This window comes from Rhineura floridana, chromosome 2 (assembly GCF_030035675.1).
Source record: "Rhineura floridana isolate rRhiFlo1 chromosome 2, rRhiFlo1.hap2, whole genome shotgun sequence".
In the NCBI taxonomy this organism is placed as follows: domain Eukaryota; kingdom Metazoa; phylum Chordata; class Lepidosauria; order Squamata; family Rhineuridae; genus Rhineura; species Rhineura floridana.
In genome coordinates this window covers 47,926,945-48,071,123 of record NC_084481.1, presented here as the reverse complement: position 1 = coordinate 48,071,123, position 144,179 = coordinate 47,926,945, and the positions used below count along the sequence as shown (strand labels likewise).

General features: G+C 42.2%; 2 long non-coding RNA genes across 2 annotated transcripts; one reads left to right on the top strand and one right to left on the bottom strand.

Annotated features, from left to right (window-relative positions):
- Window positions 1-43,108: 43,108 nt before the first annotated feature.
- On the top strand, window positions 43,109-58,219 carry LOC133378135 (uncharacterized). The gene is made up of 3 exons (XR_009760871.1): window positions 43,109-43,409; window positions 51,052-51,244; window positions 57,228-58,219. It is a non-coding gene; the product is annotated as an uncharacterized LOC133378135 (long non-coding RNA).
- An 18,532-nt stretch (window positions 58,220-76,751) lies between these two features.
- Window positions 76,752-135,191, bottom strand: LOC133378136 (uncharacterized). Its single transcript, XR_009760872.1, has 3 exons — window positions 135,143-135,191; window positions 76,973-77,078; window positions 76,752-76,826 (listed from the first exon to the last, which is right to left on the bottom strand). It is a non-coding gene; the product is annotated as an uncharacterized LOC133378136 (long non-coding RNA).
- Window positions 135,192-144,179: the final 8,988 nt, after the last annotated feature.

The following is a 144,179-nucleotide window of genomic DNA, read 5'->3' as shown; positions in this document are numbered from 1 at the left end:
CACGTTGAGCAAGCATAACCCCCCCTCCCTGGAAACATCAAAACTGGAGGGCATGTCAAGAGAGGTCTCACGTAGAGCCAGCCACCACCTCTTTTCTCCTGAAAGCCTCAAAACAGTGTATGAGCCACTGCCTGGAATAGCTTGGGTCTTCACTGAAGGAACAGACCGTTTCCCCCTGGTCCACTACACCCATAAAATGTCCAGTGAGAAGGGTCGATGGGGATAGGGAAAAAACCGCCAGCCTGGCTAAGAAAGCTTACCTCTAAGTGTTCCCACTGCCATGCCCCTTCTCCTGCCGTGCCGTCTATCAGGAATATCAGCAGGTGAGTCACCGGAAAGGCCACTCTGGCATATAGCCCTTGCCGGCCCAGAATTCCTGAATACCTGTTTCTGGAAGCTGTCGAGCATGCTGGGGGCAATGTAACCCATTGAATCCAAGGGAATTCCAGCGCGCAGCTCACGGGATTAGCCCCCCTTCACACTGCCCCTGCTGCCCTATTCTGCATTCTGATAGCTGGTGATCATGCTAGGGCAATAGATAGGCTTATGGCCTTCTCTGACTCCCTGCATAAACTTCTCCCAGAACAACGGGACAGGCAAGGGCCATGAATTCTAGTGTTATTATAATTATAAGAGAGTTATGAGACCCGACCCCAGGCCATGAGCTCTTCTGTCCAAAAATCGCCTTCCAACCCCAGAAAACAGTTAATGAAAGGTAACATTCATAGTTAAAACCCCTTCCCGAATCCAGGCTTGCAACCGCAGGAAAGGGAACCACAAGGCCAGGTCGGTGCATAAGGCAGCCATAACCCTGAATTCGTAGTATGGGTGTTCAAGCCCCATCATAGCATAATAACCCCATTAAAAGACCCCTAACATCAAGAGGGCCGAAAGGAAACACTTCATGGTCCCAATCCAGGATCTCATCTGGGACGGTTCAAGCTTGCCCCTGTGCAGCTTTCAGCCCTGGGCAAGAGTCAATCTTGTTACAGAAATGTGAACACCGGGGCAGGATCCTTCATACTATAAGCTGAAACCTCAGGTGCTAACATGCCTCCCACAAGCTGCCATACCTATGAACATCCACTCAGACAGATAGTGCCCCACTGCTTAGGAGCCCACTTGTCTCCTGACTGCCCCCTCACGGAAGGCTCTGAAGCACTCCATGCGAGAATTATAGCATTCTGTAGGTAATGTTCTGCCACTACAAATGCATAAGGCATATGCGCGCACTATGATGATGGAGTGCAGCTCACTGATCCTAGACTAACTAGTGTGGACCCCTCACTGCCTGCCCCTTTGAATAAGACTGGCGTGACCAAGTGTACTTCTGTACATTCTGACCACAGCCGTTATTGCCATGACTAAACGGGGTGAAGATTGTAGGCCATGAGGGCCAGCTGTGAGTTGGAGGCCATGAAGACCAGCCAGGAGTTGGGGTATGAGACTGGGAAACAAAAGGCAAACACCATAACATAACAAACCTACCCTTAAACCGGGTAGCCTGCTAACCAAGTTCATAGTACCCGGAGTCTAACTGGGGAAGGGACACCTGTCCCTAAGCAGCCGGTGGCTCCTTCTTACCCTTTTGAAGGCCTGTTGCCTCCTATCTCCCTGTTGCACATATCCGTTGAACATGACCCAGCAGTGTGATGCTGCAGCAAAAAGGGCAAACGCGGTTTTGGGCTGCATAAACAGAGCCATAGTTTCCAGGTCGAGGGAAGTAATAGTCCCACTATATTCTGCATTAGTCAGGCCTCATCTGGAATACTGCGCTCACCTCCGGGCGCCTCACTTTAAGAAAGATATAGACAAGTTAGAGCGAGCTCAGAAGAGGGCAACGAGGATGATAGCCGGTATGGAGAACAAGACTTATGAGGAAAGGTTGAAGGAACTTGGCATGTTCAGTCTGGTGAAGAGAAGGCTGAGGGGGTGACATGATTGCACTCCCCAAGTACCCGAAGGGCTGTCACACAGAGGAGGGTACAGATTTGTTCTCTGCTGCCCCAGAGGGTAGGGCTAGGTCTAATGGTTTTAAGTTGCAGGAGCGTAGATTCAGATTGGACAGTAGAAGGAACTTCATGACAGTAAGGGCAGTTCGGCAATGGAACCGACTGCCTAGGGAGGTGGTGGGATCCCCTTCGCTGGATGTCTTCAAGCAGAGGCTGGACAGCCATCTGCGGGAGATGCTCCAGCTGTGGATTTCCTGCTGTGAGCAGGGGGTTGGACTCGATGGCCTATAAGGCCCCTTCCAACTCTATGATTCTATGGTGCTAGCATCAACCCTTTTTTCCAGGGATTGGCACTGTAAGGCAGCTGCTAAGATCTCACTGCCTCAGGTAAACTCACAGACACTACTTGGGAGCAGCAGCTCCTTGGAGTTACAAGCCCCATTGCGTGGGTGGGTGGTTGTCTGCTACACCTCCCCCCCACTTTGTGCCATGCACAGCAACACCTCCTTCTCAGAAGTCCGGTGGCACAGGGCAATTGCTGCTCTCGCGCCTCAGAAAGTGAGTAGTGTTGCAAGGAGCAGTTGCCACTGCCTCCAGTGCCACACCTGCCCTCTTGCTCTAGGCCTGGCTGTGTAACAGCAAGGATGAGGAGCACTGAACTGCCACGGGAGACAATGCAAATGAGGAAGAGGAGGTGGCAACTGCTCTTGCCTCTGCCCCCCCCCTCTAGTTGGCATGGCAAAGAGAACTTGGAACAAAGGGGCATCTAGAGAGAAAGGAGGCAGGGGAAAAGAGTATAACCCCAGACAGCACATGCTGAGGACTAGGCCCTATGCTGCTGCCAGAGATCAGCCTCTGCCTGTTCACTTGTTTTCCCTTGTACGTTTTGTCTCAGGTTCTACAATGCTAGAAACGTACTATTTTTATTTTTTAACTGAAAGCTGGGAGCATTATTCACCCAGGAAGGAACAAGTGCCCCCTTGGCCTCTCCGTTGGGGACGCCCATGGCTCACGACCTGCTTGCGAGCTTCCCATACTGGGCATTTGGTTGGCCATTTTGAGAACAGAGCCCTGGACTAGGTAGGCCTCTGGCCTGATCCAGCAGGGCTCCTGTTATACCCACTCTGTCGCCCTGGATGGCGCCTCTACCACTCTCTACTTATGGCCGCCCATGGTGGCCCCTCCCCGCTCCTTGCCCCCACCGCCGCTGGGGGTGGGCATCTCCCCCCCATTTTGGGGGCCTTTCCTTTCCCTTTTGGCCCCCCTTGTCCTTTCTTGGGTGGCATATCTAGCTGAGTTGGGTCTCCCTGGCCCAACCCTGTCTAGAGAGGGAGATTGGGGCCCCGCTTACAAAACGACGTGATTTCAAAACATTGTGAAGGGGCCCGCCTGCTTATTCTATACCCCCTCCCGGCACCCAATTATCTAGGGGTGGAGCCTAATTGGCCTGCACGTGGCAAGGATTGATGGTTGGGGTCGTGCACCACCTACTCCCACGTTAATTAAAATTAAATTTAAATTTAAAAATTGCCGGCCAAAGGCCATCTCGCCCGTGGTCCTCGCCGCTGCTGGCTCCGATCCTGCGCCGCCTCGTAGTGACTGCACTGCCGCTGCCGCCGCAGGGCCTCCCAAGGCCAGGAGCCTCGCCGCGTAGGCCTTGGTGCCAGCCACCAAGCCTCGCTATGCGCCACCTCGCCGCCGCTGCCTCCCTGTCTCCCGATGAGGCTGGGGGGGGGCTCGCCGCCGCACAGTCAGCTTGGCCTCAGAAAGCCTCCGGAGGCCCACGTGCGTCGAGCAGCAGAAGAGGAAGGTGGAAGGGGCGGCTGGACTCAAATAGTCCTATAGACCCCGCCCCTTACGCTGCACGTCGCGCTGACGTCACGGGCGCGACGTGCGACGTTGCCCCATTAACAGATGGGGGCAGCGTCTTCACCACCACCTGCAATCATGCCCCGCTTGTCAGCTGCGCGGCGAGCGGAGCTTCGTATCCAATGCACTCCTCACTGCTTATGTTCTGATCTTCAGGGGAAGAAGCTGAGCAATGTGAGGTTCTGGCTATCTATCATAAGACAGTAACACCACTTAAAACTTTATATGTTTACTCAAGTTTTCCTCAACTCTGACTCTTAATCTTTATGTTTATGATTATGATTGGTATGCTGCCCAGTTTTATTATTTGTGATATATAGTATTGCTTTTTTTGAAAAAAAATACTGCTTTTATCTAGTATTTAGGAAATTTTATAGAATGTTGGATTACTGTTTTTATGTAAACTGCTTAGAGATTTTTATTATATGAAGTGGTATAAATTGTTAATGAATAAATAAAAGCTGGGGTAGTGCAGCGGCTAAGGGACTAACCCATGAATCAGGCACCCTGGTTCAAATCTTGACTCTGCCACCAACACTTAAGGTGGTCTTTGGTAAGTCCCTCATTCTCAGTCTCATCTCCACCTCTACAATATGGCTGCTGCTGGTGATGATGATGACAATAATACTCTCCTGCCTTGAAAGGTCGTTGTAAGTTAACAACAAGGTAACATTTATTAAGTGTTTAAGCACTCAACAGCACTAAATAAATGTTATTACTACCATTAGACAAAAATAACTGAAATCCTTTTCATGAACTCACCTTAAAAGGACCAATCTGTGAAAAGTACGTGCTAGTGATTTTTTTTTTTAATAGAAAGCACTTTATTGTAATGAACCCCACAGTGGTAGACTGGATTGCCTGGCAACAGCACATAAAAAAGGAAAGCATAGAAAAGTCAAGCTTGCTCGAGTGGCAGTCGTTATAAAACTAATCAAATGGACTCTGTTAAATTGCAATTTGAACGTTTAGTTGGACAGCCACCTGCTGCAACAGTGAGTCCCTTGGGCCTATTATTCACATGATTACCTGCTTTCAGTAGCTGATAAGCCTCCAGTTTATATGCATAGACACGTCATTAGTTTCAGAGCACCACCAGAGGGCTCTCTCCATAATTTTTTTTTGTAGATCACAGCATCTCAGCTCTAAGAAGAAAATTTAGGTTTGCTTTTTAACATTAAACCTGCTAATTTAATCTCTTGACCTACGTGAATCTCGGATCTCTATTGCAGTCATTTAACTTACTCCAAATAGGTGTTTGTAAGCAATATTCTGACTATTATCTAGTTGAAAACCATTCATAATATCTGGAAATACAGTTACATTGTCACATGATCATTTACAAGCATCCTAATTTTTTTTTTAATTGTGAAACAGTTTTATGGGCTTTTTATGGGATTCTGGGGATTGGATTTCACTTCTTTAGTTTCAGAGCACCACCAGCACCTAATTTGGAAAGATCCTTTCGAAAGTACATGGACCAAAACCTTTAGTGGGAAGCTAAAATACCTAGGCCTGTCTCTTGAACTATTATCATCTTGGAACCTAGCGATGGCTAAGTCTACCATCACCCAACGATTAAAGGATATTGACCAACAATATCTAATCTCAAAGGCCCACACATCGTGCTCCCCAATGCACTTTAATTTAAGTTTCCGTTTTCCGTCTTCAGCAATATATCTGGAAGAGTTAACCTCCTCACACTACAGATTTCTGTTCTCTCGTGCCAGATTCAACTGTCTACCATCAGCTCTCTTAACGGGTCGTTATCAAGGTATTCCGCTAGAAAGACGCTACTGTATTTGTAATCAGAATTTACCTGAAACCCTGGAACATGTCCTACTTAACTGTGAGATATACAATGTTCCAAGAGTTAAATTAATTTTACCATCCATTTCTACCTTTTCTGATAGAACACCAGAATGGATTGTTCACTTTCTTTTGTCTGATAAAGACAAAACTCTAACAGAACTAGTTGCCAAATTTCTCTATGTATCACAATCCGTACGTAAAAACCAGGTTCGAAATATGCACTCTTGATTTAATGACTTATTTTAATTCTCTGTTCTTGACAAATTGCTTAGACGAAGAATTTTGCCTATTAGCTTAAAACTGAACTTTGGCTTATTTCTATCTTGTTTTACTTTTAATTCTATTACTGTTAAATGTACTTACCTGTATATTTAAATTGTATATAACCAGCTCGGGTCTATGAGCGTAATAAATAAATAATAATAACTTCTTGAGATGGGCATATCAAGTGGATTTAGGAGTAAAAACTCCCCAGGGCCCATAATGCATCTTTCCACTGTATTTTTTTTACACGTTTCCTGAAGTTATGGCTTCCCACTACATGTTCCATGCCTTATTTTTAGACTCAGAGGAATTGCAGATCGGTTCACCCTGTTTGTAAACATTACTAAAAATACAGCCTCCAAGAATGCAGTGTAGAAGTTCCCATATTACAAAGGTGGAGTCCAAGATCCATGAGGTCAAGGGTGGCTCCAGGTTTCTGGGGGTCCTTGGGCACAGGCTATCAGTGGGCTCCTCATTCCCTTGCTTTCCTCCTCAAACCATGTTCCTCCTTCCTCTTGGCCCCACTCCTTTAAAAACAAATTTTGACCCCTTATTGTCAAAGAAAAACATTACATTTTGAACTTTCAGAAATGTTGAGTGCCGTTTCTTCATTACTGAATGGATGCACCACCCACATGTCTAAAATTAGCCCTTGGGTCTGTCTGCTGTAATCTCATTTTATAATTCCTTTGTTTGGAGATAAAAATGTAATGTTTTTCTACAGGCAAAGTATGTCAATAAATAATATTTATTTATTAAATTTATATGCTGCCCTTCTTCCCAGAAGGAGCCCAGGGCAGCAGTTTGATATTATAACAACATCTATAAATTGGATTGACTGGCTGGGTTGGGCTGGGTTGGGCTGGGCCCAGTGAGGGGCCCCTCTTTGTCTTCCTGGGCCCTCAGCCAATGCCCCACCTCGCCCACTACTGGAGCTGGGCCTGCATGAGGCTCTTTAGTTATCTTTATCCTTTGTCCACCATGTACCAACCAATTCTGGCTTGCGCACCTAACTTACTTCCATGATGAGTTTCTGCCAAGCCTTTAAGACCTGGCTCTTCAGGCAGGCTTTTGGGGTTGGCGCAGAGTGGTAAGCGGCGGTAATGGAGCCGAAGCTCTGCTCACAGCCGGAGTTCGATTCCAACAGAAGGAGGAAGTCGAATCTCCGGTAAAAGGGGTCGAGGTCCACTCAGCCTTCCATCCATCCGTGGTCGGTAAAATGAGTACCTGACATATGCTGGGGGGTAAAGAAAGGCCAGGGAAGGAACTGGCAATCCCACCCCATATATACGGTCTGCCTAGTAAACGTCACAAGACGTCACCCTAAGAGTCGGAAACGACTTGCGCTATAAGTGCGAGGACACCTTTACCTTTTTAGATTTTATCTTCATTGTTTTTAGATTTTTAATGTCTAGGTATTGTATGCCTATTTTGTACGTCGCCCAGAGTGGCTGGACAGCCAGCCAGATGGGCGACTAATAAATTCAATAAATAATAATAATAATAATTACTGTGTCCTGTCATAGGCCCAGCTAACCCTTTAAAGTTGCCCACCTGCAAAACTGTCCTTTGCATAGCCAATAACACTGTCTGAGGAGTTCAGGCATCAATAACCTTTTGAGAGAGAAATTCAAGGTCAGTTCAGAGAAGACAATTTACTCCACATGACAATGCATGCAGTTCTGATCATTCTCAATCACATGCTCATGTGAACAAATGTAAACTGTATGGAGAGATCACATGTTCAATTGGCAGCTGTTCCCATAATCATAGTGGAGTTCATCTTAGCTGCCCCAGTTGTGGCTAGTGACTCTGGCTATATATACACGTTATATAGTATATTGCCCCAAATACACATTATACATTGTGAAACCCTAAACAGGGACAATTAGGAGTACTCGTGTAGAAGGAAACATCTGTGAGAGCCAGTCCTCAGTGTCTAATTCTTTGCCTCTTAGAACAGATGGGCACCAGTATTTCCTTGTCCTGTAGCAATTAGCATACAGAGTTGCTACATTGCTTTTCCTTTCAAAAACAGTATGTAATCGTGAATGTGGCATTTGAAGACTTACTCATAATGGCAGTCCTTTGAGTGGAGAGGTTATCACTTGGCGGATAAGGGTATATATGGCTACTAGCCATGATTGCTATGTTCTACCTCCACAGTTGGAGACAGTACACTACTGAATACCATTTGCTGGGAATTGCATGTGGGAGAGCATTGTTGCACTTGGGTCTGGGTCCTGCTTGTGGGCTACCCATAGGCATCTGGTCAATCACTGTGAGCTCGACTAGATGGCCTTTGGTGTGATACAGCAGGGCTGTTCTTATGTTTTTATGTCCTCTGGGTTAAGTAGAGAGTGGGTAGAGAATTTTGGAAGATCTTATGGCTGCAGAACCAGTTATATTCCATCCCTTACACCATACATAGGAAAATGTTTTTGCTTATGCCTGTAAAATGCATTGTTTTTCTGTGGTTCTGTACCAGTATTCAGTAACTATGGTGGATCAGGTCATGACTGGATGGTTAGTTTTACTTTAGATCCAGATTTGAAGTGACATGATTTCTAGGCATGTGAAACTGCTGTTTTCCATCTGCCACTCTTCTTTTTATTTTTTCTTTCCTCACAAGTGACTCCCACCTCCCTGGAAATAATAATAATAATAATAGGTTCTCCTCCCTCTCCATTTTATTCTCACAACAACCCTGTGCGGTAGGTTAGGCTAAGAGACTGTGACTGCCCCAAGGTCACCCAGCAAGTGTCATGGCTGAGACAGGGATCTGAGACCTGGTCTCCCAGATCCTAGTCCAACAGTCTAACCACAACACCATGCTGGCTCTCACATTTAGTCAGATATTTCACAGTGTTTGAAACTTCCAGCCCCGATTCCATAACCTAATCTGCAGTGAATAGTAAATGTTGCCTCTGAAATATCAACCGTAGCCACTTGAGGTTTTAGACTCTAATCCATCAAAGTAGTTTTCCGAAGGGCTCAGTGCTAAAGGTCATTCACAGAACCAGTCAGTGGATCAGCTTTTGTTTAAAAAAGTGTCACCAAATTTTTCTTCCATCTAACAGGCATAGTTAAAGAGCAGGAAAAGATAAAGCAGTTAATAGGCCAGATTTCTTTCTTTCCAAAGAAATACTGAGGGCACCATTTAAAAAAGTCTTCAGGTTTTAAAACGACACTCGGTTTTATAGGATTGTGAGAAAAAACCCTAATGAACATACCTGGAAAACATAACAGAAATCTACACATTAGCCACAGTGATTGTATATTCAAACGATCTAACACAATGTCTTAAAGATAATTTGCACTGAATGCTCTTGAGACTACATCCCAAACTGGGTATGATGACCAGTCTGCTACTTTCTCCATCACAAACCAGCATGTGGGAGGGGGCACAATTTTCAGGAGGGAAGTGGCAGAGGTGTATACTTAGCCCTTCCTCTGCCCCCTGCTTTCCCCCTATGACCTGCTGAACTGCTCCCTCCACCTCACCCGAGATGTGAGTTTGCTGTATGCTAAGTGGAGAAAAGTGGCTGGGGCACAGGCAGCGAGCAGAGAAAAGATGAAGCCCTCTCCTGCCTGCCACTTCTCTCCTGCATATACTGTAATGCCTCCCCCTGCCTGTAGCCTCCAAGGAATCTCCCAGTCCCATGTTTGCCACCAAAAGTGTCGCCCAGACCTTGATGCTCTGGCCTCCAGAGAAACAGTAGCTGAGGTTCTTGGATCTGTGTTTGCCCTGATTGTAAAGCAGAACCATGGGGTTTTGTTTATTAAAAGGTTTTGTCTGAAGATTTCAGGAGGTAATTGCTTTCCCAACCACAGCCCAAAGACTCCAGGATTCCGGGGGGGGGGGGGGAACGAGAGACGAAACCAAACAGGCCCCAAACACATTATTTGAAAATGATTCAAAAGAATTGCTTCTTCCAAAGCCACAAGGTGGCAGTGATGTAATCAGGTTGTAAGAAGAGTGGAGTTTACCTGATCAGGAAACAGATATTGTTCATTTTAATATGGAGTGTTGTTGTTTAACTGGAGGATGAAATTCTCTGTTAATATTTGCTCTTCTCAGATAGGCTTTTGTGACCATTTGCAAATTTAGGAAACTATACTGCATTGGTTGCATTTTAGTCACATTTTAAAGTTTGTTTATGGGAAAGCAGAAATATGTTTCTCTGCTCAAACCGAATCAACCTGATCAAATCAACATAATCAAAATAGGATCCATTGCCGTGTGATGAACAGGGTGCTGGGTACTGTATACATACAGGAGAAACTAAAAGGTCCCAGTCAAGTTTGATTGGTGCTTCTTGTTCCTAGCTGAAGATAGTCATTTGGTGGCAACCAATGTGGAGCTGTTGGGTAGGAGTATACTCCTCTCTTTCTGTGTCATGTCCTGCCACTCAAATGGCAGTTCTTAAATGGGAACAGGAAGGGAGGGCTCTTGTCTTGTCTATCTCTATTGGAAAACCCCACTCAATGGAACCTGCTGTCACTAACTCTGCTGGTGACTGATATTCCCAATCTATCATTCTAAAGAAGATGGCTTATAATCACTAGGGTCAAGTTTTCACAAATAGCAGATGGAGTAGTAAATCTGCTTCTTAACTCTAACATTTCAGTCTACAGGTGGTTACTCATGTGGAAGAGGCATGGCGGGATTCAGACGTACAGGATTCTTGGTCCAGGGCTTCCATTCAGGCCTCAGACAGAGAAATTGCACATAGTTTTCCTTCTCACCTTCCTCACTGTCCCACTCATCTTCAGGTACCCAGTGGAGGTTGGTGGTTCCAGAGTTAGTGGGCAGTGAATTCACTCCTGGTTTTAGTCCAAAATTTGAAGGAGCTGGCCAAGGTGATTTCACTAAAATCTGGAGTGGATTCACAGCCCCACTGACATCAGAATCACCAGCCTCCACTGCAGCTACCTAACCAAGTTCCAAGGCAACCTTCACCAGCCTGGGACACTTTGGCCCTTAAATGCTTCCTCCCCAGTCCAACCTACTTCCTGCTTCCTCCCCAGCTACCACCCACTTCCTGTTTACTCCCCAGTTTTCTCAAAACTGAACATAGCTCCTTCACTTGGTAACAGGGTCAGTGTTTCTCTGCTAACATCTCTGTTGTCATGGTAACATGGTTATCAGCTCTATCTGTGTTTCTTCTCTTCAGTTGTTTCCTGCTCCTAGCCTTGGCTCCAGGGTAGAGTTCACATGATTCAGTGCTCCTCCATATATTTCCCCCAGATGTTAGGGAGAATGATGAACTAGAATACCTTCTCCATGACATGCTACTTTTCTACCTGGAGACCCCCCTCCCCCTGTATGGAGAAGTATTTTATGTGGAGATATACAACACAATTGGAGAGTTGCAGGTTTACTATCTCATCTGGAGTTTGTGATAATCGAGAGTTACGTTTTTGCAAAGTGTGATATTTATTCATATTTTCTGATGGCTAAGCCAGTATTTGTTTATTTAATAAAATGCATTAAGGCCTTTAATGTCGGTTTAACAGACAGATCTCTAATAAAGCCCGCTATGCTAAACCAGTATTACAATGTTTCTCTTTTCTGCCATGCAACACTCAAGGCACCTCCCAAAGTGGAGTTATATAAAAACATTTATTTATTTATTTATATACCGCCTGATGCGTAATAGGCATCTAAGTGGTTTACAAAATATAAAAGCCAATTGCACAACATTGTTAAAATATACAATAATTTTAAAATGCACCATAATTAAAATACACAATAAAACACAATAAAACATTCCCATGAAAACATTAAGATGAGAGCCAGTGTGGTGTAGTGGTTAAGGTGTTGGACTACGACCTGGGAGACCAGAGTTCAAATCCCCACACAGCCATGAAGCTCACTGGGTGACCTTGGGCCAGTCACTGCCTCTCAGCCTCAGAGGAAGGCAATGGTAAAACCACCTCTGAATACCGCTTACCATGAAAACCCTATTCATAAGGTCGTCATAAGTCGGAATCGTCTTGAAGGCAGTCCATTTCCATTTTCCAATTAAAATATGCAATAAAACAATCAATAAAACACAGCAATTGAAACAGGAGATTCAGGTTAAGAGATCAATGGAATGCTGGCATAAACAGGTGTGTCTTCAAGAACTGGCACAATGCCAGTACAGATGAGGCCTTGCATATTTCATCAGGGAGTGCATCAACTAAACATTCCATCAACTGAAACAATGCAATGTAATAAAATGATCAACCAGATTTAAAAAGAGTCAAAGATGGCAGAAAAAAACAATGCATCTGTTAACAAATAAACCCCACCAACTAACCAGGTTAAAGGTCTGCCTAAACAAAAAGATCTTCAGAAGATGGCAAAACCACCACCACCATCACCATTTTATTATTTATTTCACTTATGAATCACTTCCCATGAGGCATCCCAAAGCAATTTATCATATATTTGGCACAATGGTTGACAGACAGATCTTCTGGGACAGGGCATTCCACAGCTAGGGTGCCACCATGGAGAAAGTATTCTTCTTTGTTCCCACAAAATCTACCTCAGATACAGGTGGGACATCAAGGAAAACTTCTCCAGAAGTGGTATTCTAAATATTCTCAACCCAAGCCATTTGCTTTAGAGACGATAACCAGCATTTTGAACTGAGACTAGAAACGTATTATAGCCAGTGCAATTGGAATGGCAAAGATGTCACTTTTTCCAAGGGACCCGTTTTGCTGTTTACTTTTACCACAACTTTCTGACCTAGCTGAAGTTTACAGACACTTTTCAAAGGCAGCTCAACATAGAACACATTAAAGCAGTCCAGTTTCAAGTTGACTAAAGCATATGTCTCTCACTGCCAGATCTGCCTTTGCAAGGGATGACACATGCTATGCTAGCTGAGCAAAGGCATTCATTGTCATGGCTGCCACCCCAACATATAGTAGCAAAACTGGGTCAAGTAGTGCTTCCTAAATTGGGAAGTTGACTCTTCAAGGAGAGTTCAAATCCATCCAAAACAGATAGAAATCTGTCTCCTTGATCTACATTCCTTCTGACCAGGAGCATTTCTGTTTTGGTGTGGATTAAACTTCAGTTTGTTGGCTGACATCCAGTCTTTCACTGATTTCAGACACAGGTTCAGAACTTCCAAAGCTTTCCTGGAATTAGATGGAAAAGAGAGAAAGAGCTAAGTGTCATCAGCATGCTGATGATACTCCAAACTCCAAAACTCCAGTTGATCTTCCCCAGTGATTTTGTATTAAGAAGCATAGGGGACAAGATCGAGCCTTGCAGCTGTAGGCTAACAACAAAAACATTGAGCAGAATATTTTATAAAGAATGCCATGTGGCATCTATTGTCTGATTTATTGGTACCCTGCATTTCTAGAAGCAATGTTAATTTTGTTATTTTATTGGGTATATATTTCCATCCCTGATGTGAGACTGCATGAGAACAGTGGTTCCCAAACTTTTTCCTCATGTACCACTTGCAAATGTACAAAGGTCTTGGCGGCCCACTTAATTATTCTTCTGCCTGTTGTAGCACTTGTAATGTGCTGTGCTAGGAGCTGTATGATTTTTAATCATATTTTTATTGCTTCTTTTATTTCTGATATTGTATTTTATTGAATTACAAGTTGCATTCCATACAATTCAAATTTTAATACAATATAAAAAATGAAGGAAGCAATAAAAATACAATTAAAAAGTAATGTAAGTATTTAATGTGGCCATGCTGCAGACCACCTGAATGAAGCTTATGGACCCCTGGTGGTGCACAGACCACAGTTTGGGAATCTCTGCATTAGAATATGAGTGTGTTTTATCTCATTCTTGTCTTATTCGTAACAGTACCATAAGTTGTGATGGGTTATATAAAATGTTTATATAATATAAATAAAACTGTGTCTTGAATATCTTATTGAATACTGTAGAGCAATCCAATAATTACTGTCAAATCTGAAATCCATTAAAAGCATGGATTGGCTTTTTATATAGCAGCTTGTTTTATTATTTTACACTGTCTTCTGCTGTGATATTTCTATGTGGGGCTCCCCTTGAGGTTGGTCCAGAAGCTGCAGTTGGTCAAAATGCGGTGGCGAGACTGCTCACTGGGGAAGGGTATCACCAACATGTCACCCCACTACTGAAAGAATTGCACTGGCTGCCCATTACCTGCCAGGCCAAGTTCAAGGTTCTGGTTTTGGTGTACAAAGCCCTATACAACTTGGGACCAGGATACCTGAAACACTGTCTTATCCCTTATATACCCAATCAATCACTGTGCTCTGCAGGTGAGGGCCTCCTGCAGATACCATCTTATCAGGAGCTACATTCTGCACAACATAGGAAACAGACCTTTAGTGTGGCAGCACCTACCCTGTGGAATTCCCTACCCTTAAATATTAGACAGGTGCCATCTCTGTTATCTTTTCAGCGCCTGTTGAAGACCTTCCTCTTTCAACAAGCCTTTTAAGTTGAAACCTATCCCAGTCTGTGTCTGTGTTGGAATTGCTTTTTAATATGTTTTTAAACCTTTTTTTTTTAAACCACAATATGTTTTTAACGTTTTTTAAAAAAGATGTCTTGAAAGCTTTAAAAAAATGTTTTCAAAGATGTTTTGTTTTAAAGTATTTTAAAGTCTGTTTTTGTTGTTATGTGCCTCCAAGTTGACTACAACTTATGGTGACCCTATGAATCAGTGACCTCCAAGAGCATCTGTCATGAACCACCCTGTTCAGATCTTGGAAGTTCAGGTCTGTGGCTTCCTTTATGGAATCAATCCATCTCTTGTTTGGCCTTCCTCTTTTTCTACTTCCTTCTGTTTTTCCAAGCATTATTATCTTTTCTAATGAATCATGTCTTATTATGTGTCCAAAGTATGATAACCTCAGTTTCATCATTTTAGCTTGTAGTGATAGTTCTGGTTTAATTCGTTCTAACACCCATTTGTCTTTTTTGCAGTCCGTGGTATCTGCAAAGCTCTTCTCCAACACCACATTTCAAATGCGTTGATTTTTCTCTTATCAGCTTTTTTCACTGTCCAACTTTCACATCCATACAAAGAGATCGGAAATACTATGGTCTGAATGAACTTGACTTTAGTGTTCAGTGATACATCTTTATATTTGAGGACCTTTTCTAGTTCTCTCACAACTGCCCTCCCCAGTCCTAGCCTTCTTCTGATTTCTTGACTATTGTCTCCATTTTGGTTAATGAAAGTCTGTTTTTATGATGTTTTAAAGTGTTTTTAGTGCTTTTGTTTGCCGCCCTGGGCTCCTGCTGGGAGGAAGGGCGGGATATAAATCAAATAATAAATAAATAATAACATAAAATGTTCCTCAGAAAAATGCTGTGCACTTTCGATTCATTTGTTATGTTACTCTGCACTATTTGAGATAGGAAATTTGACTTCTATAGAGGCTGCTGCTGAGGAATCATCTGATGGAAAGCGTGGGGAGCCTCTGACTCACAACACAGAGGCCTCAACCTGCACATGTAATGCATTCAGAATTGCATTGAGAAATGTCTTGGATCTAAGGATGTGCTAGAATTCTGCCCAATTCAATCTGGTATCAAATTTTCCATTAACTCATTTATTCTCTATTGTTGTGGATTGGATTTTTATGTAGCGATTTTCCGGACTATGTTTGAAAATAGTCTGCCTCTAAAACATCAATATTAAGAACAATAATTTTATCAATATTTCATTTATCAATATTTCCTTTCAAGATATCGATATTTCCTTTAATATTAATATTTTCTTTAAAAATAATGATATTAATATCAATATTTTTGTAAGGGAAAAAATTGGATTGGTAAAAGCCATGGCTAGCAGACAAAGAATGAACACAAACTGACACTGGCTTGTTAGGTCAACAGAATGTTTTTGAACCAGCACCAGCCAATGGATCCCATCCCTATTTTGGTCTTGAGTTTGCTGTTGCTTGTAGAAGTGAGGAGTTGATTTTTGCTAGTCCCCGACTCCTGTAGACTGTGTTCCCACAAATCTGTGGGACCCTCTGACACACTATGGGGGGGGCTTCAGGAGAAGGGAGGAATCAGTAAAAATTGCCCCTCTTCTGCCAGTGGGATTCTGTGCTGGATTCAAAACCAATATGTTTGCTTACTAGTCCTTCTGAATCTGGTGGTTAGTTTCCCTTAAAAAGCTGACTGAAAAGGTAAAAACATTTACAGGAAGAAAGTACAAGACAGTCAGCAGATTACTTTAACTCCTCCCTCCCAATTCCTGCACTTGGAACAAGTGACAATTCAGATTAACTTCTATCTCTATGGAAGAAGACCTAAAGGAAAGGCTCTACTTTGGAATACAAGATCCACACAGAATTTGCTGGAAAGCTCTTTGAACAAGAACAGACAGGAATCTTGTCTCTCTCTTCCTCACAGATCTTTTCCGTAGAATCAGCTTGGATTTTGTGTTTTAACGTACCACTTTTCACGCAGATTCCTCTGCTCTCATTTTCCCTATTCACTCTTCATTGCCATCTATCTGTTTTAGCTGATATTTTCTTCCTCACTTTATTTCCTGATAAGTTTCTCGTCACTCTCTCTTCAGCTATGCAGTGCATGATGCTTCCATGCTAGATGCTTACTCTGGTATTGCTGCTCTTTGTTCACACACTTTTTAAGTTGCCATCAGATCATTGTCCTCCTGGGTTTTCCATGTGCTGTTTATGCTTCTTTTGACAGCTTATAAAATCTGACTTTTTGGAAGGAGCAGAACAGTAGCACAAATTCCACAGATGTAGATTACCTTAGCATTGCTCCTGTCATTTTTCAAACGAGAGGTGTTTTTTATATGCAGTGACATTTGCTATGCCTTTTCACTTCAACACACCTTGCTATTATCTTGTGAGGATATTAAATGGCCAGTCAGTGCCATTTTAGCAGCATGGGTTTTAAGGTTTTTTTTTATTGCACTAAAACACTTTTACTAAAATATTTGCACCATTTCATGAAAAATGAAAAAGCATTTAGACAAGTTTAAAATTGATCACACCTGCTAATGTGGATGGAACTTAGCAGGATGTGAAAAAGACAAATAAATAATTGGGTGTTAGAACAAATCAAACCAGAACTGTCACTAGAAGCTACAATGATGAAACTGAGGTTATCATACTTTGGACACATCATGAGAAGACTGGCTATAATGATTCATTAGAAAAGATAATAATGCTTGGAAAAATAGAAGGAGGTAGAAAAAGAGGAAGGCCAAACAAGAGATGGATTGATTCCATAAAGGAAGCCACAGACCTGAACTTCCAAGATCTGAACAGGGTGGTTCATGACAGATGCTCTTGGAGGTCACTGATTCATAGGGTCGCCATAAGTCGTAGTCGATTTGGAGGCACATAACAACAACAAGATTCATTGCTTAAGTAGCAATATATTGTAATCAGTCTGATTTTACATCAAAACTGCAGTTTCAGATTCAACTGTTAATGCACCCAAAATAGAAATAGAACATAACCTCCAGTTTGAAACTCTACAGGTTGTCTTCACCTTCATATGTCATTGGCCAATGAAAAGGCTTTGAAATTACTAAAAATAAATTTGACACAGATTTCTACGATGACTGATGAGATATATATAATTTTCTAGGATAGATACTCTGTAGAAACAGTAATAACACAGGAAAGAAGCAAACAAAGAACACCAACAAACATACAAAAATGTAATTCTCCAGTTTTGGAGATGGCAGGTGTTGCCACCACTCACCATATGCTCAGAGGCACATGTTATAAAATTCTTCCAAGCTACACAGGAAGTGGACTGGATTGTGAAAGACCAACCTAAATTGTGTTTGCATCTTTACAAATTTATAGGGCAGTCCAATACCTCAGAGAGGAGATCAGGTCTTTTGCTCCCCTAGTGCATTCACTATAGCTGTCCCATTTCCCTGCTTTTTAAAGTTTGATAGAAATATCTGTTGGCTATAGGTACGTTCTTAAACCATAAGGTTTTTTTGCCTATTAGTCAATTTATTTTAAAGTCTGTTTTTAAGATATGTTAGAGTGTTTTTAGTGTTTTGTTTGCCACCCTGGGCTCCTTTTGGAAGGAAGGGTGGGATATAAATTTAATAAATAAATAAATAAATAACATCCCTCCCATCAATAGGTTTCCAGATTGTTGCCATGTGTGTCTGTGTACACATTGTCTTGTACTGGAAAGGGAAAGAGTTGCAATCTGGAAGTTGATGTTTAGGATAAGATCTCCTGTGGGGAACAGGAGCAGATGTATCATCACGATCAGAATGTTTCTAGAATGCAACTGTTTCTTGTTCCCCACAGTAGTGATGTTGTAACAGAGAAAGGATTCTAAAGTGGTTAATTGTGGTGTTTGGGTTTAAAAGACATGTTCAAGCCAAGATCTCTCTTTTAGACGATTAGGCAGGGCAGTTGATGCTGCCTGCAATCTAGCAGTCAAGTCAATCATCCTGAATACGATGCTGTCAGCTGCGATGTCTGTAGTTAAATTATAGTAATTTTATGCTAATTGAGGATTTGGGTTCAAAGCAGCTGTTTGTGATAAATCAGTGGCAACTTGCTGGACAGAGAAGTATGAAAACAAGACACTGGCAGCAGGCATCTGTCAGTTATGGATCAGTGGATGTGATTGCATTTGCCAAACATTTGTAGCATCAGTCATCATTTCTAGATTGTGGCTGAATCTAAAACAAAAAAAGATGAAATATCTAAGTAATGCCTTTCCCAACATTCCCAAACTAATTATGTGTGTATTAGGTATGAGAATGTAAGCCTCATTGAAATCTGTGTGTTCAGGATAAAGGAGTCAGATGCTTAACTACAATCACGGAATCGCAATCTCGTTTGAAGGTCAGCAACCCATCAGTTTCATGAGGATGGTTCAGCAGGAATGAAACAGCAATAAAAGCTCCCCTAAGCTTGTCCTTCTGCAGTTTGCACAGAAACTTCTCTGTTCTTCAGCCAAGGCTAAAAATATACAGAACTACCCTGTAGAATCTCATAGCTATTTCCTTCTCCCACATGTGAATAATTCTGCAGAAAAGCCAAGCTTTCTGTTGAAATTACTCTGGAGGATTCTGTATCATTTCAGTTATTGAATATACCTGTGATATATGGTATGTAAACGGTTAAAAGGAGATTGACTGCAACATTTGTTATGACACACTGGGCGGGATTTATATTCTGTGTTTCAGCCCTCTCTGTTCAACTCTGGGTAAACTGGCCTCAGAACCAGCCTGTTTATCTTATGTTTAGTAAAGCAACCATTCTGCTGCACTCGGAGTCTGCTGTGGCACATGGTTAACAACCGCATGCACAAAGGACCCACTGAAGAATATTATACCACCACCACCCTCTTTTAAAACAACCACTCTCATCCTGAATGTTACTGAGCTTATGTGGGTTGTTCCCAGGGGCATAGATGATTAGACCTTGCTCTTCATCCCATGTTTGCTGGTGCTGCTCTTATCCACAGAAAGAAATATACTTGTTAGGGTTGCCAGGCTCAGGGCCTGAGAATGATTTTGTATCTTTAAGAGAAGAAAAAATTCAGCCAAGTGCAGGTTTCTTGCAACGTTGTAATGGGAAAAACCAGAAGGTGAAATTCTCCCTTCCCTGGCACAACTTTTAAAGATACAGAAGACCTCTTGGTTGCCCGGCCCAGCCTCTAAGAGATACAGAATCATTCTCAGGCCCTTAGCCTGGCAACCCTAATACTTGTATATACTCAGAGTTTCTACATCTAGGGCTGCAAATTCTTGTTCTGCAACCCATTCCCTTGGAGCTCTTTCAAGTTGGTTTTTGGATGAATGAAGTGGTACTAAGAGTCAAGCTATACCTTACATTGGAGCGCCATGTTTGGAACTCTTAATGTAATTTTCTTTTTTTGCAAAGGCAACTAAGGGGGGAGATTAATCTTTGTCTTCCATAGCCAACAGCAGCTCCAGGAGTCTATCTAGATTGTAGCAATGACATGGCAGGGAAAGGGTTTGATCTCCCTCCTCCAATGCCACAGCCCTGATTGAAATCTCCCCTCATCACACACAACTGCTTTACAAACATTCAGAGCTCCAACGTAATGTGAGGAACAGTATACAGCAAAGCTAAAATGCTATTCCCATAGTGAAGGGCTAGGGAACCGGAGGTCCTCCAGATGTTGTTGGACTCCAGCTCCCATCAGCTCCAACCAGCATGGCCAGTGGACAGGGATGATGGAAGCTGTAATCCATTAATGTATGTAGGGTCCCAGGATCCCTAGTGTTTCCTAGAACGGCCCACATGCCTTTAATAGCTGCATGTAAGACAGACATTTCAGCAGATGTGCTGAACTTTAGTGCACCATTCCTTCTGAAAAAAAAATAGTCTGAATGACAACAAACCATAGTAAAGAAATGGATAGTACTTCCATTTCCTCCACCCCCTCCCTTCACTAACAATACAGATTTTTTTCTACTAGTGGTGGAGACAGATGTGTCAAACTTCCGTGAGGAATCTGTTAGTTCTATGAAATTTTTTTTATTCCCCTCAAGGTTCCTCAGGCGGTTTGCCTGAAGAACCACATTAAATTTTGCTTTAAATTCTCCTGAAGTGAAATGCGATGGTAAACATTTCCTCAGGCATGTCCCTGTAGGCCCTGTATAGAAATTCCATACCCCTTGAATATTTTTGAGGGGGTGATGAAAAATGACAACACAACAAAAACTGCAAACACCTCCCAAGTAATATTAGTTCTGTGCAAAACCCAAACCCAAAAGTATATGAAAAGCCTCTTATTTAGTTTTGAATGTAGTATAACTAAATAAGGAACAAGTGACAATTCTCATTTTGGCCCAGCCCTGTCTAAAAACATATAAAATGGAGATGCACTGCCTTCAAGTCGATCCCATCTTATGGCTACCCTATGAATAGGGTTTTCATGGTAAGCGGTATTCAGAGGGGGTTTACCATATATATTACTTTGCTACTACATGAGCACACGAGCACATCTTACAATTTTATTAACATTTCTTGAGAAATGTTTACCACAAACATCTTAGTGTGCTTAATTTGCTTTCCAGAGAGCCTAGGAGAAATTTGGAATGTGCTTGGGTACTGCAGGAGATTTCTTTCCCCCATGCAATTATTGGAGGGCATTCTAATTAACCCTGAAGAAGTCAAAGTAATACTGAAAGATGTTTTGAATTGCTCGTAATAAAAGCATGCAATTGGAGATTTCCCCCCCACCCCCTCATGCTGCTCCCTCTCAAATATCCTTTCCAAGAGGCTCTATCACTGCTTTAGAGTGTACTATTGTTGTTGGTGATCAGAGAGGTACAATTAATCGCCTATGTTTGAAGTGATGTTTTCTCCTTCACATTGTGTATACTCATCTTCAACAGGCTGCAGAGCTGTTTAAAGAAAATTATATAGCTAGAAACTAGGGATGGAGGAGAATTTTGACTGGTCCACATTTTAAAGCAAACTGGCGTAAATAACATTTACTGGGCGAAGGGCCCATCTGCATTATACATATAAAGCACTATTATATCACTTTAAACAGTCCTGGCTTCCCCCAAAGAATCCTGGGAAGGGTAGTTTGTGAAGGGTGCTGAGAGTTGTTAGGGGACCCCTATTCCCCTCACAGAGCTACAGTTTCCAGAGTACCTTGGAAAGAGGGACTGATTGTTAAACCATTCTGGGAATTTTGGATCAGAATGTAATTATCCTTCAGATTTCCCACTTATCTGAATTTTGTGATATGATTCTCAGCTCAAACATACCAAAATGTGTTTAAAAAGTATATTTTAACACAAAATACTTTTTGAAATGTGTGCATTACAATCAAATGCATATTTAAATATGACCTTTGTGATAAAATATATATTTAAATATTTGCCCAGGCTTTCCCAAACCCATAAGATTGGGCCGTGATTTATGTGTATGAATCCCTTGAATCTCTGTTCTGTTTAGTTTTGTTTCGTATGGCTTTATTGGCTTTACATTGTATTTTTGTTTAAATGGATATTGTTTTTTATTGTACATTGTGTACACTGCTTAGAAATTTTTAAAATACTAAGTAGTTCAGAAATGCTTTTAAATAAATAAATAATAAAATTCAATCTGTACTGAAATAGATCATACTGGATTTTTTTTTTAAACAAACGCAGGTTAATGTGGAAACAGGAAGGAAGGAATTAATGAATAAGCATGTGCAATACTATGGACTCTAAATAGACTGATCTGTCCATCCTTACTAGAGATAGGACTTTTTTTTTTTGCTTTGATATCATTTATTTATCATATTGGTATTGGCCTTCCCCTTCAGAGAACTCAGACAAACATACATGGGGGTTTATTTATCTATGTGATTCTCATGATGACACTGTGAGGTAGACTGAGTGATAATTGCTGGACAAAGGTTACCCAATGAGCATGAATTTGCTTATTTTACTTTTAATACATTTTTATCCATTTTTTCTATGTCACATACCCAAGGCAGCAGCTAAGAAACTTATCTAAGACAATGAACCATAAAACATAAATTTAGGATGAGTAAAAGCATCATATTAAAATACTGTAGCAAAGCAGCAGTAAATCTTAAACAATTAAAAATGGAGCAACCATCAGATGTCCAAGTCTTGCTGGAACAAGTAGGCCTTGATTGCCCATCTGGCAGAAAGCAAAGAAGCAGAGCCTAGTGGGTCTCCCTAGGAAGAGTCATGGCTGATGCCCCTAAGACAGATTCATATGAGATAAGGTGTTTCTTAAAGTATCTTGGTCTTTGGTAGGGATGTGCTAGAATTCCGACCAATTTGGCTTTGGTACCAAAGTTTCCATTACTTTGCTCGTTCTCATTACTTGGATTTTTAAGTAGTGTTTTTCTGCAGCTATTTTGAAAACTGGGTTGTTGTTTTTAAGAAAGGCCCCTCAAAGTGATATTAAAAATGATAATTTTATCAATATTTCCTCTCGTTGGTCAGTATTTCCTTTCAAAGTACTGATATTAATATTTTTGCGAAGAAAAGAAAGGTAAAACAGCAGCTAGTAGACAATGAACTCAAAGTGATAATGGCCTGTTAGGTTGATGGAATGCTTTCAGATTGGCACCAGCCAACAAATCCCATTCCTCATCTCAGGCCACTAAGGCGCTTAAAGATTAAGAGCAAAGTATGGAAAACAAATAGGTAACCAACTGAGAGGCAAATGGGACATGACATGGGAAACCCATGGTTGAATGTCCTGAAGTCTTTCTTTTACTAAAAGCAGCCTCCCGAGGCCCCAATGTGGATTATGTCTATAACGCTGATGAAGGGAGGTCTATCCCTCCCCACATGCCTGTATGTTTTCTCCTGTCCTAGTCCAGGCCTCTGCCTTCTACACTACATTGGCCTTCCTATAAGGCTGCTGAATTTTGCTCTCAAAAAATATAAATGTTGGAAATAAAGAATCATGAAAAGTGTTATTGGTACAGTATTTAAAAGCACAATTAAAATATTACATGGCAAGTGATTTTGAGCTTTAATGATGGTCCTTGGGTCACTGGCTTTGGTCTTTTGGTACTCATCCTCAACACATGAGAGTTTAGAAAAAATATCTTAGTCTTAAGTATTCGTGTTTGAACATCAGCATAAAGTTGCATTGCTGCAAAATGGCGTCTAGGTTTCAGTTACTGCCAGACACCGAGCCTTTATTATTTAAGATGTAGTTAAGCACCCACAGGTCAATGGAAATATGGTGGCTTTGTTTATATGTACACGCCTAGGCAGTGAGAATGTCCCATCATTTAACTATTGTCAATTCATGTCTTGGGATTCTCTGTCCTTTTTCACAGCCTGCCGGGGGCTAAATGTTTTAGTGTTCTCTCGAGAGAACCTGACTGAATCAGATGTACTGTACACAGGAGAGGCATGGGCTAGCAGGTTCTTGTCATTTTAAGACTGATTCTTAGTGCTGCCTAAATGAATAACAGAGCTACTGAGGTTACTTAATTTTATTTGAACTATTTATTTCAACTTTCACATTTTCTAGGCCTGGAGCTGTCTTTCGTGTAAGTCAGTTCTTTTCCAAGACAGAATTACTGAATCCCAGCTGTCAGTTAACCCCAGTCAGCTGATTGCCATCAGATAAATCTTCCAAGCATAAATCTTTGGACCTATAAATCCCTTAAGAAGTTAAGAGTATAGGCCCCAAACAACTCAGAGACCACCTGTTTCTCCTTTGTATTGTCTTGCCTATTAAGAAAAACTGAGAGCGCCTTCCTGACTGTACTATATGTGTGCCATGCTCAAACAGGAAGGGTGTGTAGAGCAGGGGTGGAGAACTGGATCAAGTCAGAAAACCAAATCCAGAAATGGCCAAGCCTCCATGGGCTACTTTGATGGTGGGTGGAGCCATCCAGTTGTCAATCACCTAACATTATATGATGTCACGTGACTGAAACTTCAAGCCACAGTTTCATTTTTTTTTAACTTTCCCAGTTTGAACTCTCCTGTGCCTAGCATTGTATGATGTCAATTGGTCAAATGCCTGTTCTAGAGGGGCTGCACTCCCTCTGAAGAATCAGATACATAGTTCGGGGGTGCTTCTAGATCCATCTCTGTGACTCTATGCCCAGGTAGACTCAGTGGCTAGGAGTGCCGTTAACCAGCTTTGGCTAGTGCACCAGCGACAACCTTTCTCAGATAGGGATAACTAGGCCACTGTGGTTTATGTGCTGAGAACCCAGAGGCTTGACAATTGCAATTAAGTCTATGTGAGGCTGCCCTTAAGGTTGGTCCAGAAGCTGCAGCTGGAGAAAAATGCAGCTGCTAGGTTGCTCTGTGGAGTGGCCTACTATCAATTTGTGGCAGCTCTGGTGAAGCAGCTACACTGGCTACCAGTATGCTACCAAGCCAATTGTAAGGTTATGATATACAAAGTCCTGCACAGATCAGGGCCTAGTTATCTGTGAGACTGCCTCTTCTCCTTTACCCCTGCCTGGTCACTTTGCTCAGCTGGGACACCAAGTGTAGCAATAGGCTGATTAGCTGTAACACAACACCAAGCCTTCAGTGGGGTGTCCCCACTTTATGGACCTCCATTCCTATGTATATAAAGGTATATATTTTGGTGTCAGCTAAAAAAGGTAACTGTATTTGCATTTTTGTCTCTTCACCTGCAGTTTCTGGTGTTCTACATCCATATATGTTGTAGTTGGGATCTGTGATCTGTATTTTAACCTTATTTGTATTTTATGTGTTGATTTTACTATACATCACAATATATTAATAAAGAAACAAAAATAATTGGCGAGTGAAACCATCTTTGGAAAGATCAGCATACAGTTTGGAGAGGATATTCTCCCGACAAAGATTTCAAAATACCAAAGTCACACCTGAGAGGAAGTAACCCAGTATACACAGGGCTGAATCCAGACTATGTTAGTTTCACTTATAACCCACTGAAATCAGTATGAACGTTTGCAGTGAAACTAGCTAAGTTTCACTGATTCAATGGAAACTACTTGCAACTAATGTGCAGTACAATTCTCTGCATGCTTACTCAACAAACAGTAAGTTGCATTGAGTACAATGGGACTTACTCCCAAGTAAGTTTGTAGAGGATTGCACCCCAGTCTGGATCCATCCCAATGTCCTCTTAACTAAAGGAACAATTAAAATGTTTTAATAGTAAATCAAACTGCAAAGCATCAAAAGCAAAAAGATACCAAATAGGAACCCTCTGCTGGAATATGAGAGAATAGTGTAGTATGCAAAACTCAGATCCCTGTAAATCTTTCACTGGCAAGAAGTATACAGATGTTTCAGTCAACCCCGTGCACGAACAATACCTTAATGCAGAGATATGCACTGTGGTGCCCTCCAGATGTTGTTGGACTACAACATCCATCATTTCCAACCATTGGCCATGCTGACTGGGGCTGATGGGAGGTGGAGTCCAAGAAAATCTGAAGGGCCACAGATCACCAAAGGTAATAAAAAGCTACCAGGTATTAAAGTGACTGCACCCATCCTGGCTGGCCACTGGTTCTCCTTAACCAAAGTGGACCATAAAGGCTCCCTTTATAGGAAGTTCAGGTTTGAACTTTGCCTGGCTTCTTCTCTGACTCTGATCCTCAGCTTGACCCCTGGCTTGCATTTGACAACAGCCTGCAACACAGCTCTGATAATTAGCAGGCGCATGCAGTGGGGACTGGGGAAAGAGGGTGTTGGGAGTCTAGCAACATCTAGAGGGCACCATATTGGCTACTCTTGATTTCAACCAACACAGCGTGTTGTTTTGAAGCTGTTGCCCAAAATCGCAACATACTGCCCCAAAGGCTTACTGACTACTCAATAAGGGTGGTTACTACTCATTTGCAGATGTTGATTCATCTACATGTGTGCAAATACAAATGGCCTGGCACAGAGGATGAGCTATAGAAAATAATTGGTTAGAAATGAGAGAAAGAGAATCTGATCAGGCCAGTTTAATATTGTAGCTATAATAGAAGTAGTCATTTCATTGCTGTGCAAAATGGAAACAATCGAATTAGTACAGCAGTAGAATCAATCATGGCTTATTTCCCCCTGTTGTTGCCCATTACATTGCTTGTGGAATAAAACACAGAGGGCCTTGTTAATGTGGAGCTTCATCCCATAGTGCCCAACAAAACATTCCTTTGACATGATTCCTGCAGCTGAATGGCTAGAAACAAAGGGGAACTAGGGATCCTATATCTTTAGGAGTGATATCAAAGACAGAATTTGGGGCAGCTACACCACTTGTTATGGAGGGGTGAGGAAAAGGTGCAATGGCTGTTTCATTCCTCAGTCCTTCCCATATGGATCTGCTGGCACTGGAGCCAAAATCTAACCCAGTGAACACCACGGCGGTATATCTGTTATTGGACCTTGATTACTACTCAAGAAAGACCAGAGGAGCTTCTCCCTGCAGTGTGAAACCCAGATGCCCAGAAGAAGCCAAAGGGTGCAGAAAAAGGCATCAGCCCTTTAATTTATCAAATTAAACAATCTGGTGGGTGGGGCTTTAATCTTGACTATAGTCTTCTGGCAGTTGATCCAGGGCAGTGCTGAGACAACTTGCTCTTACTGTCTCAGCTGCAGGACTGCAAACTGTGGCCCTGAACCTTGCCTTAATTTTGAGTCTGTTCCAGAGCCCTGGGCCTACTGGTCTCCATCTTGCTTGGGCTATCACCTTCTCTAGGTGGTGGAAATCACATTGGATCAGGACCAGTTTAAGGCAGGGGTGGGAAACATCCAGCCCCCTGGCCAGATATGGTTCACGGGCCCCTCACCCTACCCCTCCTCAGCCAGTGCTGTGCAAGTAAATAGGAAGCTGCCTTAAGCATAAATGCCGTGTGTGTTTGTGTGTGGGTTGCAGCTGGGGAGGAAAGTGTTAATTTGGGGGGGGCGTGCAGCAGTTAAGGTTGAAAAGATGTCCCATTGGCTCCAACTTCAAAGTTAACATACATTTTGTGAACCCTGCTCAACAATGTCTCCCTCTTGACTAGTTCTCACTGAGATTGTAAAACTGTGTCTTGGCTGTACCACTTCAGACTGCTGGGAGAGATTTGTATGATGGAATGTTCTTCCGTAAAAAATAAAGGAAAAAAATCCTCTACACAGAAAACCAGCATGTCAGGGAGAAGGCTTCTAGTAGCCTAAACATGATAGTTTTCTATATTTGGGGATGTTTCACTTGAAAAAGAAATTCAGTCATGTCATCACCCTAAAATGGCACAGTGAAGGTTGCAAAATTCAAAGCAGGGGAGTGTTTGGATACCTTGGAATCTCCTGATGCAGTAGGTGATAAGGCCATTGTGCCTTCTGCAGGCCCTGCCATCCATTCTCCTCTACTGCTTGCTGGGGTGGCATCTCTGGATCAATTTCAGCAGGTTGGGGGAAGAGGTGGTGGATGACAGCGCCAGGTAGGCAATAGATAGGAGAAGCTACAATTGTCTATATCAGTCAGTGATGGGGAGCCTGTGGTCTTCCAGATGTTGCTGGACAACTCCCATCATCCCTGGCCATTGGCCATGTTGGCCAGGGCTGGCAGGAGTTGTGGCCCCCCAGATGTTGTTGGACTCCATGCTCCCCATCCCAGCCTTATCTCTTCCCACTTTGGAAGCTTTAAAAGGATATGAACTTTCCCCAGATTTGAATCTTGCAGCGTGGTGTACAGGCCGGTTCCAGGTCCACAGCTTCTGATGCAGCATTAGTCAGCACTTGCAAAAGGGAGGTGTGTACTTTTTGAATGCCAAGATAACATAGAAGCTGCAACAAAGGACCCTCACGTTTCCTTTCACAATCAACGCAGCCATTAATTATTGTGACAAATACTGGGCTTCATGAAACATAACTCTGATGGTTCCTTCTGTTGTTCCTTACAAGAAGCTAATTAAAAGGTAAAATTGTAAACGTGTCGCCTGGCATATCTTCTGCCAATGACATTTGTACAAAAGTATAATAAAGGCTATTTGTTTCTCCTGCTCTGCTTATAAGTCAGCTTGGGGGTAGAGGCTATCTTCTGAGCACAGACGATCATTTATTCTTACTGCTCTGCTAACCCTGAAAAGGAGCTGGGCTGTATGACGCTAATCAAGATACTTCACTTCCCATTTGACAGGCTACAAAGGCTTGTGGCAGAAAAACTTCCATATGCAATCCATCTCTCAAAATGGATCATAACTAAAACATCACACACACACACACACACACACTCATGTTTCAGTGCACCCATTAGGCAGGCAGTTGTCTTTGTTACCCCATCAAATATTTTATTCTTGCTAGTATTTTAATTAGAGCAAATTCATGGAGGACAGGGCTATCAATGGCTACTAGCCGTGATGGCTGTGCTCTGCCACCCTAGTCAGAGGCAGCATGCTTCTGAAAACCAGTTGCCGGAAGCCTCAGGAGGGGAGAGTGTTCTTGCACTCGGGTCCTGCTTGCGGGCTTCCCCCAGGCACCTGGTTGGCCACTGTGAGAACAGGATGCTGGACTAGATGGGCCACTGGCCTGATCCAGCAGGCTCTTCTTATGTTCTTATGTTCTTATCTTCTATACGAATTTGCATTTTAGACATACATGACACAGCACATTTGGCTCATGATGGTGTTGACAGAAAAATGGCGTCTGCAGTAATATCTGATCATTTTTGTAGGAGCATTTCTAAATTTCAGACTTCTTTGAAGGTGATGTTTCCTTTTTAAAATGTCCCCAAGAGATAGTTTGTGCCAGGAAATAGAGAAGCGAGCCCAGGTTTCTAATAAAATATAACGCAAAATGTCATGCAAGATGAAGCAATGGCTGAGGTGGCCCTAGAGCAGGGCAATCTTCGTATGACAGCCATATCTCTATGGTGATCAGCCATAACGTCTTTGAGAGTGGACCTTGTGAGCAGCAGCTTGCTATCTGGTGATAAAGATATCATATTCCCTGGTCTTCTGAAGGGACAAGTGCTGCATTACATTTTCTGCTGGCTGCATTCTGGAGGGGAAGTCAGGAATTTGCTCATGCCCAGATTTTCTAAACATTTCTTTAAGCCCTAAGTCAGCCTAACCCAAACCAGTGCCCTCCAGATGTTGCGCAATGCCCATCAGTCTCAACCAGCATGGTTAGTAGTCACTGCTGATGGGAGTTGTAATCTAAAACATCTGGAGGGCACAAGGTTACAGAAGGCTGCTTTACAGTTTAGACCAGGGGGGGCTAACCCATGGTCTGTGGCCTGTGTATGGTCCACCATCAGGTTTTTTGTGGCCTGAAGGGACCCCCATCCCAACATTTTATGATTGCAAAATTTATGATATTTGGGGGGGTATCCCCCATATTTCCCTCCAGTTTTTGGTGGGTTTTTTTAATTAAAAAAACCCTTTTATGTTCTTCCCAAAGTACCCTCTGATTAATAGTGAGGAGTTTCCAACTCTGTAAACCCCCAAATGTTGTAAATTCTGCATTGTTAGAGCAGACAACTTCTGTGAGCGCTATTAATATCACTGTTCAGTAGTTAATTACGATGGATGAAAACTGACAATGGAGAGTGATCTTTTCCAAGTGTTGCTGACAGTAGCTTCCTGTGTCAGCAGCCCAAAACTGCTGATATGAAGTGACCTTTCCCGAGTGCTGCCGACAGCATCGCAGCAGGACAAGCATCACTTTAGGACTTACTAATACAAACATTTATGAGCAAATTGTCTGCTGTGATTTGTGATTTGCAAATGTGTTTGGTAGGGGAGGAGGCAGTGGATAAAATTTGATTTGGAAGGCAAGGGGATGAATTTGGGGGGAAGTTTCTTACTTTTGGGGTGGGAGAGAGAGAAGCATTGAGCTGAAATATTAGGCAGGTGTGAGAGTGAGAGACATGGAATGTTTAGATCAGCCTTTCCCAACTAGTAGGCCACCAGATGTTGTTGGACCACAACTCCCATCAGCCTCAGCCAGCATTGCCAATGGTCAGGAAAGATGGGAATTGTGGTCCAACAACATCTGATGGCCCACTAGTTGGGAAAGGCTGGTTTATATAAACAGAAGAAAGTAGGAGGAGCCTTCAGAAATAGATTGAACCTAGGCAGGGAGGTCAGATGATTGCAGGCCAGAAAAAGGGATATCCACTAGGTAGGAGCCAGGGGATCTAACAAGCACAGGCTGCAGTAGGGGTTTCACTGGGCAGAGGTGTGGGGGAAAGGCTCCTCTCTGGCCAGGAGATACAAGAGAGAGACAATACTGTGGGTAGTGAATGAGTTCTGGAAGCCCACTCTTGCAATAGCAGTCTCCAAAAAGTACACTTAGTCCAGGGGCCCAAAAGCAGTTAAACTATTAGAACACAAAGACAAGGATGTCTACCAAAAGGCACTTTTCTGGAGAAAGAAAATGGGTGAAGCTGCTAGGGTTACTTTCTGAAAATGGGGTAATAGATGCATGAAGAGGGTTTTTGGTGCTAGACAGAAAGTCACAAAACCATGCAGGATTCTTGGTATTTTCAAGGTGTTGTCCTGGTGGCCTTATGACATTCTTCTCCAACCTGGTGCCCTCACCATCCCTGACCAATTGCATACTGGCTGGGATTAATGGGAGTTGGAATCCAACAACATCTGGAGGGCACCAGGTTTGGAAAGAGTACATTAGGGTGTTGGGGAGCTTGGTTTAGCACATCCAAGGGTTCAACAGAGACTAGCAATCCATCATCCTTGGCTTGGGGGCTCTTGCCAACTTGGCAAAATAGGCAGTCAAAATGGAGGCAATCTAGCAACAACCTGATGCACCCACTGCTAACCTTCTATGGTGTGAGAGAGGCACAGCTAGATTCCTTTTTAAAAAATTCTGCGGGTGCTGTCTGTTGTTGCAACCTTGGTAAAGCTGCAGCTCGAACCTGAATATCAAAGCATGCTGTAATGGATACATGAAAGCAACCTATGATTAGCATGCATAGTAGTTGGGGTGCAAAATTAGCCACAGCAAGTATACAAACAATTTTGAAAAATGGAATGCCTTCAAGTCGATTCCGACTTATGGCAACCCTATGAATAGGGTTTTCATGGTAAGCTGTATTCAGAGGTGGTTTTAATTCAAGAAAATCCATACCAACTTTCATTGGTCAGTCCAATCCATGCTGTGGAAGTAGCAAAAGCTAGGTCTTAACTTTGTTTCAGAATTCCTAGCTTTGTTTCAGAATTGTGAATTGTGAAAGCAAAGAATGACATGTAGAATGGTTCTGTTTAATGCACTAAAAAAGAAGCCAAAAAGATGTTCCTAGGAAAATGCTTATGCCAAAATGTGTACACAAGAAGAACAGACAGGTTAGGAAAGCAGTTGTAAGCAGTGTGCATGCAAACTTTAGACTTTAGATGGTTAAGTATTTACCCTGATTAATGTTTAATCACTCTGCTCTGTGCTTTCTGCTCTATGTCTAAGACAGGAGATGCATGTCAAGCTGACATGTTAAAATGACTTATTAAAATGATGACATACTATAATTTGGTTGCATGTGCTTTGGAGAATGGTATAAATATGTGCTGTAAAAATTAAAGGTGAGAGAACTTTAGACTTCTTAGTTCTGTCCAAACAGCTGTTTGATTTTTAATGAAGGTGTCTCTAATGGATCTGATTTAAACACAGTGAGAAGACTTGTTTTTTCTTCTTCCACAAGGCTTTACAAGCATGTTACAAGCATGGCTCATGCAAAGGCTTATCCTGGATTATGCATGTTAGTATGCATTACAGTTTTTAGCCTGAAGGTCAAGTTTAGATATATTCCTTATGGGAGTGTTGTAGGGATACATCTGATTCCCTTCCTGCACTGCCTCAGGAGATCAGTGAAGACTGAAATTTAAGAGCATGGAAGATGAGGAAATAATAAAGGGTGGAACAGAAGAGCCTTTTGGGTTTAGCTCATCCAGTACAAGTTCTGTGACTCAGCCAGTGTGATTCTATTATTTCATTCATTTCCTGTGAACTTGTCTCTCATAATTTACCTTTTTTGTTTTCCTGCTAAAATGAATGGAAAAGATTGACCACTGTCTTGCTTCTAATTCTGTCAGTACTGGCAACTGAAAATTTCCAGCAAGCATTTTAGTTGCTTGTTTAAAAATCAAATCGACAGGGTTTTTTATCCATCATGAGAGCAATTCTGCCCAGCTCCTCAAACAAAGGTGTGGTTTTACAACAAAATCCATTGCTAAGAACATGAGGCAACATTTCTCCAGAGTTGATTACCAATACCACCTCAGGGCTGCACTGGAATAATCACTGTTAGAATGAGCAGTTTCTCCTTTTTCTAAAAATAAATAAATAAAAATCACCTTGAAAACGAAAAAGTATAGTAAATCCTAAAGGACAACAAATCTGTGATCATGAAGGATTGCACTGTCAGCAGGGATGAATGATGTGTTGTGTTACTTTATTATGGAGCGCTGTGAACAATTCTACATAAAATATATAATTGCAATTAATTTACATTTTAAATTATTTTTGTGCCAGAGGTGCATGTCAAAATAGCCTCTAAAAAAGCTTGAAAACAATTGAAGGCTTAGATGGAGGCTAAACTTAGAATTAGTGAGGAATTAGCTCCACTATCTGTATACATAAAAACCCATTCCAAACATTCCATCATACTCTAGGGCAGCCTTTCCCAACCAGTGTGCCTCCAGATGTTGTTGGACCACAATTCCCATCTTTCCTGACCATTGGCAATGCTGGCTGAGGCTGATGGGAGTTGTGGTCCAACAACATTTGGAGGCACACTGGTTGGGAAAGGCTGCTCTAGGGCAGTGTCCTTCAACCCTGGCTCTCCAGATGTTGTTGGACTACAACTCCCATCATCCCTGGCCATTGGCTAAACTGGCTGGGCTTCCACATCCTTCCACCCCCAAAGCCACCTTTGTCTCTCCACTCTGAACACTGTTTGCTGTGGAATCACAAGAAGGGAGAGTGCTCTAACACTCAGGTCCTGTTGAGGGCTTCCCATAGGGAACCAGCTTTTGGTGGCCACTGTGAGAACAGCATGATGGACTAGAGGAGCCAAGATGACACTCTTGTCTGCAACCCCACCCCTGCTATGGCCAACCATAAAGTCGTGCTGCACCATTCAGACTCCAACTGCTGTCTTCATCTCCTCCCTCCCAATGCCACCTGAAGTGGGCCTCTTCACCCTGCTGGGTGGCATGGCCAGTCCTGCCTCCAGCCTAAAATGTTGTACAGTTTTGTTGCAACTGCAAGCAACTGCCAGTTCCCATACTGTATGTTACCCATTTTGGGGCTCACACAAACCACCTGAAGATAAGCATGTACATTCAGTTGGGTGGCCATGTGTCCTACTTTACAGGGGACAGTCCTGTATTTGAAATGGTTCTCTATTTGAAAAGCTGGTTTCAAGATAAGGAACCATAAGAAGGGAAAGCAGCAGAGTCCTTGAAGTTGCCCATCAGCAGTTAGCAGCGAGATAGCAGACTGAGTAGGCATGCTGGTCACTCAGGGCCGGCAGCAGGCATGGCCCAGGGACGGCACTGGCTGAGGGTCCACAACCTAATGGGGGCCCGCTGTCCCAAACTGTCCCAGCTACTTCCCATGCTGCCGCTGCCACCCTCCACCTCCCCATCAGGAAAAAAGCATCTCCTGCCCGCCCAATACACGGCTTACTTTCTAGGCTTTTAGATTTCTTTACCATCCTCCTTACTACTCAGGGAGCTGAGCCACTCCCACTGAGTTGGGGCTTCACATCAGAAACTGCGTATTTCTCTGTTGTGTGCATGCCTCCTAAAAGCAGAGTGTGGGTTCCCTCTGAGTGGAGCTGCATTGGTTGCTCACTGCGAAGCTACCAATCTTCCCTTCCTTCCAGCGCGGATTGGAAGGAAGCCCTTTGATCTGCAGCCGAGAGTGGGAGGCTTTGCACTTTCTTGGAATGTGCGTAATTAAGTAGTAAGCATTATGCAAGTAAACAAGCAACCCCACAAAGCCCCTTTACACAGTAAGCTAAGAAGAACTTACAGAAAAGAGGGGGGACAAAGCATGCTCTACACAATGTTTCACTGTGACTTTATGTCTTGTTTTTACACAAGGTTGTTTGTTTGCCATGTTGGCCCTTTAAAATAAATAAAAATATTTACAAAAAAACCCTCATCAATTTTTATTTATTATTTATTTATTTATTTATTTGTTGTATTTGTATACCGCCCCGTAGCCGAAGCACTCTGGGCGGTTTACAGCAACTAAAAACATCAAAAACAAATTTTTGATGCTACTGCATCAAATTTGTGAGTGAGGTAATGATTGGACATGTGTTCTGTGCTTTTTGTCAACGTTATTTTTGAACCCAAGTCTGCAGTATGCTCCCCCTGCTCGAAAAAGCTATTCTAGAAACTCCAGATGTCCTTTTCAAAGTGTTTTCTCTGTTCTTGAGTTCTGTTAGTGACATCTTTCAACTGGGAAGGATTTGTAGATAATACGAAACTGCCTTTTACCAAATCCAACCACTGGCATACCTAACCCAGTGCTGTCCACTCCCCAGTCTTGCTTTTAAATTTGTTCACAAATTACCTGGAGTTAGAGGTGAACACTGAGGTGGGATGACACTCAGTTGTTCAGGGTGGATAAAACTAAAAAAGGGTCACGAGGAACACTAAAAGCATATCTCAAAACTGGGTGAATGAGCATTAACATGGCAAATCTGATTCAATGTAGTGATGTACGTTGGGACAAAAATCCTAATTTCCCCTATACACTAATGGTACTTGTCACCCAGCCCCTTTTAAAAATAAATAAATTTAAACCCCATCAGATCTGCCTGCTTGCGGTCAGTGGTGGTGGTGGCTTTTACCTCAAGTCCCTTTTCCTCTCCCCTCCCTGAAGAGAGAGCGAAGTCCAGCTGGATCTTTTCCTCTTCCCTTCTCCTTTACCCACCCCCCTCAAAAAGTTACTCTAGAAACTCCATATTTTCCCAATTCTTGAATTTTTGTATTCCAAATGAGAAGGATTGGTAGAGGCCAATCTAGCTCATCATTGCCTAGGCTGAATGGCAGTGGCTTTCCAGAGTTTCAGACAGAAAATATTCTCATCCCTGCCTAGACTTGCCATGGATCTTTTGCATGCTGGTATGCACATTTTCTCTTTACATTTTCTGTTTACATCAAGTTCTATATCTGACAGTGCAGTCCTAGGTACATGTCTTCTCAGACGGAAGTCCCTATGAATCTGTTTATTTTATTTATTTATTCAGTTTATATCACACTTTTACTCCCAAAGGAGCCCAGGATGGCTGGTAAGTGTGCATAAGATCGCAGATTAAATTGTATCTCTTAAATTATGTGGTTGACAAAACAATTAAAAAGACACCAAATGGAATACTACAGTTCGTGGTTTTTCTGTGACAATAAGTGGTTGTCACATCAGTCAAAATTTGTTTTAGTTTAAAGTGAAGGATCCAAGATGGGGGGTTGTGGTTTAAGAATGAAAGGATGGGGCCAAACGGCCATTTGGTATCCTGGGACCAGGGCCCCAAGAAACCTAGAACCGGCCCTGAGGTCACCAGGTTATCATCTTCCCCACTATGGTGAGATGGATAGCATTTCCATTTAAAGTAGACCTTTATTAATATGCATCAATAGGAATAAATTGACATGTGTACATTTTTTGCAAATCTGTGCCATCTTTTTGTCCTCTTTGTTAAGTGCCACAATTCCTCTTTTTTGGCAATGTGTAAGTGGCTCTCCTAACATTAAATGGTGTGTGCAGAATGCCTCCACACCCACATAGTTCAGAAGAACTGCAGAACTGCCTCCAGGTACCCACTATTCACCTGTCGAGACTTGTGGTGTATTTCTATTTCATCTTTAAAGAGAAAAGCGACTCTGAAAACAGTAACCTGAACTTAATTTCTGACTTCAGGTCTAAGTTATTACAACCCTTCAAAACAAATACCTTTCTTGAAATATTCTCCGTATAGCCAGTCACATTATTTAATTCATGTCTGAAACATTTGAGAGTCTGATTTGATTTGTGTATCTCGCTCAGCTCTGTATCCTGTTTTTCTTTCCAGAAAATCTGACAAAGGGACATCGTCCTTACTTCTGTTTGCAAAATGATTTATACTGACTTAGATCTCAACTAGGAATCGATTAAATTTTACCCTCTGCATTTTGGAAAGCTCATTATTTTGTCAATTATCAGTAACAGTGTGATGTACTAGGCAGGCAGGAGTTTACAATTATTTAGCAAGACCTCAACATGTTAACCAGAGACAATAGGAAGAACAGGGTTGAGGTCAGCTGGGCTGACACAGCAAGGAACTACACAGCAAGGTATCAAGTTGTAGGGTAGCAGGTACTACAAACAGCTATAAGAGCTGCTATATGGACCAGCTCCAGATACAACAGAGCAACCACAGCTCAAAAAAGTCTGGTCTCAAAGGAGTTCAGGCAGCCCTTTGAGAGCCCTGCCTTTCAAACTAAAGATTTAATGGGTAGGGAATCTATCCAATGTCATAGAATAGGAACATAGGAAACTGCCTTACACTGAGTCAAACCCCTGACCCCGTCTACTTTAGTATTTTCTAAGATTGGCAGCAATTCACCAGGTTTCAGGCAGTGGACATTCCCAGCAAGCCTGGCTCCAGATGTGGACCAGGTGCAGCACTGGCCAAGGGCCCAGAACTTCAGAGGAGCCCCTCACTGGCCCCAGCCCAACCCTGCCTGCCAATCTAGATTATGGGGATGTTGCTATAATGCCAAATATTATTTATTTACAAGAATATACAAAAATGTTTCATTTTTATCTCCACAAAAAGGAAGTGTGAAATGAGATGCCATACAGTGCTAGGTGTTTGACTGGTAAGCAGACCCGCCTATCCATCAAAAGTAGCCTGTAGAGGGGTGGCCAATTTTGGATCTAGCCTCCTGGACCAAAGTGGTTCCCCACTTCTGATGTAGAGGGCTTCCAAATACCTTGCTTAAAAAACCTGCCTCAACAACCAATGTCTGAACTGCTTGCAGAGGGCTTCTCCCCTTCCATCACTCATCCACTTCAGCTTTCCCTCCTGCCCTCCTCCCCTTCTGAGGTCCTGCCACCCACATGAAGTTAGGCTGAGGGACACATGCAGCCCTTGCTTACTGCTGTTTCCAGAACAGCTCTTAGATAAGTTTTGATGTTGCTGGATTTCAGGGGTGAGTCAAGGTCCTGTTGAAGGAGCTCCATGATAAAAAGCCAACATTTAAAAATAAAAATAAAATGGGAATCAAATTGTAAACGTTTCTTGCGTGGGTGGACCTATGTGTCATTAGAGTAGTAAGTCATCTCTTATATGAAGCCAGCAACATGCATAGTGTTGGGCTTGAACTGGGGAGAGCTGGATACCAATCCCTGCTGAGCCTTGAAGTTCACTGAGTGGCCTCAGGCAAACTGCTGTCCATCAAGCAAATCCATTATACTGCCCTGAACGTCTTTGCAGAAGTGAGGCATGCAAAGATGATAAACAAATTACACTTTGGCTGGGCTGGCTAAACTCTTTTTGCGTTGAGGAGGCCACATGCCACTGATGGGCATGGCCACCCCACACTCCATGTGCACACTGTTGCACACATGCACATACAAGACACACTTGGGAGGCAGATAGGCACACTGCCTCCATCCTCAGCTGATCAATTCAGATCAGCTGAGGATGGGGGTCGTTGCCCTTTCCCCACTCATTGGATGATCAATCTGATGAATGGGGAAGGGGTGATTTACATCCTCAGTGTCTTAATGGGGATGAAAAATATAGGGCCTACAGGTTTGCTGGATTAGCCCCAGCAATGAGACAGCAAAGTGGTCTAGCCAAACTAACATCTACTGAGCAGTAAAGTTCACAGTGAAGAAAAACATAAACAGATCATTTGCTATATTTATTTGTTGAAATATTTCACATGCATGCAATTTAAGTACATGATATAGCAACATGGTTTTCAGGAATATGTCAAATATATCTCCGAAAACTTTGGTGCTGATGATATAGCACATAGCAGAAGTGTTGCTATAATTTTTATTGCAGTTCTACATAATATTACACAAACACATAATACAGGTAAATGGATTTGATTAAGAGGTGAGAAGCTTTAGTACTGAAACATGAACATTTATGTCTCTGTCGCTTAAGGTACTGTACACTCTGATATTTTCTGCAGTTGCAGGAGCCATCTGCATGGGCCATCCCATTCCTTTCAATGGAAAGGGAGAGGAACAGCTTCGCATAGGCAAAGGGCTGTCTATGTGGAGCTAAATAGGACAACCCGGAAAAGTTCTGTGGGTGAATGAAGTAAGAGCAGAGATGGAACTTGGAAAGGAGGACAGCCGGGGGTGGGGTGGGGGGACGTGTTTGAAAACGAAGGTCAGGTAGAGTAAAGGAAAGCATCATTTTATAGATATATATTTATTTATTTATTTTTATTTATTTAATTACATTTCTAGACCGCCCTATAGCAGAAAGCTCTCAGGGCGGTGTACAACAAATAAAATCACAATTAAAATATGAGCAAGTGTGGAAAAAATATATATATATAGTACAATTATAAAACATTAATAAAATTGCCATTGAGATTTAAATTAAGATCATATTAAGTTTAAAATGTTAAATTAAAATATTTAAAAATTTACAAAATTTAAAAAGCCTGGGCGAAAAGGTAAGTTTTTACCTGGCGCCGAAAAGATAGAGAAGGCGCCAGGCGTATCTCGTCTGGGAGGGCATTCCATAGTTCGGGGGCCACCACCGAGAAGGCCCTAGATCTAGTTGTTGATCTCTGGGCCTCTTTATGGGTTGGAACCCGGAGAAGGGCCTTCGACGTCGAGCGTAGTGAACGGGTAGGTACATAGCGAGAGAGGCGCTCCATCAGGTATTGCGGTCCGATGCCGTTTAGGGCTTTATAGGTAAGAACCAACACTTTGAATCTGGCCCGGAAACATATCGGTAGCCAGTGCAGCTGCGCCAGGACAGGTGTTATATGGTCAAATTTCTTTGTCCCAGTGAGAACTCTGTCCGCAGCATTTTGCACTAGCTGAAGTTTCCGAACCGTCTTCATAGGTAGCCCCACGTAGAGTGCATTACAGTAGTCCAATCTAGAGGTTACCATAGCATGGATAACTGAGGCAAGATGCTCCTTGCTCAAATAGGGTCGTAGTTGGGCTACCAGCCAGAGGTGGTAGAATGCATTCCGTGCCACCGAGGCTACCTGAGCCTCAAGTGACAGGAGCGGATCTAATAAGACTCCCAAACTACGTACCTGTTCCTTTAGGGGGAGTGTAACCCCATCTAGGACAGGTCGAACATCAACCATCTGGGCAGAGGGTCCTCCCACCAACAGCATCTCAGTCTTGTTAGGATTGAGTTTCAGTTTATTAGCTCTCATCCAGCCCATTATCGCGGCCAGGCAGCGGTCTAGTACATCAACAGCCTCACCTGAGGAAGATGAAAAGGAGTAGTAGAGCTGCGTATCATCAGCATATTGCTGGAAACGCACTCCAAAACTCCTGATGACCTCACCCAGCGGCTTCATATAGATATTAAAAAGCATGGGGGACAGAACTGAACCCTGCGGGACCCCATATTGGAGTACCCAGGGACTCGAGTAATGTTCCCCCAGCATCACCTTCTGGAGACGATTCCCGAGATAGGAGCAGAGCCACCGCCAAGCAGTGCCTCCCACTCCTAAATCCATAAGTCGCTCCAGAAGGATACCATGGTCGATGGTATCAAACGCCGCTGAGAGATCAAGGAGAACCAACAGAGTTACACTCCCTCTGTCTTTCTCCCGACAGAGGTCATCATACAGGGCGACCAAGGCCGTTTCTGTACCAAACCCCAGCCGAAAGCCCGATTGAAATGGGTCTAGATAATCAGTTTCATCCAAGAGAGCCTGGAGTTGGCGAGCGACCACACGCTCTAGAACCTTGCCCAGGAATGGGACATTTGCTACTGGCCTATAGTTGTCCAAATTATCAGGGTCCAAGGAGGATTTTTTTAGGAGCGGTCTCACCACCGCCTGTTTCAGGCAGGGTGGGACCACTCCCTCTCGTAAAGAGGCATTAATCACCTCCTTGGCCCAGCCAGCTGTTCCATTCCTGCTAGCTTTTATTAGCCATGAGGGGCAAGGATCCAGAGCAGAAGTGGTCGCCCGCACCTGTCCAAGCACCTTGTCCACATCCTCGAGCTGTACCAACTGAAACTCATCCAATAAAACAGGACAAGACTGTGCTCTGGATACCTCATTAGGATCAACTGCTACAATAATGGAGTCAAGGTCCCGGCGGATGTTCATGATCTTATCACGAAAGTGTCGCGCAAACTCATTACAGCGGGCAATTGATGGTATTATTGCGTCCTGGGGACCAGAGTGTAAAAGTCCCCGGACAACTTTATAAAGTTCCGCTGGGCGGTTAAGGGATGACTGAATAGAGACAGCAAAGTATTGCTTCTTTGCTGCTCTCACTGCCTTCACATAGAGTTTGGTAGAGAGCTTCACAAGTGCATGATTACAGCCGTCGGGAGTTCACCTCCATTTGCACTCAAGCCGTCTCCTTTCTTGCTTCATCACTCTTAGCTCCGGAGTAAACCAGGGAGCCAATTGAGCTCTGCAACGGAGAGGGCACACCGGGGCGATCGTGTCAACTGCCCGGGCCATTTCCGTATTCCACAGCATGGCCAGGGTTTCGACAGGACCGTCAATTCTATCAGCCGGAAAATTCCCTAGAGCCATCAGAAAACCCTCAGGATTCATTAGTCTCCGGGGACGGACCATCTTAATAAATATATGCAGTTACATGATGTGCAGTTTCCCAGCTCAGTCCATTTTAAAAGCTGTCATTGGTGGGAAGTGTTTACAACTTCATAGTTAAAATATGATTTAGGAGGAAGCTGCACCCATAAGCGCCTGCTGATATTTTTCTCCCTGCCAAATTTGGTTGAAATTGGATCTTCTGTATTTTAATTTAAACCATTTTGCAGGTTTCAACGTAGTTTTCTGGCGCCCTAGGGATAGTGGAACAAATTATATTTATGTTCACTGAACTCCTTTTGCTGACACTTTTCAGAAGGGTGTGTTGTTCAGTTTAAGGCTGACATATTGTTTCCAATTTTTATGTGGGCTTTTTTTTTTTAGAAAGCTTGCCAGTCTGTATGCTTAGTAATTACTTCAGTTATGGTTAGTACCTCATATTACCATATGCTCAATTTTCATAGATGAGAAAATTACTTTGAACAGTGATCTATTACAGAGGCCCTTCTGTCTGATCTAAAAGGTAATTTATATATATTACCAGTAATTTTCTTGTGGAACTAAGGGCTGATTCACATGATTGGCTTCCACACAGTTTCCAGCACCGCACATAAGTTGTGTCTCTCTGTGTCCAGGGATTCCCATAGTAGAACCTGTTGATTGATAAAACACTTGCTCATGTGCTGGGGATGCAGTGGTTTCTCACTGCTCAGATTTAATTGGATACAGAAACTGCATCTGATTCACCTTTTAGGTGGAGCTACATTGCAGATGAGTCATTCCTTCTCCCCCAGGGAACCATAGTTCTTGGAGAAGGCAGGATTTCCACCACAGAATTCTTCTCAGCCACCCTGAAGAAACTGCACTCCCCAGGAAACATTTTGAAAGAGCTGTACTGGCTCCCAACCTGTGGTGCTCAACTCAAAGTATTGGTTTTTAATCTTTTGAGGTTTAAATGGCTTGGGATCCTGATATCTTAAAGACTGCCTTCTCCTACATTAACCTGTATTGCTGTTAAGATCTTCCACTTCCAGGTTCTCCCGCCGTCTTCCATTTATGAGACTGCTCATAACATTTCCCACGACTTCAGTAAATAACAAATAATAAAATAAAATAAATAAATAACAGCAGGGCTCTGAATGATTGTGATAGTTACTTAAAATGATAGAAGGATTTCACAAAGTATAGTGAATCTATCTTTCAGGAGACTCTGAAAAGGTATTTTCTGCCAGCCCCAGTCTCTGACTTGCAAGAATGAAGGATAATGCCCTTGAACTATAAGAATCATGACAAGAATCAAAGGACATCTCCTCTGATTTCTGTACAGTCCAAGAACGGGCTCCTAGCTTCTGTTATTTTCTTAGCCGACAGGTAGTTTATTGTTCTGATATTACCACCAGATTGTAATTACAATGGTTAAGTCTCAACGTCGTCCCAACATCAGTACAGTTAGTTCCAAAGCAAATAAGGTTTTACAGACATCTGGATGGCACTGTCCTGGAAAACAAGAAGCAAGAAAGATGTCCAAACAGGAAATGGTGTTAGAAAATTCTGAAAGACAAAGATACTCCACAAGAGTACCTGGGAAAGAGAAATGTCAATACCAGTGAGATGAAACAGACAGACTTCAACAGTGCACCGGTGAACTACTCAGTGGGTGCTGACATGTATTAAGCAGTCAAGCACACTGACCAGATTTGTGTGTTGTAACCCATTAGCAGATCCAACACAAATGAAACAGCTACATTTCTCTACACTCAAGGGATATTGGTAATTCACTCTATGTGAGCCCTTCTGGAAAGGACTCAATAGAGAAATATGGCATGTGAGCAACAACAGCTGCACAAACAGAAATAGAGAGTACTGTGATATGTTCTGGCACAGGTATATTAGCTCAGTCAGAATGTTTTTTGAAAATGAGACCCAGCCAACCAGGATGTATTATCAAGGGCAATTTAGAGGGTGTTTTCTTTCTGCAGATATATTGCTCTTTACTCAACTTGAGGTCATTCATAAAACCTGAATCAAAGTTAGACCAAGGATATTTAAAAATCAAACCAAGGTTCTTATTCTATCGATAGGAAAGAAGCAAAGTTTGGAACCCCCAAAGAGAATGTGTTAAACTATACATGGAACTATATAGTTTTCAGCAAGAGAGAAAGGAAGGAAAAAGAAGCAGACTTTGCTGTGAATAGTGAATGGATCTGGGCTTTTATGATTGGAAAGCCGATTCTGAATCTCCAGAAAAGTATCTTCATACCATAATCTTCAAATTGAAGAAACATCAAAAGGAATTATGGGAAGATCAGTAAGTAAGTACAATTGTTGAAGAAGCCTATGAATGAAACATCATGTTGCTGGGTTTTGTGGTCCCAAGGCCATTAAAGTTTTTATGATTAAAAACTGACTTATTTGTACAATAGTTCAAATCTCTATGATAAAAAAAGAAATGATCTTCAAGAGAGAGGATGATTCTCAAATACTTTGTTAACGATATAAATTATACAAAACTGACATCCTATAATTTTTCTTATCTTATACTACGTACACATGAAAGGTAGCAGAGTTATGTATATTTTTCCTACACTAGGTCCTGATCCAGCTCTAGACATGGTCAACTAGTTGCATGCAACAATTGGCTGGCCTGATGTGCATCCAGTCAATTTAATAGGACCTAAATGACCAAAAGGATGGGAACAGAGATACACGTCCATAGCTATATCAGCTGTGAATATGCAATTTTGCTTTCCTAGGCAAACTGAGGAACATGATGATGAAGTAACTTTGCGGAAGCTAAGCAGGCCTAGGTCTAGTCAGTATATGGATGGGAGACCACTTGGGAACCCATGTATGCTACCTTGAATTCCATAATGGGGAGAAGGTAAGAAATAAAAAAACTGTCTTACTGAATAAGTTAAGCCACTGGCCTGGGTTTGGACAGTCAAGTCAAACTGGTTTATAAACCTGATGGAAGACTGTGTGCAAACCAGGCCAATGTACATCTCTGACACTCAAAAATTACTGTATATGTGCAGAGAATACATGCTTAAGGATAGATTGGCTCTGACTTACACTACAGTAGGGCCCCACTCATACAGCGGGTTACATTCCCCCGCTGTAAAGCGAAAACCGCTGTAAAGTGGAACCCATTGAACAGAATGGCGTGCAATGCCCAAAAACTGCCATAAAAGCGGAACAAGCGCCGTATGAGTGGGGCTTTAGTCTAATCGAGACTGCTGTATTAGCGAAGCGCTGTAAAGCGAAGCGCTATAAAGCAGGGCCCTAGTGTATTGATTTCTCTTGCCTTGGCATTGCCCACCACATGGATTAGCGCAATGAGGAGACACCACAACTTTTTTTTAATAAAACCCCTCTGCAAACCTATGAAACATGGTTTCATAATTGTTTTTTCCTGGCACTGCAAACAGGGATGTTTTATTAAAATGTCATGGAGAAAATATAAACCCAAAGTGTGTATAGCAAAAGGTGGTTTCATACATACAGAAATTCAGGCATTTTAATAAAATCTCTGCGCTCAGGACTTGATCCCTCAGATGTGGATTACCACTGCTACCACCACTTTTTTCTCCAGATGATGAGATGAGCACCCAAAGTAATTGATTCATAATATCACATCCCCCACCCCCACTATTGACACCATATGAAGGGCAAGGAAAATGAATGTAAGGGTGTGGAATTTAGCAGCAAGATACAGCTACCCTTGGGTTACCTGATCACTAGGTCCTTGTGAATGCCATGAAACCAGGAGTGTTCATATGTTTGCCTGCAAGCCTTATAAAAAAGAAAAGGAAAGAAAAAGAGGGTACAAGCCTGTTCAATGTTTCCCATGTAAAAGCTGTACTCTGGACAAAATTATTAGTGATTCCTATTATTGGCCTATGTATTGTTTATTTGTTGGAATAAATTATGATCCGAGTTGTGTCATGTACTGTATGCTACATGGATTGTGCCTTCTAAACTTTTCACTGTGCAATATCGTGCACATTGATAATATGCCCAATTTCAATACCATTTTATGATGTATGGGTGCTATAGGATAAATCATGGCTCTAACTATGCCTGTAAAGGTAAACAATATTTCATTATGTATCTATTCAGTTGCCTATATTATTCATCTTGTGCCTTCTCATTCTTTTTACAGGAAGCTGGTTATTTGTTTAAGGGCATAGACCTATTAGGTGGTTGCACCATTTGTTTTATGCTATGCTATCCCTCAGAGTACCAAATATGGAGGCTGAAGGATAGTTCATTCATTCAGGAGAATAAATGATAAAGATTTACTAGGATTATTACTCAAGGTGAGAAGTTGCTTGTTGGATGCATGCAGGCCCAGCACCAATGGGCAGCCAAGTTGGGCACTGGCCAAGGGCCCCTGGCATTGAGATGTGCCCCTGCTGCTGGGCCTGGGTGGGTGTAGCTTCTGCTCTGCAATCCATTGTAGCATCAGGTCATGGAGTTTGTGACCCTCAACCCAATGCTGGCATGGATCATGGAGTGTTAGCTACCCCCCCAGGCAACCCCCTAGCCACTGGCGGGGGATGGACCCACAACTTCCTGCACCGCTGCAGTGCCACATCAGTGCGCTATGCGCATGTGCTTGTCATCACCCAAGATGGTGGCAGGAGCATCAACATACCCCCAGCCATCTTGGATGATAGCAGGCCTGTGTGTGCAGCATGTTAATCTGCTGGCGCAACTGGGCCTTTTTAAGCTGTCACCACTGCCGAGGGCACGCTGCAGTCTGGTCCTGGCCCTGGATGCCTGTTTGACGAAAAACCATACCTGCTTGAAGAAGTCTAGCATGTCAAAGGAGAAACGTTCAGCCTAGCTCACTATCTGACATGCCCTATTTGTGTGTTTATATAGGGTTATTGGATTTGTTGGGGAGTGAGAAAGCATTGGATTTGTTGCGGGGTGGGAGAGATTCCCCTTACTAGGGATGGAATGATTACTCTATTTCTGATCTGTGTCAGTTTTGCCTGTGTTATTCGTAAGGCCATTCCATCCCATGTTCACATAAATCTGCATTTAAAAAAATCCGTATGAAAACTCATATTTAAATATGTACTTAATATTTTATCACAAAATACATTTTTAAATAATTTGTATCAATGTATGCATTTCTAAACATTCTTTACCCTAAAATACACATTTTGGTATGTTTTTATTGAGCCCGGAACTGATCACAAGATTTGAAGAAGTGTGAAATCCAAAGGAGAGTTATGTGACCCAGGGTTCAAATCCCCACACAGCCATGAAGCTCACTGGGTGACCTTGGGCCAGTCACTGCCTCTCAGCATCATGAAAACCCTATTCATAGGGTTGCCATAAGTCAGAATCGGCTTGAAGTCAGTACAGGTTAACAGTATATTAGTCACTCTAGGAGGTGGGGAATAGATCAGTCAAAATGTGAATTAGATGAAATTTCTTCCATCCCTACACCTGACCTGCATCCCAAGCGGTACAGTCCAGGAACAGCATTACCACTAGGTTCTACATTCCTTGGCTCTTACTTCTCTGAAGATTATCAGTGGCTACTAACCCTAATAGCTGTGCTCTATCTATGTCAGAGGCAGCACCCTTCTGAATACCAGTTGCTGGGAACTGCAGGAGAGGAGAATGCTTTTGTTGTTGGCCACTGTGAGAACAGGATGCTGGACTAAATGGGCCACTGGCCTGATCCAGCAGGCTCCTTCTTCTGTTCTTACGAGGGCTGAATATGGGCCCCTCTTCTCCCCACTTGTATAGAAAAGGTAGGCTTTCACATGCAAAGCATTCTTTAAAAATGCAGCGAGGTTGGTGGTCTTTTCTTGTGTAGAGCTCTATGCAAATATCGGATCCCCATGTGACCCTGGCAGCTTGGTCTATATAGAGAAATGTGTTACTGGGAGGCCTAACTGTACCGTACAGGAGCAATCAATGCAGGGCCACAGAAACTGGAGGGAGCCCCCTAATAGCCTAATTATCAGCTGAAAGGGCATTACATGTGTGTTGTGAGGCTAGGCTGTTTTGTGCAAACTCCTCCCTTTTGTGGATCATAATAATAATTGTAATGGTTGTTTATTGCATTTATTTGTCACTTTATACAAAAAGATGTCTCAAAGTGATTTGCAACCTCCTAAAATACAAAAGAGCTAAAAATCAATTAAAAACCAAATAACGAAGAAGAAACAAAATCAGCTAAATTCCTAAAAGCGCTCATCCAACAATACCATAAAAAAAACAACTTATACCCCACCCCAGTAAAGGTTGAGCACCATAGCAAAGGCCAAAGTCATCCAGTCTTAATACCTGAAGCCTAGGCAAGCAGAAATGACAGCCTGGTTCCTAAAAGCTGCCCTTTCACCCTGTTTCCCATCACCATTTGAACTCCAAGTGTGATGGGCATGAGGCCAGAGAGATATAGCCCTGTGCTGCATGCCCTCTCCTCTGCGGTCTTCTTGTGTGGGGGTTCATATACTTATGTTGGTGTGCTATGACTGGGTGCTGAATTACAAACATATCCTATGCATTGGCATAGTGATGTGGGCAGGGTAGTTGGGTTTTTAAAAAAAAATATCTCTCCCATTGAAGTGAATGGGAGGAACTTCTCTGTGCCAGGTCAAGGACTGGGGTAAAGTTGTGCTTTTGACTGTGGTGTGGCCATGGCATAAGTGTGCTCCCCCCTGTGCTGCCCACAACTCTGTCCAGTGGTGTACCTTTGCTAGCAGCTCAGCCGGCAGGGCATTCTGCCAGTGCCTCTGAGGCCATGTATCTTTCATGGCAGCAGTATATCTGATGTTCCACTAGCCTAGCAGGGCTTGTACTGAAATGTATAACCTGTCAGCTGGTGGATCTTCAATATAGGATTGCACCCTTAATATATGACAAAAAAGGAGGTGGGCAAAGATACATTTTATTTAATTTAAATAATTTTAGTGTTGGGGGGATTTTATTGTGCCTCAGGCAATTATCTGTCCAAGCAGGTGTCTGGGGAGGTGACCCTCTCTACCAACCCAAATATAGTAGTGTAGTGGCAAATTCAGAAGTGTAGGGTCTCTTTATGTTAGTCACAGCCACCACCACCCCTGCTACTGGATTGAGAATGTGAACCCTGTTAATGCCTTCACCCACAACAACAGACATTCCTAGGAGCCAATAGACATGAAAGGGGAGAGTGTTAGCGACTGAGAAGAATCTTCTCAGTGGATGACTCTTGTTCTTTCACTCTGATTGACTCCAATCAGCAGGAAAGGACAAGGAAGCATGTTAGAAGACTCTTCTCAGTGGCTAACACTCTCCTTTCTTGCTGATTGGCCTATAAGATGCTGGAGAAATAGGGACCCTACTGGGACCCTGCTCCTCAAAACATAAGGGGTCTAAGACCCCCCCAAGAGCCCAGACGACTACACCCCTGCCCAAGGATGAGTCTTTTACTGAGTCCCAATGTCCTGCTCAATGCTAAATATTAAACAAACCCTTGAGTTTGTTTTAAGCATGCTGTTGGTTTACCCCTCAAATAACTTTATAGACACCTTGCTAGAGATGGTAGAATAGAGAACAAATTATGCCCAAAGTAGCTTTCATAGATGGCCCGAACCAATCAGTCTGCAAGCCTTTCTATGAAGCAGCTCAAGTGGTGCTCAAGGATGTGGTTAATTAATTGTGCTTAGCTGAGGTGTTACTGCAAGTGAAAACTGAAGTTATCAAATCCATCAACCCCTCAAGGCTATGGTGTTTTGCGTCTCAACCCCAGACTGCAGTCTAATATACACTTACTTGGGAAGAAGTTTACAGTCCTATGTTTGGAGTAAGTCCCACTGAATTAACATAAGGTTGTATTCAATGTCCTAGTACTAAGGCAAATGTTCTATCAGTGGCACATGGATTTTTCCTGGCACAACAGAGCATTCTCCTCTTCCCGTGTCCCCTAAATCTGTTCAGGGGATTCCCCAACCCTCCAGAGCATATTTGGGGACAGCACGGGGTGCACACGGGGGGGGGGAGTTGGGGAATCATTCCACTAGAGCAAGCATTTAGTTGAATATTGCCCATTCAAATCCTCAGTTAACTCAGTGGGTCTCATTCTGTTCTGAGTAGGCATGCATAAGATTGGACTGCATGTGTGAACTGGCTTTTTCATTTGGTGTTGTTTCTGTGGTAAAGCAAAGCAGCTCAGCCAGTGAAAAAATTGTGGGTGGATGCATAACACTGCTGAGATACTGTCTGCCCTGTCCTCAGACCAGAGTTTTCAGAGGCAGAGTCTACCTCCGATGGCAGTCCCAAGGAGGAAATGGATCCACTTCCTGGTCTGTTCCATGTGGAGTCATGGTCCCCAAAGCCTGTATCATTCTCCTTCCTTGAACTCAGAGGGGACACCTCTTAACACTAGACTCTGATCATTGGGCCATAGCCTTCTCAGAGGATGAAGAGAGCTCTGAGGAATTATCCCCATAGACCCCAAGGTCTAGAAGAAGCCAGTAGCTGCAGAAGTTGTTACTGGTCCTTTAACTGCCAACATACAGCATGCAAGGCATTCAATGAATACATCAACCAAGCAATAAAGATCTGCCAGTTGCTGTAGGACCCTGCTGAGACAACTTTGCAAACAGATGTTCTGCAGTCTTGAAACCCACACCTAGGCCCCTTTCCTTGCCTCACTTTCCTGGCTGCCTGGGACCACTGATCTCTCCCTAGACCATCACCTATCTGTGGTGGTGGGTATCCCTATGGATCAGAACACTACCCCACCCACTGAAGCCAGTTTTGGCAACAGAACCGATTGGTCCAACTGGTTTGGGGCTATTGTCTGCTATGGTTATGGAGGAGAGGACTGATACAAAGAAGTTTGCTCCATAACAGGTAACAGATTCCTAGATAAGATTTTTATTTGATAGGAAGTATAATTACTGGTACTACATTAGAGGCCAACAGATTTTGTTTGCAAATGTACAAATGCTGGAGGTATACTAATAACCCCAAGCTGAGCCAAAAGGAGTAGCAATTTTTGCAGATTCATTCACATTGAAAGATACCCCCCCCCCATCCTTTCAGTTATTTTTTTTTCAGGGATCGCTTTGAAAGGGAGTGAACAATTCACTCTTTGAGTGAGGTCAGTCCAGGGACCTTTACTCTCCATCATCTTTGTCTTCTTCAGTGACATTGTCAATCAGCCAAATTTGATTGGCTACATAGTGCCATGTATTCCCGCCCCCCTCAGGAATACTAAACAAACAACAAACAAACAAAAGCCTTGAGGGTGTTTTCTCAAGTAAATTACACACAACCCTCAAATGTTTTTCAAAGTGAGTTGAAGGGAGTTTGCTCATCACGTACTGAAAGTAACTTTAGATCTATGTTTATATATATATAAATCCCTGTAAATGGCTGCCAAATATTTCACAATGTATCACAGCAGAATATTGACAATATCCTGAGTCCCTGACTAGAATTCTCCCTTCTTTGAGAGGCATCATTACAAAATGCTTCATTCTTTGAGCAAAATCTGAGCTCTTGAAAGCTCTGTTTACAATTATTGCTTTATTGCACTTTCAGTCAGATGCAGAATCCGAAAATATCTCTGTGTTAAATTGGTGATAAATGAAGCAGACTTTCTACGGATGTATGAGGCTCAGAATCGGGGCTTCAAATAATGTGTCTATAAGAAATAATAACTTTCTGTTCATCTTCACTGAATATATTTTAAAAGAATAAAAATTAAGTATTTTACAACACAATCCACGCTGCATGGGCCTCATTGGGGCCACAGAGCTATTACTACACATTTCAAGGATCAAGAGCTGATTTTTCAAAGAGCAGAGATTGTAATCTCAACCAAAAGTTGCAACGTGGGATAAGATAAAAATGGACTATGTTGCAATTTTGAAGATAGTACTTATTTCTCTTATGAGATCCTGAGAAAGACTGAACCTTTTTTTTTTTTTTTTTTTGAAGAACTGAAACCAGCAGCAGGAAGCTAATACTAAAAAGCAGGAGTGCCATTTCAGGTCTCAGTAGAAGAGGTGCAACATTCATAGCAACAGACATTCAAAGGCCTTATCATGAATATCTTCATGATCTTCAGCCGAATCCCATGCATAGTTACTCAGAAGTAAGCCCCACTGTATTTGCTGCAGCTTATTGCCAGGTACGTATGCACAGGATGGCAGCTGGGCAAAGCAATCCTAACCCAGGTCCTGGAAGCATTGGAGTAGATGATCTGCCACCACATCTGAAGCCATGCCAGCTCATGCCAGCAAGGGCAAATGTTGTTGTTGGTGGGGAGATTTATGGGTTTTTTTATTCTGCTATACAAACTCCAGGATCACCCCCCCCCAGTAGATTCATTGGGCTTTGGAGCCATAGGGCTTTGGATCCAATGGAGCCAAAACCGCTGATCCCACAGCTCTGAAGCACCCTGTTTGGGGGCTTTCTGTGCTGAACCACCATGGGGAGAACTGCTGGTGGCGGCTTACTACCTGCCTGAGTGTAGTTCAGAGCCTCCACCTGGCAAATTCCTGCACCCAGAGTGGTACTCTAGACGTCTGTGCACCATTCTGTCCCCTGACCTCAGCTATTGATAGAGATGGGTGAGAATTTTGATTCAGTTCACATTTCAAGCAGAATTTATCAAACTCACAATTTCCTAAACAATATGAGAACCGAAACACAGCCATCATTCGAAATTCACCTTTATTAGAATTTTGGGATGCAGTTCGGCAATTAAACATTTACAAAATTGCATATCTTAGGGCAAAGTGTGCATAAAAATGAACACATGAGTGAAAATAACATGCAGAAAGGCATGAAATGATGAGAAATGGCTTGCAAAAATGTGTACCTTTGTCAAAGCTTCCTACAAAAATGTGTTTATTTGGAGAAATTTGCACTAAAATGGTGGTGAATTTTCATGAGGATTTAAAAAATAATTTTTCACAGATTGCTGCAGAAATGTAGAGAACTGAATTTAACATTGGAAAAAGGAGAAACGGAGAGAACCGAAATGGACCAATCTTTCCATCCCTAGTTATGGACATGGGGAGGAGTTAGTTGTGTTATTAAGGGGGGGGAGGAAAAAAAGGGCAATGCGTGTTGAAAACATTTGTTGTGGTTACTTTTTTATCCCTCAAAGTAACCAAAGATAGCAGTGATTCTGGGAAATGCAGGAGGAAAATGAGAGGAGAAAAGGAGCACTTCCCCCCTCCCACCCAGCCTCCCTAAATGACACATCATCTTCTCCCCATTATACTGCTAAAGTTCACACATTAAGCCCTGCTCAGTTTTATTAATGGTGCTGAAACATATTTAGAAGGTGCTTCACATTTCCTGCACTCCACAATTCAGTCAGCTCCTCTGTCTGCAGTTCTTTTTACACGATGTAAACTATTTTATTTAGACATGCTTTTATCTGCATGTTATTGCAATATATAAAGCTCCATTTACACTACCAAATAACCCCAAAACAAAACATTTGCAGACTTATCAGCTTCATTGTTTGTGGGCACAATGAGATTTCACAGGAAAGAGTTTAGTTTTTCATGGCCAGCTTTTATTATTTGCTTTGAAAACAAACAAAAAAATTGTGCAAAGTTGAAGGTAGGATAAGGATATAAAATTAGATATGCATTGTATGGATGCTGATGAAGAGGACTGCTTCAAATTTTTGGCTAATTCAATTTCCCGTCAAGGTTTAAGGCTTCTTTGAAAAGGAATGAATGACATTCACAAGGTTGCATAGGTTGACTGCTCCAGTGGACTCAACAGTCTGGGTATTTCAAAGGTAATATCGACATGTTGTGATCCTGATTCCAGGTCAGCAAAAACAGGTCTGGAAATAAATGTGGAACTCAAGACACATGTTCCAGATTTATCTGTAATAACCCCATGAGCTTAGTCCTTCTCATCTGATGTTTACAAGCAAACCTATTTATAATAGTTACACAGTGGTAGCTGGTGCCACACAGGCTAGGGGAGGTGGCTCCTTCCCAACACCAGGAAGTTCAATTTGACCATGAACTGCTTGTTTGTTCTTAAGAGGCACTAAAACCTCTATTATCTGTAGAAAGATGGCTTGACTGTGTTCACGTTGTTTGCCCTCCCGCTTCCATCAATCTCAGTCATGTTTTATAAAACAGGATTAGAAATTATGTAGCATATGCTTTCTTTAGGGGACAGGCATGCCATAAAAGCAAGGCAACTATTAGCTGCAAATTCCTTGACAGTTCCTTAATTATGCCCCCATATCAAACTTTTCAAACATGCCTCCTTCATCACTCGTGTGGATTTTCAGAGCTGAAGCCCACTGGCTTGCCATTATATGCTGTCCGACTTGGGTCACATCCATACTTTACATTTAAAGCACTCTGATACCACTCTAACAATCACGGGAATTGCAGCTTGTTAAGGGTGCTGGGATTGTAGCTCTGTGAGGGGCTCCCTAACAACTCTTAGCACCTTTAACAAACTACAGTTTCCAGGATTCTTTGGGGGAAGTCATGACCGTTATCATGATATAAGAGTGTGTTAAATGTACAGGGCAGATGTGACCCTAGCCTTGCTAAGCATCCTCACATGAGGAAGCACACAGTTTGATTATGTGGCCCTGTTATTTCCCTGTCCTTCATGCTGGGATGAAGATAAGAAAAAAGGGGCAACAGCAGGATGAGGAACCTTGGGCCTCCAGATGGTGTTGGACTCCATCATCCCAGACCACTGGCCATGCTTGTTGGGCTGATTGGAGTCTAACAACACCCGGAGGGACACAGGCTTTCCACCCATTCTCTCTCTCTCTCTCTCTCTCGGAAATATTACCTGTTGGCTTGAGGAATATTCTGACTATTACCTCTTAGCTATGAAAGTTTCAGAGTCTTGCCATGTGGTATAATGTACTTGAATTGGGGTTCAAATCACTGTGGGATGACTCATGGGAAGTGATTCATAAATGAAACAAATCATCATAACAAATGTCCCCTCATCTATGAAGCTCATGTGGTGCTTTGAACAAGCAGCTATTGGTTGCCCTAATCTACCTCATGGGCTTGTTGTCAGGACAACAAAGGATGTTTCCCATGAAGGTCTACCCCTGAGCTTCCTGCAAGATGGTGGGATGTAAATGTGATAAATAGATAAATTTAACAGCACTCTTGAGAGGAAATCTCAAAGTATGCTTCTGTGGCCTAGACTGACACTTGAGTAATTATTATGCACATTTTTGCTATTTCTAAACATCAGTGTGTAACTCTATACATATAAATTTTAAGCAGGTCTTGACAATACCTGTGGCTTTTTGATAAATCCATGTCTCTGTAGCTCATGTAGGCAAATTTGAAAGAACAATAGGAGGAATAAATTGTAATGTCTTATTAAAGGGCACATTCATTTTAATGAGGAAGCCACGTTGCAAGCAAATGCTAACTGTGTATTTCATTCTCATTCATTGCAGGATTTTAGTAATCAACTGGGTTTCACATTACACAGGAAAGAAAAGAGTGAGAGTATTGCAACTGAGGCTGGCAACTCTTTCCCAGATTGTTATACATAAATGTTACCTAGTTTTCGATGGCTAAATATGAAGCAGCGTAATCCTATGCACTCAGAAGCAGTGGCGTCTGGTGGCTCCATGTCTGTGGGGCAGTGGAATCTGTGCCAGGTTTTAGACTGACCTTTCAAGAAACTGTCCAAAACGCTGAAGGACCTTGGACAGCTCCTGGAAAGTTTGGACTAAATCCCAGAGCAGATTTCACTGCCACACTGACATGGAGCCACCAGCCACCATTATTCAGAAATAAGCCCCACTGTTGTTCATTGTGGCTTCCTTCCAGGTGAGTGTACATAGAACTGCACATTTGCTGTGCAACAAGCTCCACTGAATGTAGTGGGACTGCCAGGGAGGGGTATCAATATTACAGGACCCCTTTTTAAAACGATCTTCAGAAGTTACTGCAGACATTTTAGTATTGGGGCTGTAGGCTTGATTTAAACAATTTAAGCTGCTTTTTCCCCCAAGGGAGAATGTTAAGCATATGCTTAAATCTTCCACTGGAACATGTGTAACATGCAGTCCAACCCTATGCATGTCTACTCAGAAGTAAGCCCCACTGAGTTCAATGGGATTTTCTTCCAGGTAAATGAGCATAGGACTGCAACCTTAGGCTGCAATTCTATACACGTTTGGGAATAAGGCCCACTGAACTCAGCATGGCTTACCTGTGAATGGACATGCCTAGAATTTTATGCTATTGCCCAGTTTTTGCTGAAAAAATATGGCCAGTGGGTTTAACACTACTGAAACAAAATTATTTTTTTCCCTTCTGATTACACTGGAAGAAAGTACCCTTGAGTACTTGTTCATACATAGAGACAATCTCTGGTGGGAAATCTGTGCAACAAGGCAAGCACAAAATTGTTATAGATACTAGTAAAAGAATTGAAACAAATGACAAAAGTCACCATCTTTAACTTCTTATGCATATCCCAGTGACTGACACCTCTCTCTCATGTAGGGCAACCCTATACTCATTTACCCATTCAACTCAGTGGGGTTTACTTCTGAGTAGGCATGCATAGGATTGTTGCAATGCATGAAATGGCAGATGTGGAGGACTTAACTAACAGCATTTGTTCCCTGGTTTGAGACTAGACATAACACATTCCACTTCAGGGTTTTTTAAAAGTATTTAAAGTGTATTGCATTTTCTTACAACAGACACCAAATTTCATTACCTGCTGAACAGGAAATAGAGGCTGGATCCTCGAGATCTTGAGAACCTTTGGAGAACTAAACGTAGTCCTTCTGAGCTGAAAAGCATTGGCTGTACCGCTCTCTCTGTTACGAGCAGTGTAGCCTGCAAATTGTGGTACAGGTGTATTAAAATATCTCCCCTTAATATTTCCTCACTATTTTTATGGCTCTATCATATCCCAATGACCTCTATGCATCATATAGTATTGTTTAGCTTTCATGAGAGAGGAAAGGGTCATAACTCAGTGATAGAGAACATGCTTTGAATGTAAAGAGGCCCAGGTTCAGTTCCCAACATCTCTAGACAGGGCTGAGAATGTGTCCCTTCCTGAAACCTGGAGAGCTGCTGCCAGTCAGTGTAGCCGAAACTGAGCTAGATGGACCAATGGTCTGACTCAGTACAAGGCAGCTTCCTGTGCTCCTGTGACTAAGTAGTCTTAATTGATAGATGAGGCCTTGTTGCAGGGGCAGGGCTCTGTGGAAAGGCCATGCGGCATGTGCCCTAGCCCTTGTTGCTAGTGTCTCTTATCAAAGCGATTTAGATTTGGGAGTTCCCCAGTCCCAACCAGGTGGCTATGCAGGCTGCTCCTGATGCAGTATAACAAAATATTCCCTACTAATATCACTACCTGTTGTTGACCTGAAGTCTTTCAGGCCTGAGACTCGTAGTTAGACTTATTGTCAACGCATGGCAGTTTTAAGCAGGTGCCAGGGCCTAGGGAAGACCCACTGCTGATATCTGCCCTGGGCCTCCCTTAAATGTTTTCCCCCAGTAGCTGGAGCTCTGATCAGTACCAACGGCACCAATGAATATTCTCACAATAGTGCTGCTGTAGAGTGTATCTCTAGGGCAGTGTTTCTCAACCAGTGTGCCTCCAGGTGTTGTTGGACCACAACTCCCATCAGCCTCAGCCAGCATTGCCAATGGTCAGGAAAGATGGGAATTGTGGTCCAACAACATCTGGAGGCACACCGGTTGAGAAACACTGCTCTAGGGCATTGTGGAAAGTTTAAAAATGGTGATTCCCAGCCACACAGTGCTGACTCAGAGAGCTGTTGCCACCACAGCTGCTAGTTCCCTTGAAGACAGGAGGGAGCCACCTCCACCACAAATGTGGAGCCATCCATGCTGACAACCATCTCATCCCCTGTATTCACTTCTCCATAAAGTCCCAGAATTCCAAGCAAGGCAGCCTCTAACCATTTCTAAACCAAACAGCTTGCCTTGAAATAACCATTTCTAAACCAAACAGCTTGTCCTTAAAAAAGTACCCCTACTTAATTCTTTGATCCCAGCAGATGCCTGCAAATGGTTCAAAGCAGGTCTATAAGTCCCCACCCCCCTTTAACTTCCACTCCCATTGGACTCAATTTCTGTCTCTTCCTCCAGATCAAGTGCTAGTCGCAGCATACTACAGCAAACATGGCTACAAGGCAGCAGCTGGCTTTGTTCAGTGTCTCAGACAAGAACGGCTTGGTGGAATTTGCAAAATGCCTCAGTACTTTGGGTATGGGTTTGGTTGCCTCTGGAGGAACGGCAAAAGCTCTTTGGGATGCAGGCCTGAATGTCACAGATGTTTCTGATCTTACTAGCTTTCTGGAAATGTTGGGAGGGCGAGTAAAGACCACCCTGCAGTACATGCAGCTCTGCCTTGGGATCAAACAAGAGGGCAGCCCCACGCCCTGCATGCTGGCCACCGGCTTCCTGCAGACCCCTGGTGCGGAGATGCCGCCGCTCAGCCCCAATGGCCTCCTGGCAGCCTCCGAGGACCAGGGAGTGCCCCTGCAGCCACCGCAGCTGCCGCCTCACCACCCGGCCTTCGCCCACCCGCTCCAGTACTAGTCCTATCCGCACCTGAGCGCCTCCGGCTTCTTCCAGGAAAGCCTCCCCTCCCAGGCCTTTGCCCTGGGGGGCCTGCTCACCCCACCCTCCTCCTTGCTGGAGTTGTTGGAAGCCAAGCCAAAGAAGGGACGCCGCTTCTGGCCTCCCAAATGGACTGCCATCTACACCTGCTCTTACGCTGGCTGTGAGAAGATCTACATCAAGAGCTCCCACCTGAAGCCGCACCTCTGGACCCACACAGGAGGGGGCCGCCCACTGGGTTGCCCATGGCCTTCCTGCATCCATGGAAACCCCCTGCTTGGCACACAGAGGCGCCTCCATCTCCAATGCGGTAGTGTCCTGTTTGTTTGTTTCTGAAGTGGGACTTCCTGTAGCCTAAGCCCAGGGGGGAGGGTGGTTTTTGACTACGATGACTGAACTAGTAGGTTCTGAGTTTTGGGGACAGGAGGGGGTTAGCAGAAAACCTATATTTGAGTTGTATTGTGTGTTGCAATTTTTAGCATATTGTTCTATTTATTGTATTGAGTTTTGCTTGGTATGCTTTTGTACTGTTATCTTTATTCTGCATATGTTTTTGAGATTTTTTTGTAAGTCGCTTTGAGTTTCATTTTGGGGGAAAAGCGACTAATAAATATCATTAATAAATAATAAATAAATAATAAGTCATCACACTCTGCAGGCCTTCCCAATCTCTCTGGAGCAGCTTCTCCCTTCCTGGACCCGACAGAACGAATGGAATCTTCTGAGAGCAGGGCGCCCACTAGGGTGGCCCCTTCTGCATTGCCGAAAATGTGGAAATGCATCACTCCAAAAGAAAAGCAAAGAGGACACAGACTTGCTTGAATTTTACATGTGCTAATTTGTATGTATAGATGCAAACTGAGAAATAATTATGAAAGAAATGCATCTAACTACGGGGTTGGGTGGGGAGACTGTGATTGGGTGACCTTTGTGCCTGCTCAGGCAGCTGTTCATGGGCAACTTCAAAGCCTCCACTGCTCGCAGAAGGGCTGGAGGCAATATGCCTCTGTATACCAGCTGCTGATAACTGGAGGAGGGGAGAGTGCAGTTCTGATCTGAACCTCCTTGCGGTCTTCCCAGGGGCATCTGGTTGGCCGCTCTGAGAACAGGATGGATTAGATGGACCATGAGCCTGATCCAGTGGGCTCTTATGTTCTCTCACTTCTTACGTTTTTTTTTTTATCTTTAAGTCTGATTGGGACCAGACAGCCTTTGGAGACTGGTGGCTTCGATGGCAGTGAATCCACTCCAGGTTTTAATCTGAACGTTCAAGAAGTTGTCCAAGGTGAGTTTCTTGAAAGTTCAGACTAAAACCTGGAGTGGATTCACTGCCCTACTGAAATTGGAGCCACCAGCCTCTACTGCTTTTGAATAGAAGATTCCTTCTCATAGAGGACTGTCTTCAGGCAGCCCTTCAAATTAGAGATGTGTCCTCGATAAAGTAGGATACATGGCCACCACCTTATCCTTGGGCGATGGTAGAGCTTGGAAAAGTTACTTTTTTGAACTACAACTCCCATCAGCCCCAGCCAGCGTGGCCACTCGCTGGGGCTGATGGGAGTTGTAGTTCAAAAAAGTAACTTTTCCAAGCTCTGTCAGCTTCTGATGCGATTCTTAACACTAAAGAAGAGGGACTAAAGGAGAGGAAATGAAGATGTGCGTGATGAAATCATGGCAAACTGCTGTGTTCAAACAAAGTTAACGGTCATGACACCAACCTGTAATTGGAACAAACTAATTTAAAAAGCCAAAGGAAATGATTTGATTCCTTACTGAAGTTTAGGGAGCTTCATCACAGTGTCTTGGAATAAAAGAAATATACAATCATAAAAAAAATAAATTTAATTTTTGAAAAAACACAATCCCCTATCCTGAAACAACTGAAAGCAGGATTATTTGTGAATGTAAATGAATATTTTATAATGATTAACTGTGACATCCAATAAATAATAAAAGATCCAGAAAACAGTCATAAACAAAAGCACTGGAAATCTAAAGAATGGTTTTGATACTGTTTTTGCGTTGGATCCAATAAGTTTAGCAATTCTTTGGCAATAGAAAGTGGCCGATAGCTATCTCACTGCCTATTGCTATTATTTATAGTGCTTTTTGAAAGTGCTCAAAGTCCTTCATGGCTTCTATCTTGTTCATCCACACAATTTCCCTGTGATCTTTATTATTTCTCATATACAGCTCTGGAGCAGCTCAAGGTCACCAAGAGAAATCATGAGTGAGCTGGGATTTAAATGCATTTCCCCCCCTACTGCAACTGTAATATCATAAAGTCATAGTGTTAACATTTGTGGCTGCAAACTATTGAAATGGTGCCTTAGAGACCAGAATCATCATGCACCAAAGGTACTTTTTAACACTCTGCAACTCTTACCTAATTTAAAACAGCTACTACTCTGAGTTCATTCTTCTTGCTGAGTGTCCAAGCTTTAGACAGTTTGGCACCTGGAGTGAAGAAATTAAAATGACAACTTGTCTCCCATCTGTGGCTACCAATGCCTCCAAAAACTGGTGCCAAGTGGTATCCTATGGATTTTTTAAAAAAAGGTATGAACAATTTATTTCTACATAAATATAACAGACTTATCTCCAGGTAAGTTTGCATAAGATTGCAGCCTACTTCTTGATATGTAGTCCAAAGCCTTTCAGCTAAGGCCAAATCATATATACTCTGTATTGGCTACTGAGCAACATTATAGATATTGAAAGAGATTATTATTATTACTACTGCTGCTACTACATATGTATCCCACCTTTCCTCCAAGAAGCTTTAGGTGAGGTACATGGTTATCCCCTTCTCCATTTTATCCTCATAGCATCCCTGTGAGGTAGTTAGGCTGAGAGACAGTGACTGGCCCAAAGCCACTCAATGAGTTTCATGGCTGAGGATTTGAACCATGGTCTCCCAGGTCCTAGCCCAACACTCTAATAACTACGCTATGCTGGCTCTCTTGCAGGACAGTCAAAGTCAATATAGATATATCTACAGGGAATTGAAACTCCAGATGTGAGTTATATATCCAGGGGACAAAATTGTATATATAAAACTGGTAGTTGTTCTCTCCTCCTTGTTTTGTTTTGGATTTTTTGGTTTGTTTGGTATTTGTTACTTTTGTTTTCTTTTTATATGCATAAACACAATAAAATATTTTTAAAAATGCAATATAGATATGGATATGCATTCATAAACACTTGCATAAGAAATCATCGATCATGTCAAAAGAACAACAATAAATCTGAATAACTTGTTGCTAGACATTTCAGTTTAAATGACCGCACTTTTTCAGACTTGGAAATATTTCCAGTAGATGTGTATCAGACACTAGATACAGGAGAGAACTTCTGGATATATAAGAACAAAAGAAGAGCCTGCTGGATTAGGCCAGTGCTCCATCTGGTCCAGCATCTTGTTCTCACAGTGGCCAACCACATGCCTTTGTGAAGCCCACAAGCAAGACCTGAGTGCAACAGTATTCTGCCTTCCTGTGGTTTCCAGGAACTGGTATTCAGAAGCATACTGCCTCCAACTATGGATGGAACAGTTTAGCACAGGGGTTGCCAACCATTTTGGGCCCAAGGGCACATTTGCAAACTGTAGACACTGTTTTGGGCAGCGCACACACAGCACAATCAAGCCCACACTACAACCTATTATTTTGGCTACAATATAATGCTTCTTTCAGCTCTAATTTCAGCAGGAGGGGACCCTGTTGATGCCCTCTGCTCTAGCACATATAGTCTAGTACTCTTTTATCTTATTAATTTAAAAACCTTTCTTGCCCTCTCATATCCCTTATATGGCTGTTTGTTACACTGCTGAGAATATAATCCATCCTCGTCATTCTTAGAACAATTCTATCTTGGCTCCAAACATCTGTTTTGAAATCCAACAACTCGTTATTGATGAAAGTAGAAGCCAAAACATCTAATGGGAAAATTTAAAGCTTAGCCTTACCTCTTTTTCTCCAGTCAGTTTTTACATATATAACTTCAGTGAAATAAAACAATTGCACCTAAGTCAAATATAGATAAAGAGGGGGAAAGGGCCACCTTGTCCCTTATATACTGGCCAGATCACTTGGATCACCTGCAGAAGCTCTCTTGAGACTATCCCACTGTTATCTCAAAAGCAGGACTACAGCTGGACGTCAAGAAGACTAAAGTAATGACAACAGAGGATTTATGTAACTTTAAAGTTGACAACGAGGACACTGAACTTGTCGAGGATTATCAATACCTTGGCACAGTCATTAACCCAAATGGAGACAATAGTCAAGAAATCAGAAGAAGGCTAGGACTGGGGAGGGCAGAACTAGAAAAGGTCCTCAAATGCAAAGATGTATCACTGAACACTAAAGTCAGGATCATTCAGACCATGGTATTCCCGTGAAAGTTGGACAGGGAAAAAAGCAGATGAGAAAAATCAATCATTTGAAATGTGGTGTTGGAGGAGAGCTTTGCGCACACCACATGGACTGCAAAAACCCCCAAATAATTGGATGTTAGAACAAATTAAACCAGAACTATCACTAGAAGCTAAAATGATGAAACTGAGGTTATCATACTTTGGACACATAATGAGAAGACATGATTCACTAGAAAAGACAATAATGCTGGAAAAACAGAAGGGAGTAGAAAAAGAGGAAGACCAAACAAGAGATGGATTGATTCCATAAAGGAAGCCACAGACCTGAACTTACAAGATCTGAACAGGGTGGTTCACGACAGATGCTGTTGGAGGTCACTGATTCATAGGGTCGCCATAAGTCGTGATTGACTTGAAGGCACATAACAACAACAACAAATGACACGCTGCCATTTTTTTTAATGAGTTGCCAGTTTAGAAATACTCATACAAATAAAATACATAAAAACAATAACCTCTCCTAAAGCTTGCAAGACTCTATCCTTATAGGAAATCATGCGTAGAGAACGGAGCAAAAAGTCCCTCCTGGCCCCAGCCTCAATGTTGGTTTGCTGTGGTGACCCCCATTGTCTATGCATTGATTGGGGAAGGTTGTCATTCTCTAGCAGAGCATCTACTTTGTATACAGAAGGTCCCAGATTCAATCCCAGCATCTCCAGGTTAGGACTGGGAATGTGTCCTGTATGAAACCCTGAGCTGCTGCCAATCAGTGTAGGCAATACTGAGCTAGATAGACTAGTGGTCTGACTCAGTATAAGGCATCGTCCAATGTTCTAATGGCAGAAGGCACAATTCTATTCTCCATACATTTTTGTCTATGTATAGAAGGCATTCTTTTTATTATTATAAGAATGGTTTATTGAGACTTTTCAGATCAAAGAAAAACATTCATTGCCACTCTGTGTGCAGAAGGCATTCTTGAATAGGGGTTTTCTTTGTCTTCTATTGAGTTTCTCTCTACGTTAACAGAATCTGCCCATGACGTTTTGAGCCTTTATGAGAGTTGCCAATGCATATGCTTCTAAAAGCTTTTTGTCAAGAACATAAGGACAGGAAATATAATGTTTTTAAAATAGAATCAGTTATTCTCAGGTGCCTATAATTTGTGCCAGGTGTCATATTTTGTGCTCCACAGGTGTGGAAAACATACACAAGTGCAGAAAAAGTGCTCTTAACATTTTCTACAATATAAATTTTTATACACACCGAGCATGTCAGTGGCATTGTAATTGTCCTTAGAGCTTTCCTGTGTGGGAAGAAATAGCTCTATCTTTTAGATTGCAAGAGACCTGCACTCAAAGATAAGTAGCTGACACAGTGTTTTTAAGATCACAGGCCCTGTTTTTTCTTCTTCTTTTTAAAAAATGGCCTGATTAAAGTGCAGGTACAGCTGAAGACTAAAAATTATGCTTTTGGACAAAACAATTTCCACATCTTGCCATTGCGTCAATTATGTTTCCTTTCCAGAACTTTGCATTAGCGCCAATGGGCACAATGAGTTCCCACGTGAATGGAAGGGCCATTTTACATGTGAATTGTTTAGACATTCTTATTCATTCATTGTGTTTGAGGCGAGGGGATTATTATGGGGTGGGGAACCCAAATATTGATGGACTTCAACCCCCACTAGCCCCAGCCAGCATGGCCAATGGTCAGGGATGACAGGAGAGAGAGTTCAACAGTTGGAAGGCACAGTTATCCCATTTCTGTTTTAGGATGTCTTCGTTTTCTTTTATTTAAAAATCCTTAGCTGTGCAATCATATGTATGCTTATTTGGGAGTAAGTTCCATTGTGTCTAGTGGAGCTATTCCCTAGATTGGTAAATTGTTTGTTTTTAAACTCCGAGCACCACAGTTTAGGAAGGGTTTTGACAAACTCGAACATGTCCAGAAAAGGGTGACAAAGACAGAAAGAACCTGCAGACCAGGTTCTATGAAGAAAGATTGAAGGAATGTTTAAGCCCTAGAGAACAGATAAAAGACAATTGGATAGCCATTTTTGAATATTTGAAGCTGTCACATAGATGATGGAGCACATTTGTTCTCTGTTGTTTCAGAGGGTCAAACCCAAAGCCAAGGGGTCAAATGACAAGAAAGGCGCTTTCAATGAAACATTTGGAAGTTCCTAACTGTACAGGCAGTTCAACCATGGAACAGACGTCCTAGGAAAGTGGTGGTCTCTCCTTTGTTAAAGGTTTTTAAGCAGAGGCCACTTATCAGGGATGCTGTAGCAGTGGATCTCCTGCATCAGCAGGGACTTGGACTAGATGACCTGTGAGATCATTTCTGACTCTGATTATATATTTGTAAAGTTCTTGAGGTGGTTCTTCAGCTATAGAGGCTCTAATACAGTCTTTCCCAACCTTTGGGTCTCCAAATGTTGCTAGACTATAGTTCCCATAATTCATGACTATTGGCCATGCTGGCTGGGGCTTGTGGGAGTTGTAGTCCACCAACATATGGGGACCAAAAGGTTAGGAAAGGCTGCTCTAGCAGAAGGACCCAAGCACCTTCCTCTCTGTACCTTCATGGTGACCAGGGATGGGTGAATCTGACAATTTCAGTTGCTCATTTTTCCAATGTTAAGTTCAGTTCTCTGCATCAGTTTGTAATTGTTTTAATGCCCGCATGCAAATTTGTCAGCATTTTTGTGCGAATTTCTCCTACTATAATATTTTATATGCAGTTTTGCTTAATAGACACATCTTTGTAAAGCAATTTTCTTTAATAATGCATTTTTATGTTATTTTCACTAATATATGCATTTATGTTACACTTTACCATAGTATATTCATTTTTGTATACTTTGCTTGGCTGGAGAACTGCAGGGCAACATTCGGATAAGTCTGAATTTCAAAGGACAGCTGTGTTTTCATCCGCACATTATTTCAGGAAATGTGAATTTGGAAGCCCTCTTTTAAATGTGAATGGTATCAAATTTCTCCCCCATCCCTAGTAGAAAGGAAACTGTATCAAATTTCTCCCCCATCCTGAGTACAAAGGATCAGAATTCATTCCTTTTCCAATGTTCATTGCTGATCGTATTTTAATTTGCAATAGGTATTATTGAGGAACCCGAGGGTGGTATTCAACTAAATAATTGTGCTACCACAATTCAACTTTCCACCGTCTCGTCCCCTCGCACACACCCCATGCCATCCCCAAATCTTCTCTGAAGGGTTGGTGGAACTCCCAGAACAGATGTAGGGGTTGCATAAGGGGAGGAGAGGGGGAGAACATTCCGTTTCACATGGAGAAACCCTTGCACTGATGGAATGATTTGCTTAGTGTTACATTGAGTACAACCCTGAAGATTCATGCATCAAAAGAGATCTCATCCCTGCTTCCATAGCATAATTCATTTATTGCATTTATGCACCATCCTTCTGCCAAGATACCCAAGGTGGTTTACCATTTTAAAATGCCAAAACAAACAAATGATAAAAAATGTAAAGTTGGTTGGGGGGGGGGCTGTTTGGCACAGTCCCTGATGTTGTCTCTGCCTGACTCCCCCACTCTCACCTTCCTTTCCACAGGGCAGTTGGCGTCTGTTGGCCCTCTGGCTCTACCCCTCCACATGCACCATTACTGGAAATTAGTGTTCTCCACCTCTTTTCCATTCATGGTAGCATTGTCTTCTCCTGCGTCATTTCCAACCAACCTAGTATAAATGGTAGAGAGGCAAGAAAGGCAGTGGAAAACAAACAGAACACATTTGTCTCTGGATATAGGGCAGTAAAGAAACGGTGGCTTGTCCTGAAAAAAATCTCCATTTTGGTTTACACATTTCCTTTTCTGAAGAGCATTAATTATCCAGCCAGCATCTTGCACTGCTAGACAGACAGGCATAGATAACCCCATCGACTTTCTTAGTGATAATCAATGTACAAGTTGCTTATACATCTGTGAGCCAGCTATTTAAATGCATGTGTTAGAACAGAGCTTCATAAGTATATATAGAGTGCCTGAGAATGGAAATACCTGTTCACTCTCTCTCTATTCTTTCACTCTACAGAAAGTAGACTGCAGATAGTCATCCAAAATTACTTTCAGTCTTACTAGGTTATCCTTCTCTTAAGTACTTTCTCATTTTAACATGGTGTTCATTCAATGTTTTTATTTTATGTTTATTGTATTTTAGAATCTTGTTGTATTAGGGAATGTTCTCTTGGCTGGGAGCAAGCTACAGATTGTCATCAAGGCACATACATTTTCCACATAGCAGTCCCAGATCCATTCCTTGGCATCTCTGGCATAAGGATCTTGGACATCAGGTCTGGAATGACCTCTCACTGAGACTTTAGAGAATTGTTGCCTCACCAGAGTAAAGACTATGAGCTAGATTTGTGAATGGTCTGACAATAAACGGCATCTACATGAAGCCTCACAATAAGCACCATTGCTAGATTCCTAGGGGATGCAATGAATGCACTACATCTTCAGTGCCGGCATGAGGTATTGGTTAGAATAGCCTATGTCAACCTGATACCATCCAGATGTTTCAGGCTACAACTCTTCTTATCCCTGACCACTGGCCATGATGGCTGGTGCTGATGGGAGTTATAGTCTAGCAACATCTGAAGGGCACCAGGTTAAGGCAGGCTAGAATGTTGGACTAGGATTGGAATCCCTCCGCCCCCCACAGTCCCATTGAAAATTGAATCTGTAGTGCCATGAGAAAAAGTACAGGCTTAAGAACATAACAGCCTGCTAGATCAGCCCAGTGGCCCATTTAGTCCAGCATCCTGTTCTCACAGTGGCCAACCAGATGCCCACAGGAAGCCTGCAAGCAGAACCTGAGTGCAAAGAACACTCTCTCCTGCGGTTACCAACAACTGATATTCAGAAGCATGCTGCCTCCAACTATGGAAGCAGAACATAGCAATCATGGCTAGTAGCCACTGATAGCCTTATCTTTCATGAATCTATCTAATCCTCTTTTAAAGCCACCCAAGCTGGTGGCCATCACTGCATCCTCTGGCAACAAATTCCATAGTTAACTATGCACTCCATGAAGAAACACTTTCTTTTGTCTGTGGTGAATCTTCCAGCATTGATCTTCATTGAATCTCCATGAGTTCTAGTGTTATGAGAGAAGGAAAAAACTTTATCTACTATCCCCATGCCATGCATACTTTTGTACGCTTCTATCACATTGCCTCTTACTCACCTTTTCTCTAAACTAAAAAGCCTCAATTGCTGCACCTTTTCCTCATAGTGAAGTCACTCCATCCCCTTGATCTTCTGGTTGCCCTTTTCTGAGCCTACTGTTGTAGAATTTATGACTGGGTTCTTTTTGGAGGAGACCCAATAATGAAGCCAAAGCCTGTTTTAAGGTTTTTTATTCAGCAAAGCGCTTTACTTGACTAAAATGGTGGGTGGATACACACATATATATACCCTACATTTGCCATAGCCATAGCAATGGTCTCATCCAATTATTCGATGCTACTGTGGTGCTTTGCCACCTGTACCAGCCACCCTCCTCTTTGCATTCCTGCGATATCAGTATCATTGGAACATGTTCAGTCTGCTACAGCAGTTCTATTCACTATTGTCTACATGACTCCCTTACTCAGAAGGAATGGCGGCCAGAATCCTCCTGACTTCCAACTTACCTTGATGGGAGGTGACCAGAACTGTACATAGCATGCCAAATGCGGCTGCACTATAAATTTATAGAACAGCATTATGACTGTGGCAGTTTTATTTTCAATACCTTTCCTAATGATCCCTAGCATGGAATTTGCCTTTTTCACAGCTGCCGCACACAGAGCCAACATCTTCATCAAACTATCCACTGTGACCCCAAGGTCTTGTTCCTGGTCAGTCACTGCCAGTTCAGACTCCATGAGCGTATATGTGAAATTAAAATCTTTTGCTCCAGTCTCCATAACTTTACACTAGTTTACATTGAACTGCATTTGCCATTTTACCAATCATTCACTCAGTTTGGAGAGGTCATTTTGGAGCTCTTTGCAATCCCCCTTTTGTTTTAACAACCCTAAACAATTCAGTATCATCAGCAAACCTGGCCACCTCAGTGCTCACTCCTAACTCTAGATTATTTATGAACAAGTTGAAGAGCACAGGTCTCAATACTGATCTTTGGGGGACTCCACTTTCTACATACCTCCACTGGGAGAACTGCCCATTTATTCCTATTGTTATGAGTATGGGGGTTGGAATGGATGATTCCTGTGGGTCCTCTTTCCAGCCTCTGATTTGGAATCCTGTGCCTTGGAATGAGGAACTCTCTGCTGGTCAAATGAGTCTTTTGTTAACCAAAGAGAGTGGCCAGGTAGGATAATGGGCCGATCAGTTGCCTAGCAACGGTGAATGGACCAGGAAGACCCTTTTGTCATTGAAACTCTTCAGGAGAGCATCCCCCCCACTCCTGGCAGCCAACAGAAATTGTGCTTGTAGTTTTTAGTTGTGTCTAGAGATTTGCTGGGAACTGGAAGGTAGGCAGGGAGAGACTGGCTCTCTGCACCATAGCATTTGGGGTGCCTCCTGCAACCCAGATGGAAGAGCTGGATATTGGACTGCTGATGCATTGAACTCCCTCCATCCTTGAGCTCAAGTTGGAATGTGTGTAGATAAATAAACCATATTTAATAAAGACACCGCAGTCTCCACTGACCTTGTTTCCCAAAGGAAACCAAACCATGGATGAGCGAAGGGACCCCGGAAATCTCACCGCTTGGAGATTGGGGGAGGCACGCAACACTGTTCTTTGGTTCCTGCTGCTAACCAATTCTACTTAACCAAGACCTCTCCGCTTGTTAAGCTTACTGGGGAGTCTTTGGTGAGGTACCTTGTCGAAAGCTTTTTGAAAGTACAAGTACACTATGCCCACTGGATCACCTCTATCTATATACTTGCTGGCACTCTCAAAGAATTTATTTATTTATTTTATTTATATCCCACCCTTTCTCCCAGTAGGAGCCCAGGGTGGCAAACAAAAGCACTAAAAACACTTTAAAACATCAGAAAAACAGACTTCATAATATATTAAAACACAAGAACCATTAAAAACATTAAAACAAAACATCTTTGTTGTTGTTATGTGCCTCCAAGTCGACTACGACTTATGGCGACCCTATGAATCAGTGACCTCCAAGAGCATCTGTCATGAACCACATTGTTCAGATCTTGTAAGTTCAGGTCTATGGCTTCCTTTATGGAATCAATCCATCTCTTGTTAATGGCCTTCCTCTTTTTCTACTCCCTTCTGTTTTTCCAGCATTATTGTCTTTTCTAGTGAATCATGTCTTCTCATTATGTGTCCAAAGTACAATAGCCTCAGTTTCATCATTTTAGCTTGTAGTGATAGTTCTGGTTTAATTTGTTCTAACACCCAATTATTTGTCTTTATCGTGGTCCATGGTATGCGCAAAGCTCTCCTCCAGAACCACATTACAAATAAGTTGATTTTTCTCTTATCTGCATTTTTCACTGTCCAACTTTCACATCCATACATAGAGATTGGGAATACCATGGTCTGAATGATCCTGACTTTAGTGTTCAGTGATACATCTTTGCATTTGAGGACCTTTTCTAGTTCTCTCATAGCTGCCCTCCCAGTCCTAGCCTTCTTCTGATTTCTTGACTATTGTCTCCATTTGAGTTAATGACTGTGCCAAGGTATTGATAATCTTGACAAGTTCAATGTCCTCGTTGTCAACTTTAAGTTACATAAATCTTCTGTTGTCATTACTTTAGTCTTTTTGACATTCAGCTGTAGTCCTTCTTTTGTGCTTTCCTTTTTAACGTTCATCAGCATTCATTTCAAATCATTACTGGTTTCTGCTAGTAGTATGGTATTGTCTGCCTATCTTAAATTATTGATATTTCTCCCTCCAATTTTCACACCTCCTTCATCTTGGTCCAATCCCGCTTTCCGTATGATATGTTCTGCGTACAGATTAAACAAATAGGGTGATAAAATACACCCCTGGCTCACACCCTTTCCAATTGGGAACCAATCAGTTTCTCCATATTCTGTCCTTATAGTAGCCTCTTGTCCAGAGTATAGGTTGCACTTCAGGACAATCAGATGCTCTGGCATCCCCATTTCTTTTAAAGCTTTCCATAGTTTTTCATGATGTACACAGTCAAAGGTTTTGGTGTAATCTATAAAGCACAGGGTGATTTTCTTCTGAAATTCCTTGCTCTATTCCATTATCCAACATATGTTTGCGTTATGATCTCTGGTACCTCTTCTCTTTCTAAATCCAGCTTGGACATCTGGCACTTCTCGCTCTGTATATGGTAAGGGCCTTTGTTGTAGAATCCTGAGCATTACTTTACTTACATGGGAAATTAAAATAGTTCGATAATTACAGCATTCCCTGGGATCCCCTTTCTTTGTTATTGGGATGTATATTGAACACTTCCAGTCTGTGGGCCATTGTTTAGTTTTCCATATTTCTTGACAAATTTTTGTCAAAATTTGGACAGATTCAGTCTCAGTATCTATTGGTATGCCATCTGTTCATGGTGATTTGTTTCTTCCAAGTATTTTAAGAGCAGCTTTCACCTCACATTCTAAAATTTCTGGTTCTTCATCATACAGTTCCTCCATGAATGAATATGTCATCCTGGCAATTCTTCAGTGTGTTGCTTCCATCTTCCTTTTATTTCATCTCTGTCAGTCAGTGTGTTCCCCTGTTGATTATTCAACATCCCTACTCTTGATTTAAATTTCCCTTTCATTTCTCTAATCTTTTGGAATAGGACTCTTGTTCTACCCTTTTTGTTGTCCTATTTCTATACAATAACTATTGTAATAGTTCTCTTTGTCCTTATGTATAGTCACTGCATTGTTGCATTTAGGGTTCCAACCGTGTTTCTAACTCCTTTTGCTTTTGCTTTCCTTCTCTAACCATTTTAAGAGTTTCTTCAGTCATCCATTGAGGTCTTTCTCTCTTTTTAACGAGAGGTATTGTCTTTTTGCATTCTTCCCTGATAATGACTTCACTTCATAGTTCTTCTGGTTCTCTGTCAACTAAGTTTAAAGCCTCAAATCTGTTCCTTATTTGATCTTCATATTCCTCTGGGATGTTATTTAAATTGTATTTTGGCATTATGATTGCTTTGTTGTTCTTCTTTAGCTTTACTCTGATTTTTGATACAACCAGTTCATGATCTGTACCGCAGTCTGCTCCTGGTCTTGTTTTCGCAGAAAGTATGGAGCTTCTCCATCTTCTGCTACCAATTATATAATCAATTTGATTCCTATATTGACCATTTGGTGATGTCTAAGTGTACATTCATCTTTTTGGTTGCTCAAAAAATGTGTTTGCAAGAAACAAATTATTGGCTTTGATGGAGAAAAAATGGATTTTTTCTATAATTCATACATACGTATATATATAATAAAATTAAGCAAAAGGCCATAGGCCTTGGGATCATAAGAAAAAAGCAAATTCAGCTTGAAGTTCACAGCTCATCAGAAGCGGGTAGCCCTGAGTGTATGTTTAACTTATGATTGATGATACATTGTTGATGAGCAAGCATGCATGCTTAGTAGGAAAAGCAACTTTCTGGGGAAGCTGGTTAAATTTCCATAGTAAAAATGAGGAGTATAGTTAAGATTTTGGAGAATTCATATATCCTTTTTGTTTATATGTTTGCTTAATATAAATATATAAAATTAAGAATATATACCCAGAGGATCATAATATCCTAGAAGCTTGGGAATGAAAATCACTTAACTGGCAAGGGTCACGTTCACATCACAGTGAGTGACTACCCTTAATGAGAATTCTGTCCCAAACAAAGTACGTACTTTGATTAAGACACACTTTGCTATTTGATCTTGGGAATGCGGATTATTACAGATTTCTGGTTTCGTATGGAAAAGCCTTCATAGCAGAATCAAAATAGAAGGGAGATAAAATTTTAGCTTGATACTGATTTTTATAATAGCATGATATGTATAATTTTATTCCATAAACGTAGTAAGTGTGTGGGCCACCTCCTTCATCCCTCTGTGTTTGATGGAGAGTGGCTGGCTCAGAGTTACCCCTTTTCCTTTACTGTGTTCCCTAATCATTCTTTATGTTGTGTGATTTTCAGCTATAATATGGTGATTTAAAATTAATATTTCTCTATAGCAAGGCAGTTACAAGGGGAATTTCACATAGAATTTCCAGTCACTTTAAGTGTACTGAACTTGGCCTTACATCATGGTATTATCAAAGAACATATTGTAATGTTCTAGAGATGTTTTTGACCAGCTTGACTGATCAGGAGCCATGATAGAATGGAATGTATGGTACATATTGGTTTCAAAACAGGTCAAGATCATCAGTAACAATGTATGACAGTAGAATAGGGGTAATATCAGTCAAGGGGACAGTCTACATCAATCTAAGAAGACATAACACAATGAGATGGGATGTATCTGTAAATCCATGAATTCATTAAAATAAAGCTATCTGGTTTGTTGGAAATATTTCAAGGGAGAACTGTTACGAAGAACTTAGGGGATTGGTTAATTACTGTCACATGCTGTAATTTTAAGGTATAAAAGATCTGTGCACACCATACCTCACTGCAGTCCTCTCCAGATTTTCTGGAGGACTGACCCGGCATATGCTTGTAGAAAATAAAAGCCTACCTTTTGCTCCAAGCCTGTGTCTTCCAATTTATTCAAGGACCCCCAGCAAAAGATCCCAAGGAGAAGAATTCTCCAACAGTTTCACGGAATTCAATAAGTCTTTCTCCTGCTTCATTTCTGTCACCTAAGCCCCATTTCCCCACAATTCCTAGTTCTTCTCTGTTCCCTACTTTTGCATTCAAGTCTCCCATGATTATCATCACATCTTGTTTTGATGTGTGATCAATTTCTTCCTGCACTTCTGTGTAAAATCTCTCCCATTCCTCTTCTTCTGAGTTTGCCGTTGGAGCATAGACTTGGATGATGGTTATGTTAATAGGTTTCCCGTTAAATCTCAGTGATATCACTTGCTCAGGCCTTGCGTTGTAGCTCCTAATTGCTTTTGCTGCATCACTTGTCACTATTAAAGCAACCCTATTTCTTCTTAATTTCTCATTTCCTGTATAAAATATTTTGTAGTTGCCTGATTGAAAATAGAATCATAGAATAGTAGAGTTGGAAGGGACCTGTAAGGCTATCAAGTCCAACCCCCTGCGCAATGCAGGAATCTAAATCAAAGCATTCCTAACAGATGGCTGTCCAGCTGCCTCTTGAATGCCTCCAGTGTCGGAGAGCCCACTACCTCTCTAGGTAATTGATTCCATTGCTATATAGCTCTAACAGTTAGGAAGTTTTTCCTGATGTCCAGTCAAAATCTGGCTTCCTGCAACTTGAGCCCATTATTCTGTGTCCTGCACTCTGGGACAATCAAGAAGAGATCCCGGCCCTCCTCTATGTGACAACCTTTCATGTACTTGAAGAGTGCTATCATATCTCCCCTGAGCCTTCTTTTCTCCAAGCTAAACATGCCCAGTTCTTTCAGTCTCTCTTCATAGGGCTTTGTTTCCAGTCCCCTGATCATCCTTGTTGCCCTCCTCTGAACCTGTTCCAGTTTGTCTGCATCCTTCTTGAAGTGCGGAGACCAGAACTGGATGCAGTATTCAAGATGAGGCCTAACCAGTGCTGAATAGAGGGAAACTTATACTTCATGCAATTTGGAAACTATACTTCTGTTAATGCAGCCTAATATAGCATTTCCCTTTTATGCAGCATCACACTGTTGGCTCAGGAATGTCCCATTCCAGTCCTTTTTAATTCACTCACGCCAAGTATTGTAATGTTGATACGTTCCATTTCTTGCTTGACAATTTCTAACTTTCCCTGGTTCATGCTTCTCACATTCCATGTTCCTATTGTGTACATTGTACAACTCTGGACACTCCTTTCACATCTGTGCGCATCAGCCTCTGGGCTTCCTTTCGGCTTTGACCCAGCTGCGTCATTAGTCACAGTGCTATCCGTACTTGTCCTTTGTTCTTCCCCAGTAGCTTGCTGACTGCCTTCTGACCTGGGGGTCTCATCTTCCAGCACTATCTTGTGTTGCATTTTGGATACTCTGTTCATAGGGTTTTCATGGTAAGAGGTATTCAGAGGTGGCTTGCCATTGCCTTCCTCTGAGTTTGGATGCATCTTAGTCTGGTATCTCAGCTTTGACCATTCCGCCTTGGGTGTCCCTGCTAGGAGTCTAGCCTCTTGGTCTAGACTCCTGACTGCATTGCTCTCAGCTCCTTCAACAAAAACATCTTTAAAAAACATTTTTAAAAGCTTTTAAAAAATTAAAAAAGATATTAAAAAACAATTCCAACACAGGTGCAGACTGGGATAAGGTTTCTATTTAAAAGGCTTTTTGAAAGAGGAAGGTCTTCTGTAGGCACCAAAAGGATAACAGAGATGGTGTCTGCCTAATATTTAAAGGGAGGGAATTTCAAAGGGAAGGCGCCACTACACTAAAGGTCCGTTTCCTATGTTGTGCAGAACAGACCTCATGATAAGATGGTATCTGCAGGAGGCCCTCACCTGCAGAGCACAGTGATCGACTGGGTATATAAGGTATGGCGGTCTTTTAGGTATCCTGGTCCCAAGCTGTATAGGGCTTTATACACCAAAACTAGAACCTTGAACTTAGCCCAGTAGCTAATAGGTAGCCAGTGCAATTCTTTCAATAGCAGAATGACATGTTGGTGATACCCTGCTCCAGTGAGCAGTCTTGCTGCACCACCTGCAGCTTCCGGACCAACCTCAAGGGGAGCTCCACATAGAGCACATTGCAGTAATCCAATCTGGAGGTTACCGGTGCATGGACAACAGATGTCAGGTTATCCCTGTCCAGAAATGACTGCAGCTGTCTTACCATCTGAAGCTGGTGAAAGGCACTCCTAGTGTGAAAGATGGATCCAGGAACAACCCCAGACTACAGACCTGCTCTTTCAGAGTTAGTACGACCCCATCCCAAGCAGGCAACTGACCAATTATCCGAACTCAGGAACCACCAATCTACAGCATCTGCATCTTGCTAGATTGAGAGTCAATTTACTGGCCCTCAACTAGCCCACCACAAGAATTTTAATAGTTTAGTGAGACAGGACTTACCCTTGGAAAAGCCATGCTAGCTCTGCTTCAGCAAGGCTTGTTCCGCTATATGCTTGGTTATTTTATCTTTAACTCTACCAGTTTCCCCGGGACAGATAACTGGCCTATAATTTCCGGGATCCCCCCACATCCCTTTTTAAAGATTGGTGCTACATGAGCTCATTTCACTGTGGGTACACCCACAACTTTCGTCCAGCATGTTACAGACAGTGCAATACACTGGAAAACGTTGAAGACCTAATAAGGGAAACCGGGCATGGCTTATAGAATCCAGGCCATCTGCATCCTAGTACAGTATAGGAACATCTAGGGTTTGTTAAGATGGCTGCTGGAGTTACTGCAGTTTGACATTTTGGGCCTATAGGTCTTCTTCATAAGAAACTGGCATCCAGAGACGATTGCTCAGGGGAACAGTACCTGCTTTGCCTGCAGAACATTCCAGGTTGAAATCCTAGCATACGCTGTTAAAGGTTCAGCAGCTGATATGAAAGATCTCTGCCTGAGATTTTAGGAAGCCACTGTTAGTCAGGGTCAATAACCCTGGGCTCATTGGACAAACAGTCTGACAGCTTCCTATGGCTGTCCTTTTTGAGGTCTCTTATTACAATATGACTCTCCATGTAGTGCACCTTCTGAAGTAAATGTTGCTTAAAAGCTGAAAAGGGAAGCTTTGGGCAACTACCACAATAGGCAGAAGCGGTCCACAGAAGCAGTGGGCCCCTTGCCATCCAAACTCCCCTCCCCCCAAAAGACCTCCCTTCCCCTTTTCTGATAATACTGCCCTTGCAGTTCAGCTATTGAAATCACCACTGGGAGTGTTGCACATCGATTCAGCAGCTCACGACAACGGGATGCAATAGTAGTGCTCCCAGCCATCTAAAGTACAGTACAGCTAAGATCGGGTCAGCGGTTCTCTCTGCTTGCAAGCTGTCATGGTGGCACAGAGGGTAAAGTGCTTAAGCGCTTACCACCAGCCTCCCCAGTCCCCTCTCTCCCAGTTCAAGACCAACAATTTCATCTAATTTAGGTAGGATCCTATTTCTCACCACACAAGTGGGACATGGAATTTTTTAACTACCTCCAGCATCCGTCTCTGAGTCTGGCTATTCCATTTAACCTCCATGCATTTGGTCAACAATTTTCTAAAACCATTTAAGAGAATAGCCATCAGGTTCCCCATCCCTGATTTATTTGGATTGCAGTTTATGCTAGGGATATAGCAGTCACAGGGTTAAGCCTGGTTAATATATTAGCTATTTTGTTTAAATCAGTAAACAAAATACATTCTATCCACCTCCAGATGGTCTACATGCTTTCCAAAACAAACCAAAAGAGATGCAAAAGGGCATGAGTCTTTCCAGTCATTAAACTGTGATCAAAATTATCCTAGCCATTCTACATTCAAGAAGCAAAGTAGGAGTACTATTATTAAACATACAGCAGGAATTAAAGTCAATTGGAGGAAAATTTACAAACATATGCTCACACTTTTAAGCCGAGGACAGCATAAACACATTCACTTACATGCAGGGCTCAAAATAAATTATAAATTCATATCCAGCTGTTGTTGGTGTTGATGGAAATGGGCTTTCTGAAATAAAAAAAGAAAAATGATAACCCAGCTAATTAAGAGTAGATTCACCTTCTGCTTCCTAAACCACTGTAGCACATATACCAAGGAAATGTACCAAATTCATGAAAACATTTATTTTGAAAACATGGAATAAATTATATTACCAGATCTAGTCTACAGATGGAGGAGCCAAGCCAGAAGAAGTTTTAATAGGAGCAGGAATAAACCTGATTGGCCACTTCAGTCACCTGATTCCTGCTGAGCTGGCACCTGAAATACAAACCTCAAGTAATTCCCAGTGGTAGCACCTGAAGCTTAGTTGGGGAGCAAAGCAGGCCTACACCCACCTTCTGTAGTACCTTACTAGTACAAAACTCCCTATGCAATTTCACCCAGGTGCTGACGTGAGGGTTTTGTAGTTGCAGTCAGGACATGAAGAGGCATTACAAGATAAAATGTGAGTAAAACAAGGGCCATGTTTATTTAGATAAAGCCAGTTAAGGGAATGCTTATGCAAAAATAATCTGAGGAGTGACTGTGCGGGACCTATCTCACAACCAACTGGGTGAGGTCACTGCACCATGTGAAAGGGGGTGGTCCAAGCCCACTCCCCTTCCACCAGCCCCAACCCCACAGGGTGGTTAGGGAGGCCTTCCTGATCCACTCCCTTCCAGGGCCTCACAGCTCTGAGTGGGGGTGACAACTTAGCCCCAAAGTAGTGATGGGCTCAGTTTCTGCAATAATTAGATTTGCTAATGGATTAATTATTATTTCTGATATTCTCTATCTTTGTGGAGAGAATTTTGAAGTAGCAATTCTCCCTGCCTGGTTTCTGATTCATTCTTTTTTTTCTGATTTGTTTTTTTAAAAAATTGCTTTAAAATCATTGATAGTATAAGTGATACTTTTATTGATCTGCTTTCTGTGTGAGCTCTTCAAATGCATATTCCCTTTCAATAATGTCAGTTAAGTGTTAATTGTAACTGACAGACAGAAAGCAGCAGGGGGGGATGAGGTGTTGATTATAAACAGCGGAGGGAAGACATGAACTTGATTATCTGCCTTAATCTGCTCTGTAATGTACTTAAAAAGGAATGTACACAGGTAATAATTACAGAGTTCAGAATAAAAATGGATACCAGTGGAGACTCATGAATAAATAGTAACTATAATATTGATAATTCTCTACAAAGCAAAAAAAAAGGAGATAGGAAAAGATATTGGAGGAAAAAGGAATTGGATTGTTAATGACCACCAGGTGGGCACACTTAAAAAGAGAACATAAAAAAGGAGAGGATTCCATCCCTACCGCAAAGGTGAGCCTTACCCTGCCAACAGACCTCACCAACCCAGAAGGCGTCTCAGGTCCTACCTTTCATCTTAATGTGTGCCGAAGGGTGTTCACCAAGCCCAACCCTGTGAAATTCCCACACATATCTGCACAATGTGACCAATTAGCCTAAGGACAGTATTAAACCAGTTGGCAAGGAGCCACCAAAATGCCAAATACAAATTAAACAAATTGGCCAAATTAAAACAAGCCAATCATTCAGACTGAAAGACCAGTACAAGGTAGGCAAAAAAACCTGTCCGCAAATGAAGGCTAACGAGCTAAAACTTCCTATTTGGCTCCACATGACAACCAGTAAAACTTGTACTGCCCTGAGGATGGGTGACTGCAAGGCTGGAAAGAGGCCAAGGAGGGGCAGAGCAGGGCTTAAATAGCTGCACCCTGCCCTGCCCTAGCACAGTGCTGTGTGTATGGCCATACAACAGGAACTTTAAAGTCACACCATGATGTTTCTGATACAGCTGAGTTTCTCTTCATTAGGGTGGTCATGGTTCTCCTCTGTTGTTTTCATCCTGAGGAGCAGATTAAGCTGAGAGATGGTGAGTAGCCCAGCTATTTCCATTTTTTTAAAAAAATAATTAAAATTATTTACATGCAGGCAAAGTTTATGAAGTAGATGCACGCAATACATTTAAAGCACATCCAACTTAAAGTGCATTACGTCCCCCAAAGAATCCTGGGAAGGTAGTTCCCCCTCACAGTTATAGGTCCCACCATCCTTAACAAACTACAGTTCCCGTGATTCTGTGGTGATTCATGTGCTTCAAATGTGCATCAAATGTGCTTTAAATGAATGCTATGGATCTGCCCTAGATATGCTGTGTATTCATTAATGAATTGAAAAGAACAATTTTAAAAGGTACTTCTTTAAACAGGGGAAGGGCTGGGGCTCAGTGGTAGGGCATATGCTTTGCATGCAAAGGTCAAAAATTCAATTTCTGGAAAAGACTGTTGCCTGGAATCCTGGAGAGCCAATGCTAGTCCATGTCATCAGTACTGAACTAGATGGCACCAACTGGCCTGAGTTGTTAAAATGTAGATTCCTTTGTTCCTAAAAGAGGAAAGAGACCCAAGGGGCACAGTAACTCAAAACGTATTTATATATTTTATTTACAACATATTTACTTTACTTTACTTTACGATATAGTAAAGTATTTAAAGTACATTAAGTAAAGTTTACTTTATTTTGTTTACTTTATTGTGAAAAACCTCAAAGCGGCTTACAGAAGGAATTAAAACAACAAAATTATTGGCAAAAACAGTTAAAGACAGGTATTTAAAAACATTCAAAATAATAAAATCAATAATGAGTTAAAAACAGATTAAAAACAATCGCTTCTACATGCCTGGGTAAGCTTGCCTAAACAAAAATGCTTTTAGCAGGTGTTGAAAAGAGTACTATGAAGGTGTCTGCCTCATGTCAATAGGCAGGGAGTTCCAAAGTGTATGTGCTGCCACACTAAAGGACTGATTTCTTACCAGAGCAGAACAAGTACTATGTGGCACTCGTAACATGGAAAGCACACCCTGAAATTGGCCGGATAGCAAATTGGCAACCAATGCAGATTTCAGAGCACAGGTATTATGTGCTGATCGGGTTTCACTCATGTCAGCAATTGTGCTGCAGCTTTCTGCACTAACTGCAACCCTCGGGTCAGGTTGTGCTGTATGGGGATTTCTATGACCTTGGCTGCCTGGCTGTCAGGAATTTTTTAGTTTTGATTTTTGGTTAGGAATCCTGACTAGATGTGGGACACTGAGTTTTCTGCCTTAGGAATCTTGTTGTGGTTGGTATGGTATTGCATTTAGGAAATCATCACTGTCTTTTCTTTTTTTATTTCTATTTGCATTTCATTTACCTTTAACTTCACTCCCTTACATCCATAGATGCAACAAGAGTCGTTCCATGCACTCAACCCCCCCCCAAACTCATTGATGATGCATCTTGTTGGTTGCATGATAGTTTGTTTCTTGCCCAATAGTGGTAAAAGAGAATTTACATACTGGGAAGTGTGGCTTCAATTGCTGTTGTTCCCAATCTACTGCCTGTGAAGGTAGACCAAACCATGTATGCTTTTTCTCTATCAATTATTACTCACTGGAATTGGGTTGGCTGTCAAAGTGAGTGTATAGCAGCTCACAGAGTAGGCAAGAAAGAGTAGAGAATCTTCTTAACTCTTTCTCATTTCTCAAATCTCTCTCTGCAGTGAAGGGTCAAGTCTGTAAAGAGTTTTGGAGCAGCCTTGTTAAAAGGCAGGGGCAGGGCATTCCAGGCAGGGGGTTGCCAACCCTACTTGGATATAGATATCTTGGCAGAGGATCCTTAGTCAAGCTTTACCAACAGCATAATCCAAACCATATCTACTCAGAAGTAAGCCCTGTTGAGTTCTGTGGGGCTTAGTCCCTTAGTTAAGTGTGTTTAGAATTGCAGCCTTCAGGGGTACCCATCTTTACACCTGAGTGCTTCTATCTAACAGCTCCATAACACTAGGCTCCTTTCTTCCTACAATGGCCTTCTGGTGATTGGCCTGGCCTGAGGGCACTTAGGCTAGATTAAATGTTCCCTACCCATGCTCTTTAAGCAGGTGAGAAGGAATGATTCAGTCACTTCAGCTAGACCTGTGAACACTATCTTTTAGCTCAGATTTCTATCTTAATTTCCAGTTAGAGAAATGTTTGTTTGAATTGTATGCTCCAAGCAACTGTGGTTGATGCGTAATGTATCATGCTTAATGACATCACTAGGGCCTGCCCCTGAAATCTCAGGGTTTGAGATGCTACAGACCTGGCAACCCTATATGCTTATGTTTTCATGATCTATTTTAAAATCTAAAACTGTGTTTTTAAAATATGCTTTCTGTCTTGAGCTTTCAATGCAAATAGGACAGACATTTAAATAAAGCATCAAAATGTAGGAGAGATTTTTACCGATATGGCCTTAAAGGAGTTTGATTGGGTTGTTTGCCTTCTGCAGTTTGTTCTATGTTGTTGTCCTTGCATACATTTAAATTATCATCATAAGTAGGTTTGCAATGGTCCATTTTTCCTTCTGTAAGAAGTAGCCATCCTGAGGATAAAAGATTAAGGTGCTTACTCTGTTTTGATGGCAGGCAAATGACAAAAGAAGGGAAGTACATAACACACCTATTGGCACACAAGTAAAATAAAAATATCGAAATGTGGAGTCAGATCACTACATTCTCTAGTCCTTGCTTCCTGATGGTACCTACAAAGCAGGAAAACATATTCTTCACTTGGCTTTGATTTGTGAAAGTTAAGAATGAATTACCAATGTGTTGTTGAAGGGCACAGAATTTTTCACATAATCCACTGCAGTAGAAATTTTAATAAATCAGCAGATCTCAAAAGTTTACCCAAAAGGAACAAAATTATAATTTACAATTTGACATACATGGTCACTTACATTTTTGGACTGAAATATGGTACTTACATAAAAAGATTTTTTTCCTGTCCAGTGTTGTTTACCACCTTATAAGCTACGTTCAGATTGTTTTTGTATTACAGCATATCCCATTGATATAGAATATGGCTTTTGTAACTTGTATGCTCTCTCCATTTATCATAAAGCCATTACTATTAAACCAAGCTCTTTTGGGATTCAACAGCAAAATAGAAGGGTATCAAAGACCAACTATATCTTTATATTTTGTGTTTTTTGGGGGGAATAAAAGAATCCATAATGCTGTCAACAGTATCACTTGCACAAACACTTCTGAAAAAGTCAGCAAAAGTTCCTTCATCTTGGGACAAAGGTACAAGACTTTGATTCACAAGGCTGATTTGTAAGCAATGTGATTGCCACCAATAAATGCTTCTGCATGATTCCCATAGAGCTATGTGAGTATCTGGACCAACTTCCTGCATGGGTTGGCTAGGGTGATGCCGAGTTTGGGTAGCAATCATGAGCAGACCAGCCTTCACCAGCTTGGTACCCTCCAGATGCTTTGGACTACATGGCTGGATGGGGCTGATGGGAGTTCTGGTCCACAACATCTGGAGGGCACTGGATTAACAAAGGCTGGATTAGCCAATGCAGAGAATCAATCCAGCTTTTTAAAAAACCACATGGAGCCCCCACCACATTAAAGTGATTTATAGTGGTAAATAGAGTAATACAGGTATGTTTGAATTGACAATTGTCTGTGCCAAAGCCCTTTATATCCTCCTTCAGAATAATAATGAATGCAAAAACAAGGCACCCATTGGAGTGTGCAAGATTTTTTTTGTCCAATTCATTTTCATTATTTATTTATTCATGATTAAACACAATTTATTTAACTATTAATACATCAAAATTACATATATTTTATTATTTGGTTTGTTTTTGTTATTCCCTTTTGTTGACCTTTCCCACTGCTTCCAGCATGGGATGCAGCTGCTTCATAGCTGTCTGTAACATCTGTGTTTTCCATCCAATTGGCATGAACTTTTCAGGCGTTATCCTAACCCCCTCTGAGCGATTAAACCTGCCAAAACCTTTATAAGTAGGGGAAAGGGACTCTATTTTCTAGGCAATTTAAAAAAGGGACATAGGCACACAACCTAATTACTATTTAAGCTGTATCACCATAGACCTTTGTCCTCTTAATCCACCCTCATACAGAACCAAGATATAGATTCCGCTAGGCAAATTGTGCTGGTGTCCTATTCTTCTTTGACCTCTTTAACTCATGGTGAGATTTTTCAGATGAAAAAGGCTTTCTCCCAGATGCCCCAGGTGATAATATTTACATTGAACACTCAAGGCATCTGAGAAGAAGTCTCCTTTTCTCCCTTCACAGGCTTACTGTTAGTGAATTAGATTAAGAAAATAGACTGAGGCACAGTTTAGCTAGCAAAATCTAGCTAAGGTTTTGTTTCTCTCTTGGGCTGCAGTAAGAAATTGTCTCTGATCTTGGTGAGGCATACTCTGGGACTCCATGGCTTCTTTCCCCCAAAGTTTAGGAGCATCACTAGGCCAGTGCACCTGTCCCTAGAGCCTCCCCCATTTATCTATTTGCTCTTTCCATTAGGGAAGTTGGAGAATTCCAACAGAAATGGGAATGGAAATTGCTGAGGTTCACTTACTCATTCCATGTCTGGAATGGGAATCAGTTCAGTGTTGTTGTTGGTGTTATTTTCAGTCTGCAAATGATACATAATTTATTACTCCCCCCTGCCAATTTGCATTCTGTTTCCTTTGCATTGAAATGGATGGAGTGAAATAATATAATGGCAACATAAGTTATTAGGGTTGCCAGGTCAGAAGCATCCCAAAGCCTGAGATTTTGGGGACGGGCCCGAGTGATGTCACGGGGCAGGCCCAAGTGACATCATTAAGCATGATACATTAAGCATCAACCACAGTTGCTTGGCGCATACAATTCATACAAAAACATTTATCTGATTGGAAATTAAGATAGAAATCTTAGCTAAAAGATGGAGACTGGGTAGGGAACATTTAATCTAGCCAATTCACTTCTGGCAAAAAGGGTTCAAGTGCCCTCAGGCCAGGCCAGTCACCAGAAGGCCATTGTAGGAAGAAAGGAGCCTAGTGTTGTGGAGATGTTAGATGGGAGCACTCAGGAGTAAAGATGGATGCCCCTGAAAGTGGCTATTCTAAACACACTTGCTAAGGGACTAAGCCCCATAGAACTCAATAGGACTTACTTCTCAGTAGATATGGTTGGTATTGTGTTGTTGGTAAAGCTTGACTAGGGATCCTCTGCCAAGATATCCATATCCAAGTAGGGTTGGCAACCCCCTGCCTGGAATGCCTTGCCCCTACCTTTTAACATCCAAATTTCTTTACAGATTTGACCCTTCACTTTAGAAAGAGGTCTGAGTAATGAGTAAGAAGATTCTCTACCCTTTTCTGTCTCCCCTGTGGGCTGCTATAAACACTTCATCAGCCAACCCAATTGCAGTGAATGGAATTGACAGAGAGAAAGCACACATGATTTGGTCTACCTTCATAGGCAGCAGCTTGGGAACAACAATTGCAGCCACACTTCCAAATATGTGACTTCTCTTTTACCACTATTGGGCAAGAAACAAACAAGGTGTATTATCAGTGGGTTTAAGAAAGTTGAGCGGAGCGCATGGAACCACTCTTGTTGCATCTATGGATGAAAGGGAGTGAAGATAAAGGTAAATGAAATGCAAATAGAAAAAGAAAAACAAAAGACAGTGATGATTTCTTAAATGCAATACCATACCAACCACAAGATTCCTACGAGTAAGGCGGAAAACTAAGCATCCCACAACCAGTCAGTATTCCTAACCAAAAACCAAAAATATGAAAAACAAAGAAATATTTTCATAAGCATGACTATCAAATATATTTATTATTTACACAACCTGTAAAGATATTTATAGTGCAATCCTATGTTTATTTATTCAGAAGCAAGTCCCTATGTATTCAGTGGGGCTTGCTCAAACAGGGACAGAATTGCAACCTCAAGTGATAAGCAACTTCATTTATGCAACCCAAAATTCAGAATCATGCCACTTTAAGCTGTTCTGCAACTGTTTATACTTGTTTTTATGGTTATTGGATTTTAAAGGGATTTATTTTTTATTGTGAGCTGCCTCGGTTTCCAGACTGCAACCCTACCTCACAGGGTTGTTGGAAAGATTCCCATATATACACCCACACTGGAGATGTAAAAATACATACACCCCATATAATACTTTATTGTCAAAACCAATTGATCATTGCACAACATTAAAAAAAACCAGTATTCGTTTCCTACATAATAAAAACAATGATCCCTAAGTAAGCCCTGCTAATTGCTTTAAAAATAGGATTGGAGGGGGAGAGAAAGATATACAACACAAACACAATTATTTACTATGTTTACTCAAAAGTCCCATCAATTTACAGCACAATCCTAACCATGTCTACTCAAAAGGAAGTCCTATTGAATTCAATGGGGTTTACTCTGGGTATATTTACTCCGGAAGGCAAAAACTGGATTAAAGCTTCATATTGGGAAGTTTGCAAAACACTGCCCTCTTCAAAATTTAAACCTGTCTGACTCCTACACACAAGAGAGAAAAAGACTGAAAGCTTACGTAGTCGATCTGTGAGATGTTTAGAAAAGCAGGAAAAAGTACATTTACTGAGCCTTGGGCCAGTCACTGCCTCTCACCTCAGGGGGAGGCAATGGTAAACTCCCTCTGAATACCACTTACCATGAAAACCTTGTTCATAGGGTCGCCATAAATCGGAATCGACTTGAAGGTAGACAATTCAATTTGACTCTACAGTTTTTTGGCTTTATAATTACTTGTCAATCACAACCCTAACTTCTTATTGGCTAAAAACCCGAAAGGGTAGTGATTATTTATTTATTTATTTATTATTTGATTTATATCCCTCCCTTCCTCCCAGCAGGAGCCCTGGGCGGCAAACAGAAGCGCTAAAAACACATCAAAACATCATAAAAACAGACCTTAAAATACAGTAAAACTAAACAACTTTTAAAACATTTTTTTTAAAAAAAAACAGCCCACCATGGAGTCCAGGCAGAGGTCAAGGGCTTGCACAGCCTCTCCCGATTCAGATGTTATTTAATTTATTTATTTATTTATTATTTTATTTACACCCCGCCCTTCCCTCCAGCAGGAGCCCAGGGCGGCAAACAGAAACACTAAAAACACTTTAAAACATCATAAAAATACCTTAAAATACATTAAAACAAAACAACATAAAAACATTAAAAAAAACTTTAAAAAAATCTATTTTTAAAAAAGGGTTAAAGATATTAAAAGACATATTAAAAGCAATTCTAACACAGACGCAGACTGGGATAGGTCTCAACTTAAAAGGCTTGTTGAAAGAGGAAAGTCTTCAAAAGGCGCCAAAAAGATAGCAGAGATGGCGCCTGCCTAATGTTTAAGGGGAGGGAATTCCACAGGGTAGGTGCTGCCACACTAAAGGTCCGTTTCCTATATTGTACAGAACAAACCTCCTGATAAGATGGTATCTGCAGGAGGCCCTCACCTGCAGAACACAGTGATCGACTGGGTATATAAGGGGTAAGATGGTATTTCAGGTATCCTGGTCCCGAGCTGTATACAGGTTATGGAGAAATAGGGCTGGGAATCGTCAGCATACTGCTGATACCTCGCCCCAAAGCTCCTGATGACTGCTCCCAAGGGCTTCATATAGATGTTAAACAGCATGGGGGACAGGATGGTACCCTGCGGTACCCCACAGCACAACTGCCAGGGGGCCGAAAGACAGTCACCCAATGCAATTCTCTGAGAGCGACCCTGGAGATAGGATCGGAACCACTGTAAAACAGTGCCTCCAATACCCATCTCACCAAGTCGGCCCAGAAGGATACCATGGTCAATGGTATCAAAAGCCGCTGAGAGATCAAGTAAGAATAACAGGGTTGTACTCCCCCTGTCCTTCTCCCGATAAAGGTCATCCATAAGGGCAACCAAAGCCGATTCAGTTCAATAACCAGGTCTGAACCCAGACTGGGATTGGTCAAGATAATCTGTTTCATCCAAGAGTACTTGCAACTGCTGCGCCAAACACCCTCTCAATAACCTTCCCTAAAAAGGAGGTATTTGCAACCGGTCGGTAGTTGTCACAAACCAATGGGTCCATGGTGGGGGTTTTCAGGAGTGGTCAGATTACCGCCTCGTTCACATTAACAGTTGAATCTGAAACTGCAGTTTGATGTAAAATAGATGGATTACAAAATGTTGCTACTTAAGCAATGACTCTAGCTGTTGGAAAAACAAACTTGGCCTGCCCAAGATGCATGTTTTCAGCCTGCTATGCTTAAACTACTCCACTTAAGGAAAGGTTGGCATGGTCAATTAAAACATAGAGCACACCTAGAATTTTGCTAGAATATATTTCACCTCCCACTGTTTTATCTTGTGCAAACGAAGACACTCCTCATGTCCATTGGAAACTATTCTGCAGAACAATCAGTGCCATTATTCCACAATAGTTTTTGGAGCTTCTTTTTAGTGTTGCAAAGTGTTGCTGTAGTTCACATATTCACAGAAACAGAAGCAAAAGAGAATGATTTACTATAGGAAACTTCACTAATATTGCAAAGTAAATCAAACATATTTGACTATCTGAACTCTATCAACTGTTTTAATGTAGTTGCTTCCTCCCTGCTAAAACAAGATCTGCACAGCACATGTCTTGTTTCTTTTATTTGTGCTGACTGCAGCTGTTGCCACCACTTACCAAATGCTCAGAGGCACATGTTACCAAGTTCTTCCAAGCTATCAGAATGGCATGGGGGGTATTTTCAATTTAACATTGCGGAATGTGAAAAATCCATGCTGACTATAGTATACAGCCAATCTCGTGGCTGTATAATGCATAGGATTGCACTGTTAACCACCTTTACTGTGCAGTGGGCATGGAACATTACTTAATGGCCTCAGCTTGCAACATCCTCCAAACCATTAGGTTTGCAAAATAACTTTTTTCATATTGGGTTTAATAAAGCATGCCTTCGTAGTTGAACTATTTTGTAAAATTACTGTTAATCATAGAAAATGTGCTTGAAAGAAAAGGTGCAATGCAATTTCCTTTCTTCATTAATTTCAGACTTGCTCAGCCTCAGGAGTAATTAAACTTAGCAAGTACTCATCTTAGATATGTTCCTTCACTGTGTGGGAATCTCCTCAGCTTTTACTACTTTTGAGGGGAGAAAATTGTAGTCTCAGTTTCTAGTGAAACAATCCTCAATAAGCAATGACCTTCCTCTTCCAACAAGCCTTTTAATTAGAGCTCTTTCCCAGTCTGCTCCTATATTGGAATTGTTTGAAGATAGTTTAAAGACATTTCTATTGTTTTATTACTTGTTTACCACCTGAGCTCCTTTGGGAGGAAGGGCAGGATATAAATTTAAACAATAATGACAATAATAACAATAATGGATGGTTTGATGTGTATATTTGCAGTGGATAAGTTTTAAGTTTATATGGTAACCACTGGAAAGATTTGACTGGCAAGCAGATTAGATCACATCAGTGTAATAAAGAGTAAATGGTAGGTAAATTGCTTGATTAGATCAGGGGAAGTCAATACTGTGCCCTCCAAATATTGTTGGACTCTAGCTCTCATCAGTCCTAGCCAGCATCTTGAGAGCACCACCTTGGCTACCCTTCGAGTAGGAACATAAGAAGAGCCAGATGGATCAGGCCAATGGCCCATCTAGTCCAGCATCTTGTTCTCACAAGCAGGACCTGAGGCAAGACCATTCTCCCCTCCTATGGTTTCCAGCAACAGGTATTCAGAAGCATGTCGCCTCTGGCCGTGGAGGGAGGACATAGACATCATGGCCAGTAGCCTTATCCTACATGAGTTTGTCTAATCCTCTTTGAAAGCCAAGTTAGTGGACTTCAGTGCCTTGCGTGGAAGCAAATTCCATAGTTTAATTATGCACTATAGATGAACTGGAAAATAAATGCCGCAAAATAATTAAGACTATGATCCAGTGCAAAGTCAAATGCTTCAAAGTCCCATTGATTTCTGTGTGAACCCACCTTAACAGATCTTGCAGGCCAGCTACTAAGTGCTTAACTGCTATCACAGCACAGTATCATAAGCCATGATGACATAGCATCGGTTGGTAGCCCAGCTACGCCCCTATCTGGACAGGGATGACCTCGCCTCAGTTGTTCATGCTCTGGTAACTTCTAGGTTGGATTACTGTAATGCGCTCTACATAGGGCTGCCCTTGAAGACAGTTCGGAAGCTTCAGCTAGTGCAAAACACAGCAGCCAGACTGCTGACGAGGACCAGCTGGTCAGCGCATATAACACCTGTTCTGGCCCGTTTGCACTGGATACCCATTTGCTTCCGAGCCAGATTCAAGGTGCTGGTTTTGACCTATAAAGCTTACACGGCGTGGGACCGCAGTATCTTGTGGAACGCCTCTCCCACTATGAACCGACCCGGTCACTTCGCTCAGCATCTAAGGCCCTCCTCCGGGTACCAACCCATCAGGAAGCCCGGAGGACAGTTACTCGATCTAGGGCCTTTTCTGTAGTGGCCCCCGAACTGTGGAATAGCCTCCCCGAAGAAGTACGCCTGGCGCCGACGCTTCTATCTTTTCGGCGCCAGGTTAAGACCTGGCTATGCTCCCAGGCATTTTAATGCGTTTAATGTTACAATTTTAAATCTCTTTGTTTACTGTTTATTTATTGTGATATATTGTATTTTTGTATTTTTAATCTTTTGTACACCGCCCAGAGAGCTACTCGCTATGGGCGGTTTAAAAATGAAACAAATAAATAAATAAAATAAACATTTGTACCCAGTCTGTTAAACAAAAGAAAGGAGATTGGGAATACCATGGTCTGAATGATCCTGACTTTAGTGTTCAGTGATACATCTTTGCATTTGAGGACCTTTTCTAGTTCTCTCACAGCTGCCCTCCCCAGTCCTAGCCTTCTTCTGATTTCTTGACTATTGTCTCCATTTTGGTTAATGACTGTGCCAAGGTATTGAAAATCTTGACAAGTTATGTTCTCATTGTCAGCTTTAAAGTTACATAAATCTTCTGTTTCTCCCTCCAATTTTCACACCTCCTTCATCTTGGTCCAATCCCGCTTTCTGTATGATATGTTCTGCGTACAGATTAAACAAATAGGGTGATAAAATACACCCATGTCTCACACCCTTTCCGATGGGGAACCAATCGGTTTCTCCATATTCTGTCCTTACAGTAGCCTTTTGTCCAGAGTATAGGCTGTGCATCAGGACAATCAGATGCTGTGGCACCCCCATTTGTTTTAAAGCATTCCATAGTTTTTCATGATCTACACAGTCAAAGGCTTTGCTGTAGTCTATAAAGTACAGGGTGATTTTCTTCTGAAATTCCTTGCTCCGTTCCAGTATCCAACGTATGTTTGCAATATGATCTCTGGTGCGTCTTCCCTTTCTAAATCCAGCTTGGACGTCTGGCATTTCTTGCTCCATATATGGTAAGAGCCTTTGTTGTAGAATCTTGAGCATTAATTTACTTGCATGGGATATTAAGGCAATAGTTCGGTAATTACTGCATTCTCTGGGATCCCCTTTCTTTGGACGCTTCCAGTCTGTGGGCCATTGTTTAGTTTTCCATATTTCTTGGCAAATTTTTGTCAAAATGTGGACAGATTCAGTCTCAGTAGCTTGTAGCAACTCTATTGGTATGGCATCTATTCCTGGTGATTTGTTTCTTCTAAGTATTTTAAGAGCAACTTTCACCTCACATTCTAAAATGTCTGGTTCTTCATCATATGGTTCCTCCGTGAATGAATCTGTCATCCTGTTCTTCTTTAGCTTTACTCTGATTTTCGATACAACCAGTTCATGATCTGTACCACAGTCTGCTCCTGGTCTTGTTTTTGCAGAAAGTATGGAACTTCTCCATCTTCTGTTTCCAATTATATAATCAATCTGATTCCTATATTGACCATCTGGTGATGTCCACGTGTACAGTCGTCTTTTTGGTTGCTCAAAAAATGTGTTGGCAAGAAACAAATCATTGGCTTCACAGAATTCAATAAGTCTTTCTCCTGCTTCATTTCTGTCACCTAAGCCCCATTTCCCCACAATTCCTAGTTCTTCTCTGTTCCCTACTTTTGCATTCCAGTCCCCCATGATTATCATCATATCTTGTTTTGGTGTGTGATCAATTTTCTCCAGTACTTCTGCGTAAAATTTCTCCAATTCTTCTTCTGTTGCGTTTCATGTTGGAGCGTAGACTTGGATGATGGTTATGTTAATAGGTTTCCCGTTTAATCTCATTGATATCACTCGCTCAGACCTTGTGTTGTAGCTCCTAATTGCTTTTGCTACATCACTTCTCACTATTAACGCCATTTCTTCTTGATTTCTCATTTCCTGCATAAAATATTTTGGAGTTGCCTGATTGAAAATGTCCCATTCCCATCCATTTTAATTCACTCACGCCAAGTATTGTAATGTTGATACGTTCCATTTCTTGCTTGACAATTTCTAACTTTCCCTGGTTCATGCTTCTCACATTCCATGTTCCTATTGTGTGCGTCGTACAACTCCGGACTCTCCTTTCGCATCTGTGCGCATCAGCCTCTGGGCTTCCTTTCGGCTTTGACCCAGCTGTATCATTAGTCACAGCGCTACTTGTCCTTGTCCTTTGTTCTTCCCCAGTAGCTCGGTGAGTGTCTTCTGACCTGGGGGTCTCATCTTCCAACACTATCTTTTGTTGCATTTTGGATACTCTGTTCATAGGGTTTTCGTGGTAAGAGGTATTCAGAGGTGGCTTGCCATTGCCTTCCTCTGAGTTTGGATGCATCTTAGTCTGGTGTCTCAGCTTTGACCATTCCGCCATGGGTTCCCCTGCTAGGAGTCTAGCCTCTTGGTCTAGACTCCTGACGGCATTGCTCTCAGCTTCTTTAACACTCTCAAACCCTCTCACCACGTTAAGGTGTGCATCCTAAAGGTGGTCTTTTCCATTACTCATCTTATTTTCAAGAGCAGGCCAAACATGCACTAGAAATGCACCATTAAGAGGACTGACCCATCTAGAGATTGCTAAGGGCAATTGCTAAGGGCACTGCTTGCTAATGGCAATTGTTTCATTTCATTTGTTTATTTTTGTAGAAACTCTGAGCTAGACTGAAGGCTGCAAAATCATGTAGAAAGGAGGATGGGGAACTGACAAGAGTTGATCAGCAGTCATTTGGTATTTTTCTTTGAGCAAAATATATTTTGCAAGTGCCTCCACTGGAAAAACACACTAGATAAGAACAGGCTTAGAGATGACAATCAAAGGGTGATTATTATTAGTTTATAACTTTATTAAAAATGCATTTGATTTGTATTCTCTTGCAGAGATGCAGCACTATTTAATTCTTTGCACTGTAGGCTTCCTACTGGCAAGCAGACAGATTAATGATGGGCTGCAGGACTCCCTATAGTACTGAATTGTATGGCTAGACTAATTATACCAGGCTTCCTTTTGGCTCATTAAAGAGTGACTATTTATGATTACTTTTACTATTAGAAGAGATAAAATGACAAATTGTTATGGTAGCTTAACCTCCCAGCAATACAGGACTTTCCTTTGTGTGTCTTCAGAAAGGGGGACAGAGTTCTGCTCCTAACTACTTAACACCTGAAGGTGTGTGTGTGTTCTAGACCTGCTAATAGAATGAATTAAAAGCCAATTAGAACCAGCATCTTCGTCTGAAAATTACAGCAGCCATGTTAAAATCTACCATCACAAGTTCATCTTTCAAGTTCCCTTTACATGAAGAAGTATATGGATTCTCTTTATCATGAAGATAATTGCATCAGTAAATCCTCATGACATCTTAACGCTTTTGACCCAAAGCATCTCCTGGAATTACCCAGAAATGTTGAGGTGACATCCAATGATGTTTTCCTACTTATGCAACGGGAATCCACTTGCACAACAGGATGTCTGGGGTTTTTTTCTCCTGCATCCAGACCCCCCCCACACACACACTGTAGGGTCCTCCAACTTTCTAGAGTAGATTTGGGGGGCAGACAAGGAGCTGCAGGGGGTGGGGGAGACAAAGGAGAAGTCCTGTTGCATGAGCAGACACCCACTCACATTATGTTGGAGCTCAGCTTGGGCTGTAATAGCACTGACTGCATTGCAGAATTTTCTTTTTGGCCTGTTACCATCATTGCCAAGCCACTTCTTAAGTTCCAAACATCTCAGTGCAGTTCTTCTTCTACTTGGGGATCCTCATGCAATACAATCCTCACCAACAACCCTAAATTCAGTTCTCCAACAGTAGGCATTCGAATAGCATTTTGTGTATCAGGAGTAATCTGCAAAGAAGACCTCACATTATTGGGAAAATGTATTCCTTGCCCTTGACTTTCTTGTTTACCTTGAGCTACAGGTATTTCCACACTATTTGGCCTCTGTGTGAAGGTTTTCCTTGCTTCTCCACCCCTCTGGACTTTTTTGTCCCCAGTGCTACCAAAGCTCTGTGTACACCAGGCTAAATTAAAGTAAAATAGAATAAAAATTCTACCCCAAGATAACCCAATTTCTGTGACATGAAAAGGTGAATTCTTCCATTGGCATAAATTGTGCAAACAAGGTAGATTATTTTGCATAAATTCTTTTTGCATTTTTTCCCCAATCATAGCAGCTAGGGGCTTTTATACATTTCTGGAGAAATGCGTGCATGGTTATATTCCTGTTAAGAATGGAGCAGTCAAAGGAAACACACAGACACCAATTTTGTGAGGCAAAATTGTTTTCATTTAACTTTAATTGTTATACAGTTGTCTTCTTTTAACTTTAACAGAATGCATTGCCCTGGATTAAAGTATCTTTATGATTACGTAGATAGCACTGAACAAGCAATCAACTATTTCTGTCTTGCATATGAATTTCAGTTCTTATACATTGTTTAAATCACACCCAACTGGCAACATCCTTGATTCCAAAAGGAAAGCAAACACCAAAGCTTCATTTATGTTGCCTTTAACTCTTCAGTTTTTGAACGTCATACCCACACACTGCTGAAGTACACACAAGAAAATTTTACTAATTAACATATAACAATTTTAAAACAGAGAGGGAAGAACTTCGAACTAGCAAGACAACAGCTTGACCAGACTAGCAGATGGAAAGTTCAAGTAACCCTGGAGACCACCAACTAACCTGCAACCTATACAAACGTATAAACAGATACACAACTCACATACTGTTGTAACTCCAGCACCTCTTCATGCGAGTTAATCTACATACATCATTCATTTTTGTTGTAAATTACTATTTTTGTTATTGTTATTAATGATTATTTTCATTCCCATGAGCCCTCCCAAAGCAATTTACAATATAATAGCATACAGAAAATTTACCTATATAAAAACAGTTCAAGAATTGCATATAATTTTTTTTTAAATTATTAACAGTTTAAAATACCAGCACCTACATAAAATGAATGTATGTAGCCCACTCAGTGTCCATATTATAGAAGGTGGCATGATAGGCATTTATAAAATTATGCTTGGGCAGCTTTAGAAAGGGATTAGACAAATTCATGGAGGACAAGGCTATCCAAGGCTACTAGCCATGATGGCTATGTTCTGCCCCCGCAGTCAGAGGCAGCATGCTGCTGAATACCAGTTGCTGGGATCTATAGGAGGGAAGAGAGTGCTCTTGTGCTCAGGTCCTGATTGTGGGCTTCCCATAGGCATCTGGTTGGCCACTGTGAGAACAGGATGCTGGACCAGATGGGCCATTGGCCTGATCCAGCAGGCTCTTCTGGTGTTCTTTTGTTCTTACTTAGCCAACCAACTTTGAATTTGAGAATACTGGTAGTTGCAATTTCTTTTGAATTATTCCCTTCAAGCAACACATCAACCTTTGTACTGCATGCCAATCACTCTAACTGCTCAATCAGTCTTTGAATGTCATATCTGTGTACATATGGCAAAACCTTTTTATATTGTTTTCTTTAATATGTCAAGTTGGGCTCTCTTAAAACTTTTAAGATTGCAAAACAGTGTAGGGCTCAAGTAAGGTTCCCTTTTGGGGCCCATAGCCACATAATCCATTTCTGTTAAACAATGCCGTTCTCCTCACCAAGTATCTCTTTTCCAACTGGATATAATGCTGCTCAGTATTTATGTTCTTGTAAGATTAAAATGCAGATGGATATAAAAGTTGTCAGGCAGCCTGGGAAAAAAAGGAGAGGGCCCCAGGTAGCTTTTCTCCACCGTAATAGTCAAACACAATGGAAACCTATGCTTCAGAGCATTTAGTTCTTCCAAAAACAGTGTCAGCAAAATGTTTGGAGCTCTTCCACAAGTATTTTAAACATTTAATCAAGTTGAAATGATAATATCCTCCAGCGTGAAACTTTTCCTTCCCTCGCCCTCACACATAGCTGCTGCAATTGTACAAGAAGGTATAACTCAGCTTAAGCATGCTGAATGAAAAAAATGGTGGGGTTGCCTGAGGGTTGTAGTTCCTATAGAGGCCCTACCAGCTAAAGCAACCCTATTAAGTTTTGTGCATTGGAGATCCCCAAAGTGCTGACATTTTGAGACCTCTTGCACACATGCACACACAAAACCTTATATAAGTCATGGACATCATAAGCATTCTGCTGCCCTTGCAAAAATGAGGTGCTCTGTGGGAAATCTTTACAATGCTATTGCCTGCAGGGAGATTTTTCACTTCAGAATCGTACGTTTTTAAAATGAACTTTGAAACACACTAAAAGTGATATCTTTTTGCAGGGAAGGAAGCAAAAAATGGCACCAATGTTGTCACATATAGTCTGAATGGCAAATTGCTTCATGTTTCAATTTCGTGGGACATAAACTAGTCTTGTGCTACTTGGGATGATGCTGCTGTAATCAAAGCAGGGCTGGTTCTACGATTAGGCACTTTTGGCGATTAGAGTAGACACCTTTGGTGACAGAAGTGTGGAGGTAGGAAGGGGAGGCAAGTTGTTGGAGAAGAGAGCTATGTGTGCCATTCAAACTGCCCTGCACCACCTCAGCTAGTCTGGTACCCTCAGGTGTGGTGATGGATGTTATCCCATTGCTAGTGTTGAAGTAAGATTCCAGTCTGGTTGGCTTTTGCACATGGAATGGGAGGAGGGGTGTCATCTTGTCCATCTCTGAAAAATGGCAGATGGATGCTGCTGGGGTACATGCACTTCTGCCTCTTATCTGGCTTCTTTTATGAAAGGGAGAACAGAAAGTAATAACAGGTCAGAGGCTACAGATGTATGTTTTTTGGTTGCTAACAACATTGGCATAGTAGGCAGAAATAAAATGGATTGGCCAATACCAACAAGCCACGCAATGAATTTGCATAATTAGTGATAAGCTTTACATAACATTGTTTTGTTATTTATTGTATTTTTATGCTGTTTTATGTTCACCGCCCAGAGAGCTATTGCTAGTCGGGCGGTATATAAATTTAATAAATAAATAAATAAATAAATAAAGTTACATTGAGGCTACAACCCTATATGCACTTATGGGGGAGTAAATCCAACTGAACTCATTGGGGCTTCTAAGTAGACACGCCTAGGACTGCACTTTATATTTACTGAGGTATACAGCTGATGTGGTGCGCTTGCTCTGTAAACTCATGCATGAACCAAGAGAGGAACAGCATGAGCACCTCAATCCAGGGATGTTCTCCACAATGCAGACTGATGTTATCTGTGTGCAGGCTAGGGGTGAGAGGATGTTCCCTCTTCTATTATGTTATTGCCCTTTGAGATTGCTCTGTGCTGTTTCCATTCCTCTTCTACCACCACCACCATCACAAACTCCAGTAGCATTTCTAGGATTAATTTTGATATTGGAACCTGCACAGTTTTCTACATCTTCCACGTTTTGTCAGTAGTGGCAGGTGCTCATTGGGACTGGTAGGGTGGAAGGCAAGGAGGCCAAGAGTATTTGAAGCCAGAGCCAATGATAGGCACAGCCAACTAATTCTAGTTTTGTCCCCATTCCCCTCCCTCCTGAGTTCTAAAAAGGTAAAGGTGTCCCCGCACTTATAGAGCGAGTCGTTTCCGACTCTTAGGGTGACGTCTTGCGATGTTTACTAGGCAGACCATATATATGGGGTGGGATTGCCAGTTCCTTCCCCGGACTTTCTTTACCCCCCAGCATACGCCGGGTACTCATTTTACTGACCACGGATGGATGGAAGGCTGAGTGGACCTCAACCCCTTTTACTGGAGATTCGGCTTCCTCCTTCCATTGGAATCGAACTCTGGCCGTGAGGAGAGCTTCGGCTGCGTTACAGCTGCTTACCACTCTGCGCCATGGAGGGTCTAAAAAGGTGCTGCAGCTTTCAGTTCCTTCAGCTAATTCTTTTCATCACAACCACCACCTCTACATCACCAATGTGCATATAGTCATTGCTTGTTTGTAGAGTCTACAAGGGCAAAATTTAGATTAAGGGGGGAGGAGCTGGAAATAAGGAAGGCAGGGGGGGTCTGGCTGTGGGCTGATTGAGGTTGGTAGGGCATTGCTCTATTTGCCCTAATAGACCAGCCTCCACTGAGGTTCGTTTGTGTAGCGTGTGTATGTGTTTAGTCTTTTCTTTACAGATATGTCTTCCCTCTACATTACTGATATGCACACATGCACAGATAAAACACTGCCCCGAAGCAATGTAGATCTGATCACATGTATGACTGCATCAAGGTATTTGATGCACTTGTGCACATTGGTGAAATATCACCCAAAATAATACTGATACTGTATGTAAATTCATGTCAAATTTGCTCTCTTTTTTGGTGGTGATGCTGTATGTGTTTTACATTAGTGCATGCAAATGCACGTGTGCATTGGTCAAGCACCATACAAAAGGAATCTTGATACAACTGAGATCAGTAAAACTCTACAAACAAGCAATGCCTATATGCACATTGGTGATGTAGAGGTGGTGGTTGTGATGAAAAGAATTAGCTGAAGGAACTGAAAGCTGCAGCACCTTCAGCATGCACAGCATGCTATACAAAATTCAGAAATAATTTTTATATGCTGCCCTTCCTCCCAAAGGAGTCCAGAGAAATAAATACAAAACTGAAAAAACATACAATTATGCAATGTGCAATATCCTATGTGGTATCATTTCTCAATCATTCTTGCTCAAACCTCCATATGTTATTTCTGCTTTCCAATATATCATTTTTGCACCCAATTCTACATAAAAATTCCTCCCAAATGACAATTAAAGTGTGACCTTGCAGCAACAGATATTGAGATTTTCTTGCAATAAACAATTTCCAGAGTGGTAGCTGTATTACCCATCTGTTGCAACAAAAATAACAGACTTGTGGCACCTTAAAGGAATAAAATTGTTTTATTTTTACACTTTTTTATTTAGAAGGAAAGAATGTATACATTAAATTTAATAAACCATCAATGTGAAATGCTATAAACAGAAGAACAATATTACCAATAGAATGAAAACATATTTAATTAAATTAAACTTCATTAAATTAACAGATTGTTCTTTCAAACAACACATAGTAGCTCATATGGTTGGTTCAAGATATGGCCCTGTACTTTCAAATTACAATACATAATCAACACGTTCTATTTTTTCAATAAGTGTATCATACCTTATCAAAGATCTTGATATTCATATTTGTGGGGTGCTTCCACACAGGGGCGTAATATTTTAAATGGGTCATTCAAATATATCAGAAACAGGTGGCTGGCAACAGTTGTTTTTTAACTTTGATAAGTTAAAGTCAGAAATAAGCTAAAGTCAGAAAATGTAAATCTGGATGAAATGGGGAAGAAATACAGGCTGACATCTTTATGACATCGTGTGGATGCTACAAAAAAATGGTATGTATCCTACAAGAGATACTTGCCTGGAAGCAGCCATGGTCATTTGTGGTACATGTATAAAATTTATTATGGCATAACCAGGGTTGAAGAACCTTTTCTAGCCAGTGGGCCAGATCTTAATCTACCTGATGCCTGGCGGGCCAAATTTGACAGGTGGGCAGGGCCACCCACTTGTCAATCACCTGACATCATAGTGACATTGATTGTTAGAACTTCAAAGCACATTATGTTGTGTTCAAACATCACTGTGCTGTGCTTCAAGCTTCCAATTTTCAGAGGAGCAACATGGGGATGCTTACAAAAGGCTTTCAAACATCCCCATGTGGCTCTTTAAGCAGAATCAAAAATCAGAGGCTTAAAGAGCAGTGCTGCAATGGAACAGAAAGTACTGCCCCCTTCTGAGCAAGGTGTGTTTCCACTGCCCATCAGCCGATGGGCGGGTGAGAGAGTGAGTAGGACTCACTTTAAGCTCCTGATTGTTTCTTCGAAGCCCTGGCCACCCACCCTACACCTGTTGTCATATCTGTTGCAATGAATATGTCTCCTATGGATGAAAAATTAAAGAAAGCATCTAGCTTGAAACATTTGTTTTCTCCAGGAAGATTTCAGCTGCTGGCTCCTTCATGTCACCTTGCTTTGATTAGATGTAGAGAAAACAGCCCCCCTTCAGGTGTTCACTTTGAACACCTGAAGGGGCAAGTGGGAATACATGGGGCTAGCCCCACCTCCACAGTGACACACAAGCCAGACATCCCCCAATATCTCTGTCAGTTCCACTCCGGTCAATTGTAGAGCAGCCTTCCCAAACCTGGTGCCCTCCAGATCTTATTGGACTCCAACTCCCATCATTCCTGATCATTGGTCGCAGCAGTTGGGGCTGATGGGAGTTGAAATCCAACAACATCTGGAGAGCACTATGTTGGGGAAAGCTGGTATAGGACCTGGGGGCGATGAGAGAGCTGAGGGAGATGAGAGAGTGGCAATTCCAGAGGGAACAGGAGAAGGGAAGCAGAGAGGAGGAAGACAATGGATAGCAATGATATCAGGAGGAAAAGAGGGTAATTGGGTGGGTACCATAATGTTTGAAACAGGCACCTTGGGCAGCACCAGCAATTCAAGCAGCCAGAGGGCACAGACAGGCGCTGCTGGGGCCTCTGCAGGTGGGAAGGGCCAAAGCAAAGTAGAGCTTGAATGATGCCCACTTGTTGAGAGAGTACAAGCATGAAGAAGAAATTATTTTCTACAAAGAGGGCAGATGTGTTCCATTGTACCATAATGAGGAAGAGAACACAATAACTATTAAGCTCCTTGGGGAAAATTTCAGGGGAATGCAGCTCTTCCTTTGTTACTAGTGAATGGCTCCTACTGGACTCTTTGTATCTTGATATCTAATTGAATGCCCCAGATGTTGTTTGTTCTTGGAAAATTAATGAGAATAGTTTAATAGGCATCCTTCAGTGAAGTTTAAGGTACCCGCTGAATACAATCTGGAAACACAATCAGATATATATGAAGAATAAATGGATGTAGCTGAAAAAGCATCAACATCATGGCTGACGAGAAATGGGCAGGACAATCTTATGGCTCAGTTAACGTTGCCAGGAGATCATGTCCTTCTGCTCTCCATTTTATACACCAATACTCCTCCACTGGCAAAAGGAGAGGCTCCCATAGGCCTCTGGAATATATACATGCCAGACTCACTACCTAATTTCCACCTAATCAAGCCTCACTGTACTCCTGTTGATTGGCTTCTTAGGGCCTGAAAGAGGAAAGGTGCCTTACTTGAAGCATCGTGAAACCCACTTGTAGAACAGTACACTGAATGTACTAGTGCCAGTAGCAGATGGTGGGGGAGGGGGAGGGTAGTGGCACATACCTGACCTACTGTACAGGTCACTAGTGCTTACCGGGAGAGACGGTGGGAGGGGCAAGGTGGCAGGAAGGTCAGCATGGTGTAAATGCACTTGCAGAGCCAATTGGCACTTGCCAGTGTGATTTCACCATGCTGACTTTTCCAGCATCTTGCCCCTTCCACTCTCCCTCCCAGTAAGCAGCAGTGACCCACCTGATAGGAGGTCAGGTAAGCACTGCCACCCTCCCTAATCAATTAAGGTTAAGATCCCACAACCAAATGAAGCACATGGCACTCCTCTACACACTGCAGCCTCCATTTATGTCAGAAAAAGTAAAATCCATTTGTTTCAGTGAAGCCCCTCCATCAAAAAATTAAACCTTTAAGAAGAATCTCCAGCTAGACTTGGTGGCTCTTCTTTTCCTAGCTCTTTTTCCTTCTCATCCTCTTCTGTACCTGTTTTGCAAAGGTTAGTCCAAATAAATAGATTTAATCAAATAATAATTAAAAATGAATCATCTTAATACTACCCATGTTTATTTTATTTTTGTAATAAGCTGCTGCATATTCAAGTACCCTAAACACTGGCTTGTTGTCTGAAAGTACCAGTTTTTGCCATGCCACAGCTTGACTTTAGGCTAAAAGTTTCAACATGTGTGCCTTGGATGTACGTATGAAGTCATATGGCCACTGCAATATCAGACCTTATACTAGATTCACTTGTTGGGATTCCCTCCCCACCAGCAAAAACATAAAAAGCTCAATAACAGCAGCGGGGAAAAGAGGTAGTGTAGCGACACCAATACCCATATTGTCCCAAGCAAGTCTGGTACCATCCACCAATCACACATTCACCCACTGACAATACCACATATTAGTGATGCACAGAAGGCACCAATCAGTATGCCACGAGAGCAAGAATTCTGTATGGTCTGGGTTCTGTGACATCAGTAAGATCTCCCACACGATGCACAAGCACCTTAACAGAAAGGCACAGCATAATCTCCCAAGCACAGCTCATGCCATCGCCCAGGGGTAGCCAACATGGTGCCCTCCAAATGTTGCTGGACTACAGCTCCCATCATCCCTGACCAGTGCCCATGCTGTCTGGGGCTGATGAGAGTTGGAGTCCAACAACATCCAGAGGGTACCACATTGCCTACCTCTGCCATAGCCCAATGGTCAGAAGGGCAGTGACCTTGCAATGTTACTAGTTGATGAATAGAAATGAGAAAGACAGTGGGGCAAAGTCATGGCTTTGTCACATCCCTTGGAGATGTGTATTTGACCTTCATAAAATCAAAGACTGCTGGCAACAATAATTTTAAATGGATAGAATGCAAGGCCTAGAACTCCATAGTTCACATTAACAACATAGCCATGGAGACGTGCAACAGGGCTTTTGTAGTCTCCCCTGACTGGCCCCTCCCCTCTCACTACAGACCCCTGTACAGGTCCCTAGAATCCCAGCCATATTGCCCTGTGCTGAAGGGTCTCAATGTAGAGCTGTAGCGATGTGGAAATGGACATTTTGTAAACACTGGAGACGTGCATTGCAAAATTCAGATAAGTTCATTTTCAAAGGATGGCTGTGGTTTGGTTCTCATATTATTTCAGAAAGCTTGAATTTGATAGATTTGGTTTTAAATGTGAACTGAATCAAATTTCTCTCCCATCCCTAATAATAAGTAACAGGCAACAACTGCAGCTCCTTCTGTGGGATTTCTATTGCCTTCTATGGCTATTTATTTATCATACCTTTATATTAGTGGAAAAGCAGAACCTAGCCCTAAGATGAATAAGATTTTTAGAAGTGCTTAACTTTGGCTGGACTGCACCTACAGATCCTATCCTGACCACCTCCTTGGGCACTGCATTGATATACACTTGACTTTGGAGAGAGAAGCTGGGTGCACGCCGCCAGGATTTTGTTGTGTGTACACCCCATTGCTAACCATGCATATTTTTGTTTTGCTTGATTCAGTAACATTTATGGAACGATCTTGCATAGAAGCTCTCTGCAACCATCAGGAAGATGATGACTATCAAGAAATGTGTTTCTCCATATATTGGCAGCCTCCCTAAAGATTTCTCTAAGGCTACGCCACATTTTATGCAAAATGCCTTTTGGGGCTGGGTCAAAGAAATAAAATTTTGTCACTGTTGGCATTAGTATTGCCATGAAGTTCCTTTTCTGTTTGTAAGCATGTTTTAAATGAAAAAAAAAATAAAGTTTATAATTTTTTTAAATACATGGAGCTTTCTAACAGCCATTTTGAAGATACATAAGGAATAAAGTAAATGTTTGTCTCTATAGTGGCGTGTGACTGATTAAATACCATCATCTTTGCTCTATGGACTTAAAAGAAGTGGCTGTTCATCATAATCAGATATATTTTAATGGACAACCACTGTTCCATGAAATCAAATATATCCTTCGAAATCAAATGTGTGTTATTTTAAGTGAGAATGAAGTGCTGTAATCATAAAACTATTATCTCCATAGTTGTAACATATTCTTACTAATAAACTACCCAACTGCAAGGCTGTTTTTTTTCTTTTGCAAATATAATTGGAAGGGACATGGAACAGGGGATTTCAATCAGCTTGAATTATGTCCTAATTCAGAAGGTGTCTTCCAAGTATTTATGGTATGATATTGATGATCACCTACTGTGCACACATTTTCGATACTATTTTCTACTGTTCCAATTAATATGTTCATGGTTTGCTGAACTCTGAATGGTTGATGTCGTTTGTAGGAAGTGTAAATGGTGGCAATATTAGGAGATTCCATTTTCGGTTTCATTTGCACTGAAAATTATTCAGAGCGAAGAAATCTGAGCCCACCTAATTTTTCATTCAAAACAAGCAGGTTTCATCTCCACTGTGTTCATCTTCTCTTATTCTTACTATTCAGGAAATAGTTTGTAATTTAGGGAAATATGTTGCCTAGCTCACAGAGTTCTAGGAGGGAAGAACTTACAGCTGAAAAAAGTATGTGCTAGATGAGTTGTCCAGCTTTAATAGGGGCATAAAAAGGCAGGTTTATACGTAGGACAGGAACATCCAGAACTGCTGCCAGGGTAAAACTCTCTGTATCCATAAGGAAGGTGCTGTTTAAGACACATAAGAAACAGGCTTCCACCTTATTGGGGAAGAATTTTTCCCCTCTTTAGTTACTTGTTCCCTGAGAGTGATGCTCTAGGTGAGTGATCTTTTCACTCCTCCTTATGGAATGGTTCTTACTAAGAATAATGATTAGTTTGAAGCAATTAGGTGTATGGCTAAATAAAACAATTAGGAATACTTGTTTTTTCTTGTAACGTTATCCCTGAGACCATTGCTTAGAATCAGTTTCTGCTGTATATACCCAATAGATGGCCTCCGAATGCTGAACAGGCGATGATGATGATTCTAGATCATCTAGTTCCAAAATAAGTCATAGCATGGAGGTCTTTTTTTTACCAATGAGAAGAATGTCGGCTTAATTACCTGTTTCTGATTTCTCTTGCATGGAAAAGGTCTCTTGCCTCTGTTAGGAAATATTTTATTTCTAGGCCCCAATAGTTGTTCAGAGATGCTAAATCGTAGTCAGAGCTAGCATCGCAATGAATGATGGAACTAAGAGAGGGTGGGGAACAGAAGACTCTAAGTTTCGTTCCTTCTCTCTCATGAGGGATCACACCCAGAGGCGCCTCTCAGGCTGTAACATCGTGGAAAGGAGATAAAGTGTATCCCTTCTGGATTGTTGCTATTTCCCTTGTCTTGCTTCATTTTACACATCCTGTGCAGTGTAGCAAACTCAGCACAAAGGAAGAAGTGTTCCCCAAGTACTTTGCTAGAATTGTATCCATAGATTTACGTCATATTGCTGAGTGGATAACTTTTACAGGCATATTAGCCCTATCTTTATCTTTTACTGGTGTCTCTTCCTCTCTTCCTCGCCTTCCTCAGTTCTTATCTCAATTAAGTTTTCTTAGATTGACAAGTGTATGAATTCTTTATCAATTCCTCGCTCTTTAAGAATTATGAGAAATGTAACAAGGATAAGAAGATGCGCTTGCTTTATCTCTGTAATACTGTATTCCCTTTTTGTTATGATTTTTGTAATATTATATCTTGTTTTGCTTATGAAACCTATATAATGATGCTTCAATTAATAAACCGTGCTCTCTTCCCTGTCAGACTGCTGTCTGTACAGTTTAGAGACCCCTCTTGATCAAGCAGTATTGTGTGTCTACTTTATGTTTATGTTTGGTATCTGGCTGAGCCACTGAGACAGGTAAATTACCAAGCTTGCACCCCTATCCAGGGCAGAGGGGTGCGTTAGCTCACCCCTTCAGTAAAGGGGGGGGCGAATTAAATTTGAACCCAACACCTCTCAGAGGTACCCCTGCCTTCCATTAAGAAAAGATCAAATATATGTTGCTGTCATGTCCTAGCACCTTCCTGTCAGTATCAGATGAATGCTAAATGATGCTGCCTCCACCAAGGAGGATTTCACTGCTTCCCTAGCACCTATCGAATTCAAGAGACACCAACAAAAAAACTGCCATCCAGGAAGAGGACCTGGTTGCAAACACTTGTTTATTGTCCCCCATCCAGATCTAAAACCCTCTCATGTGTTCAGACATGTGGAGTTGGCAAGCAGAATTTCCAAGTCATGGAGGTCTCTCTGCCCTTCCTTGGAGGTCCCTAACTTCCCTAAAGTAACTGGGGCTGGGTGAAGGTCAGGTGAAATCAACCTACAGTTCCCAGGGAGCAATATGGTGACGGGCTTGTGCATAGCACTGTCAGTACACATGCCCTAAAAATGTAGGAGAGAACACATGTAGGAGAGAACTCTTAGAAAACAGATAAATGTTCCCCAAATATTTATGGAGTGAGCTGGTAAACACAGAGCCAAATACAGAGCCATTTCTGAACTGAACCGAGAGGAGCTTGACCCATTTTTTTTAAAAAAAATGCTGTGTGTCTCATGTAAATAAATAAAATACATTTAAATTGCACTCATGAAGACTGTTCTTGTCTTGGCCAACCCCACTGGATTCAGACTCAGACTTTTCTCCATTACGTTGAATGTGAAAGCTCAGACCATTTTCATAGACCAGCTGACAGATTATACAGGACTCTGCATCTCTACACAGCATAACTAAGTGTGGCTACCCAAACTAAGATGTTTTCACAGCAATTGGAGACACCACTTGAGACCCTCTAATTATCTCAGGGCTCTCTCTATTTGAATAGGGACTGCATGAGCAACCGAGCGCTCTCACAAACAGGTTCAAAAGCTGGTACTATCTGCCGGCACCTGCACTTCAGTGAGCATGTCCATGGTATGGCAGCACTTCAGTCAGATCCTCCTCTAACACTGCCTCTGGTTCAGCTTCGGATTCCTCCTTCGGGGGGGGGAGGCTCAAGTGATGGCTTAGACGACAAGGCAGGTTTGAGGAGCAGGCCAGCTCATTGTCAAACAGTGCTACTTCAGCTATAACTAGAACTACAAGAATTGTCACTGTCTAAACTGCTGAAGCCTTCCTCCCTCTGCAATCCACTGGGCCCCTCCCCAAGATCCCATTCTTCCTCTTCCTGAGTGCTCCTCCAGGATTCCCCCACAGGGCCCATGGCAGTTCTTTAAAAGTAACGATTATTTCCCACCTACCAAAAGCACCTGTGTGTTTTGCAGAAGAATAGAAGCAGACATAGGTAACAGCCAGTTCTTGCCTTTGTCCCCAGCAGCCCTTGGTGCAACCTGATACTTGCACAGCTCCCAAAAGGACCTCACTGAAATGCCCACTACTCAGAAATGGGTCACTGGGTAAGATAGAGCTACATTACACTAGCTTCCCAGCGGGTAGGCCACTGTTGTTTACCGGAGGGGTGGGGGAGAAAGGGAGAGATGAGATGGTGGGGAGGTTGGCACACAGTATAAAGACTGTGGCAGGAGCACTGAATTGGCTCCGCTGATCTGCTTGCACTGCTCTGACCTCCCCACAATCTTACCCTTTCCCTCCCAGTAAGCAAAATGGAAGCTAGTGTAGTGGCTCCACCTAGGGATGGGCAAGGAATTCGATGCAGTTTGCATTTCAAGCCAAATCTATCCAATTCACACAAAACAATATGAGAGCTGAAACGCAGCCATCCTTCGAAATTGCACTTATTCAAATTTTACAATGCAGTCTGCCAACCAAACAACGGGCACGTTCAGAGAAAGTGTGCATAAAAATGAATATATGAGTGAAGATAACATATAAAAATGCATTATTTTAGAAGAAATTGCTTGCAAAAATGTATACGTTAGTCAAAACTGCATGCAAAAGTATGTTTATTACGATAAATTCACATTAAAATGCTAGGGATTTTCATGAGGATTTTTTTTTAAAAAAATTGCAAACTGCTGCAGAAATGTGGAGAATTGAATTTAAGATTGGAACAATGAGAAATTGAGAGAACCGAAATTGACAGATCTTTCCATCCCTAGCTCTGCCCCACCCAGCAAGCCTATTCTGCTACTTCTCCTCCCAGTTGCATCTTAAGATTGTGACCAGATGCAGACTCCATGGTTTCAACATCAAATAACATGTTCTCCCCTCTACCCCACCCCAGATGCTCTGTTTACCATCTTGCTCAAAGAAGAGCTTTGGAGACCTCAAAAGCATGTGCATTATTTTGCTATAATTCAGTTGGCCTAATATTAGGTATTGCCCTCATGTGGATTTTGGAATCTTTCTTTTGGTTGCTTTTACGTTTTTGTGTGATGAAGAGGAATGACCCTGAAATATGTGGGTTCCTTTGCATGCCTATACATGCCTAACCGTCCGAAGCTTGGCCATTATGTTTATCTTGTAATAGCAGATGCAGCATGGGACAGAAGGGAATCAGAACGTTGGGCTATGGGTTTTCTGTTGCCCCTGAATAGACTCTGATTCCCCATATAAATAGCTGTGAAGCAGGGGAAACTGGGCAGATACGGTTTCCCCCATCACATTGCTTCCACTATGTGGTACAGGAACTACATCTCTTGAGCAAGAGCTAATGATGGAGCTGCTTTGTATTAACTGTGAAGCAACCCAAGGAACAGGCGCCAACGGTCAAGGCCAGTTGGTCATTGGCAACCCTAATGCAGATGTTGCAGGTTTAAGCGTGTTTGCAGTGCACATGAAAGCACAGTCCTATCAATGCAAGGCTTATTTCATACAAGCACTTTGAAGTGAATGTGGGGCTGTCTGTTAACTGTCACGAGTGGCACTGCTGATGTCTTTTTCCCGGCATCCAGCCTCTCGGAATACAAAACCCATTACACTTTGCCTCGGTGGGCCTTTTGCTAATTGGCAACTCAAAGAATATAAATGAATTGGAAACAGTGTTTTCCTTTTGTACAAGGGCTTAAATCCATCCTCTGAGAACTGTGGGCTCATTCAACAAAGCAAATCACTTAATTTTGGCTGTGCAGTCTACGGAATTCATTTTTCCTCACACAAAATGAGATCATCCTCTATGGTTCCGCGGGCTACTGAATAGTAGGTGATTTAGCCATATTTTTTAGCATTAAAATTTTATTTAGAGGATTTAAAGTTACACATGTACAACCAAATCACAAACCCCATAAACCAAAACCAGTAACACCAGTTCTTCTTCCCTTCCCAGCCTTTGCTCCTTTCGTATCTTGTCTATTAAACTGTTAGGATCATATATATTACATTATCAAAGTATCTTTTGTATATTGTCAATTATATTGGTTTAAATGGCAATTGCCTTGAATATATTGTCAAAAAAGGTGTCATAAATAAACAATTTCATTTGCAGTAGGTTTGGGATTAATTTCTGAAAGTACAGGTTGTCACCCATTCATCTTGGTGCCATCGGCTTATGATGGATATAATGGTTCCCATACAAAAGACCATACTCAAGTATTGGGATCTATTGGCAGATATACCAGAATACAAGGCACAACCCCTATATGTATATAAATGTGCTTTGTTGTTGTTGTTATGTGCCTTCAAGTCAATTACGACTTATGGCGACCCTATGAATCAGCGACCTCCAAGAGCATCTGTCATGAACCACCCTGCTCAGATCTTGTAAGTTCAGGTCTGTGGCTTCCTTTATGGAATCAATCCATCTCTTGTTTGGCCTTCCTCTTCTTCTACTCCCTTTTGTTTTTCCCAGTATTATTGTCTTTTCTAGTGAATCATGTCTTCTCATGATGTGTCCAAAGTATGATAACCTCAGTTTCATCATTTTAGCTTCTAGTGATAGTTCTGATTTAATTTGTTCTAACACCAAATTATTGGTCTTTTTTGCAGACCATGGTATGCGCAAAGCTCTCCTCCAGCACCACATTTCAAATGAGTTGATTTTTCTCTTATCTGCCTTTTTCACTGTCCAACTTTCACATCCATACATAGAGATCAGGAATACCATGGTCTGAAGATCTTGACTTTGGTGTTCAGTGATACATCTTTGCATTTGAGGACCTTTTCTAGTTCTCTCACAGCTGCCCTACCCAGTCCTAGCCTTCTTCTGAATTCTTGACTATTGTCTCCATTTTGGTTAATGACTGTGCTGAGGTTTTGATAATCCTTGACAAGTTCAATGTCCTCATTGTCAACTGTAAAGTTACATAAATCTTCTGTTGTCATTACTTTAGTCTTCTTGACGTTCAGCTGTAGTCCTGCTTTTGTACTTTCCTCTTTAACTTTCATCAGCATTCGTTTCAAATCATTACTGGTTTCTGCTAACAGTATGGTATCATCTGCATATCTTAAATATAAATGTGCTAGAAACCTGAAAAATATATTAGCACATGGTAGTCTTAGGAAAAGACAATGATAATACTATAGGCTTGATTCTACATGAGAAAGTTAAAGGAAATTTCCTGTGTAACCACTGTAGTGTCTGTGAAAATTGTGCACAACTTAAGGAATTCATTAACTGGAGAGACAGAAGAAAGTATGTTCTGCAAAATGTTTACAATTGTAACACTAAAAGGGTCATATATGTGGCTCAGTGTCCATGCAATCTTATGTAGCTGAGTATGACCAGCAGAAAAAAAAAGAATATGTGAGCATAAAAACTGTGTTAGGAATTATAAAAGGCATGCCCCTATGGTGAAATACTTCTGGACTGTAAAAAGAATCACAGCATCAGGAAAACAACTTAAGAACAAAAAGGGAACTGTTTTGGATTTCCATCCTGAAGACCTTGATGCTAGGTAGATTGAATGAAGAGTGGAACTGGTCTTCTGTATTATCATGAAGAGCTACAATTCCAAGAGTACACTCAATCCCTCTTCCCAGGGAACTCTGAGAATTGTAGCTCTTTGAGGGGAATAGGCCGTCTCCTAACAACTCTCTGCATCCTTCACAAACTACAGCTCGCCCTGACTGTTAAAGTGGAATGAATGACACAGCTTTAAATGTGTAGTGCAGATGGGGCCTTGGTCATGTGGAAGCTACTCTGAATGTTGCCTAGGGTATTTCATTCTTCTCATCAAGTCCTATGCACATGTGCACACTAAAAATAATATTTCTTCAGCAATAATAACAATGAGGTGTGATCAATGCTTAAAAACACTATGATTTATTTTTATAAAATCTAATATTATCCATCTTAGAAATCACAAATATTTGTCTTTCCATCAAATTATTTCCCACACTTCTAGTTATTATTTATTCTACCAGGATAAACACACATAAATTCTTAAGTGTGGTGAAGTGCTTTGAACACACACCTTGGAAAGCATTAAATGGGTCTTCAAATTGTTTTCACCATGCCTTAGAATGATTGTCTGCCTCCACTAGTCTCATGTAATGTGGTTGCATGTGGTGTACTGTTTCCTGATGAGAGAATGCCCTTTTGGAGTATACCAAATTTGGTTTATTATCAGGTAGCTCATTGTATTGTAAGAAGTGGATGAAAGTAACCCAAAGCAACCATTAGCAAGTTGACTGATAGATAGGAGATAAATGCAGATGTACCTAACAGGGGATAGAATATTATTGAACTGTATAAGCCAGTTGCGTTTATGTAGCTGTCAGCTTGAACCCCCTAGCTATTGGAGTGAAACTGGATCCACAATGGACACCTATACAGGGAACCTGTGGCCCTCCAGATGTTGTTGGACATTCCTATCATCCCCAACCATTGGCCATGCTGGCTGGGGCTGTTGGGAGTTGGAGTCCAACAACATCTGGAGGGCCACAGGTTCCCTAGCCCTGCTGTTCCAGGCTGTTATTCATTTCTGGAAAGGGAACAGCAAACTGAGTAAATGATTCAGAGAATTTCTTTATGAGCAGACCTTCACAGAACTTTTGCTGTAGATTCCCACAGGCCTCAAGGGAGGAGGCTCTAATCTATTTTCTGAACCAGCAAATGACTGAATACTGCCATATTAATAAAACAAAACTGTATCTGGCTCTAATGAGCATGTAGGTCATAGAATTAAGGACCACAAACCTAGTCCTACATAACAGTTAATAAGCATGCATTGACAGTAATAACGGCAAGACAAGTTCTCCATTATTAAAACTGGAGTAGTTTTAATGTGCAACTAAACTCCAGAAACAGTTTTTAAAAGAATGAAAATTAACCACTGCATAGGCCGACTTGCTATTCTACAGCCAGGGATTAGGTGGCTGGCTAGATGTCTGTCTGGGCCATGGAAAGTGGTTTTGATATCATCATCCTCACACTATGAAAGCTAGACTGTTCAGTTTGCTTTTACATTGTTTGACCTTCCTCTGTAGTTCACCTAATGACAGCCAGACCAGTTTTGAAAGACCAATCATGTAGATGCACATGCACAACTTGTCATCTACACAGGGCAGTGTGACCCAGAGAACCGAACCAAAAAAATGCATGACAATGTATGACTCAGAGAACTCAGGGAAGCATTCCAGGGAAACTCACAGAGATGGTTAGGTGGGGTGGAACAGTGTGGGATGATATCTAGGGGAAGGACCATAGGTCAGTGGTAGAGCATCTTCCTTGCACGGAGAAAGTCACAGGTTCAATCCCCAGCATCTCCAAGCATAGCCAAGAGAGAACCCTGCCTGAAAGAGAGCCACTGCCAGTAAGTGTAGACAATACTGAGCTAGATGAGCCAATGGTCTGACTCAGTATAAAGAAGCTTCCTATGTTCCTAAGTCTGCTCATGAATTTCACAAGACTAGGAAGATTGACTTTGGGTTTATGCTGCTGTGGTTTAAAGACCATTTCTTTATTCATTTTTGTTACTGATTATGCTGTCTACAAAATCAAACATCATCCATCAAGGCAGGCTAATAGCACTATGTACTACTTCTTGATGTTGTTATGTGCCTTCAAGTCAATTACGACTTATAGCGACCCTATGAATCAGTGACCTCCAGTAGCATCTGTCAATAACCACCCTGTTCAGATCTTGGAAGTTCAGGTCTGTGGCTTCCTTTATGGAATCAATCCATCTCTTGTTTGGCCTTCCTCTTTTTCTACTCCCTTCTGTTTTTCCCAGCATTATTGTCTTTTCTAGTGAATCATGTCTTCTCATGATGTGTCCAAAGTATGATAACCTCAGTTTCATCATTTTAGCTTCTAGTCACAGTTCTGGTTTAATTTGTTCTAACACCCAATTATTTGTCTTTTTCGCAGTCCATGGTATCCGCAAAGCTCTCCTCCAACACCACATTTCAAATGAGTTGATTTTTTCTCTTATCCACTTTTTTTCACTGTCCAACTTTCACATCCATACATAGAGATTGGGAATACCATAGTCTGAATGATCCTCCCTTTAGTGTTCAGTGATACATCTTTGCATTTGAGGACCTTTTATTATTTATTTATTTATTATTTGATTTATATCCCGCCCTTCCTCCCAGCAGGAGCCCAGGGCGGCAAACAAAAGCACTAAAAACACTTTAAAACATCATAAAAACAGACTTTAAAATACATTAAAACAAAACATCTTTAAAAACTTTCTTTTAAGCTTTGAAGACATCTTTAAAAAGAAATTAAAAAAAAACATATTAACAAGCAATTCTAGCACAGACACAGACTGGGATAAGGTCTCAACTTAAAAGGCTTGTTGAAAGAGGAAGGTCTCCAATAGGTGCCAAAAAGATAACAGAGATGGCTGTGACGCCCTTCCCTGGCTCTCCCTGTCAGGTTCCTACCTGCTCGTGGCTACTGCCTGTCACTAGGCACCACCAGGGACTCCACCAGTCCGGACTCTCCTTTTTTATGGTTTCTCTTCCCGCTCTAGCACAGATCTCAACAGATCCCCCAGCTAGGCAACCACCAGTCACATCCTAATACCAGTATTCCCAGAGACTCTGAATACTTGTATTGTTATTCTCTTCACCGCTGCCACCATTTGTTACAGTTTCTCTTCAGCCTTGGTCATTACCTTACCCTCCCTTCTGGTCTGTGAAACCCCAGCCAAGGATCAGGCCTTTGGTAAACCAAATTATGTATTTATTAAATATAACAAAGATAACAAAGATAACAAGATTTCTTCATAAGGCACATAAGCATATGGTTTTATCTAATACTAATACGAACTCCACCCCCCTCCTTCTCCACGCTCTCCTGGCAAACAACTCTCTAAAACCCACCAAAACAACCCACTCACTTTCATCACATCACATCCACCCAGATTCCACTGTCACTCTTCCTTTTATACGCTCAGCCATTTTAAACACTCAGCCAATCATCCAGCATTCTACTGCCCATTCACTCCCCCTCCTCTTTCATTCCACTTACCATGTATCTCCTATACAAACAGCACTTACCCTATTTACACTAATACAGGATCATCACATTTCCCCCCCCTTAACATAACGGCAGAGTATTATTCCTGTTCCAGGATTTATACGTCGCGTTAACAATTAAAACAAGTCTCTCTGGGGAAAGTGTCTTTCTTTGTTCCTCCGTCTGGTCACGTCACTGCAGTCCCAGCCACCTGCCTTGACAGTCCATCGGCCAATACATTGTCCTTGCCTTTGATGAACTGGAAGTCCACTTGATAGTCTTGTAGGGCCCAGGACCACCTCTGCAGCATAGTATTATGGTTTTTCATAGTCTGTAACCATAACAAGGCCCGATGATCCGTTGTTACCGTGAATCTTCGTCCCCACACGTATGGGCGCAACTTGTTCAGTCCCCACATGACCGCTAGGCACTCCTGTTGGACCGACGAATAGTTTTTCTCCCTCAGCGTCACACTCCTGTTGGACCGACGAATAGTTTTTCTCCCTCAGCGTCAGCTTGCGACTCAGATACGTCACTGGATGTCTGGTGCCTTCTCTCTCCTGCAGCAAGACGACTCCCAGTGCGAGGTCCGACGCATCTGTAGCCACGATGAATGGTTGCTCATAGTCTGGTGCTATTAATATGGGTCCTTTGCACAAGGCTTGCTTCAGCAGATCAAAAGCCTTCTGACATTCATCCGTCCATACCACACGCTTAGAACACCTTTTCTTTGTCAACTCATGCAAGGGGGTTGCTATTTCCCCAAAATCTTTCACAAATTTCTATAAAAACCAGCCACACCTAGAAATGCCCTAACTTGCTTTTTGGTTAAGGGGATAGGCCACGCTTGCATTGCCTCCACCTTGCTCCATAAGGGGGTGATTTTCCCACTCCCCACCTTATGTCCTAAATAGACAACCTCCTTCAACCCAAACTGGCATTTCTTCGCTTTTATTGTGAGGCCTGCCTTTCTTAATGCCTCTAATACTGTTGTCAGGTGTTGCACATGCTCAGTCACCGACTTGCTAAAAATGGCCACGTCATCTATATAGGCCACTGCAAAATCTGACATGCCTCGCAACACAGTATTGATTAGCCTCTGAAACGAACTTGGTGAGTTCCTTAGTCCCATGGGTAAGGTCACAAACTCATATAACCCATCTGGTGTACTGAAGGCAGTTTTGGCTCTGGATTGCTCGTCTAGTTCCATTTGCCAAAATCCTTTACAGAGGTCTAATGTAGAGATAATGTTTGCTGCCCCCAACAACTCTAACATTGTGTCTACCCTGGGCATAGGATACGCATCTGGGACCGTAATTTTATTGATTAGCCGATAATCAATGCAAAATCTTGTCGTTCCATCTTTTTTCGGAACCAGGACAATACTTGAGGCCCAGGGACTGATGGATTCCCTGATCACTCCTAGTTCCAGCATATCTTCGACCTCCTTTTTAATCTCACTCAAAACTTTCCCATTCACACGGTACGGAACAAATCTGATTGGGGCATGATCTCCAGTATTAATGGAAAGTTTGGCTATACTGGTTCAGCCAGGTTTATTACTAAAGAGATTCCCATAGTTTTTCAAAACTCTCAGAATCTCTTATTTTACTTCCTCCTTCACCTCCTCTGACCATTCCACTTGATCTACCCCTCCTTTGTCTTTGCTTTCCTGTACCAGATCCGGAAGTTCAGGTCCACTTCCCTCAGGGAATAAGGTAACTTGCAACACCTGTGCATCCCTGGTATGGTAAGGCTTTAACATATTTACATGAACCACTTTGCTTTTGTTTAATTGGTCTGTGGTGATTACATATGTCACTGTGTCAAGCCTTTCTCTTATGGTATATGGTCCTTCCCAGTTAGCCTGTAATTTGTCATGTTTCCTGGGTATGAATGCCATAACCATATCTCCCACATCATACACACGTTCCCTGGCTGTTCTGTCATACCAGTAATTTTGCTTCTCCTGTGCATGACTCAAATTCTCTTTCACTACTTCCATCATTGATGTTAATTTATTGCGGAATTCCAATACAAAATCTACTACAGATGTTTTGTACTCTCCCAGAGTTCCTTCCCATGAATTTTTTAACAGTTCCAAAGGTCCCCTCACTTTTCTAGTGAACATCAGTTCAAAGGGTGAGAAGCCTGTTGACTCCTGAGGGACTTCTCTGTATGCAAATAAGAAGCATCCCAAACATTCATCCCAGTCTTGTGGGTGATCTTGAACATAGCTTCTTATCATGCCCTTCAAAACTCCACTGAATCTCTCAGTTAGCCCATTAGTGGCGGGATGGTAAGTAGTGGTCTTTAGATGTTTTAGACCACAACATTTCCACATACATTGCATCACTTCTCCCATGAATACACTGCCTTGATCCATCAGCACTTCATGAGGGAAACCCAGCCTCATAAAGATTTTTAATAAAGCCTCTGCCACCACAGGGGCTTCTACAGATCTCAGTGCTTCTGCATCTGGGTACCTGGTGGCAAAATCCACCACCACCAATAGATATTTCTTGCCATGCCTTGTGGGTTTGGAAAAAGGGCCCACCAAATCTACTCCCACTCTATAAAAGGGTTGTCCAATTATAGGAAGGGGCTTTAATGGTACCTTAGTCTTTACTCCACTTTTTCCCACCTTTTGGCATATACCACAAGACAGACAATGTTGTTTTACATCTTTGGAGATGTTTGATCAATAATAGTGTGCAGCCAATCTCCTCTTGGTCTTTTTTATTCCCAGATGTCCTGCACATGGGACATTGTGGGCTACCTCTAGCAATCTGGTTCTGTATTTGCTAGGTACTATCAATTGCTTCACTGGTTCACATTCATCCTTTCTCTCAGCAGGCATCCACAGTCTATATAAAATCCCATTCTCACACACAACTTGATTCCTCAGCTTGTCAGTGAAAGGAATCTGTTGGGTCAGGGCTTGTTCCTTCATTTGGTTCAAACTTATATCTTTATGCAGCTCTTCCCTGAATTGATCTGCTTCTTCCCCAGAGACCACTTGATACAGTTTGTCTCCTTCAGCAGGCCTGCTAGTGGTTGCTATGGTGACCTGAGGCTGGCTAACAGATTCCACCCTGTTCTTTTCAGCCTGTGTTAACATGGTTTCTGTTTCTTTGCCAAGCTGCTGTCAGGTCACCACATATATTTTTCCTTGTGCCCCCCTAACATCTCTTCCCAGTATCACTGGTTCTTGTTGTTGGGCATTAATACCGACTTTATATTCTCCCCCTTTTCCTCTCCACTCCATTTTCACTAGGGCCATAGGCAATCTCAGAGCTTGGAAAAGTTACTTTTTTGAACTACAACTCCCATCAGCCCCCGCCAGCATGTGCTGGCTGGGGCTGATGGGAGTTGTAGTTCAAAAAAGTAACTTTTCTAAGCTCTGGGCAAGCTTTCTGGTTGTCCCCTCACTCCTTGGATAGTCACAGTTTCCTGAGGTAATATTTCCTCAGATTTTATTAAATCTGGCCTCAGTAATGTCTGAGCGGCACCAGTATCAAGCAATGCCCAATAATTTGCCCCTTGAACACACACTTCCTCTCTTAGACTCGAATCCAAGTCTGTTACTTTTGTCCAGTTTATCTGGCAGAACTGAACCTTTTTCGCTGTTTCTAAAGCCTTGGGCTCTGTTTTCACTGCCCCTGTCTGAGCAGGATTACTAATGGGGTTGGCAACCTCACATTGAAAACGTAGGTGCCCTGGTCTACCACATTTGTAGCATAATTTCTCCTCACTTTTAGGGTACACAGATCCACTCTGGGGTGTCCTGTGCCCTTCAGATTTTATTGGAGGACTCACTCGCTGTGGTACCACATCCCTTCTGCCAGCGTTATATGGTCTGGGTTTAAAATCTCTTGATGTTTTCCCCACCCAGCCAGTTCTATTGGAGGCAAAGTGATCCGCCATCTCGGCGGCCTCCTGCACCGATGTATGGGAACGGTCTTTGACAAGGAGCCTTATTTCTGGTGGTAACTGATGGTATAATTGATCCAGTATCATGAGGTTTTTCACCTCCTCCACAGACTGAGCTTTTGCACTTGTCAGCCATTTCCCAAATATGTCCATCAGTTTTGCCCCCAGCTCCACGAAAGACCTCCCTGTCTGTATCTGGCAGTTTCTGAAAAGCTTTCTAAAATAATCAGGCCCCAGTCTGAATCTTTTGTAGACTGCCTCTTTAAACTCAGCATAGGTGACGGGGCTGTCTGAGGGGAAACCTCTGCCAATTCCCCTTTGATCAGGTTTGATAAATACTGTATGTATTTATCTTCAGGTAGCCCCCACAACTGAGCTGCCTTTTCAAAGGTTGTGAGATAAATTTGAGGATCTTGTCCACGCTCATAGACAGCAAAGTCCTTTGGAGTAATTTTTATTTTTGCTCCATCTCTGTCTTTCCTTGTCTCCTCAGAGTGAAATTTCTCTCTATCCAATTTTAATCTTTCCCCTTGTATCTCGGCATCCACTCTCATTCTCTCAGTTTCCATCCTCAATCTCTCAGTTTCCAACTCCCTCTGTTTATCTTTTTCCTCAGCTTCCATCTTCAATCTCTCAACTTCCAACTCTCTGTTTATCTTTTTCCTCAGCTTCCATCCTCAATCTCTCAGCTTCCAACTCTCTCTGTTTATCTTTTTCCTCAGCTTCCATCCTCAATCTCTCAGTTTCCAACTCTCGCTGTTTATCTTTCCCATCAGCTTCCATCCTCAATCTCTCAGTTTCCAACTCTCGCTGTTTATCTTTCCCATCAGCTTCCATCCTCAACTTCTCTCGCAAATACTCTATATAAGCGGGATTGCTTAAGTATCCTTCTGGGGTCTCTTCCCTGACAGGTTGTTTTTGCTGGGCAGTTGCAAATCCTATAAGTGCTACCCTCAATTCATCTACCCCTTTACCCTCGTGAGGTAAATTGAATGTTATGCACTTCTCCACCAGCTCCTCTCTTTTCATTTTTATATATTCAGCCATGGTGTTGGAGTTCACTCACTCTTTGCCACACACTCTTTGCCAGTCACTCTCACAAGTAATCTTGTTTTGTTATTTCTGTTTGCCACACCACTGTTAGGGATTCTCTAGTATTCGTACCACCGCTACAGCCAACACCTGTGACGTAGTCTCCTTTGTTCGATCCCACCGCTACTGCCACCACATGTGACGCCCTTCCCTGGCTCTCCCTGTCAGGTTCCTACCTGCTTGTGGCTACTGCCTGTCACTAGGCACCACCAGGGACTCCACCAGTCCAGACTGTCCTTTTTTATGGTTTCTCTCCCCGCTCTAGCACAGATCTCAACAGATCCCCCTGCTAGGCAACCACCAGTCACGTCCTAATACCAGTATTCCCAGAGACTCTGAATACTTGTATTGTTATTCTCTTCACCGCTGCCACCATTTGTTACAGTTTCTCTTCAGCCTTGGTCATTACCTTACCCTCCCTTCTGGTCTGTGAAACCCCAGCCAAGGATCAGGCCTTTGGTAAACCAAATTATGTATTTATTAAATATAACAAAGATAACAAAGATAACAAGATTTCTTCATAAGGCACATAAGCATATGGTTTTATCTAATACTAATACGAACTCCACCCCCCTCCTTCTCCACGCTCTCCTGGCAAACAACTCTCTAAAACCCACCAAAACAACCCACTCACTTTCATCACATCACATCCACCCAGATTCCACTGTCACTCTTCCTTTTATACGCTCAGCCATTTTAAACACTCAGCCAATCATCCAGCATTCTACTGCCCATTCACTCCCCCTCCTCTTTCATTCCACTTACCATGTATCTCCTATACAAACAGCACTTACCCTATTTACACTAATACAGGATCATCACAATGGCGCCTGTCTAATATTTAAGGGGAGGGAATTCCACAGGATAGGTGCCGCCACGCTAAAGGTCTGTTTCCTATGTTGTGCAGAACGGACCTCCTGATATGATGGTATCTGCAGGAAGCCCTCGATTGCAGAGCGCAGTGATCAACTGGGTATATAAGGGATAGGACGGTCTTTCAGGTATCCTGGTCCAAGCTGTATAGGGCTTTGTACACCAAGACTACAACCTTGAACTTGGCCCGGTAGTAAATGGGCAGCCTAATTTTCTCATTCTCTCATACTGCTCTCCCCAGTCCTAGCCTTCTTTTGATTTTTTGACTATTGTCTCCATTTTGGTTAATGATTGTGCCAGGGTAGTGATAATCTTTGATAAGTTCAATATCCTCGTTGTCAACTTTAAAGTTACACAAATCTTCTGTTGTCATCACTTTAGTCTTCTTGCCGTTCAGCTGTAGTCCTGCTTTTGTACTTTTCTCTTTAACTTTCATCAGCATTCATTTCAAATCATTACTAGTTTCTGCTAGTAGTATGGTATTGTCTGCGTATCTTAAAATATTGATATTTCTCCCTCCAATTTTCACACCTTCTTCATCTTGGTCCAATCCCGGTTTCTGTATGATATGTTCTGCATATAGATTAAGCAAATAGGGTGATAAAACACACCCCTGGCTCACACTCTTTCCGAATGGAAACCAATCAGTTTCTCCATATTCTGTCCTTAAAGTAGCCTCTTGTCCATAGTATGGGTTGTGCATCAGGACAATCAGATGCTGTGGCATCCCCATGTCTTTTAAAGCATTCCATAGTTTTTCATAATCTACACAATCAAAGGCTTTGCTGTAATCTATAAAGCACAGGGTGATTTCCTTCTGAAATTCCTTGCTCCGTTCCATTATCCATCGTATGTTTGCAATATGATCTCTGGTGCGTCTTCCCTTTCTAAATCCAGCTTGGACATCTGGCACTTCTCGCTCCATATATGGTAAGATCCTTTGTTGTAGAATCCTGAGCACGCCTTTATTTGCATGGGATATTAAGGCAGTAGTTCGATAATTACTGCATTCTCTGTGATCCCCTTTCTTTGGAATTGGGATGTATATTGAACACTTTCCGTCTGTGGGTCATTGTCTTATTTTTCATATTCGTTGACAAATTTTTGTCAAAGTTTGGACAGATCCAGTCTCAGTAACTTGTAGCAACTCAGTTAGTAGGCCATATGTTCCTGGTGATTTGTTTCTTCCAAGTATTTTAAGAGCAGCTTTCACCTCACATTATAAAATTTCTGGTTCTTCATCATATGGTTCCTCCGTGAATGAATCTGTCATCCTTGCATCTCTTTTATAAAGTTCTTCAGTGTATTGCTTCCATCTTCCTTTTATTTTACCTCGGTCAGTCAGTGTGTTCCCTTGATTATTCAACATCCCTACTCTTGGTTTAAATTTTTCTTTAATTTCTCTAATCTTTTGGAATAGGGCTGTTGTTCTACCTTTTTTGTTGTCCTCTTCTATTTCTATACAATAACTATTATAATAGTTCTCTTTGACCCTATGCACTAGTCACTGTATTATTGCATTTAGGTTTCTGATTGTGTTTCTCCTTTTGCTTTTGCTTTCCTTCTCTCTTTAACCATTTTAAGAGTTTTGTCAGTCATCCATTGAGGTCTTTCTCTCTTTTTAACTAGAGGTATTGTCTTTTTGCATTCTTCCCTGATAATATCTCTGACTCAATCTATAGTTCTTCTGGTTCTTTATCAGCTAAGTTTAAAGCCTCAAATCTGTTTCTTATTTGATCTTTATATTCTTCTTGGGTGTTATTTAAATTATATTTTGGCATTATGATTGTTCTGTTGTTCTTCTTTAGCTTTACTCTGATTTTCAAAATTACCAGTTCATGATCTGTACCACAGTCTGCTCCTGGTCTTGTTTTCGCAGAAAATATGGAACTTCTCCATCTTCTGCTACTAAATTATATAATCAATTTGATTCCTATATTGACTATCTGGTGATGTCCACGTGTACAGTCATCTTTCTGGTTGCTCAAAAAATGTGTTTGTAAGAAACAAATTATTGGCTTCACAGGATTCAATAAGTCTTTCTCCTGCTTCATTTCTATCTCCTAAGCCCCATTTCCCCACAATTTCTAGTTCTTCTCTGTTCCCTACTTTTGCATTCCAGTCCCCCACGATTATCAGAACATCTTGTTTTGGTATGTGAACAATTTTTTCCTGTACTTCTGTGTAAAATCTCTCCAATTCCTCCTCTTTGTTTGCTGTTGGAGCATAGACTTGAATGATGGTTACGTTAATAGGTTTCCTGTTAAATCTAATTGATATCACTCACTGAGACCTTGCGTTATAGCTCCTAATTGCTTTTGCTACATCACTTCTCACTATTAAAGCAACCCCATTTGTTCTTAATTTCTCATTTCCTGCATAAAATATTTTGGAGTTGCCTGATTGAAAATGTCCCATTCCCATCCATTTTAATTCACTCACGCCAAGTACTGTAATGTTGATGCGTTCCATTTCTTTCTTGACAATTTCTAACTTTCCCTGGTTCATGCTTCTCACATTCCATGTTCCTATTGTGTGCATCGTACAACTCTGGACTCTCCTTTCACATCTGTGCGCATCAGCCTCTGGGCTTCCTTTCGGCTTGGACCCAGCTGCGTCATTAGTCACAGCGCTGCTCGTACTTGTCCATTGTTCTTCCCCAGTAGCTTGCTGAGTGCCATCTGACCTGGGGGTCTCATCTTCCAGCACTATCTTGTGTTGCATTTTGGATACTCTATTCATAGGGTTTTTGTGGTAAGAGGTATTCAGAGGTGGTTTACCATTGCCTTCCTCTGAGTTTGGATGCATCTTAGTCTGGTGTCTCAGCTTTGACCATTCCACCTTGGGTGCCCCTGCTAGGAGTCTAGCCTCTTGGTTTAGACTCCTGGGGCATTGCTCTCAGCTGCTTTGACACTCTCAAACCCTCTCACCATGTTAAGGTGTGCATCCTAGAGGATGCTTCTAGAAAATGTCTATTTTAAAGTAATTACCCAAATTACTTTAAAGGAAACAAATTTCCTTTGTTCTGGAAATCACTTGCTTAAGGGGTTTGTCAAAACAATTAACCTTCCCTTGGCCCATCCATCCCTTTGAAGAGAAACATTCTGCCAGTCTAGATTCTTTAAACTTATAAGGGACTGCAGTTGGACTGTCTGTCTGTCTGTCTGTCTGTCTGTCTGTCTGTCTGTCTGTCTGTCTGTCTGTCTGTCTGTCTGTCTGTCTGTCTGTCTGTCTGTCTGTCTGTCTGTCTGTCTGTCTGTCTGTCTGTCTGTCTGTCTGTCTGTCTGTCTGTCTGTCTGTCTGTCTGTCTGTCTGTCTGTCTGTCTGTCTGTCTGTCTGTCTGTCTGTCTGTCTGTCTGTCTGTCTGTCTGTCTGTCTGTCTGTCTGTCTGTCTGTCTGTCTGTCTGTCTGTCTGTCTGTCTGTCTGTCTGTCTGTCTGTCTGTCTGTCTGTCTGTCTGTCTGTCTGTCTGTCTGTCTGTCTGTCTGTCTGTCTGTCTGTCTGTCTGTCTGTCTGTCTGTCTGTCTGTCTGTCTGTCTGTCTGTCTGTCTGTCTGTCTGTCTGTCTGTCTGTCTGTCTGTCTGTCTGTCTGTCTGTCTGTCTGTCTGTCTGTCTGTCTGTCTGTCTGTCTGTCTGTCTGTCTGTCTGTCTGTCTGTCTGTCTGTCTGTCTGTCTGTCTGTCTGTCTGTCTGTCTGTCTGTCTGTCTGTCTGTCTGTCTGTCTGTCTGTCTGTCTGTCTGTCTGTCTGTCTGTCTGTCTGTCTGTCTGTCTGTCTGTCTGTCTGTCCTGTCTGTCTGTCTGTCTGTCTGTCTGTCTGTCTGTCTGTCTGTCTGTCTGTCTGTCTGTCTGTCTGTCTGTCTGTCTGTCTGTCTGTCTGTCTGTCTGTCTGTCTGTCTGTCTGTCTGTCTGTCTGTCTGTCTGTCTGTCTGTCTGTCTGTCTGTCTGTCTGTCTGTCTGTCTGTCTGTCTGTCTGTCTGTCTGTCTGTCTGTCTGTCTGTCTGTCTGTCTGTCTGTCTGTCTGTCTGTCTGTCTGTCTGTCTGTCTGTCTGTCTGTCTGTCTGTCTGTCTGTCTGTCTGTCTGTCTGTCTGTCTGTCTGTCTGTCTGTCAGCAGAAAGAAAGAATGCAAATAACGCTCACATGTAGAATTTTCACAGTCAGAATGCCCAAGATCTTTTTATCCTACAGTGTCTGTCTGGAAAAACATCTGAGATTGCAGTAGTTGAGAAATTTAGGGATCAGCATTCACATGGAAAACAAAGGAGTACCATGTTGTATAGAGGTCATCAAATTTGCCCACATTTTTTGACAACTTTGACTCATAAGTATTTTGATCTAATGAAATATATACACATGGGTACCAGAGATCTTCTAACAGTGTAGAACTTCAAAGCAAGCTGCAATAGTCAAGAATATCAGGCCTTTTGTAAGAAGATATTTATGCTCATCAGTAAATAACACTAAAAGTGATAATCTGGAATCAGGCTCAGTGGTTTGATTAGTAATCCAAGATATCTCATGAACCATCTCCCTCCCCAAATCTTCTCACATGTTCACAATTCCATCACATGTGCCAATAAGATGCACAAAACTTAATAGCCCCATCAACATCCCTCTCAAGAAGTCCTCTCAGTTTAGCCAACCACGGGAGACATAGAAACATTGGCTGGGGCTAAGATAGCAGTGACTCAGGCCATAGCAGCTGATTCTACAGGCATCAAAGAAATAGATACTTCATTTTCCAAGGATACGTTAAAAAGGAGGATTCTGCTGCTGGAAATGTATCCATTTCCGTTGAGAAAACTATCCATTTTGCACCAATGTAGATATAAATAAACTCTTAAATTTCAGAACTATCTCAGAATAACTGCATGATTATGATTATGATTGTGATTATGAGTAGTAGTAGTAGTAGTAGTAATAATAAAAATACTATCCTACATTCAAGTGTTGAAAGTTGGTATGAATCAGCCATTTCCAAAAACTCATCTACCTGACTAGCAGTTCTGCAATGTCAAAGATCTTGAGGCTGATATAAGGGAAAGTGGGGGAAACACTACCTGCAAAGAAATTTTGGGTCAATAGTTCATCCAGAGATCTACCCTTCTAGGAAAAAATAATCTCCACAGGATTCTTCTCTCTGGTGCAGGTAATTAGCACATAAAAGAGATAGTAACAACCTCTGAAGTGTGTCTCAGGGCAGGGGAAGGAAATCTGATGCCTTCAGATGCTATTGGGCTCCAACTCCCATCAGCCCTAGCCAGTATATCCAATGGTCAGGGATAAGAATTATAGTCCAGTAACATCTGCAGGATCACAGATTATTCACCCATGGCTCAAGACAGAGATATATGTGTCAAGGAGGCATGATGTAGTAGTAATGGGAGACTTCAATAAGCCCAATATCTGTAGGGAGACAAATTCTGCCAAGCACGGCCCCTCCAAGAAATTCCTGACTTGGGTTGCTGATAACTTTATCCTATAGAAAGTGGAGGAAGCAGCTAGACTCGGATCAGCTATCCTTGACTTAATTCTAACCACTAGGGATAACTTAGTGGATGGAAATGGCAGTTATGGGAACTCTGGGGGGAAGTGACCATGCTGTACTTGAGTTCTTGATTTTAAAGGAAGCAAAAGCTGTGAGTAGCCATATGTGTACCCTGGACTTCAGGAAATCCAATTTTAATAAACTCAGAACAATGGTAAGTAAGGTCCCATGGCAAGTGACCCTAATGAGAAAAAGATTCCAAGATGGGTTGGAGTTTCTAAAAAGGGAAATTCTAAAGGCACAATGGCAAACAATTCCATGGAAGACCTCTTTGGCTCTATAAAAAGCTTAAAGGTAACCTGAAAACATAAAAGAGCACATATAGGAAGTGGAAAGAAGGAAGGAAGGAAGGAAGGAAGGAAGGAAGGAAGGAAGGAAGGAAGGAAGGAAGGAAGGAAGGAAGGAAGGGTAGCTAGGGTTGCCAGGTTCAGGGCCTGAGACTGATCCCATATCTTTAGGAGAAGAGAAAGTCAGCCAAGTGCAGGTGTTCTTGCAACACTGTAATGGGAAAAACCACAAGGTGGAATTCTCCCTTCCCCCTGCACAACTTTTAAATATACAGAAGACCTCTTGGTTGCCAGGCCCGGCCTCCAAGAGGTCTTCTGTATATTTAAAAGTTGTGCAGGGGGAAGGGAGAATTCCACCTTGTGGTTTTTCCCATTACAGTGTTGCAAGAACACCTGCACTTGGCTGACTTTCTCTTCTCCTAAAGATACGGGATCAGTCTCAGGCCCTGAACCTGGCAACCCTACGGGTAGCACAGAATTGTAGGGACGGCATCAGGAAGGCTAAAGTTGAGAATAAGTTGAGGTTAGCGAAGGATGCTAAAAGCAACAGAAAAAGCTTTCTTCAGGTACATCGATAGTAAAAGACAGAGAAAAGAAATGGTGGTACAGCTGCTCAGTGAGGATGGCAAAAATGATAACAGATGGCAAAGAAAAGCCAGAAGTACTCAATTCCTACTTTGCTTCAGTCTTCTCCCAAAAGAGGGTCTGTGACCCTCCTGGCAAATGTGAAGTATAAATTCAAGGGATAGGATTGCAGCTTGAGATTGATAGGGAAATGGTCAAAGAATACCTAGTTACTTTGAATGAGTTTAAATCTCCAGGGCCTGATGAACTGCATACTAGAGTAATGAAGGAACTGGCTGAAGAACTCTTGGAACCACTGTCTATTATTTTTGTGAAATCATGGAGGATGAAGTGCCAGATGACAGGAGGAGGGCTAATATTGTCGCAGAGTGGCGAAATTGGGAATGAAGAGACTGAGTGAGCCTTTGTGTGTTTTGAATATTTGCTTAAGATGCCTTCCCTGCAAATTAGTCAGACAGAGACTTTAAGCTTTAAAATAAGAAATAACTACTTTATTCTGGAAGTACATACTTGATAGGAAAGAGTTCTACATCTAGCTAGCTACGTTGGAGATGCAAACACTAAGCTTAGTATTTGCCCTCATACTTGGAGGAGAGGGAGAGACAAAGAGAATATGTCTGCTCTCCCTCTCAAGAGAAAGAAGAAGGAAGGAGGAAGGAGATGTGGTCAACATCCTATGCATATCAGTTTAGCAGGAAGGGAGAGTCAGCAGGAGATCAAAGGATAGGTATAGCCTAGCAATCAGGAGGTCTCCTCTCTAGCTACCCTTTTTAACCCCATGCAGCCTCAACCCACAAGTTGGAGTTGAACCACATATTCCAACAAATATTGTCCCTATCTTCAAAAAGGGCAAAAAGGAGAAACCTGGGAACTATAGACCAGTCAGTCTGACATCAGTCCCTGGGAAAATTCTGGAGCAGATCATAAAGTGGTCAATCTGTAAGCACCTTGAAAGCAATGCAGTGATTATTAGAAGCCAACATGGATTTGTCAAGGACAAATCCTACCAGACTTATCTTATCTCATTTTTTGATTGGGTAACCTCCCTTGTGGACTATTGGGAATGCTGTGGACATAATATATCTCAACTTCAGCAAAGCTTTTGATAAAGTGCCCCATGATATTCTGATTAGAAAAAACCATCAGGTTGATCCTCAGTTGGCTACAGAATCGTACTCAAAGAATGCTTATTAATGGTTCCTTCTCAAACTGGGGGGAAGTAATGACTGGGGTTCCGCAGGGCTCGGTCCTGGGCCCAGTGCTCTTCAACATTTTCATGAATGACTTGGATGAGGACGTGCAAGGAGTGCTTATCAGATTTGCAGATGATACAAAACTGGAAGGGATGGCTACTACCTTGGAGGAGAGAAACAAAATTCAAAGTGATCTTGACAGGCTGGAACATTGGGCTGAAAACAACAGAATGAGATTTAACAGGGATAAGTGCAAAGTTCTACACCTAGGAAAAAGAAACCAAATGCATAGTTATAAGATGTGAGATACTTGGCTCAGCAAGACTATATGTGAGAAGGATCTTGGAATTGTTGTTGATCACAAGCTGAATATGAGCAAAGAGTGTGATGTGGCTGCAAAAAAGGCAAATGCTATTTTAGGCTGCATTGACAATTAGCAAGCCCCAGATCTGGTAAACCTTCTTCATAGGAATCGTTTCAGTTCCCTAATCATTTGGGTTACCCTTATCAGCATCTTTTTCAGCTCTATAATAACCTTTTTGAGATGTAGTCACAAGAACTATGTACAGCATTCCAAGTGTGGCTGCATAGGTTTGTAGAAAGGCATTATAATACTGGCAGTTTTATTTTTGATCCTGAATACGTAACTCACCATTTCATAGCTGCCACACTCTGGATTAATGTTTTCATTGAGCTATCCACCACAACTCCACAATCTCTTTCCTGGATCCTGTAGATTGCTTTTTTTAAAATAGATGTTACATTGGCTGCTTTCCAGTCCTGTGATATAGAGGCTAATCTTGGGGACAAGTTACATATTTTAATTAGAAGATCAGCAATTTCACATCTGAGTTCTTTAAGAACTCTTGGGTGGATGCCATATGGAGCCAGTGATTTATTCATTTCCAGTTTGTCAATAACCTCCAGAAATTCATATCTTGTCATCCCTATTTGCTTCAGGTCTTCAGACTCCCTTCCTTGTCTTGAATCTCCAGCCAATTGTTTTCACTGGAAGACTCTGAGTTTGTGTAGACCAGACAACAGAATAGTCCTTGTGCGAGCACATCTGTTAATGCCTTTTCCCCTTTGTTTGGTTAAACAATTTTGATAACTGCTTCTGTAATTTATTTGTGTCAGCTGTCACGAAAGAATTCCTTATCAGTTACACATGCTCTGCTTTTTTGTTCTCTGTAGTATATATGTTCACAATACATCTATAAAAATTTAAATGGTTTCGCTATTTCCCCCCCTTAATCATTTTTATTTTCATCCCTAAGTTGTCTATTCTAAGTCCTGGTGATTTTTCATGTTTTCTAATGGTTTCAGAATTCTGACAGCAATAAAAATTAAAGGGCTCAGTGGAAACCATTTGTAACATCACACAGAGACACATCAGAATTAAGGAATGATTTATGTTGATCTATAAACTTTGCACTTAGAGGCATTCTATTGGGTTTGACATATTTCTTATTATTCCAAAGGGGTATTCATCTTAAAGTTGTATCTTGTAGACCCATTTCAATCCGGCTTCAGGCCTGAATGTGGCATCAAGGCGGCCTTAGTCACCCTGATTGATTACCATTGTCATATGAGTGACAGGGGGAGTTCAGCCTTGTTGATTCTCTTTAACCTCTCAGTGGATTTGATCCCATCATAAGAACATAAGATGGATCAGGCCAGTGGCCCATCTAGTCCAGCATCCTGTTCTCACAGTGGCCAACCAGGTGCCTGGGGGAAGCCCGCAAGCAGGACCGAGTGCAAGAACACTCTCCCCTCCTGAGGCTTCCGGCAACTGGTTTTCAGAAGCATGCTGCCTCTGACTAGGGTGGCACAGCACAGCCATCACAGCTAGTAGCCATTGATAGCCCTGTCCTCCATGAATTTGTCTAATCTTCTTTTAAAGCCGTCCAAGCTGGTGGCCATTACTGCATCTTGTGGGAGCAAATTCCATAGTTTAACTATGCGCTGAGTAAAGAAGTACTTCCTTTTGTCTGTCCTGAATCTTCCAACATTCAGCTTTTTGAATGTCCACGAGTTCTAGTATTATGAGAGAGGGAGAAGAACTTTTCTCTATCCACTTTCTCAATGCCATGCATAATTTTATACACTTCTATCATGTCTCCTCTGACCCGCCTTTTCTCTAAACTAAAAAGCCCCAAATGCTGCAACCTTTCCTCGTAAGGGAGTCGCTCCATCCCCTTGATCATTCTGGTTGCCCTCTTCTGAACCTTTTCCAACTCTATAATATCCTTTTTGAGATGAGGCAACCAGAACTGTACACAGTATTCCAAATGCGGCCGCACCATAGATTTATACAATGGCATTAGGATATCGGCTGTTTTATTTTCAATACCTTTCCTAATTATTGCTAGCATGGAATTTGCCTTTTTCAAAGCTGCCGCACACTGGGTCGACATTTTCATCGTGCTGTCCACTACAACCCCGAGGTCTCTCTCCTGGTCGGTCACCGCCAGTTCAGACCCCATGAGCGTATATGTGAAATTCAGATTTTTTGCTCCAGTATGCATAATTTTACACTTGTTTATATTGAATTGCATTTGCCATTTTTCCGCCCATTCACTCAGTTTGGACAGATCTTTTTGGAGCTCTTCACAATCCCTTTTTGTTTTAACAACCCTGAACAATTTAGTGTCGTCAGAAAGTTGGCCACTTCACTGCTGACTCCTAATTCTAGGTCATTAATGAACAAGTTGAAAAGTACAGGTCCCAATACCGATCCTTGAGGGACTCCACTTTCTACAGCCCTCCATTGGGAGAACTGTCCGTTTATTCCTACTCTCTGCTTTCTGCTTCGTAACCAATTCCTTATCCACAAGAGGACATCTCCTCTTATTCCATGACTGCTAAGCTTCCTCAGAAGTCTTTGGTGAGGTACCTTGTCAAACGCTTTTTGAAAGTCTAAGTACACTATGTCCACTGGATCACCTCTATCTATATGCTTGTTGACACTCTCAAAGAATTCTAATAGGTTACTGAGACAGGACATTCCCTTGCAGAAGCCATGCTGGCTCTGCTTCAGCAAGGCTTGTTCTTCTATGTGCTTAGTTAATCTAGCTTTAATAATACTTTCTACCAGTTTCCCAGGGACAGAAGTTAAGCTAACTGGCCTGTAATTTCCGGGATCCCCTCTGGATCCCTTTTTGAATATTGGTGTTACATTTGCCACTTTCCAGTCCTCAGGCACGGAGGAGGACCCGAGGGACAAGTTTCATATTTTAGTTAGCAGATCAGCAATTTCACATTTGAGTTCTTTGAGAACTTTCGGGTGGATGCCATCCGGGCCCGGTGATTTGTCAGTTTTTATATTGTCCATTAAGCTTAGAACTTCCTCTCTCGTTACCACTATTTGTCTCAGTTCCTCAGAATCCCTTCCTGCAAATGTTAGTTCAGGTTCAGGGATCTGCCCTATATCTTCCACTGTGAAGACAGATGCAAAGAATTCATTTAGCTTCTCTGCAATCTCCTTATAGTTCTTTAGTACACCTTTGACTCCCTTATCATCCAAGGGTCCAATTGTCTCCCTAGATGGTCTCCTGCTTTGAATGTATTTATAGATTTTTTTGTTGTTGGTTTTTATGTTCTTAGCAATGTGCTCCTCAAATTCTTTTTTAGCATCCCTTATTGTCTTCTTGCATTTCTTTTGCCAGAGTTTGTGTTCCTTTTTATTTTCTTCATTCGGACAAGACTTCCATTTTCTGAAGGAAGACTTTTTGCCTCTAAGAGCTTCCTTGACTTTGCTCGTTAACCATGCTGGCATCTTCTTGGCCCTAGCGGTACCTTTTCTGATCTGCGGTATGCAGTCCAGTTGAGCTTTCTTTTTACCAATCCCCTCATTTTTGTGAAGTTTCCTCTTTTGAAGTCAAATGTGACCATGTTGGATTTTCTTGGCAATTGGCCAGTTACATGTATGTTTAATTTAATAGCACTGTGGTCACTGCTCCCAACTGGTTCAACAACACTTACATCTCGCACCAGGTCCCAGTCCCCACTGAGGATTAAGTCCAGGGTTGCCGTCCCTCTGGTCGGTTCCATGACCAACTGGTCTAGGGCATAGTCATTTAGAATATCTAGAAACTTTGCTTCTTTGTCATGACTGGAACACATATGCGACCAGTCTATGTCCGGGTAGTTGAAGTCACCCATTACTACCACATTTCCTAGTTTGGATGCTTCCTCAATTTCATATCTCATCTCAAGGTCTCCCTGAGCATTTTGATCAGGGGAACGATAGATCGTTCCCAGTATTAAATCCCTCCTGGGGCATGGTATCACCACCCACAACGATTCTGTGGAGGAGTCTGCCTCTTTTGGGGTTTCGAGCTTGCTGGATTCAATGCCTTCTTTCACGTATAGAGCGACTCCGCCACCAATACGTCCTTCCCTGTCCTTCCGATATAGTTCATATCCAGGGATAACCGTATCCCACTGGTTTTCTCCATTCCACCAGGTCTCCGTTATGCTCACTATATCAATGCTCTCCTCTAAGACCAAGCACTCCAGTTCTCCCATCTTGGTTCGGAGGCTCCTAGCATTAGCGTACAGGCACTTGTAAGCAGTGTTTCTCTTCAAGTGTCTTTGGCACTTGTGGTTTGGCCTGTGGTAATTTTGCTCTTCTGAATTTATATGCTGTGCCCCTGCTCTCACAATGCCTACTTCTAGGCCTACCCCTTTTAAAATTTCATCATTTCTTTGGTTTTTATCCCAGGGGGGAGGTTTATTCCGAACCGGACCTTTCTCAGCTCCTGTCGGGTTTTCCCCCTCAGTCAGTTTAAAAACTGCTCTGCTACCTTTTTAATTTTAAGTGCCAGCAGTCTGGTTCCATTCTGGTTCAAGTGGAGCCCGTCCCTTTTGTACAGGCCCGGCTTGTCCCAAAATGTTCCCCAGTGCCTAACAAATCTAAACCCTTCCACCCGACACCATCGTCTCATCCACGCATTGAGACTGCAAAGCTGGGCCTGTCTGGCTGGTCCTGTGCGTGGAACCGTTAGCATTTCAGAGAAAGCCACCTTGGAGGTCCTGGCTTTCAGCATCCTACCTAGCAACCTAAATTTTGCTTCCAGGACCTCACGGCTGCATTTCCCCATGTCATTGGTGCCAACGTGCACCACGACCACTGACTCCTCCCCAGCACTGTCTACCAAACTATCTAAACGACGGGCGATATCCGCAACCTTCGCACCAGGCAGGCAAAACACCTTGCGGTCTACACGCCCATCACACACCCCACTGTCTATGTTCCTAATGATCGAATCACCCACTACAAGGATCCCTCCACCCCCTGGAGATATATCCTCGACACCAGAGGATAGCTGCTCATCCCCCAAGGAATGGGTCCCTTCTAAGGGATCGTTTCCCTCTTCCTCAGCTGGATGCTCTCCTTCCCCGAGACCATCGTTCTCCATGATAGCAGGAGAGCTATCATCGCTGGAGTGGGACACAGCTATAACGTCCCTGAAGGCCTCCTCCACACACCTCTCTGCCTCTCTCAGCTTTTCCAGGTCTGCCACCTTGGCCTCAAGGAAATGAAGTCGTTCCCGGAGCGCCAGGAGCTCATTGCACCGAGAGCACACCCACGACTGCTGTCCAACAGGCAGATAGTCGTACATGCTGCAGGCTGTGCAAAACACTGGAAAGCCCCCACACGCCTGCTGGCTTCTTACCTGCATAGTTTTGTTTGAGGTTTATTACGTCAATAGGTTGGAGACTGTGGTTTAGTTGAGGTCAGGGAACAGAAGGGCAGAGTGGGGGGCCCTGGCCTCCTAGCCCTGCTGCCGAACTCGCTCTGCTGCTTAACTCGCCTTGACGCTTTGTCAGCTGGGGCCTTGACGCTTTGTCAGCTGGGGCCTTGACGCTTTGTCAGCTGGGGCCTTGACGCTTTGTCAGCTGGGGCCCTGACGCTTTGTCAGCTGGGGCCCTGACGCTTTGTCAGCTGGGGCCCTGACGCTTTGTCAGCTGGGGCCCTGACGCTTTGTCAGCTGGGGCCCTGACGCTTTGTCAGCTGGGGCCCTGACGCTTGGTCAGCTGGGGCCCTGACGCTTGGTCAGCTGGGGCCCTGACGCTTGGTCAGCTGGGGCCCTGACGCTTGGTCAGCTGGGGCCCTGACGCTTGGTCAGCTGGGGCCCTGACGCTTGGTCAGCTGGGGCCCTGACGCTTGGTCAGCTGGGGCCCTGACGCTTGGTCAGCTGGGGCCCTGACGCTTGGTCAGCTGGGGCCCTGACGCTTGGTCAGCTGGGGCCCTGACGCTTGGTCAGCTGGGGCCCTGACGCTTCGTCAGCTGGGGCCCTGACGCTTGGTCAGCTGGGGCCCTGACGCTTGGTCAGCTGGGGCCCTGACGCTTGGTCAGCTGGGGCCCTGACGCTTGGTCAGCTGGGGCCCTGACGCTTCGTCAGCTGGGACTCCCTGTAGCTCGTGGAGCAGGCTCCCTCGCTAGGTGCTCTGACTTTATATGAGTGGCTGGTTCCTCCCAGCTACTGCTGCCAGCCAGTGATGTGTTACTTGAGGCTGATGGTGACTGTGGTGTCTTCCTGGAACGGTTCACAGAGTTGACAGCTGGAGACACTGCATTGCAGGGGTTCCACTCTTATCTCTGTGGTCAATTTTACAGAGTAGCAATGGGGGGAAATTTGCTTGATCCCAGGGGCATCATCTTGTGGGGTCTCACAAAGATCAATCTTATTCCTCATGATCTTTGATATCTATATGCAGCTGCTGGGACATGCCATCAGGAGATATGGAGCAAGGTATTACCTATATGCAAATGACACCTAGCTCTTTTTCTCTGCTCCATCTGAATTAGCTGTGGTGTCTGGAGACAGTAATTGGCTGGATGTATGCCAATAAATTGAAACTGAATCCAGACAAGATGAGGTCCTGTCGGTTGTAGGCTCCCAGATCTGGGAGCTGAGTGGATGACCTGTCCTTGATAGGACTGCACTGCCCTTGAAAAAGCTGGTATGTAGCTTGGGGGTGCTCATTGATCCAGCCTTGTCACTTGAAGGCTAGGTGACTTCAATGGCTAGGAGTGCCCACTTCCTTTTCTGGCTGGTTTACCATCAATGGCCATTCCTGAATAGTGAAAATCTGTCCAGAGTATCCCATGCTCTGGAAACCCCCAGACTGAACTATTGCAATGCAGTCTATATGGGGCTGCCCTTGAAGATGATCTGGAAGCTGCAGCTAGTACAGAATGCAGTAGCCAGAGTGCTGACTGACACGGCTAGTTGAACTTGAATACCATTGGCATTATAAGAATTGGTTGTCAATTTATTTCCAAGCTCAATTCAAGGTGCTTATGCTGAAATATAAAGTCCTAAATCACTTGGGACCCACAATCTAAAGAGCACCTCCTTCAATATCAATTTGCCCATGATCCCACCATTTGGGGAAATTTAGGAGCAGTATCATGTGGGTGGGCCTTCTCTGTGGTGGCACCCTGCCTTTGAAATGACCTCCACTCTGAGGTGTGCCGAGCGACAACATTGTTGACCTTTCTGTTGACAGCTGAAGGCATAGTTCTTTACCCAGGCTTTAGAGCAGGGTTAAATTTTTGAATCCCTTAGAAATGTTTTATGACGTTTTCAATGTGATATTGATGATCTGTGTTTTATTGATGTGGTATATTATAATATGTACTTTATTATTTTTATGAGGTTTTATGTGATGCATCTCTGCCCTAGGATGGTGAAGGCTGGATTATCCACAGGATAACATAAATAAATAAATAAATATATTTAAACAATAAGGCCAGCCTAGTCTATGCATATGAGATAGCAGAAAGCACTTTAGCAGTAGGTGGGGGATCACTTATGAATGTTCCCATATGTTAAAAGAAAGGTTTCCAAGTAGGAAAATAGTACATCAGGGAGAAAGGTTCTAGCTCAGCCCACTTCCTTGCCGTAATCCCCCCCCTGCTTATAAAGAGGTTATGGGGTTGTTTTTTGTTTTGCATATGACAGCAGTCAAAAAAGTAATCCCCAAATATGTGAACAGTCCATTCTACCTTGTATGAGACAGCCTGAAGTGATTCAGTCCATTCTGCCTTGAGATGCTCTGAATCTTTCCCCGTCACCACCATCACCATATTTATGGAACCATTTGCCTCCTACAAATGGGCAGATATATGTGGGGAGTTTTGAAGGTAAGGCAAAATTCTAAGGCCTTTCTTGGGAGTGGGGGTCTTACATTTTAAAATATAAAGTAACCAAGGGTGTTGCACCCCCTCTCAGACACACACTTTTTTATTTTTATTTTTAAAAGCCTTGCCACCCTTTCAAGTGGCTGCTATCCAAGAGTGTTCCTGGGGACATAACATCCATAGAAACAACGCTACATTGTGGCATAGTGCCATTCCCAGGGGTATTCTTGCAAATAAATTGTTTTGTTGGCTTGCTTGTACGATTTTTTTTCTTTTTAAAACACATAACAGGAAGAGACAGGGAAAGGAAGTGAGAAGATGCAGGGGGAAAGCGAAAGTACAGATCAGGATATAATAACGATCAAAAATATCTCTTGACTTACAGCAATGACCCCTTCCAGACTGATGCAGGTGGGATTCAATCACATACTGACAAATTTTAGTTTCACAGCTAAAGTAGATTTGGCACTCTTAAGTTATGCAACAAACCCACTTCCTTTTTTTTTTTTTTTTAAAGAGGACCTTTGGCAGTAGGGAAAGTGAAAAGAAACCCCACTGGAAAGTGTGGAAGCACAATTGCTTGTCGAGGTGTCATATGATCTGTCCACAAACAAATAGGAATGAATGCTCAACAAACAGCTGACTTTGTGTAACCTCTCCACAAACATAGTTCAAACAATCCAGGATAAATGCTCAAAAAACAAGTCAGCTGGAAGTGACCATTATTTAAGAAGTTTGAAGCTATAATGACTAAGCCCGGGTTGAACAGAGAGGCAGTCCAAGCAATGATCGGTCATTGCTTAATTCTGTGTGCAGGAAAATCCTATGGAAGTTTACTTGGAAGTAAATCTTACTGTGTTCAATGGGGCTTACTCACTGGTAAGAGGGTATAGGACTATAGCTTTAGCTATTATTTTAGATTGCAGGCTTTTGGCCGCTTACCCAGGAGTAGAGAATGGACAAATCTGTCTGTTTCTCTCAGTTCCTCATTTTTCCAGTCTTAAATTCAGTTCCCTATATTTCCATATCAGATTGTTTTTTTATAAAAGCATTCATGAAAATTCATCAGCATTTTATTGTTAATTTCTCCTAACAAACCCAATTTTGTATGTGTTGCCTAATATAATTCATTTTTGTATGTTGTTTTCTCTAATGTATCCATTTTTATGCACATTCTACCCTAATGTATGAATTTTTGTACCCATTACTTGGCTGGAGAACGGCACTGCAAAATTCAGAGAAGTGCAAATTTTAGAGTCTGGCTCTTTTTTGGTTTGCAAATTAGATCTGTTTGGCTTTAAATGTGATCTGGATCAAATTTCTCCACCATCGAAGTAAGCCTCACTGAATTCAATGGGACTGACTTCTGAGTAGATATGTACAGGATTGCACTGTTAATGTTGTAAACCCCTTAGGGGATCTTTTGTGGGCTGAAATGTAGGGTTGCCAGGTTCAGGGCCTGAGACTGATCCTGTATCTTTAAGAGAAGAGAAAGTCAGCCAAGTGCAGGTGTTCTTGCAACACTGTAATGGGAAAAACCACAAGGTGGAATTCTCCCTTCCCTCTGCACAACTTTTAAATGTACAGAAGACCTCTTGGAGGCTGGGCCTGGCAACTAAAAGGTCTTCTGTATCTTTAAAAGTTGTGCTGGGGGAAGGGAGAATTCCACCTTGTGGTTTTTCCCATTACAATGTTGCAAGAACACCTGCACTTGGCTGACTTTCTCTTCTCCTAAAGATGCAGGATCAATCTCAGGCCCTGAACCTGGCAACCCTAATTAGGCTCAGTCGTCTTTGTGGTATACCAATTAGTAGACTGGGAAGACCCAAGCTGAAATCCCCAGAGCCATGAAGCTCACTAGGGGACCCTGAGCCAGTTGCTCATTCTCAGTCTAAGTAGTTGATGGATAGTTATATGTAGCTAGGAGAATAACACTCAGGGAAGAAACCCATGTACACTTCCAGGGGGTAGGCAACCTGTGGCCTTCCAGATGTCATTGGACTACAACTCCCATTGTCCATGAGTATGGGCTATGCTGGCTGGGGCTGATGATAGCTGGAGTCCAATGGGAGGGCCACAGGTTCCCTATCCCTAATAGACAACACCCTGCAAGCACTGGAGGAAGGGTGGGATCAAAACATAATAAAATGAATAAAACCCTTTCTTGTATCCAGGTGTGTGTATTGGGGAGGAGGGTTCAATTTCTAAGCAGCTCTTCACCATAGCTGGTGCAGGACAGGTGACTATAATTTCTCTAGGGATAATGTGATCACATGCACAGTGCTATCAGTTATGAGTTGGGGGAGAAGTCTCAGAAAATGGATGAGAAGGCTCATAGCATCAAGGCAACTCCTAATCAAACCAAGGGAAACTCACCCAACCCTAATAGCGACATAATTTAAAAATGGGGTTTCCTGTGGTTATGCACTGAGCACATGTATATGTGAAAGCATTTCCCATTTCACCTCTACTTTTTCACTTCCAATTTCCAGCCTGATGTTTGCTTGTCAGAGCATGTCCAGCAAAGGATAGGTAGGCTCCTGCATACTTCCATGTTGCCGGTAATTGTTCACCCTCTCGCGAAGCGGGACTTAATTTATGGAAATCACATTCTTGTAAGTAGATGACTAGTCCCTCTGAGCTTTCTAAGTGCTTCTGCTAGTAGCACTACACCTTTTGCACTTCATAAATTGCATCTAACATTTTCAGATGGGGAATGGTGAATGACATTGCATTCATTTGTCACAGGCAACAAGCAACATCATATGGGATGTTATATCATTAACACAATGGTGCTTGGAGACTCATTTGACTGGCAAAAAAATTGGTCAAGAAGATCAAGTGGCTACTCTAAAGCCTTTTGGCTACAGTTTATGACAAACAGAATGGTGCTAAACACAGTTTCATTCCTGGGCAGAGCAGATGAGATAACAAAATGCAAAAGAGAGAAAGTTGCAATAATTTACATTCTTTAGATCATAATTCAAAGTCATGCTTCAGAAGTTAGCTTTGATTCAGTCAGTGGAATAAGTAGCAGTGGGATAAAGCTGTTTGTTAGAAAGTCTAATTTTAATTGCAGGAAAATGTACAGCATCAAGGTTTCTGTAATATGAATTCTTCCACATTTTAAATGTTCATTATGCTTTGGGTTCCCTCTTTTCTTCCTTTTCCTTTACTGGGCATACATATTTTACTAAACTGGGAAGAATGTATGGGTGTAACTCTATAACACATCCATAAGGGTGTGATTTAGACCTCTAGGGGTTTTCTGCTGTCTCTTAGTTCACTGATTCAAGACCCTACATTAGGGAGCACAGGATCCAGTAACAATGACTGAGTGCCCAACAGGGCAAATGCTTCTCCTCTCACATGCCTGAAATGTCAAATATTTCTTATTCAAATACAAATATTTCTTATTCAAATACAAAGGAAGGAAACATGAAAATTATTAACTTCACCCTGTCATCCTAAGGTGCACAAATGAAGAATTCTAAATCCTACTCACAATTTTCCTCGGATGCAATTGCTGCTAATTGTTCTGTCTTCCTTTTGGAGTGTTGATGTCCACAGTTGAGGGTGTTGTTCCTTAAAGCTCATCATTTGTTCCCCAGCAAAGATCTGATGCTCTGGAAACTAGCCACTCTCCCCCAAAAGTGATCTCATTTAGGGATCTAGGTAGGAGCAGCCCCCATTAAAGTGGTGGTTTCAAATGGGAATTCAGCTCACATAGCTGATACAGAAAAGATATCATCATCGACACCTAGGGATGGGAGGGAAATTTGTTTGGCAATTAGCACTCCCTCAACCAATAGCCAGAGAAATGCAGGAATGCTCCAAAATTTGCAGTTCTCTGATTATTTAATGCAGTTCTTAACAACTTCCGCCCAGCCTCTAATCTCCCCTTTCTGGGCAAGGTGATTGAGAGGGTGGTGGTGGCTCAACTCCAAGTTTTCCTGGATGAATTGCATTATCTAGACCCTTTTCAATCAGGCTTCAGACCTGGTCATGGGACAGAGACTGCCCTAGTTGCCCTGCTTGATGACCTACACCGGGCATCAGACGGGGAGTGCATCCCTGTTGGTGCTGCTGGACCTCTTGGCGGCCTTTGATACCATCGATCATGGTATCCTTTTGAGCCATCTCGCTGGGATGGGCCTAGGAGGCACTGTTCAACAGTGGCTCTGTTCCTACCTAATGCACCAGGGACGGGGTTGCAACCTGTTTTGGATGGGGTTGCACTCCCCTTGAAGGAGCAGGTCCGCAGTTTGGGAGTCCTCCTGGATCCTGCCCTGCTGCTTGAATATCAGGTGGCTGCGGTAGCCAGGAGTGCTTTTGGCCAACTCAAACAGCTGTGTCTGTTCCTGGAGGCAGTTGACTTGGCCACAGTGACACATGCATTGGTGACATCAAGGCTTGATTACTGTAACACACTCTATGTGGGGCTGCCTTTGAAAATGGTTTGGAAATTATAGTTGTTCAAAATGCAGCAGCCAGAATGTTAACTGGAGCATGGCACAGGGAGCATATTACCCCTGTGCTTTATTGACTCCGCTAGCTCCCAATTTGCTTCCGGGCCCAATTCAAAGTGCTGGTTCTGAACTTTAAAGCCATAAACTGCCTTGGACCAATGTACCTGAGGGACCACTTATGCCCATATGTAACTGCCCAGGATTTAAGATCATCTGCCTCTGGTTTCCTCTGTGTGCCTGGAGTGAAAGACATTAGACTGACAGGTACGTGGGAGAGAGCTTTTTCAGCTGTGGCCCCCAAGCTTTGGAACACCCTACCCCAAGAAGTCCGCTCTGCTCCCTCCCTGATGGTTTTCTGGAGACTTCTGAAAACGATCTTGTTCCGGAGAGCCTTTGGGAGGGACTGAAGGTAGAGCCTGACACTGATTTTATGCCTTCTACATTAAATTTTACCTTTGTAGTCCCTTTAGTACCACTCCCTATATATATGTATATATGTGTGTGTATATAGATAGATAGATAGTATTTTATGTATTTTAATTGTATTTTATGTATTTTAATGTTTTGTGATTTTATTGTTTAAAATTTTATTATGTACGTGTTTGGTTTTATTTTTGTAAGCCGCCCTGAGTGCCCTATTACAGGGTAGAAGGGCAGGATAGAAATATTTTAAATAAATAAATAAATTCTTCAGCTCAAACAACGATGTGTACAAAAATGCATATAGTAGGGGAAGTGCACACAAAAATGCATTATATTAGAATAAATTACTTGCAAAGATGTAAATAGTAGGAGAAACATGCACAAAAATGGGAACAAGTTATTACTCAGAAATAAGCCCCACTGAACTCAATGAGATTTACTCCCGTGCAAATGTATATAGGATTTCAGTCTTAATCTCTAATTTTGCTAATATGTGGACCACTATTTCTCTTTCTTTTCTCTCTGGCTCACAAGGGAATTGTGGGTATCGACTAGTGCTAAAGACAGATTCACATAAATGCTGACTGTTACATTTTCAAAGAAGGAGCAATATTGCTTCTTTGGGCACAATCTAACTTACTTGGTGTGCAATGAACGAATTGCCACCTTAAGGCTGCGAATTTACTGCAGGCTGGGTTCCTGGGCTTCCGCTATACCCTCTACCAGCAACATCAGAGACTTAGTTTTTCTGTTATGTGGTTGCTTAGTCACCTGCACCACTGCACATGTGGTATAATATTTAACTGATATGTATTCTCCAGAGTGGTGGATCTGTCAAGTGACAAAACTTTTCCACATGGTGAAACGGCCATCATCTGTAGTATCAAACCATAGTTAGCGATGTCAAGCGATAATGGGTTTCCCGCAAACCACAGAGCCCAGGGGCTAGAGGTGTCTATGCGGTGCACAATTAGGCATTTGTAAGGAGTTTGGTAGTTAGCTAGCCCACACATAAATAAACAAATCATGTTCTGCCATGTACCTTAACACCAGAGATGAGGAAGATCCAGTGGCCTTCCAGATGTTGCTGGACTCCCTAACCACTTGCCATGCTGGCTGGAGCTGCTGGGGGTTGGAGTCTGAAGGACTAAAGATTTCCCTTCCTTTCTATACACCGATGGGCATCTTAAGCAATGTGACTGGTGGAAAGAACAGTAATGTATAAAATACCTAAAATAAACAAATGGCGCCGGCTATAAGAAAATAGGAAGGATTCCAGAACATAGCATGTCTCCTCTCTGGTACTGGATATATATTTGTGTCTGTGTGTATGTTCCAGCCCTCACCCTCAGTTAAAATGGTGTGCCTTGTTCCTTTCCCTGCAGAGTTTTGAAACAAAAGCTGTTGCCTCCAGCTTTTACCACAGTTAAGTGTAAGGTGAGTACATCAATACAGCTCAGAGGTATGGCAACCAGTGTGCAGTTTTCCTCCAGGCCTTATTAAATAATAGATTTGCAAGACGAAGCTATAGGAGATTTGGTGTCTTGTAGCTGCTATCAAATGTATGTCTCTCCTGCTGGCTGTTGCTTGAGTTAAACAAATTTGAGAGTCGGCAACTTTTAAATTTCCAGTTTTCCTTCAACAGGTGTATGACTGCTGTGGCAAAGGCTCACAAGGGGACATTGGGCGAAAAGAATGCACAGTGGTAAGATAAGCCTATTATAAATGTGAAGCTTAATGGATTTCAGGAAACAGGTTATCTGGTGGTGGTGCCTGACACTGTTCTCCTAATAAATGAGAATGAGGAGATAAAAAGAGAGTAAAATAAACAAGTGCACAGGATGTAGTTTACTCTTCATGAATATGAATAATGCATACATTCTTGTCCTTCCCTATTACAGGAAGGAATGCGTCAATTTTGCACACAATGGTGTACCGAATGCTAATTGAGAATTAGTGCCTTGGTGTGTGACACGTACCTCAGAATTACAGCACCTGCTTAGTATAGAGAGAGGTAATAGGAGTCACTTGTTTCCCCCATTTTAATTCTGCTTTTTAAGAGGTATATTATTTAGCCACTTAAATTTGCATCAGGCTGAAGTGCGGCATATAAAAATGCCAATCTAGAACGAATATGTTTTCTCAAAATAGGATTTATATCATTTAATCCTTTCTTATGTCTACATTAATTTTAAAAAGTTTTCTTCCCTCCCTCCCTCCCTCCCACTTCTTGACCTTGCTTGATGTGACTCAAGGGGGGAATTTTAGAAGCATAGTTTTCTATAAGTGAATTTCTAATTAATCACTGAAGGACTATAGCTTTTCAAGCCACATAGACCTAGATAAATCAGTGGACTAAAAAGCTGGGATATGCACTGGCATTAGAAATGGGAATGAAAAAGCTCATTGCTCAGTGGGGGTCTAGAGAAAAAGCCGCAGTAACAGTCTGCCATTACACATGCTTCTAAAGGAGATCAACTGCCTCTAGCTTCCTGTTTGAAGGCCTGCAGAGGAGAAAGAGGCAGTTGTGAAGGAAGGCCATGGTGATAAGAATGCTTCAACTGGGCTTGAAACTGCACTATGATTTCTGCAAAGAACTTGCATGTTGTGATGTAAAGTACTTTAAGATTTATGTTTGGTGAAGAATGTTATTGTCCAGCTTCATTGAAGTCATTCTGGGATGCATGGAGCGAAGCTTGGTGCAGAGTCACACTCCATGCATCAAAGATGTCCATGTATTATAGCTCCAGATCCACAGAGAAAAACCTAAAAAATGAATGTATAGAAGTTTCAAACAGAGAGGCATTTCAAGATTTGAATGAGATGCTGCCTGGACTTGGACCTGAGGCCTAAAGTCAGACACAAGTTCAAGATCTAGCTTGGATTCTCTGGCGGGACTGGGCTCAAGGAAAAAATACCAAGATTCAGGATTAGAGCACAGGATTAGGATCAGAGCGCTGAGCTGTTCAACATGACTGATATGATAGAGGGCTTCAGAAAAGCTCAGAAATCAGCGGTGCCTACCAAAATATTATTCAGTCCAACAGGAAATGCTCACCAGGCTGGATCTGCTCCGTGGGCTGCCTGTTGAGATCAGACCTTCTGCCCACTGCAATGAGCTGACAAAGATTCTGCCCCTTCTCCTCAAAAAACCTCAAGGGAGATTCAGCACTGATGCTGTGCTGGAGGGGAGGCAACAGAGCTATTTACCTGGATTTCTATTTCATCCGGCCTAGGTTGAGGTACAAAACTATTACCTTAATAAGTGCCCTACGTTGTAGTGCTACAAGCTGGTGTTGCTTGGGTTCATGGAATATGACTTTTGGATCCAGTCTAACAAAGTAACTTATCAAAAATGTCATGTGACGTTCAGAACAGGCAAAGAGCCCTGCTGGATCAACTTCTCTAGTCCAGCATTCTGTTTCCACAGTGGCTGGTAATGTACCTTGCTAACACATGTCTTTTACCAGAGAGAAACCTGTTTTCTACTTATACTCACCACAATATAGCCATGCTATGTTAGGGATTCCTTTGCATATTCCCCCAGCCCTGTTGCTATAATGGCTCAGGGATCCAGGCAAGCCTGAGCTCCCCTGTAGCACTTTGTCTCCTTAAAACATTTGCCTCTCCTTTGAGCTCAGCTCACACCACCTCTCAGATGTAGAGAACAAGGTGTGCAGAGGTCACTGCTCCTTCTCCTCTCTGCTTGCTCACTCAGAGAGGGGAGAGGATCAGCCAAGAACAACGAACGAGCAGCAGACTCAGGAGTCTCCAGGGATGGGCAGTGGACCCACACTGGGTTGCAGACCTCAGCAGGGGGCCACGAATACCAATCCTTGGCACTGTTCCTGAAGGCTCTCTAAGAAAAATAATTTCCTGAGCGTATATTGTAAAATGCTTGTGATCACAACGGTCATCTCTAGAGACCAGAAGAAGGCAAAGGTGGCAAATGTGCTAGTAGACATTTGCCTTTTTTAAAAGGACTACAGTTTCAAGAATTCTCAAACCAACCATACAAAAAATGCTCTTCTGTCTCCCTCTTTCTCATCCCTGTCATTGATCATATAGCAGTGCAAATAATTTGTATAAATTTGATAGGGGGCTCCACTTGGCAGCTTATTGAGAATTATAGGGGATGGGGTTTTAAATGCCCCAAATGTGAATTAGTGCTTCCACAGGAAATTATGAAGAAGCTTGATCAAACGGTATCTTCTGTGCAATGCAAGCCTATGCAGGTTTACTCAGAAATAAGTCCCCCTGTGTTCAGTGGGATTCTTATCCCTTTCTTGAAAGGAAGAATGGAGCAAATGAAGGCTGACAAAAACAGAAGCTGCCCTGTTTGATTAACCAAGAGGCTACATTGGAAAATGGACCATGTCAACCTGCAAACAAAGGCTAAAATTCACTAATAGGCAAAAAAAACCTTGCAGTTTAAGAACGTACCTATAGCCCACAGATATTTCTATCAAACTTTAAAAAGCAAGGAAATTGGGCAGCTAAAGTGAATGCACCAGGGGAGCAGGAGACC